We start from the raw sequence: 127357 nt of genomic DNA, 5'->3' as shown, positions 1-127357 counted from the left end.
CCACCATAAATCAGCAACACTCAAGGCAACCCCAGGGCAAAACAAATAGAACCATCAGGACAAGAAGGAGGTGGTGCAAGCACCTGAGCCGTAGTAGTGCTATGACTCTACACACCTTCCAAGATAAATGCGATAAATCGCTTTGTGGGTTATCTACTACAACAAAGGGAAGCATGAATCGATTGGAGAACAACCAAGGGATAACACTGAGCATAGTGTATTGGTAGAGATTTGAGGGAACAATAAGGATAATAGGCAAGAAGCCCTAACAGAGAGGCATAAAGTCCCAGCAGATAAGCATATAGCCCCAGCAAAGAGGCATAAAACCCTAGCAAAGAGGCAAAAAGCCCAAAAAATGAGCAAAAAAGCTCGAGCACGAACCGCAAAAGAAAATCAAAAACCAAGGAAGAGAGATGGAGGGAGGGGTAGAGGCCTCCTCCCCTTAAAGGAGGAGATGCGGCTCTGGATCTGGGTTTTGCTAGGTCGCGGCGCTGGAGAGAAAATCTTCATGAAAGTTCATGTGCATGAATAATGTTTTTAACTACATAAGCTGCAAGCTCATTGCAAACCACTCCGTTTGGATGAAGGAATTGAAAATTACATAGTATTCTAAAATAACGGAATGTAGATTTCTATCATTTCAAATTTTGGCAATTGAAGATTTCAGTGTTTGGATTTCAGAAAGTTGATATAAAGCCTAGGAAATAGATTGGGAAATAAAAGGAAAGTATTGATATAAGTTTGGGATCCGGTTTTTCAAACCCATCACAAGGGTACCTAATTGCTTAAAACATTGTCATTTATAAATAATGCCCTACATGTTTCGAGTACCCTTGAACCATGTGGTGCGAGGATTGCGACTCGGATAGAAGTGACATCTCCGAGGCCTGTGAGGATTGCGACTCTGATAGAACTAATATCTTCGAGGCCTACAAGGATTGCTACTCGGATAGAAGTGGTATCTCCGAGGCCTGCGACGATTGCAACTCGGATATAAGTAATATCTTCAAGACCTGCGAGGATTGCAACTCGGATAGAAGTGGTATCTCCGAGGCTTGCGAGGATTGCGGCTCGAGTAGACTTGGTGTTTTCGAGGCCTGCAAGGATGGAATTGACGGTTCAGGAATGAGGGGTACGCCTAGGTGGAGATAATTTTAGTTCTGAGATATTCTTAAATTAAAATAAATGGAGTTTAGTGTATGACATATTTATATTCAGTATATGATTGATACGAGTATTTGAAATAACTACATGTGGCTTGATCCCTTGTTAAGGGTATGTAGGCAACCTAGAGATTATAGGTGCAGACGCGAGGTCAAGTGGTAAAAGGTAGACCAGTTAAATTATTATGAAATCTAACATTGTTCTGGGGATGTTCTAAGAAGTTGAATTGAATGTTGTTAGCAGAATGGTGTGATGCTTGATTTTTGAATATAATTCGATATATGCTGTCAGTTGGATTATATATAAATATATATGCTTGTTTTACATGTGGAAATTTTGGGAAATGTTTAATTTATAGGGGAGACTCTAATTTTGTGAAGTCGAGCTTGAAATTCTTTAGATTTGGTTTAGAAGGGCAATTTGGTCATTTATGCCCGCACTTTCAGTGTCGAATACGCAAAGGGTTCTCAATTTCAAAGTGAAATTTGGGTCTGGACACACCTACACTTCAAAATGAGTTAATATGTCCCATGTGCTTTATTTTTGTGTCCCCGTTGTAACACTCCGACTCCAAATTTATTGCCTATTTTAATTTATTTAAGTGGAATTACGAATTTACCCTTAGGATAGGGGTAATTTGGTTATTTCTTATCCGAAAGGAATTTGAGAATTCTGGCTATACTTGCGTGAGCACAACGAGATGAGTCCGTAGATACGTAGTGGGCTCGAATCGAGTTGTAACGAGAGAGTTATGATCGAATGAAACTCAGGGACACAATCGTAATTATTTGGAAAATGGATTTTTGATAAAAAGATAGAATTGTCCTCATCTCTCTCTCTCTCTCTCTCTCTCTCTCGCGTCCTCTCTCTCTTTCCTCGGGTTTGCGATTGCCACCGCATGCCACGCTTTGGCCGACCGTTCATTCATTCGGCCACCACTCGGGTCGAGACCGGTCCCAAAATGACCGGCGACTCCGCTGCCTCACCTATTCTCCGACGTCGCGTAAAAAGGCGATTTTACCGATTTTTCTGAGGCTCGTTCCAACGATTCCGCCACCAAATCTTGCGATCAAGGTATGCTTTCTCATCTATTTTTCGAGCTCTAGCTGCCTATTGGGTAGGAATTGATCAATTTGTAGCGTAGGCAACCTCGATTCGAATTAGATTTTAGCCGAATTTCGGGATGAGATTCCGCCACTTTCGGTTTTTGGGGTGCGTTCAAAACAAAAGTGACTCCAAATTAGGTGTATTGCCTACGAGGAGTCTTGACTCTTGATTTGGAAGTTTTCCGCGATGCGATATCGCTTTGGACACCCACGCCGCGTGTGGCGGAGCTTGGGCATCGAGGGCATTTTTGTCCCACGCGATCCTCTCGTTGTCACGAGAGCGTAGGTGTGCTCGGATTTCAATTTGGATACTTAGAGTCCCGAACGGATATCGCATATTGCGTATTTTCCAGGTTCGCTAGGTTTGGACCGTTGGATGATCCTGAAGTTATAATATGTTGATCTAGGTTTTACCAGGATCGTGTAGGATTCGACGGATCGTAAAACGGAGTCTCGGATACTCTGGAAATGCCAACCCTAGGGTTAGGGTTTTAGTAACCGTCCGATCGTGCGATCGGGAGCGATCCGACCATCCGATCTTGACCAAACTTGCAGGACGAGTGTCCTAAATCATGTAGCATTCATAGAAATTGTCGGATTGAAATTTGGAGGTCGTGGGCCCCGCGGGCCCGTTTGACCAAGGTTGGGTAGTTCGACCCGGGGTTGATCGTGAGAATTCCTAGGTAGTGTTACCATCCTGGGAAAGTTAAAATGACCGTAGTGACAGGTCTTGTTTGATGATGTGGATGATGTGAATTTATGATAATTATATTATTTAAATTGAGGAATTCTCGGATGCTATACTAAGGTTGAGATTTACGAAATAGAGGATTATATGTGATGTATATAATTATGCGTATATACAAAAGTATAAAAGAGTTTAGATGTCAGTTTGGAGTGCTATACGCACTACCATATGTACCTCCCTAGTTATCGAGTATACTGTAAGTACCACTCTATGGGTCGCACGTGTCGTAGGAGTAGTCGGCGTTTTGATAAACCCCATACGAGGCCGGGTGCGTCCCGTTGTATGAGGGGTGATATTGTTATTATGTTAAGGTCGCACGTGTCGTAGGAGTAGCCGGCATGTTGACAGACCATACGAGGCCGGGTGCGTCTCGTCTTTATGAGGGGTGATGTGATATTGTGTTGAGGTTGCACGTGTCGTAGGAATAGCTGGCGTGTTGACAGACGCCATACGAGGCCAAAAAGGCGTCCGTCGTATAATGGGTGATATTGTTATTGTGTTAAGGTCGCACGTGTCGTAGAGTAGCTAGCATGTTGATGCACCCCATACGAGGTCGGGTGCGTCCCGTCGTATGAAGGGTGATGTGATATTGTGTTGAGGTCGCACGTGTCGTAGGAGTAGCCGGCATGTTGACAGACCTTATACGTGGTCGGGTGCGTCCCGTCGTATGAAGGGTGATGTGATATTGTGTTGAGGTCGCACGTGTCGTAGGAGTAGCCGGCATGTTGATAGACCTCATACGTGGTCGGGTGCGTCCCGTCGTATGAAGGGTGATGTGATATTGTGTTGAGGTCGCACGTGTCGTAGGAGTAGACGATGTGTTGACAGACCCCATACGAGGCCGGGTGCGTTCCGTTGTATGAGGAGATATTGTGATTGTGTTGAGGTCGCACGTGTCGTAGGAGTAGTGGCGTGTTGACAGACCACATACGTGGCCGGGTACGTCCCCGACGTATGAGAGGTGCTATGTGATTGTGTTTGGTGAGTTGTGATGGATAAATCCTAGAATGTATGAATTTGTATGGCTGTAATGGTTTATTTGATATTAGGAGCCAGGATTGACACGAAAGAACTACGTGTGACTTGATCCCTTAGTAGGGTACATAGGCAGCCTGAAGTTACTAGGTGCAGCCACAGATTAGACTCCACTTACGTGGTTTTATTGAGTATGATACGGACCTGGTAGTTGGTCCTACTATTTTAGTGAGAATGAGATGCGTTTGTGTTAGGAGGTTGGAGCCTCGTATGCTAAATTGGTTGAGAAAACTAAATGATATAAATTACTTTTGGCTTGCATAAGTGCGTTTGGATATATTATTTGGCGTAAGAAATGTGTTGGTAATTTGTTTTGAAGTATCCGAAGGCCGGAGGCCATTTAGCTGAATTGCATGTTGTTATCTTGTGCATGCTGCCGGTTGGGTTATAAAAATGTATTTTATGCAGGTGGAAATTTTGGGGAAATGTTCAATTTACATGGGAGACTCTGCCGAAATTTCGGAAGAAAGTCTCGTGCCCTTAATCCTCTTTGGTAAAAGAGGACATAGTTTTAAGGAGTGAACCCGGCATGGGTGTGATGCCGAGGTCTCCGCAGGATTCGTCTTGGGTTCTATGAAATTCGGGGTAGGTCCTGTCATCCGTTGCCCCATTTCGTCAGTAAAATTGTTAACTTGCTTACGTGACATGAGTATTTTAGATATTTTAGTTATTAAAAATTTTCAAAATTTAAATTAAATTTTTTAAAATTCTTTATAAAAAAGAAAGTTCTTTAAAATAAATAAATAAATAAATCCCCTAGCACCCGAATAGCCCCACCACCATAATAACCCAAACCTTCCCCACCGCCACCCGCCGCCCAAACCTATGGCCACCACTCCACCATTTTTTAAATATGATATCCCCACCGAGGTGATGCACCCACCCCAAAACCATTAATAATAAAAAATCCCAACCCACCTAGCCACTTTCAACCCCCAACCATACTCACCTCGAGCTGACACCCCAAATCCACACCCAACCTCACAAATCCAATCTGCCCCTAGCCGTAGCCATCCCAACAAATTATCCGAACGCCAAAACCCCAAGGCGTAGGAACTTCTCTTATCTTCTCCAACTGGGTTTGATTTGATTTTATGCTTGTCATTTTCACATATTCTCTGTACAGCCATAAGGGTTATGTGATTGGAGTTTATAAACAGTAAACTCAAATTGAAGAACTCTATTTTGTTTTTTACTTTTTTACCATGGCGGAGGAGAAATCAGGGTGGCAAGATGGGGAGGGAATGGTAAGCATGGTTGGGGGTGGTTGTTGGCGATGAGGAAGGGTTGGGTTGTGGTGGTGGGGGATATTTTTTCCCACTTTTCTAATTTATTTTATTATTAAAATGTTTTTAAAATGTTTTAAAATGTTGAGAATTTTTAATAGTTAAAATTACTAAAATACTCATGCCACGTCGGCAAATTAATGATTTTATTGACCAAACTAACGGAATGAGGTAACGGGGGACGCAAAAATAAAGCACAAGGGGCATATTGACTTAGTTTGAAGTATATGGGGCAAAGTGAGATTTTTGATGAAGCACAGGGGGCATATCAATAATTAAGCCTTTAATAAATTCCGCACTTAGTTGCCAACTAAGGGAATTGTCAATTTCTCCTCTTAAATTTCCGACTTTTAGCTAAATTCTGAGTTATTTTCCCTCATCCAAACGGAGGGTTTAGTTTTCATTTTTTTTTGTCCTCCTTTCTCATTCATCAATTTTACATCACTACATACACATTCTAACTTCTTGTAAGTGGGTTCTGGTGTGAAGTTTGAACGTCTTGATTAGGGGTGCAAGTTGGATTGGAAAAATTTGATTCTTGCTCGTTCGGATTTGAAAATGTCCAATTTTGGCATGTCCAAATCAAATATGACATTTGAAAGTTATGAAATATGAAATATTTTGGAATTTAAAGCTTAGACTACAATAATGGCTAATTTCATGTCGATGATCATTGTTAGTCTTGAGGGTGGGTAAGGAGGGCGACGGCCATGGGCCTCGCATTTGTAAGGCCCCAAATATATATGTACCAAATTGAAGAATATGATGATTAGAAAGGAGAATAATTTCAATAGTTTGGCATTTGGAAGCTCCAAATGTAATTACAAGTGTTTCTGAAGAGCTCAAATGAAAATTTATGAAAATTATGTAATATACGAACATCAATTGCATGTATTTAAGTATTTAATTGCCACAAAGTATTTAATTGCTAAAAGTAGCAATCAATGAGAGAAAGCCAATAGGACTAGAAATTCTTTTATTTATCCAAAATTTTTTGTTAGTAGATTATTTAGCAAGGAAATATGAAAGAGAGCAAATTATTTGTATCCTCATTTTTGTTAGTATTTAAATTCTTGTTTATTTCTAGATTGGGGTAGCGATTATATGGCCAATTATGGAGCCATGTTTGGTTAACCAAAATGTATTTAATTGCATTTTTTTCCTTGTTAGTTTATTATATTCAAGAGAATGAAAGAAAAAGGGACCTCATTTTCATTTCTAGCCTAGAGTCACCCAAAAGCCAGGGCCAACCCTAATATGATGTAATGGCCAAATAGACGTTATTTCACCAACATCTAAGTACTATTATATATCTTAATTAAAAAAAGAAAAGAAAAAGTACTATTATATATAATAGGTTTTTGAACTTTTGACACAAATTTTCAATTTTGAGCGGATTTCAACCTTTAAATGGTTGGGCCAATTTACAGTTTTGAACAACTTTATGAAATTTTCGAACAAAATTCTGAAATATTCTAAAATTTTCAAGTTTTATGAATTAAAATGGATGTTGAAATTTCAAAATTGTTTGGAATAAAATTGGAATTTTTTTTTATCAAAAATTATTTTTGGATTGAAATTGGAACCCATAATTCTGATCCAATTCACCCAAAAATAGCCAAAGAGACCCAAAAAAAACAATAAAATTGAGAAAAATTAATTTTTGTTGTAAAACGACAAAGGAAAAATTGTTAAATATGATTTTAGCTTGCTTATATATATATATATACACACACACACACACAAAGCTTCCATTGAGGGATCCCTCAAATAAGCTTATTTGAAGGACATCCCTTGTAGGATCCATTCCGGATTGTATTTCACTAATCAAAACCGTCTATTTTGTAGATACACATTCAAAGATCATCTCTAAAAAAAATCACTTGAATCCGATATCATTTGACCATTCAATTGAGTTATTGAAATTTTAGTATTTTCTTGAAGAACCGTGTTCATTGATTTTGAATGATACAATTGGATGTCGAAACGGTTTTCGATTTGTCTAATTTTTTGTAAGGATAATCTATGAATGAAGACCTAAAAAATAGATGATTTGGATTATTAGAAATAAAACTGTAGGGTACTCTAAAGGGTGTCCCTCAAATAAAATTATTTGAAGGATTCCTCAATATGAGGGGACTATATATACAGAGAGCTTCCATTGAGGGATCTCTCAAATAACCTTATTTGAGGGACACCCCTTATAGGGCCCACTCCGGATTGTATTTCACTAATCTCAAACCGTCTATTTTGTAGATACACATTCAAAGATCATCTCTACAAAAAATCACTTGAATCTGATATCATTTGACCATTTAATTGAGTCATTGAAATTTTAGACTTTCTTGAAGTATCGTGTTCATTGATTTTCTAGGACCCAATTAGATGCCGAAACGGTTTCCGATTTGTCTAATTTTTTGTAAGGATAATCTATGAATGAAGACTTAAAAAATAGATGGTTTGGATTATTGGAAAAAAAATTATAGTAGACTTAATGGCGTCCTCAAATAAAATTATTTGAGGATCCTCAATAGAAGAGGGCTATATATATATATATATATATATATATATATTTATTTATTTAAAACAAAATGGTTTTTAGACGGGGCTTAACGCGTTCCTTCCTATCTCACTCCAACACCTGACATCCGTCCTCCAAATAATTTCTCCACCCCCAACCCAATGGCCCCTTATTAGTGTCCGACTATCTGAGATTCTTGAAATAATGTGATTTGGTCTCTCCCACCTTTCCTCAATTTCGATCTCTTTCCAGTTTCTTCCGATTTATTGGCTTTCCAACCTCTCTTTATATCCATGGAAAATCATAACGCCAAATTGAGCTCTGGCGGTGGACTCAAACCCAACAACAATAACAGCATCAACGAACAAGAACAAAACCCCAATTTGAATCAATGCGAAGAACAAGAACAAGAAGTAACTACTGAGTCCTCGCAATTGGTGGACCCTCCCTCACCTCCTGTTCCGCAGTCTTCAAGAACTCCCTTTACTAATCTCAGTCAGGTCGATGCTGACCTAGCCCTTGCTCGAACCCTCCAAGAACAGGTCCTCAAACTCCGTCTTTGCCGTTCAATTTCGTTTCTTTATCTCTTCCGTAATGTGTCTCTTAATTTTTCTTTCGATATTGCTTTGTTTGTTGAATATATGAGCTAGTCTGAAAATTGAAACATGATAGAATCTGAATTCTTTGTTCTGTTTTTTTTACCCCTTTGTTTTTCATCTTTTATGGGCTTGAGCAAAGGATTCATATTCCACTTATTTGTGATGGTTTCCTTAGCAACCGAAGTTGGACTAAAGAATTTCATCTCGCGCTAGTTGTTTGATAGCTTTCTTTTATTTCTCTTTAAATCCTCTTTTCGTTCCCTCAGCGACCTATGGAATGTTTCAGTTAAATTTCATTATAAATTTTGATCTTGTTATGTGATATTCAGAAGTTAAATACAGCCTAAGATATAATTTCCAGTTTTTGTATCATCCTTGTCTTCTCACGTTTTGCAGCTACCATTGGAGGGCTGTGGTTTCATCTTATGATGGTGCCATTGTTTAAATTTTAGGCTGTGCTTGGTATGTGTACTGTTATAGCCACAGTTCTGCACCTTCTTATCAAATAACTGAGGTCTGCCCAATAGAATATTACATACTTTTCTAGGCAGTTCATTATGTTGTACAGTGTCAATTAATTCTTTAATATAGTAGGCCACCAACAACGCTCAATTTCCTAAAGCTCGCAGGCTAGTTTTTTACTCCATCACCCACTTCGGGTCCTGTTATCCCAAATTCTCGACCCACATCACCATGAACCCAAGTACCACCTATGGATAGCTCTCTACTGAAAGAGTGGTGTCCAGGCTTGGAACACAGATGGCAATCGTCTTAATGGCCCTTGCCATCGGTTACCATGGAGGCTTTGATGTTGGTAACGTCATGGGGGGGCAGTGAGAAGCGAAGGGGTTGAGAGGATGACGGTGTATGATGATGAAAAGATAGGTGGGATTAGAGAAGAGGGTTGGGTAAAGGAAAATATAGATGGGTTTGTGGTGGTTAGTGACACAGCTACAGAATTGCAGCTTCACTTTTGATCTCTTTGAAGTTAAGATCCACTTCTTTCACGTCTCGTTTCACCATAGTCCATGTGAAACCCTCCTGTTGTTTTTTTGGTCTGGTAAAGTTAAATTTCTTTTTCTCATGGGGAAATTGGGAATCAAGTGGTTCCAAATGAAACCCTCTTGTTGATTTCCTTTCCTTTTCATTGAATAGTTTTATTACTATTTTCTCTGTGTGAGTTCAATTGAAAAGTTTCATTATGTCTGCCCTTTCCTCCCTACTCGATCCCATCAAAGGCCACACACATTTCCTCTTGCACAGACTCAAATGGCTTCGCCTTTAGCAATACTTGATAATCCAGTGGTGCTATCAGTAGATTTTACTTTCCTTTTAGACTAGTGCCCAAAATCTTGTGTTCATGACACTGTATTTTGAGGACCATGATTTTCTTGGGGTTGGACTAGTAGTTGGATTTTAGATAGACATGGTGATGTGGTGAGGTTGTCTGTGGACAGATAAGGTGGTGTGCTCCGGTGGTGGAGGCCCGGAGTTGTTGACAGGAGGTTGAAAAGCTAAAGAAGAGTTCGAAGAACTCCTGATACGGCAACTACCGGAGAGGCAAGTTAGTTGGTTGGTTGAAATGCTTCTCTCGAGGGTGTGGTCCCCCAAGAAAGAATGTGGACATTTGTCTCTAACTAGAAAAGTAAATGCTTGAGCTTGAGTCTAAGGCCCACCATTCCTTTCAAACTATTGAAAAAGGCACTACATGGGGGCTCTGAATGTTTTAGGGAGTTAAAAATGCTACTAAGGGTGGTTTTGGAATTTTAACATAAAACTGAAGGATGGAGTGCAGAAGTACAAAGGGGAGTGCTAAAATCGCTTCCCTTGATCATTACATTGAACTGCATCTTTCAAAATGATGGTCCTCTGCCAATTATCCTCTTTGTATTCCTTTTATAAGCGAGAAGAGGACGGAAGGCCTTACGTGTTGTTGCTCATCACTATTTTGTATTCCCTTTTTCCGCCTTAGATACTCTAGGTTCTTGCCTAGGGACTGAAGATGAATAATCCATGTTTACATTTTTGCCTCATCCTATCATGTTTTTTCTAATCATAAAAGCCAATTAATTTTTATTTTATTTTTAAGGAACTGGCCTTTTTTAACTACTCATTGATTGCCTTATTATCGCTTTGGCAATCTTGAGTCAAAGCTTCAACTCTCAATGATAGTTTTGCATTTGTAACGATTATAATTTGTTTATACCATGACTGACCAAGCCACTAGAGGCAATGTCAAGCGTCCTACATCGGAATATTACAAAAAGTGAAGATTTCCCCTCACCAATATAAGGAGACCACTCTCCACTTAGAAGGGGTCCCTAGGTCCTTGCTCCTTCTCTCTTTTCCCCTTTATCTTTGGGCCATACTCCTTGTACAATGTAAACAACCATTATTGTAATGAGAACATCATTCTCCGTCGATGTAGCCCATTCATTAGGGTGACCCACGTACATCTGTCTTCTGCATGCTTGCTTACTTTCCTTATGTCATCTGTAATTGCCTACCGAAGGCTTGCATGAACTTGCTGATGACACTTGCCTTCCGAAGGCACATACCCCTGCTTCGCCTTCGCACATCATCCATCACACCCCACACTTCTAAGTTGGGTCCAACATTTTTGGGCATCAACATAATTGAATATATAAAAAGAATTTGGAAGGAAAGTGAGGAGGATATGTTGTTCAGATACCAATATTGATGCAAGACACACAAGGTGGGTGTTGCTTTGGGACGTGGTGGGCTTTAGATGGTAGAAATTTTTGTGATGAAAAGAGGATATATGATGGTTGCTGTAGATTTAGAGCAAGTAGAGGGATAGAGAACAACGTACAAAGAGAAAGAGAGGCAATACCATTGGCACCAAGCCTACAACAAAACCTAATTGTCATTTATTCAAATTTCCTTTTGGCTTACAAGGAATAGCCTTGTTTATAGGCTTCAAATAGAACATTTAATGACTTAGATATTTTTTGGCAAAACACTCATTAATTCTGTAAAAGACTTAATTAAATAGTACATAAAACTAAAAAGACATTGTATTTTGCTAGGAGCCAAATAAATACTCATAATAAAGCTTAATATTAACTCTTAGATTGGTGTTTGACCTATTTGTTTATTTTTCTATTGACTGACCCTTAAACTACTATCGACATTTCATTTTAAACCAAAAAGATCTCATTGTTAGATTTGGGCCAGTGGGCTCAGTCTTGGGCTTCCAAAGAAGGATATTTCTTTTCTAACCAAGCTATAGCCTCTGCTTCAGTCAATCTTAATGTGAATGCTGTTCACTGTCAATCTTTATTTATAAGTGGTCTAGGTTGTTTGTGGAGAGGTTTTGTTTGATCTTGTTTTGCATGTGATTTAATTGGATATTGAGTAGGAAAGGGCATACATGATGCTACGAATGAACAATGAAGATAGTGATTATGGAAGTTGGGAAGCTGGAAGTTATGTGCATGAGGATGAGGATGATTTTAATGATTTTCATGACGATACTGATGATAACGATGATGAGGAGCAATATGATGGAACTGAGGTTGACAATGATGAAGATGCATTTGATGTGCATGCTCATGATGATGCTGGAGAGGATGATAACCCCAGAGTTGAATATGACCCGGCTGTTTTTTCAAGTGATGAGGCCTATGCAAGAGCCCTGCAGGATGCTGAAGATAGAGAGATGGCCGCTAGACTGATGGCTCTTGCTGGGATTAATGACCGTGAGTGCTTGTGACTCTATTAGAATTGTAATACTCTTTTTATATTATCGCTTTTGAAGTCCTTGAAATTATGTAATACTTTTGTTTCGGGTATATATCTTGTTGTGTTCGCAGGCGAAGTTGAGCACACAGAGGAACATGGAGGTAACTCTCAGGTATTAATTTGTAGCTTGTATGCTGAGATTAGTTTGATGATTGAGACTCTTCTAGAAGATAGTAGCAGTTCTCTGTTTTGTCTATGATCAAGATGTTTCTCATCTACTGTTGGTTTGTAGGATACATGGGAGGAGGTTGACCCAGATGAACTTTCATACGAGGTTAGGCGGCTTTAAATTCTAATGCCTTAGGTAGTGCATTTTCTTTTTGGCTTGTTCTGTGACCTTTATATAACTTTATCAGGAGTTAATTGCATTGGGTGAAGTTGTTGGAACTGAGAGCAGAGGGCTTTCGGCTGATACCATTGCCTCATTGCCTTCAGTGAGCTACAAGACAGGAAGTGGTCAGAATGGAAGCAATGAGTCGTAAGCACATATTCTTTAGTTTTATGTGCTTTCTAGAAGTTGTGCATGCATGTTTTCTTTTCTTCAAATTTTGTTACTTCTGTTTCAGGTGTGTTATTTGTCGGTTGGATTACGAGGCTGGTGAGAACTTGACAATACTATCTTGCAAACATTCCTATCATTCTGAGTGCATAAATAATTGGTTGACAATAAACAAGGTATGGTTTTGAAATTATATATTTTCTATTCACTGCCAATTTCAAACATTCGTATAATTCTTAGTGTAATCTGTTCATGTTGTTTACAATTTTCCTTTTTACTTTCCAAAAGAAGTTATTATTCTCTTAATCCTATTCTCTCCCAAATATACTTGGAGGCTTTTTTGTTTCCTTCCATTTTTTAGAATATCAAACATGGTACCTTCCTTCTGTTATCAAGTTTTCCTTGCTCATTTTTTTGTGAATTGCTACCCCTTCAATCTGTAATATGGTTGATGACTCTTATTCATTTTGTTTGGGTCTATGTGACCTGTCCATGTTTTACAAAAAAGTGCTTCTCTTTTTCCCACTGATTATCTTTCTATGTCTGTGTATGTCTTAATCAAAACTTTACACATTTATGTATTTGTGTTGGCACATATGTATGGTTTCGGCCCCATGTAATGTTCCTTGCTGGGTGAGATCAATTGGAAATTACATCTCTCAGGTTTAGATGGACCAAATATGTATTTTAACTATTGCATAGTTTTTCCTGTGTGTCAAAGTCACTTAATAAAAATGAAAATTATTCTACAAAATCACTGTCAAATAAAAGCTATGCATGGATGCGTATCTTTGGATCTGAAATTCTATGACAGTTGGTAACAGTTGTAGCTATTTGTTTCAAATCCTTTGTGGCTGGTTTTAACATATAAGTGTTGTTAGAAGTCTCCCAAGTGTAGAATTTGGGGCCTTAAATTCAGTTTATGTTTGGATTGGATTTGAAATCTGATCCTTGAGTCAAATATTCTGAATCATGATATTGAAGCACCCCTCTTGATCTATTTCCAGCCAAGCTGATGGAGTTTCCTTCCGCCTTTATATTTGTTTTAGGGTCAAAGTATATAACTCCTCCTGTCCCCTCACACACCAACCCCCGCTGCCCCCCCTCCCACCACTGCCCAACTGCCCAACTGCCATCACCCAAACGCCCAACCACAACCAAGCACTGAGCCCCACCCACACTTCCATCTGCATCTCCATTACCAATTCAACAAAACCAAAAATCAAATCCATCAGAACCCCCCCTTCTTGGACTGGCATCAGAAACCCATTAAAACTATGTGATGCAGGACGCGTAGGGCCTAAATTTATTAGTTTCCTAATGTATTTGTTAGTTTCCTAGATACTCTAGTTTTCCAAATTCTAGTAGGATTTCTACTTTTCCAGATTTCCAGATTTCTAGTTTTAAGTTTCCTATTTTATTTGGGTTATGATTTCTGTTTAAGCAAGGGATTTTTATCCTATTATGTCTAGGTTTTAGTTTGCTATAAATACCCCCATGTAGTTCTTTAAAATTCAGATTTGGATATTGAGTAAACCGTCTCTTAAAACTATGTGATTTCTGTCCTTCTCAATTCTCTTATTTCGGTCCTTTCTTTCGTCCCTTCAATCTATATTTTCGTCTCCTCGACCTCCGATATTCTTCTTGTTCTACTGTTCTACCATTTCTTTCGTCTTTTCGATCTATATTTTCGTCTCCTCAATCTCTTATATTCTTCTATGTTCTATTGTTTGAATGCATAATCTAATACCTACGGGCTGTACTACATCACTATGCCATTAAGATGATTTGAAAATCCCAAAAAATAAAATCCAAACAAAAAACTTAAGGAAAAAAGGCCAAAAGGGTATGGAACCATCCCAATCATGGGGCCTCGTTTTTCTTCTATGAGTTTGCAAACAACCTGAAGAAGACTTATGAAAGGGAAAGGATCAAAAGAAGAGAAAATAAAAGCTGAGTTATAGACCTGATAATGAATCAGCAAAAGAAAACGAGAAGAAAGGAAAATGGAAGCAGTGATGGGATTGACGAGGATAATGCCTCCCAGGCAAACCGAGACAGCTCAAATACACTGAGATGGGTCTCAGCACTGCTCTCCCTTTAATATCCAAAATGACAGGTGGCTTAATAGATGTAGCTTGTAATATATGTTGGGATGCATATCTAAATGAGCCAATTTGAAATAGGCCCTCACAGGGTTGTGGAATTTGTTTATACTTAAGTTATGCTTTTAATATGTTCTCCCTCTTGCTCCAAAAACACTACTTAGTATTGCAGTCAGAAAGTTTTCTACTACAGTTTAGGAATCTCCAGCTCTCCTTCCTCTCCTCATTAAAGAAAAAAGTTGGGCAAAGGGGCTGTCAAAAAGTAAACATGCTTCAACATGTTCTTCACAATGTTTGATTTTCTGTGAGCCAAGGCTGGAGAAAATATGGTAGCAGTCTGCATGAACAGCCAATTTTATTTATTGTTTTCTGATATGTAAGACTTATTTGGGACAATTTATATGGTTTCCGGTGCTTGAAATCCATCCTGTTTGTCAGGTTATTTTTCACATACTCTATCATTAAAGCTTAAACCAGTTACAATGTTTGGTTATAGTTAAAATTGCCATAGTTGTAGTTGAAATTTGCGATAGTTGAGAATTGGAATATGAACAGTTTTTCCATTCCAAATTGATTTTGTTTTAGTTGATCCAAATTGATTTTGTTTTAGTTGAGGCAGTGGTGATTTCTTATTATTGTGGTGTTGAAATTGTGGTTTCATGTGTGCTTGTGGAATAGAGGTACTTTTCATTTTTGGAGAAGTATTGTATGTTACTGATTTAGCCTGAAAGCTACTACATTATGCCTTGCACTGTTACTGCAGGTCTGCCCTGTTTGCAGTGCTGAAGTCTCCACCTCGGGAAACAGCTAGCAGAATCTGTGGACCATCTTTTCTGGCAAATCAAAAGACTATTTGTACAAGTTGTTGCACAAGAAGGGCTAGAGCCCTTGTTGGTTATTCATATTGCGTCTCTTTCACTTGCGAAAACTGTACTATCCGACCATTCAAATTAGATTTACAATGCTTGTATTATATGACATTTCTGGTTATTCAATTGAGAAACACGGTGGCAGGTTTTGCTTAATTGTAAGTTTTCTGGATTACCCTAATGATACAAAAGGCTGGTAAATTAAGTTTCTCCGTATTTTGCCTTTTCACAGAACTTTGCAGGAACTTGAGTAAATTTATTATGCAGGCGACTAGGTTATAGCATGCCAAGCCAACCCCTCAGCAGCTCATAATTATGTATGGTCAGTTGCTAATACAGAAGACGCTCGTGTGTCAGTCTTCCAAGGAAGATGAAAAATTACGTATTATATATAACAATATATAACGCATGTGTAAAGTAAGATGCAAAATATGGGTCAAATGGACAAAATGGGTCACTTTGACTTTTAGGGTGCAATGTGAGATTTGACCATGCTTTCAGAGAGGCACTGTAGCAATTAAGCCTTATTATAATTTACTATTTATGTGATCATGGGAAATGAAATAAAGTGATATCTCCCGGTTATTTTCCAAGCATTACCAAACATGAGAAATGAATATTCCGTTTCCCATCTTTTGGAAAATGACATGGGAAGTGATTTTCGCTCAAACCCATTCTTTGGAGAATGACATGGGAAATGATTTTCCCTCAAATCCATTCCGTGAACCAAATGTGGTCATAGGGTTTGCTTTGTTTGCCCGCGGGTGTTAAAAAAGACTATGGGATTGTTTTTGGTAGTTGATACTTTCTAACGATAGATACAAGTAAATTAGCTTGTTTTCTAATTTTACTCATTAGAAAATAAAGGTAATGATATTGTCAAATTCATTGTAACACATGTTAGAAATTTTTAAATATAATTTATAGGAAAACATGTTTTGTTTTAACAAGTTTTCTAATATGTTACCTAAATGTTGGTAGGTTCAGTTAGACAAGGTACTATGGCTGCGTCCTCACAGCCGAGTTCAATTCTTTGTTCCTCGATTAGCTTATTTAAGTTACCGGATTTATAGCTTCCCTCATTTTCGATAAGTAAATAGATAAGACAGAAGTGAAGAATGTGTAAAATAAAAAATCATTTTGACATTGCTGTTAGATATCCCCCTCCCTCTTTGCAATTTTTTTGTCGTCGAAATCTCCCTCTTGCCTTATCCCTTCTTTCTTCCTCGTTTCTCCCATGCATTTAGCAAAAATCCACACAAAAATATTAGGCATCGTAGCATCAGAATATTCTGTCGCGTATGTTGTGAGCCGTTGAGGGTAGTTGAGCGTCGCTAAGGCACAACAGCGCACTCTAATTTCTCGACATTACAAGGCAACTGGCACAATAGTCGATTTAGAAATGGCATTGCCAAGAATCTCAAAAACTCATCCTAATCTCTGGAAATCAACGAAGCCGATCGACCCAAATGCGCTTCTTTCACTAGTCCTCACCAAGAACCTTACAGCCTCGTCAAATACACCAAGACCCATTTGCACCAGAACCCATACTGGCCCTTCTCTTCCTTCACACCTCACCGGCGTCATCAATGGTTTCATTTCCATCTTCACCAAGCAACCCTTTTCCCCAGATAACCCAGAGTTGAAGAACCTTGCTTCAAGACTCACCACCAAAGTAGTAGAAAGTGTGCTAGATGGCCTGAAGAGTTGGAAAATAGCTCACGTGTTCTTTACCTGGGCACCAACCCAATCTGGGTACAAGCACAATTGCTATACTTACAATGCCATGGCCTCTCATCTATCACGCGCTCGACAAAATGTTCCATTGAGAGCCATGGCTATGGAAATTGTGAATTCGAATTGTTCTCTGACTCCTGGAGCTTTGGGTTTCTTTATAAGATGTTTAGGTAGTGTAGAGTTGGTTCAAGAAGCTAACTTTTTGTTTGATCAAGTTAAAGTGAAGGGTCTTTGTGTTCCAAATAGTTATAGCTATAATTGTTTGTTGGAGGCTGTATCTAAATCTAAGTCAAGTTCAATTGAATTGCTTGAAATGAGATTGCAAGAAATGCGAGATTCTGAGTGGGAATTCAGTAAGTACACGCTGACTCCAGCGTTGCAGGTTTATTGCAATACAGGGAAGTTTGAAAAGGCTTTAAATGTTTTCAATGAAATGTATGAGAAGGGGTGGGTTGATGCCCATGTCATGTCTATCTTGGTGTTGTCCTTTAGCAAGTGGGGTGAGGTGGATAAAGCTTTTGATTTGATTGCAAGAATGGAAGATCGCAATATTGGATTGAATGAGAAGACATTTCATGTTTTGATTCATGGGTTTGTGAGGCAGTCCAGAGTGGATAAGGCCCTCCAGTTGTTTGATAAAATGCGGAAGTCAGGTTTCACAGTTGATATTTCTCTTTACGATGTACTGATTGGAGGACTCATTAAGAATAAGGAGCTTGAAAAAGCCTTGTCTATGTATTCGGAAATGAAGGAGTCGGGAATCCATTCTGATGTTGGGATACTTACAAAGCTCATACCATTTTTTTCTGATGAAGGGGAAACAATCCGAGTACTTGAGGAAATCCAGGAAGATTTAGATGAAGAGGATATGTGTTTGCTTTACACTTCTGTGTTGAATGGTCTTGTTGATAACGGCTCCATTGACAAAGCTCATCGACTTCTTCAGGCAATGATGGAAAATGAATCTGATGCTGATGTTGAGGCAGATAAGCTCCTTGTAGTTAAGAAAAGGGTTCATCCTGTCACAACTAATTTTCAAATTGTCATTGATGGTCTGCTGAAGTTTGGTAAGTTGGAGAAGGCCTTAAGCCTTTTCAAAGAAATGATTCAGATTGGCTGTAAACCAAATGTGTCAATGTATAACAATTTGATTGATGCACTGTGCAATTCAAATAGATTGGGGGAAAGTTATAAGCTTTTGAGAGAGATGGAGCAAGCAGGACTTGAACCAACACATTTTACCCATAACTCTATATTTGGGTGCCTATGTAGAAGACAGGATGTTGTAGAAGCCCTTAACCTAATGAAGGAGATGCGTGTTTGTGGACATGAACCATGGATAAGATATTCCACCTTACTTGTAAAGCAGCTGTGCGGACATGGAAATGCAGTGGAAGCTTGTAAGTTTCTTGATAACATGGTTCAAGAAGGTTTTCGCCCTGATATAGTCGCCTATTCTACGGCAATAAATGGATTAATCAAAATTCAAGAAGTAGATCGAGCTTTGCAGCTATTCCGTGACATCTGTGCTTGTGGCTATTGTCCTGATGTAGTTTCTCATAACATATTGATAAATGGGCTTTGTAAGGCGAAAAGAGTTTCAGAAGCTGAATATCATTTGAATGACATGGTGATGAAGGGGCTTGTTCCCTCAGTTGTAACCTACAATCTGCTGATAAATGGATGGTGTAAAAATAGTGATGTTGATAAAGCGATGCTTTGCTTCTCCAGGATGTTTGGTGAAGATGGAGAACCAGACACAGAACCGAATGTGATTACTTACACAACATTAATAGATGGGTTGTGCAATGCTGGAAGGGTCGACGATGCTCTTGTGGTTTGGAACAATATGGGAAAGAAGGGATGTGCTCCAAACAGAATTGCTTATATGGCTCTCATTACGGGTCTGTGCAAGTGTGGCAGGCCTGATGAGGCTCTAGTTTATCTTCGTCAGATGGAAGATAAGGAAATGAAACCTGAAATTTTTGTATATGCAGCAGTAATAACTGCTTTTCTCTCTGACCGAGACACTTGAGGTACTCAGGTGATCCATGAATCGCTAGTCTGTATTTGATGGCAATTTTATCGGAACTATCAAAGCATGTTTGAATGAAGGAATTGAAAATTATTAGAATTTTAAAATGACGGAATTTAGATTTCCATCATTTTAATTTTTGGCAATTGAAAATTTCAGTGTTTGGATTTATATATGTCGAATTTTGTAAAGGGCACTATGGAAATTGTAAAATGACACCTATTTTGATGGAAATTAAACTTGGAAATTTCATTCCGAAATTTTCATGATTTTTTTCAAGCATCATTTAATAAATTCAGCGCTTAAGTTACAAAACAAGGGAATTGTCAATTTATCTTAAATTCCCGACTTTTAACTAAATTCCGAGTTATTTTTCCTTATCCAAACGGAAGTGTAGAAATATAACACAGCTCCCACTTCTACTAATGTTGACTTTCTTTATTTTTTTTATTTTTATACGATCTACATAAATGATCACATGAGCTACAAAGTATTAACAATGTAGAATATATATATATATAGCAAAATGCAGAGAATATTTTTATTTATTTATTATTTATCAAATATAAATTTTCATTAGATAAACTTCAACAGTATAATTAAAGACATTAATATTACATCTAAAGTACCAATCTCAATAAGACAACAAACTAATTAAAAACAAAACTAAAACGGACAAAAACTGTACTAAAATTATTAGTCCGCATCACCGTAGTTAATCATAAACTAAAACAAAGCCTACATTACATACCCAGTATAATTGAAACTATGGACTACTACCGTAGTATAGCTGAGGTGGTACTACGGACGAATAGTTTTCTGACACCTCACCGAATATTGACACGTCGACATGTAAGTAAAATGCATTATTAACGTCGTCACCTCATCCTCGAGGTTTTGATAGAAATCAGACGTCATTAAATTTCTTCCGTATTTCTATGAAATTTTATTCTTTGAACTCTGCAAATTCCTTAAAGCCATTTTTCTTCATAGCTTTTTGTGTGGTTTTTAAGTGAACTTGTTGGTCTATTGTTCTTAAAAATCAAGAACAGTATCAAATTGCTTAAAATTTTACGAAGAATTGCAAGTCTGCATCTTCTAGTCGGCGAGGTTCCGGCGTCCTCGCAGTCTTGGCGGAGGCCTTTTCTGATGTGGAAAAAAATTAGACTCATTCACCGCCCCTCCTTAGCCTTTGCATCAACAGTTTCATACAAATCTTGATTATAAATCAACGATTAAACCAGAAAAATAATTGGCTTAAAAACCAGGGTGAATTTTGAGGAGCTTTAACGATCATTTGGCTTGTCTTCTGGTTTTGCTCTATGTTATCCCCTGCCTTTTGGTTTGATTAAGTTCGATCTTCTTGACCCAAAAAGAGATCTTTGATTTCGGCAGAGGAATCCAGTTCACATGCCGTCGCCTTGCTGTTAATCATGCCTTTAACTTTCATGTTGACGTGTCAATGTTCGGTGAGGGGTCAGAAAACTATTAGTCCGTAGTACCACGTCAGCTATACCATGGTAGTAGTCTATAATTTCTCCGGGCGTAGGAAGTCCACTATCGCATTAAATCCACCCTAAACCCTACACCCTAAACACTAAACCCTATATATAAAAAATACACTTTACTCTCTCCAGACAAGAAATCTAGGTACTTGGTAGCCTAGTTAGTAAAATCACGTATAATATGTGTATTATACATGTATATGAAGATACTTTTCAAAAAAACTTTCGTTTTCCATGTAAGTGTACGGAAATACATTTTTGTTTCTTTAAAACAGGATCCTTTCTTCTTTTTAGAAGGGTATTACTAATCGGTCTAGCGAGTGTCGACTATAAGTTAAACAAAATTTAGAAAACAATTTAAACGTAAAGGCTCATGAATTTACAATATGGAAGAATTGACCCAAGCGACCAATGCACTTGACATAGCCGCAATTATGTACAACACAATGATAGCTATAGCTGTCGTTTTAGTTCCTAATGCTCATAGTTTTACAAGGAGTGTAATCAGCATCAGTGCCCAATGCTTCCAATGGTAATAATATGTAGTACTATGTCAATGAAGCCAGTCGATGAATTCACCTGGAATGATCTGCTGCATACAATATGTTCTGCCACAACTTCGGCAACAGGGCCTTTTAACATCAAGCGGTCTGCACTTCTCAACAAATTCTGAAAATCAATACTCCAATCAACCATAACACAAGGGGAAAAGCCATCTACATTTTTAGCGAATCACATATACATGCAACAGAAGCTAAAAAGTCAATATTCTCCCCTTCTTTTCCCAAGAAATTTCACTGACAGAAAGGGTGTCATTTACTGCAATCACAAAGTCCTGACAAACTCCAATACTTCGCAGCCAAAATATATTACATTCATAGAATAAAAGATTCTGAAACTTAGAGCCCACATTACAAAGGGAGGTTTTCAATAGTTATTGTATTCACTTGCAGTGTTCAAAAGTTAATTAGCATTTAAATTATTTGATTGCAAATACTAAACCCCAGAACATCTTTCTATTTTTCTTAGGAAAAAATTATGCACAATTCTTCCTGTCCACTTTGTCTAATTGTAAAAACAGTTATTTTTAATAATTAAAATGCATTTTCCAGAAACTATAGTGTAAGTCATCAACAGAATGCCAAAAAAAGATAACAACTTCAACCCAGAGGTACTTATAAGTTTCAGCGACTATTAAAAAGCCGTATTAAAAGGAAAATGAGAACATCAAGCTTGTGGATATACCTTAATGCTAAATCTCTTTACTGCATGAGAGCTCAAGTAATCGTATAAGAATGTCATGTTGTAGGCCGTGTCATAGTAGATAAACCACGTCCGACAGGGAAAACTCCTGAAAAGCCTTCATCTGATTCTTCGACTTCTAAAGAAGAGGACATTGCAGGTTCATGAGATAAAGCAAGCATGTAGAACTGATAAATGGACCCAACTCTAAATGATGAGGCAACATCAGACTCGGTAGACACATCCAAAAGGAGAAAAAAAGTTGATATTTTTATGAGGTCTCATTGCCACTCTATTTGAAGTCAAAAAACATTGTTGATTGGTTAAAGATAATCCACTACATCTTTAAAACGTTCAATGACGGCTTGGCAAGAGTTCAACACAGTACAAAATATGTCCTCACCAGTCATTTCGTCACCAGCCTGAGCTCCAGCCACCCCAATGCACGAGTATATAAAATCATCATCGACTTTCAATTGATCATATGCAAGGTATATGTCTTCAATAGCAGCAACCTCATACAAATTTGTGAGATCTTTGATGCAAGATATGTCCTGGACCAAAATAGCACTATGAAACATAATGTCGTGATGAAAATAGTGTTTATTTTGATTGTTTTGGCTATTACTTGATTTTTGATAAACTAAATGGCAACCTCAAGGAATTATGAATCACAGTGATAATTTCAGCCCTAACACAGGAAAAGATTGATTGCAACCCACTTCTACGTTTTTGATGAGTATCCTCTGTAAATGCTAAAGAAATTTTTAGTTTACCTTCCTTGGAACCAAAGAAGCCTGCAAATGAGCTAACAGTCCAAGCCAATATGCATTTGACTTGATCTCAGCATCATGTCGCATTAGAAGGGTCCGTTTTGCCTTTAATTTCGACATAGGTCAACAAACAAGAGACGTGGTCAAGAGAATTCCATTTAAGTGAAGAAAACAAAATGGGATAAAAAATTAAAAACTAACCCACCCTGTCCAACTCCCTTTGGGAAATCTTGTTGCCATGCAAACCTCTAAGGACATTCTTGCATGCATCGACAGCTTTGTGAACCTGAATATTTATTAGACCTAAACAGGTGAAGAGAGTGCAAATGATAGAAAATATTTTGCTCGAATATATACAACTACAACATACACACCTTGTCAGGGGTTGATGTTACAGATATGACATACCATCCAAGATTGAGCCTATCGAAGAGGTTCAACTCGAATGATACATCATATGTCAATCCAAGAGAATCTCTGACTGTCGTAAAAAGCCTGTGAAAAGTGGATGGAAAATTTCACAGCAGTGAAAATAACAAGAAATATTCCTTAATCTTACATAGTATCTAAAAAATGTATGGTACAAACTCCTAGTGCAATTAAATACTGCATTTTGTGAAGTTCAGATAATGTATGGTACAAACGACTAATGGGTTAGCGAAAACCACTGGCAGTTATTGATGAACATAATTGCACGGCATAGAGAAATAACACATTTTACTCATAAATTCAGAGCATGCAGATAATGAAGAAAGATGAACACATTTGCAGATAAACTTGAAGTTCATATGCATACTTTGTACTGTGCAGAGAAAATTACCTAGAATTTATAATCTCAGCCAGGAGCCCCATTGTGATGCCAAAGAAAAGGGGATGACCACGAAGTTTTCTTCGCAGATCCTTCTGAATATCCTTATCCACCATAAGCAGCTCCTCCGATTTCAGTTCTGCAACCATATAAGAAATTATAGCCACAACACATAAGTACTTATATATATATTTTTTTGAATAGACATAAGTACTTATATCAATAAGCCGCAAATTCAAAACCTAATTCCAGATTTCATAAACTTGCCATCATTAGTTGAAATATGAATAATTGACTGAAAGAGATCTTTGCCATCGACTGTAAAACCCCAACGGTTTGGTGCAGGGCCTGCAATATAGGCACATGCTCTCTCATCTGTATCTTTCAAGAATACCTGCTTAAAAAGAAATGAAGCATGAGCACAATTCAAAGTATTACAGAAATTCCACCATCCAAAGTGGCAAGGATTAAGTACACTCACTTGCTGAGACTGCAAATCAGAAGGAGATGGTCGAAACACAACCGGATTATACTTATTCTCCGTCTCATAATTCCCTGTCGATCTAACAGTTCCCAAGTAATCAAGAACACAAGACTCAACATCCTCCTCAGAGAAGTCCCCAACAATACTTACCTAAAAAACAAGCAGACGCAGCCATATATAAATGAGAAATGTTGTATAGTATAATTTTATTGTTGTGTGCATAATTTGTAGAACCAAATCAGCAAAGTACACACCTCCATGTTATTGCCTACAAATTGTTTCATCACTGCATCCTTTACAGATTGCAAAGATAAATCTTGCAAAGACTTTGGTGTAGGCTCCACAAACCGCTCATCTCCGTCCATCATTGCTAACATGAGTTTGTGAGCAGTTGAACGCTCCAAGCTTTTGGGAATAGACCGATAATAAGACAAATACAATTGCCTTGCTCTATCAAATGCATCATCCAGCCAGACACTGTGCTGCAAGTCAGCAAGCACTACCGTCAATCATGCATTATAAATTCATCCTGCATACATCTCTAATGGGAGGCCTCCTATGAAGCCGAAGTTACAACAACATTGAGTCCAAAACATGTGGACAACAACCAAGACAAGAATGCCCTACAGAATCCACAAATCAGCATGGAGACTACCAAGTTTTGATGGGTTACCTCAAGTACCATATGAAGCAACTGGAAAGCCGCACGCATTCCATTATCTCTTAATGTGAAACGGAATTCCATAGAAATAAATTCCTCGGTGGACTCTAATGAGCAGTTAATCAGGTGATTCACACAGAACAGTTCTACCTGAGGATAACAGTATGCATACATGAGACAAAATCTCAGGAAAATGAGGGAAGTGGATTTTAAAATGGAAAAAATGGCACGATCCTAATTTAAATAATAATTACAAATAGCATATGAATAATCAGTGTACTTAGTAATCAGCTGCATGCCACATAAATTTTGCTAGATATTGTCTAGATATTTAAAAAAAATAAAACTTGCATATTATTGAAAATACACCAGCTATTTGCTCTTCCAACAACTACTTGTGAGGTTGAGAAAGCTAATTTACATAATGACCATTTGTGGTACCTAACTTACTTACCAAACATCTACCTCAGATATATAATTTACAATTTAGTGATAAGTTCATGAGGAAATAATCTCCTGTGCAGAAGTAAAGACCTATTTGGAAGTGCTTCTAGAATAGCTAAAAGCGCTTTCAGGTAACTACAAACACTCCTACAAGCGCTTCTGACAGCATTTGGCAGAAAAAAATAAAAGTGGACTGGATTATAAAAGCACTTGGAAGTGCTTTTTGGAGAAGCACCTACCAAGTGCCTTTCTTCATGAAGCACTTGGATTTTAATGAAAAAAAGTGCTTATGAACAGAACTGCTTCCTCCATAAGCACTTCATGGGCCCTAATTTAGCAATACCGAAAAAAAAAAAAAAAAAAACCATGCATCTAATATATATGAACCTTTTGGGCAAGGGAGGAACTGACATACCTGCTCCCTCGAAAAGTTTCCAACACGACCTCCCTCACTAAGAGTACGTACGCCCACAACAACAGAACCTCTTGACTCATAACTTTCAGCTGCTCGTCCACCACCAACTATAAGCCGCATTACACCTCCCCTAGCCTCACTTTTTGAAATCTGTGATTGAAAAAATATATTAATTGTTATTTTTAGTAACAATCTTTACTCATCCATGTTCTCATTGATATTAACTGAGATGACATTTCAACACCATAATCATCTACAATAATTTTTTTTTTTCAAAAGAAACAAAATTTTATTGCAAAAGAGCAGAAAAAAAATACAAGACAGCGAGCGTGGCCTAGAGAGCCACCAGAACCAACATAAAAAGAACAACGAACTAAGACATCTACGCTACAATATAACAGCATTCCAATCTAAATGAATAAGCTGGAAACTGATATCCTTAAATTCTGAGGAAGATGAAACCCAAAGCGAAGCCCAAAAATGAATTCGGTCCCATAACTGATCAATCTCGTCACCTTTAAAATTATAAAAAATTATTCTATTTCTCTCCCCACACTACCCAAAACACTGCCATCATTGCGCAATATCCCCAGAACTACAGTCCTTATTCCTCCAAAAAAGTTAAACTGATCCCCCAACATGTCACCACAAGACAAGTTATTCCCCCACACAATCCCAGCCACCTGAGACATTCTCGCCCATAAAGATGGCAAAACAGAAATAAATGGTCCACCGCCACCTTTACACATAACACACCAGTTAGGAGAAAAATAAAAGCAAGGCCTTCTTCTTTGAATCAAATCACAAGTATTTAACTTACCATGAGCAATTAACCAAGCTAACACTCTTACCTTTGGGGGGAACTTTAGCTTTCCAGATTGCAAGTAGTTAAACCCTAAAGCAATTAACCAAACTAACACCATAATCATCTACAATGATGTATCTCATGATTACATCGCACCACCCTTTCACAGATCTCCCTATTTCAATCTTCTTGCATTTTACGACGACAGGCAACAAAAATTTCATCTTATTTTGTATTAGCAACAAACTTTCATTAATAAACTTGAAAACAATACAAGTGATGTAGGACGGAAGTGTTGGGCTGCTGTTGGGTCTCTGTCGTAGAGCAAAACCACACTAGAAAAGGAATTTCCAACAATGAACAACAAAGAAAGAGAGAGATAAAACAACAGGATCAAAGTTGGAAGGTCCATAGATGAAATCTAGTCAAAGAGACCCACAAGAAACTCAATAATCCGATTCTCTTGGAAAATTTAAAACTGCACACAGAGTCTCTTAATAGAGTATTTAAACTAGAGTTACAGCAGTTCTAGCATCCTAGTCTTTATTACTTAAATAACTATTTAATCTTGGCAGTTCTAGCATCCAATGACAAACTATACGAATACAGAAACTAACCCACCTTAAAATAACCAAATCTTAAAAATCAACAGATCCCATTACCATATAAACATAAGACGAGATACCTTGTAATTTACAGAAATTCCATTTGAAAGGCGACACTGAGTGATCCCCGTTTCTCTGTCATAAACTTCGGTCACATTTGTTTCTGGACTAAAGGGAATGAAGGATGGCATGCGCTCCTGCCTTAATTCCTGTAACTGCAATGATGATATCAATTCTTTTGGCACCTCAAGCTGCACAAATAGGAGAGAAAATGAATCAGCCATAAATCAAATTGGACAGAAGAGCGAGCTAAGTTTATATGGAAAGACACCTCTGGCTCAGGTTCAATGGGTTCCTCCAATCCAGCTTTTATAGCAGCTACAATCTCACTAGGGGAAATAGCGAACTCAGTTTCACCCTTCCCCTCAACATGCACTTTCTTTGGAACACAAGCAACAATCGCTGCAGGAAGAGGTGCCGTAGGATTTCCAAAATTAGAAACGAATTCCAACACCTTGGCGCCAATGGAGTTGGTCTACACAACAAAAAATTGAAATTATATGAGATATAAGAACAGAGGATTAAACTAAACTTTAGTTCATCAATCTCACTGCACCGGCATTGCCTCAATAATATCAACCCAATTTTATCCTCTACTTGTCTATCCATGATTAACGAAAATACATAATTTACTTCAACAGAGGATTGAGTGAAATGCATTACAAGTTCTTAACCAAGAAAAGAAACAAAAATTCATTTATATTACATTATATATCTATATTATTAACATACATATAATATACAAATTATACATTAAGTACAGTCTTACTAGATCTATCTTGCATTCCTTTATATATGTCGCTAAAAATATACTTAAGGTACCAACATGACCCCAAAAGTATTCTAATGTAGCGAACTAGCCTACTCGTAACACATACCAGAGTGAAGTGCCATCTTGGCAACATTGATATGGCATATTAGTACGTGGCATAAAAATAGGGCAGTAAGAATAAGCTGCTGTCCAGCGGCCCAAAAGGAGATTCAGATATTATGTTTATTCTCTTGCATCATCACAGTATCAAGTGACACTAACAAATGATAATGTGATGCAGGGCAGCGGCTATAAGCTGCTGTCCAGCAACCCAAATATACCCAAAATACAGTGGATAGAAGGATAAAGCAGTAGAATCGAAGTTGGAACGAAGATAACTGAGTTCTAGGGCAAAATCCCAATAGAAACTCTACAGACTAAAGTCTGAAATTATATTCATCAACAAAAACTAAATACAAGAGTCTCTTAATAGCCTATTTATACTAGAATATAGAAAACCTAATTGGCATAGGAAATTAAAAACCTAAATAGGAAATTAAACCAAATCCTAGTAAGAATAGGAAAACAAGTAATAAAATAACCTATTAATTTAATATAACTAAAACTTAGCCTTATTGGTTGATGCCCACTTAGATTAGGAAAGTCTACTAGATGCTCCTGCATCAACTCCACCGGGTTGGGAAGAATTCTTCCTCGAATTCCAATCGTTTGGTGAGAACTGCCTAGACATAACCTCGTCTTAGATAAGTTGTCCATAGAACTTTGGCCTTGATATTGAACCTTCCCACTCCAAAGAAATAGATATTTAGAATATCTGATCCTTCTGGAACAGTACCAGATATCTTCTGCAGCCAAGCTCTCAGCCCAAAAACTCTTCACGCCAAAAACCAGTAGTCTGACAATGTCAATGACGTTCTTGGTAGTTTGCAAATTAAAAGAATCAATCCCAAGAAAATCAGCACACTCATAAGTATCACCTTCGAAGGAATTCATCTCATCTCCAACAATTCCCTCAAGAATTTCTTGAATCACCTTTCCTTCGAACGTGGGTTGATTGTGTTGCTTCAAAAGTTCAAACCCAACTTCTTTGTGATTCACTGCCTTCAATATGACACCATATTCAGCTCGTTTACTCTCACCGAATACCTTGTCAAAAGCTTTCTCAATTCCCAAACAAACTTCAAAATCTTCTTCCAAACAACGGTCAAACATGGGAGGGTTTTCTAAATTTAGGAGATTGTCATTTTCCAATTTATTTGAAGCTCCCTCAACATCCTTCTTAGCAACAAGTGGATACACAGATGCCACCTCCTTACTCTCAGTGTCAAACTTAAGGGCTCTCAAATGACCATTAACCCTTGCATCTTTAGGAGCATGGCAGAATCATTCTTCAAGCGGCTGCAAAGTCCACTTTCTCCCATCCTTATAGAATGAATACGTGTTAGCTTTAGTAGAATGCATCATGTCTTTGTCAAACAACCATGGTCTTCCCAATAAGATATGACATGCGTTTGTGGGAACAACATCACACCAAGCTTCATCCTCAACGGTATTACCAATAGTGAATTTAACCAAACACTTTGAAGTGATTGGTCCCTCTTTTCCCTTTCGAAACCATGCAACCTTGTAAGGATTATGATGCTTCTCAATTGGTAACTTCAATTTTTCTACTGCCTCCTTTGAGATAATGTTTTCACTACTTCCTCCATCAAGAATCACGTTGCACACCTTTCCCCCACAAAGGACTCGTGTTTGGAATATATTATATCGATGCCGATCTTCTTCCTAAATTTTGGGAGTTGTCATCACTCACCTTACCAATAAACATTCTCCTTCAACTGGTAAGAGATCAATAACTTCCTCTTCATTGCCATAAACATCATACGCTGGTTTTGGAAAGTTGATCTTATCACCTACCAAATTTATTCTTCTTTGTGGACAAGCGTAAAGATTTATGCCCTACCTCTCCGCAATTGAAACATCGAGCTTGTGAAGTACTTCCAGCCTTGGAATCCTTGACATTAGCACTGTTCAGAGTATGAAATTGTGTTATTTCCTTCCTCTTTTCACTCTTATCAGCACCCAAGTTCCTACCACCTATTCGGGTACTTGGATTGGCTTCTTCATTACTTTGGATGCCATGAATAGCAACAATATCTCTTTGCCAACCCGTATCTGGGTGGCTAGAAACTGCTCTCTTTCCACCACGAAGCGATTGTCTTCACTCCATTAATGCATATTGTCGAGCATCTTCAAGGTTAAACAAACGAACCACTCCCATCTCATCTCAAATTGTCTGGTTCAAACCAGAAAGATAATAGGATGTCATCTGTTCATTAGTCTCATTCAAACCAACTTGAATTGAGAGATTATTAAATTCTGACGTATATTCTTCAACAGACATGTCTCCTTGCTTTAAGTTATGAAACCGCTCATATAACTCCAAGGTATAATCACCCGGTAAAAACTGCTTTCGTAACTTGGACTTCATACGATCCCATGTGTTGATCTTCTGCTTCCCTTGCTGAGCACACTGCTCTTCAACTCTCTTCCACCATTGAAGCACGGTACTCTTCAATTTAAGCTTTACAAACAACACCTTGCGATATTCTGCCATAGGCTTCCATTCAATATAATTCTCTAGACTTGCCTCCTAATCCAAATAATCTTCGATATGCATCTTTCCATAGAAATCAACAACTCCAATTTTAATTCCTCCACCATTCAAATCCAACGCACGAACCAACCGCGCTTCCAATCCACCTCGATGATCATCACCATGGTTTCCAGCTTCATGAAAAGGTTTATCAACTTCCGTCTCGTCTTCATATTCATCCTCACCACCACCTTATCCACTTCCGTGTTCTTTTGTTTAATAAATTTCATTTCTTCTAAAAAAAAAAAAAATCATCCTCACCACCACCTTCCGGAATGTGTAAGGGTTCGCGGTTGTGTTCCGGAATCTCCATATAGACATCCGCACATTCCTATCGTTGGAGGGCTTGCACCGCTCTCGACAAGTCTTCCATCATACGCCGCATCTCAGCCATCTCTGTGTGTTGGGCTTGGTTCCCTCGTCCACAACCTCTAGCACATCCAACCATGCTGTAGAACAAGGATTAACCTAGGCTCTAATACCAATTTGATGCTGTCCAGCGACCCAAACATACCCAAAATACAGAGGATAGAAGGATAAAGCAGTAGAATCGATGTTGGAACGAAGATAACTGAGTTCTAGGGCAAAATCCCAATAGAAACTCTATAGACTAGAGTCTGAAATTATATTCATCAATAAAAACTATATACAAGAGTCTCTTAATAGCCTATTTATACTAGAATATAGAAAACCTAATTGACATAGGAAATTAAAAACCTAAACAGGAAATTAAACCAAATCCTAGTAAGAATAGGAAAACAAATAATAAAATAACCTATTAATTTAATATAACTAAAACTTAGCCTTATTGGTTGATGCCCACTTAGATTAGGAAAGTCTACTAGATGCTCCTGCATCATAATGATTTTGAACATTACCTCTTCAAGAGTAACTGTTCCGGCAACAGCAACCAAACTCTCATGTCCTTGCCTCTGATCCATCACTGTATGGCCAAGCGCATCACTCTCCATAATGAAATCCAAATTATCAACAGAAGATACATTATCTATCATAGCTGCCAGATGTTCACTATCTTTTAATAAAGCATCCATGTAGCGAGTTAATTCACCCTTAGTAACACCAAATTCTTTGAGCCTTCTAACCTGCACCAAATAAAGCATAACATCAAGTTTATATAAACGTATCTGTAACAAGATACGGAAATTCACTGGGACTGAGCCAACTACGAAGTTTGTTCTTTCCAAGCTTGAGCAAGAAAGATACAAGAAAAGTGCAGTCCCACAGAGCAAGATATCATGGTGGCCTATCATTATGTTTATCTCATAACTTAAAAAACATTGATTTTAGATTCATGTGTTCCAAATAATGACAAAACTAAAATAAATATAATAAGAGGTGAAAAAGATGACTTATCTCCCTCAAGAGTACATTTTGACCACCACGATAAGAAACCCAAGCTACCATTAGTTTAGACAGCAGAATTTACTCTAAAACTGAGTTAATTAAACAAAACTTGCATCCATGACATCATCTTTTAAAAGAAAAAGAGAAAAAAAGTATACAACTTTCTTGAAGTTACAGAAAATGTCCAATTGCGGACAAGTGGTCCACCAATTAGACACCAGTACAAACTTTGTCTAAACTGACAACATGCAAACTACACTTAAAAAACCCAGAAACAAGCTCCCCTTTCAGAGTGTATGGCAGAGCAAGACAGAAATACCAACCTCTTGGACAGCAACTCTTATTGCACTTTGCCAATTCTTGGGTTCAGCAGTTACTGTAAGAGTGGTGACGGTACATCCTTCCCTTCCAGAGTCACTATGATCCAATTCAATTGAAGTAAATGGTGGATTTGAACTCTGCCATTTGTAAAGATTAGCAAACTTACAAAGAGCTGCATGGTTTTTCAAGCTAATACATAGTGCATAACATGATTTCGGGTATACAATAATAAAACATTTCAGATCAACCAGCTGATGATGCAAGGAAGAAAGAAATTTGTAACTATTCTAGGCGTAGGTGCAAGGGTAAAAATTAGGCTAATTTTTTTTATCTACTAGAATTAGAATTAAGAGATTCAAGTATTCATTTACAGTAACTTACGTGTAAAATTATTATGGTATTGCAGTATTTTACTATGCAGGGATTCCCTGCATAATTAGGCCTTATTATTATTGGATTGGAGAGTTTTCATATTGTGAATATAGAATAACAATTGTAATTGGAGACTTTTCACATTAAATTGAGAAAGCAAACATAAAGTTGAAGAGTTACTGTTCCTCTGTCCTAGATCTACTTCTCTCCCTCACTTTTTCTCTCTTCTATTCTATTCTTGCTTCTACAAATCAAATTTTATTACCACCATGATTGGATGATGCAAATATTCAATTTGAACTTAAATGAAATAGATAACTGATTACTTACTAAAAACAATACGTTAAAAACGAGATTTGCAGACAAATTGCAAGATATTATGACAACCGCTTATCAGTTATAACTTATAACCACAGGCATTGTGGTACAGAAAGTTCAACATCCCTACATATAAAAAGAGAAAGCCTCTAATATCTTCATGGACAACTTTGGTGGGGTGCGATCTTGACTCTTTTGTGTACTGTTTAGTTGGAAAGAAACTGTGAATTATTTGATTTTGCTTTGAAGGTTACCCTCCTTGATTTTGACCAACTTCTTGTATTTTATTTGTATATTTCTTCTTTTTTCTTTAATTAAGCTTGTATTTATATATATATAAAATTAACAAGCAAAACCAAATTAATAAAACAGCTAATTAAAGCAAAGCAGTGACATTTTTCATAGTGGAAACTGGAACTTGTACACGTAACACTAAAATTGCACCTTGTATCTTGTATTAATTCGGAAATGCAAAGCAGATAGAAATATTCTCTTCATTAGAACATTTCGCAAGTCACCAAATGTTTGAACCCTGCTCACAGGAATCTGCAGCGGTTCCATAAAAAAGTTAAGAGAGAGAGAAAGAGAATGGTAACTAAATCTGTAAGGCACAAAACAACCAAATTACTAAGGATATATCAAACAAGAAAAATATTCATAATAGCCCAACAGAAACGCAACTTAGCACATAATTAGAAGAAACTCTACAAAACCCCTTATACCTTGCAGAACATATTAAATGAAAAGTTTTGAATCAATTCATGCTGAAAAATCTGTGGAGGCTTCAAATCCGTACTACTTCCAGGGAGTGACCAATTGTGCTTCACAGGAGGACGAACTGTGTGCCTTTCCTTTTTAAAGATTTTAGCTTGATCAACAGAATTAGATGACCTTTCATTAGGTAAACTTCCAGTCAGCCCAACTGAAAACTTGGGCACAAGGAAACTAGCCATTGCACCAAAAGCACTAGGAGCAGGTGCAGAAACTGCCTCATTTTCTAGGCCAGTTTGTCCAAAGACAGCCTGCAATAAAGCAACCAATTTTATTCAATTTATGACTCTAAAAGTGAATGCAAATTACTCATCTACACACAATTAAAGTCATTCAGTAAGTGAACTCTTGCATACTTCAATTTGGTAAATCGTTTTTGAGATGTTATCAATATCCCCAACAATGTATAAGGTTGCATTTGCGGGGAAGTACCAACGCTCATGGAATTTCCTTATTTTATCAACATCCCACTTCTTAATTTGCTCTTCTAATCCAATTGGGAACCTTTTGCTCAGCTTGTTTTCAGAATGCAGATGTTGTAATAACTGCACTCGATCAAACGTGTAAAAGTTAAGATAAAGCTAGGCAAGACAAATATATTAACCAGCTAAGAGAAATAACAAAACTCCCTAGGCAAACCTGGCAGTCAACGCGATAATCTATGGTATTCATCATCTGTAATTCTGAAAGTATAGCACTCCGTTCTTTTTCAACACGAGAAGAAAGGAATTTCGGGTGAAAAGCAATCTGTACACATGCATGAAGCACAAGTAGATAAGAACTCAAAGGTTACAAACTTCCAATTCAGTCTTTTGTTTTTCTCTAATTTCATTTTTTCGTCTAAAGCATCATATAATCGTCAATATATGTATAAGACTAGCTCATATAGAAAAATCAATCATTCATACCTCATTTAAAGCATCCAGTACGTATGGAAGTAGATCTCCATCAGAATCCTGGAAAGCAAAATATAATCGTCAATATATGTATAAGACCTAGGTTGGAAGAACAATATACAAATTAGCTTAAAGTGTTGATTATTATTTTCTACTTTTGCAAAAACATCATAAAGTTTCACACCAACAGCTTACATTCTGTTCGATATACATATCACAACTACAACAACTATGATTACCAGCTCTGTTATATTGCTTGGTATTGACATACATAAGACCACAAATACTAAAAATGACAAAAACTCAATTACAGAATATTGGTGTAACAGAAAAGGGACCTTTGAACTAACGGGTGAATGGATGTGAAACACTGTATGATGGAAGTCAGTGTAAGCATTAGATCGAGCCCCTGTCCCAAGAAGTTTCTCACGTTTCTTACTTCCAAGGAAAGCAACATGTTCAATCATATGTGCAATTCCTTGCTCATCGTCTTCCTCATCGATTGATCCGACATGAACTTCCATGTGTGCTTCAAACCTAAAACTCCAACAAATGTGCTCTATTTGAGATATGAAATTATCTTATAAATAAGCTGCACATGAAACCTGGCCTTTCTATTTTCTACATAACCATAAAGCATAAGCCAACTAGAAGTAGTCCTGTAGAGATGCCAAACCTGTTTGGTGGAACTTTATTTGGTAAGATCAGATAGCGCAGCCCATTTTTCAGTTGTCCTCGATACAACTTTGGATGAGATGGAATTTCAGAACTTAAAAACCCCTCTAACTCTGTTTTTCCTACTCCAGGATATAATAAATCCAGATCCTGTTTCTCCAGAATACCATCTTGCCAGGCTGTACTTGCTGCGTGTGGCTCATCTGGACCCACGGTTGCGTATGGAAGGTGATCATGCTTCGCCTAAAAATTATATGGACCACAATAAGTAAGAAAGAAGTTGTCTTGAGAGCATGAGCAGAATGTTTCCTGTTGGAACCTCCAAAACTGCATCAAGAACTGTGAAGTGACAACGAGAGTTTCTTAAAAGTTCACTGATAATCAACATACTAGATGGTGTGAAACAGTTTAAGTTTCACATTGTAATTTTTTTCCCAAATTATTGTTTAATGAATGCAACATACAAAGAACGTGTCTGTGAAATTCAATCAAGCTGAACAGAAAGAATGCTGCTCTGAGCTGAATCATTATTGTACATTCTCAATCAGTTGCATAGATTCTGTAATTTACACTTCTAGGGTCCAGACGGAGAGACATTAGAGATAGTTCATGTGAATTTGTTGAAATAATGATTTATTTAATATTAATAGTTTTCAACCTGGCTAGTAATATTATATGTTATCATAAATGCACACACATTATAGACATACTGTACAAACATATCCGAAAACACCAGATAATAGTCAAACACAAGACATAAAATGCAAGATGCATCAACAGAAGGAAATTCGTTGTTCACTACTTACAGCAGCATTGTCAAGTTTAGGCTTGGACAAACAAATAGAAGTTTTGTCATTAAAGACACTTGGTGTAGATGTCCTAAGGCGATGACGACTTCTGTTTTGGGAAAAAGAGCTAGAAATGTAGTTATCCTTTCCTGGAAAAAGTGCTTCAGTCACTGGCTCTCTGAGCATGGAGATACATTGTTCCCAAGTATTAGTTTTCTTTCTATGTAAGCCTGATCTACCAGCACCAACTTCGAGCAGACGCCTTTTACCCACAAGAAAATGCCCAAGAGCAAAAGTGAATAAAAGTTACCGTTTATATCCAATGAAGAATATAGAGGGCACTGAAAATTGTGGTTACATAATATAGAAGAACATTCACAACAGCTATATATTCAGGTCCACACCACACAGTTATGAACATATAAACCGGTAGTGAGTTGCATACTAGTCAATACATGTTATCTTATGGATAGGTGGGTTGAACTGAAATACAACCAGTTGATTAGTTGTGTTAAACAGTCAACACCATTTCAACATGAACACGACCATGCTTGATACTAAGTTATCAGCCCCATAATATTGTGTAGGTTTCAAACTGGGTTATCGCAGTCTGTCAAAAATAGTCATCCCCAATTTCTACTCTTCATCATGTTCAACAGGGAATTAGTAAATCTTGTTATCCATGCCTAATAATACCAAGGCAGTAACCTCTTTCTTGTTTCGGAATGTTTTTTTCCTTTTTAAATCCTTGAACGGTGGTTCTATCAGAAACCATATTTAATGAAAACGCTTAAACTATCAATCTGATCTGATACCTATATACACAAAACCCAACTCTTCATCTTCCCTCTCCACAACCCATATATGTCTAAACTTTGGCTAAGGATTTTCCTGTTCGCACAATTTGATTGCAAAGTAGAATCCACTTCACATCGTTGTTTCGGAGCCTTTTTAACAAAGTGCACATGTGTATTAATTGCTTCAAACTAATATTGCTTTGGGTTTTCTTTTGTAGGTTTGATTAGCCAATTAGGGTATGGTGGCTAATCAAATTTACTTGTTCTTACGTTGTCCATGTGCATTGAGAATGGGTTGGCGATTAGTCAGGGCGGCAGGGATTAATTGGGTTATTCCTCAGTCATGTTCAAATATTCTTTGTGATGTATATGCGTCTTGGTGGTGGAAGGAAGGCAAGAATTTTGGGGAATTGTGATGTGTTAGCTGTCTTTCGGGAATTTGGTTTGTGATAAATAGAAGAATATTTGAAAACTAAAGAGGGGATGTAGAGGAGAGTTTTTGGGAAAAACTCAGGTTCGGGGCATCCTTATGGGCTTCTCTTTCTCCAGCCTTTAGGGATATTTCATTTTCTGTAATTTATTAGATTGAGAAGCTCATGTAGGATAGTTTGTAGAATTGTATTACAATGTAAGAGGTGTTTTTGTATTTGTTTTTGAGGGCTGTATCTTTTGTTGGTGGACCTCTGGTTCACTAAGTTTTGTATTGTCTTTTTCATCTCTTTAATATAATATTGTTTCTCATAAAGAAATAAAAAATTAGCCAACCAACCATAACTGTAAAAATTTGGTTGTCTTGAACTGAACAAACTTGTCTAGCCCGACCAAACCAAAAGAAATTTGAAAATAAAAACAAAAGACTAGCTTTAGCATACTGGAATTTATCGCACTTCATATCATCATTCTTGTTCTATTATGTATATGTATACACACAGAGGGATGCCCTCTGAAAGTGCCCAGCATCTATATAAATCTGAGCAAACAACAAACACAGTCTACCTCAAAATCAAATAATGTAAATGACATAACTTGTAAAGGTGGTGGTGAGGGCGGGCTTGGAGTCCCTTCAGTGAAATCAAGAGGGAAGAATCAATAAATTTAAGAGATTGAAGAATCGGCCGAATGAAACAAGATTATGTTCGACCAGACCAGGAAAAGAAAACAAAGATGATGAGGTGATGATGGTTTGGGAAGGGTAAAAAGAGTTTGAACTATGGGGATGGGTTAGAAATAGCACCATATAAAATGGAAGGTGGGTCAACTGAAAAGGGCTAACAAAGCAAAAAAACAAAAAACAAAAAAAACAATTACGATGTTTTTAGCAGCAAGTAGAGTAAAGATTCTGCAGTTTTAGTCTATGTTTCACAATGTATACCAAAAATTGACAGAAACCGTGGTGAAAAGCAGATAAAAACAATGGAGGTTTCCAGTGAACTTCGCCGTTACATTTATTGCAAGTGCGTGTAATTCCTTGTCCAGTTACTCAAGAGCTAGCAAGATAACAAGGACTTGGGAATAAACCCTATGAGGAAGAGAGAAAGAGCAAAGAAACCCTAAGGATAGGATTTGAAGGAAACAAGAAATTACCTGGTTGGGGAAAATAAAGATAGACGATTAATATGTACAGGGGTCAAAGGGCCACGAGCACTACGAATACAAACCACCGAATTCACCCGCCTATTCGAATAACTGTCGTCTCTGCTTATTCTCTGCGACGGACGGATTTGTGGCATGTTTCCTACAAGAGAGCTTATGGCCGCCATGGCTCTGCGAGAGAGATATGGCCTTCGATTTTTGATTCAGTTGAGACTTGAGATAAGGGAAGGGAGGTAGAGTTCTAACTTCTAAATTCCAATCCGCCTCCTGTGGAAAGTGGCGTTACACACAAGGGGTCTGTGTGCCGCGCGCGAGGTGCGAGCGAGCGATTAAAATTGGATAACCCTCCTAATCAGTGCATGTGTGGGCTCCACAAGATATGTGTGGGCTAACGAAACGGGTATTGAAGAAAAATAAAGATCAAATATCTGTGAACGGGTTTGTGAATTATAAACAAGTTTAAAATATCAAAGGTATAATACGGTAGTTCAGAAATATGAAAATTTTAATAGAAATATCGGGATATTATTTATATCGATAAAAATTAAATAAAAACTACGAAAATTATAAAAAACACTTGGAATTTTTTATTGAAACTTTGGAAGATGTTTATTTAGTCAATTATCTATTAGTTTATCACAAAAAATTAGAAGGAAATTCATTGCATGATGAGTTTAACTTATTTAAGTTGATTATGTAGCGAGCTGACAAACATTGTTGAGTGTAGAAAATATGTAGTAATTAATGACAAAAGATTAAATACACCATAATAATTTATATATAATGATTTACTACAATATTTTACATTTTATACATTGTATGGTAAAATACATGAGTGACTATGAGGTTCAAAATTTTCAATATCTTCATAATCTCTATGTGCAAATTAAGTGTATTGTGAGTAGTCATCAAATGATAAATCCCCAAAATAGTTTTCCGTATAATTGTTAACATGCCACCCATATGTATCAAAGATTGATTGACGTTGTCCATAAGCAAAATCATTTGAAGATTGAGTCTCAGATTCTTTCCATGAGCCGCTCGATTCCATCCCAAAAGGAAAGGTCAAAGACTCATATTATCATATGAAAATTTGATTCTTGCAAAAACAGTTCAAAACAAAACAATATAAATATACATATTTTAGCATATTATCATAAATGATAAGCAATATGGTGGTTAAGGCATTAGAGGAGTGAAATGGTAAGGGTTTGAATCCTCCTTGCTTGTATGCTTTGTTTTACAATATTTTCAGAGAATAAAAATGAGAAAACGAATTTTCATTTTCAGGATTTGAGAATGCTTCTAGTAAATTAATTGAAAAACATATTCAAAAAATAAATACAGTAAAAACGTATTTGGTAGTATAATTTAAGAATAAAAGTGTAATTCTAATTAAAATGCGTCACATAATTTATGTGAGCTATTTTTAAAGGCATTTTTGTTAATGTCTAAAATGCATTATGTAATTAATGTATGAGTTTAAGAAAAAAAAAATCATTATTCCTTTTATATATACTAGCCTCTCTGCATGTGCTTCTGCGTCTGCAAGAGGTTTTTTTTTAATTTAATTTTTTAATTTATTTTAAAATTAAAAAAGATAATGGGTAGTTGTGTTCCATAAAAATAGGATCCATTATCTGATTTTTCTTTTAATTTAATTTTTTTAATGTGAAAAATTGTGAATTTATCATATTATCCTAATTTAATTAATAATTTCAATTTTTAATGTTTGCATTAACCAATGACATTTTCTGGCATTTTAAATGTTTCTACATTCTTTGTGCTTTATATATATAGATAATGATGATATTTTAACTTTTAAAAAAATCATTTATGAACTAGAAACTCAATTATATAGCAAAAGTAACTCAGTTTCAAAGGACTCTAGAAACACAAGTATACATAGAAAAAGTTGTTGAGGCCCAAAATATTCACGGTTTGGCCCAAATAAATTCTCGGCCCAATGTGATGCTTTACCAAGAAGAAACCCGATTTGGGCATGCGAAAGTTCATCATATGCGCTTGCACACATGCCACGCCAAACGACACGCCACGCTAAGCAAGGAATTATCATTCCGCACCTAATCACGCCACAAGCTTAAGTGGGCCCCAAGCCACTCAAATACAGGGCTTGCTTGAGTGGGTTGTGGCATGGATGGTGATAAATCAACATGAGACCCATTGATGGACCGAGAAATGGAAAGTCTCGGGTTGCTTGGGAGTCTCGAGACTCAAGCCCATTTCTTAGGCCCAAACATGTGGGTAAGCACAAGAGAGAAAAAATAGCCCAAAAGCCCAAGCAAAATAACCTAGCCAAGAGATAACCCAACCAAAAAATAATAAGCCCAAATCAAGAAGCCCAACAAGCCCATTCGCTTAGAAAGCCATCTTGGCTCTTAGAAAAACCCAAAATAGCCCACAAGAGCTTCACTCTTTTGAAAAGCAGAGGACACGTGAAGAGCGGATGGCGACTCCTTACAAAGTGCTGAAACCAGTCCCAAGCCAAAACATCCAAAGAACTGATGAATACCATCCCGCATGTCGAAGCATCCCTTGACCAAAGATACATTTGCACCTCTTTTCCTTCATCAGATTCAAAGGAAGAGGAAAGAAAAGAAGAAAACAAAGAAACCAAGATTGGAAGCTCTTATTGCAGGAAAGGGGATGTTGAGCCCCAAATCCCAATTCATGAAGATAGCGAAGCAATCTTTGCCAAGAAAGGGAAGTCGAGAAGGGGAGGAGAAAGGAGAAAAGCTTAGCCAAAGTAAGTAGAAGCCATTAGGGTTTCTTGAAAATTGGTGATTTCCTAGCTATAAATTGAGCCTTCCTCTACCCAACAAAAACTACTCACAACCTGCAGAGAGCAAGCTTTTCTCTCTATCTTGCAAAACTCAGACTCGTGCACTATTCATCTTCTTCTCCAATTTGTTTTTCTGGCAAATTGCCAAGAACTCTGCCTTTCTTTTTCCTATTTCCCTAGTCGAATTCCTCACAAAACACCTCATTCCTCACTTAAACACTTTCTTTTCTCATAAACCAAGCCTAATTTCTCTCTTAGTGCTAAACCCATGTTGATTTTGCTCCCATGCCACATGCCACTCATGCTGAGCTGAAAAGACTATCTGTAAGCATGCCAAAACTATCTGCAAGTTACCATTATTCTCGTTGGTGAAGATAACCAAAATACTTCCTAAGGCTCTACTGCCTTTTCGAGGTATTTTGGGGCTTAATTTTCGAACTCAGGGCTCAAGGGCAATTTCTTCCATTTTGCCCTTTACAGGCCGTAGTAGTAGGAAGAAAAAGCCCTACATAAATTGGCGACTTCATCGGGATTAAGCCACTTTATGCACTAATGCCTCTAAAGAAGAAGACCAGAAGCAATAAACCGGAGGAAATAAAGAGATAAGAGCATTCCCTCTTTATTTTTCTTTTTCCTTTCGTTGGCTATCTACTTTGTAGAACAAACATAATATAGATTACTCACATGCTCCCTTTGCTTGTGTCTTAGATATCCATTCTCAAGCAAAACAATATCTTGTAAGACGAGTGGGGCTTCAGCCAACGTGCAAGCCGACCACCGTCGTCAATGGTTGAGGCTAGCTCTGCCGTTCACCTCTCCGCCATGATACATCATCAGCAAGTCTGGCCATCGCCGTAAATCACCTTCATAGCAGCCCTCACCTCTCTAGAGTTGTGAAAACACGCATTATATCGGTCCTGTGCAAGGGACCCAAGCCTCCAAACAACAAACAAGAAAACAAATGCTCTCATGTTTCCTACCCAACATCTCAACACGCTGCCATTATCATCTATTCCTTAGACAAATCTCTCTCTATACTTCCAGTCATAGGGTTCAAGCACCACTGAAAGAGCATGGAAGGGTGGAAGAAGAACAGAGCTCAAAATCCAAACACCCTCTGGAAGAGTCGTTGCGAAGCACATGCTACCACCGAATCATGCCAAACTGTCATCGTTGCAACAAAGGGATATCCCAAGTTCATCATGCCATGCAATGACCCAAACAAATACTAAGAGGGCCATGTTGCAAAAGTTTTTGTAGCCTATGCCCATCAAATCCTTTTCTGATGATTATGGTGCACTTGGGGGCTGAGGAAGGAATTCATTGCAATCACCACGGCAGTGATTCGAAAACCCCAAATGAGCTTAAAAATCCATTATTACCAAAACCACTAGTCCCAGACCAAAAATCTCCTTGAAATCCCAATTATGTTACTATGACCTCCAAGTTCGCCATCACTTGTTATTGTAACCCAACACATTTGCTGCAGTGACCACATACAAAGCTCAAGCTTTAATAGCCAAGTCCAAGCTTTTGGTTCCTAAAACATGTTCACAACAGTTGCAACAAACAATACCTAAGTTGCCATAACTGATATGCTCCAACGCCTCAAGCACTTTCTAAGCCTTGACCATTCCAATGACCAAGTTTAGGAGTCAAAACCAAAAGGCTATCGGGATGTCTCAATTGCCACAATTCCATAATCAAGCATCATCAAGCCTCGAGCCTTAGTCAAGAAATCCAAGCACTATACTTTACTCAAGAAGGAAAACATCTCAATTCATGGCAAATGAAAAGAAAATATTGCAAAGGTAGTGCTATGATACTGCTGGAAGAACCTAAATGCTGTCAAGATGAAGTTTATTTTACCAAGCAATTAGAATTTTTGAAGCGATGTCAAATTTTCAAGAAAAGGGGTGCTGGAAGCGTATTTTCCTATATTCATCCATTCTTCACCTGCAACATCCACCACTACTTGCCATACTCTAAGGAAGATCTTACACACCAAGATACATGATAGAACTCTAAGAGGCAAGCTATTGACAAGGACCCCTTGCCAAAACGAAGGGGAAAGTAGATGGCTACTGTCATTACGTGCTTTGATGACTTGCTCGACAACGACGTATTGTGCCACCCGTGGAAGAATGACCCAAAGCCACCGGAGGCTATGTGGGAACCTTGTGGAAATATGAAGAAGTCCAACTGGAGCAAATATTCAAAATATGCAAGCTATAACACCCCGTGGCTACTTGCTAATGGATGGGAGAATGGTTCCAGCAGCGAAGTATTCACATTGGACATGCTGGAAGAAAGCCACTCGGAAGCTTCATTTGGTCATCAAGATTATCAAGAAGCAGCTGTTGTAACCTCTCATAACTTCACAGAGGTTGAAGAAAGTACAATGGGTTAGGAGCTGCAAATCACTCTTTGATTAGTTTGGTTATGAGCTGCAGGCAAGCAAAGCAGCGTGGCTCTGTTAAATATCTCTACAGAGCATGGCATCCTAGTACAACACATGCCGAATACATGCCAACCTAAGCCGCAAGCTTTCGTGCTATTGCAAGTCATGCACAACCTTGGGCCCTTTCATACTTGGGGGCTTAATTTGATGGGGATTGGATGATGCTTTGGAACGGATTGGCAGTGCAAGGTAAACAAAGTAGTCATTTGACAAGGCTGGCCTTTAGGTCTCTGTGATCTCCCGGTGTCAAATCTGGAGCGATTCGGTGATCTGGAGCGATTCGCTGATCATGCTCGCATTTCTTCGATTCGGCTGATTTGGAGCCGATTCGGATCTGAGCGATTCGGCCGATCCGGAGCGATTGATCTATCGCATTTCTTCGATTACCTGGCTGATCGGGCTGAATCAGGGGCGATTCGGCCGACCGGAGCCGATTCGCCGATTTGGAGCGATTCGGCTGATCTTCTTCAAGGCATCAAAAGATTGGATGATCTTTGGAACAACACGATACAACACCTGGAAGCTTTATAAAGCCCGAGTAGAAATCATGCACATATTGGTTCGACCCTTTGGGGAAGGTGGGAAGCTATTTTGTCAAGCCTAGAATCTAGATAAGCCATGCAAAAGAAGCTTTCGAAGATTTTGCTTCTAAAAAAAAACAAAATTTTTTTTCAAGCGATTCATAAAGACAATTCTGGCCAACAAAGCAGTACATATACATATCTACACAGGAAATATGCAACATGCCTCAAGCATTCAGAAATTAATGCAAGTTCCAGTGGTTCAGTAGTACATTAAAAGTCATAATGACATAGTCATTAGATTATCTGAAAAGTACACAGCCATCGCAAAAACAAGGTTACACATGCTGGAGATTAGTACATCCTATGGTATCAAGAAAGATGGAAGGTGTGCACCAAGCCAATGACCCCAAGCCAAAGAAAACAACTGCGAAATAAAAGGAGGCATGTTTGGAAGATGCAAAGCGCCACGGCTATGTCGCATGTTCCGAGAAGAGGATGAGTAGGAGGCGACCTTAGGAAGGTGCAAAGGCGGTGCACTATGTTGGATGTTCGAGAAGAGGAGAAGTAGAATGCGACCTGGAAGGTGCGGCGATCTTGCAGCTATGTCGCATGTTCGAGAAGAGGATGAGTATGAGGCAAGACCTCGCTAGAAGGAGCGAGGGCATTGTCTACCCCTCATCGGATGTCCCAAGAACATAGGGGCTATGGGAATCATGCCGTCATGCGCTATTGCTAAAGCCAAGGGGAACACCTGCGCATGCAGACAATCTTGGGAAAAGTCACGAGGGGGAATTTCCCGAACCATAATGATACAAACGCAGCAAGACAACACTGGCTCTTCGCCTACTGCAACATCTTCACAAGCATTCTTGAGAAATGGAGGGGGCTTCCCCTTTTCAATTGATCATCCGTTGAATGAGGGTAGCCACTTATAATTGACAACGGGTTAGTGAATGCCATGGCAGGTCTTGACAAGCGATGAATCCCTGCAAGAATTGCCAACAAAGAATACGCTGAAAAAACGGCAAAGCATAAAGCTAGTTCTCTGTGTTAAAGCCAAGCAATCTCCACACTAGCATGCAAGCCCTATGAACTTTACAAGCCAAGCCAAGCAAAGCAAACTATCTCATGCCAAGCGAAATGCATAAACAAAAAAATATATATTTTTGAAGCATCATGCAATCTATTACTCGAGCTCATGATGAGCAAATTTCCCATTCCATGCTCAATCAATCATTCCAGCAGACCCATTTTCACAAAGCAAGCGCTACAAACTGAGCACTATTTACCTCATAGTAACCTTTTTCACAAAAACGAAATACCTACGAGTTACACATCCTTGCAGACCCATCATACACATGTTTATGTCTATCCTTATAAAGCCAAAAAAATAAACAGTTACCCATGACCAAATTCTAAGCTCATAAAGAAAAAAAAAAACCAATGGTGCTTTTCTCAAAGCTTTCAATAGCCTCTAATCCTATGCATTAATCATACGATTACAAGCGTGCGCTCGTGATGCATATAGTTCAACAACAAAAAAGCGGGTCAAGAACGCAGCACACGCAAAATATCAAGCGAGGCAAGTCAAGCTCGAGCCAAAGGAAACACTTAAGCAAATACCCAGCAGATACAATTTATCCATGGCAAGCGTTAAATTTTCGAGCAATTCCCATGACAAGCAAATTCTTCCTCAAAATGCAAAAGGATTCAAGCATTGCAGAGCATGCACTCTATCAATTTCTATTTCCACAACATGGGAGAAAAGTCCAAATTTATTCAAGCATGCGAAAAACAAGCCTAGGCCAAGATATCAGTCTATATCTATTCCTACAGAGTTAAAAAGAAGGACCTGAGATTCCAGTGAACGAGCAAAGCCCATGGGCATGAAGAGCCCAACAAGCCCCTCGATAGATTCAAGAAATTGCAAAGGGAAAGGGCATACCTTGTCAATCACCTCAAAGGACGACCTCAAATGCACCAAGAAAGAAGGGAGGTTGGTGCTGGAAGAAGGGTAGTAGGTGCCGGGAGAAGGACTTTGGCACCATCATTATTTTCAGGCATACTTAAGAATTGGTCTTTCTGAAGATGGATACTTCGGCAACTAATACTTGCAAGAACTTCTTCTCATGGCTATACGACAACTCCTGCAAAATCACAAGCTTTACTCATGCAATTGCACTACAGCAAAATTTAAAGCTTTTCAGACAAAACATCTTGCGAAAGGCTTATGGGGGCTTAAGAGAATCCATCATAGCAAACAGCACATGCAAACTCCGAATGACTTGGGGGCTTCATGCCAAGCAAAAGAGAGAGACAAGAATCCTGAAGCTGTTGTAAATTTCAGTTTTCCTCTTGGAGGAAAGCAAACTGTTTGTTACTTATCTGGAGGAAAACAAGCTGTATGAATCTCTTCCAGACAACTCGCTTAGCCTATTCCTTCTCATCTTCAGTCTACTTCTTCCAAAGATCTTCTTTGAAGCAAGTTGCGAAAAAAAATATATATATATATTTACAAGCAGGCCTCTACTTTGTTTCTCGACCCTGAGTAAGCCAAAGAGAATATAACCCAACTCTGCAACCAATTGCTGACCTCAACAGGCTGACTTGAGGGCTTCATGCCAAGCAAATTCAAGGAAGTACACCATGCCTTCCAAACAAGCAAGCCCATCTACCTTTTTTTGCCATACAGTATAAATCATCTCTTTGATTACAACAAGCCTAGATAATCTTGCATTATGATGAGAAACAGTTTTCTATTTCCCCTTTTTGAAACAAGCCAAGTTACATTCTTCTAGCACCTACTCCATAAGCAAAGAATTTTTATCACCTACCCTATTTCAAACATCCTTCCAGTACATGCCTAATTTCAAACATTCTGCCAGTTTCAAATCTTCCAAAAGCCTTCATATCGCAAGTCAAGGTACAAGCAACCAAAACTCACCTTCATGCTACCAAATTCCTTGCAAATTAGTAAGAAGATGGCATTTCTCATGCTGTGGAATCTCTCAATCAAGCCTGAAAAAGAAATAAGGAGTACGTTGGTCGATCAAGTGCCGGAAGGGAACTAGTAAACAAAAAGGGGGTGCCGGAAGTAGAATTGCTATTAAAGCATAATGTTTTCCAAAGACAAGTTGCAAGAGACCAAGACTCACTTTCATGCTATCAAATTAGACTTCTCATGCTTTATCATGCTTTCGAGCTTTTAAAACAAGAGAATATGTTAGCCAAAATCAGACGCCGGAAAGGTACTCATACACAAACGGATGTGCCGGAAGCATAATTTTCTCAAGTGCAAGCAAACTCATCTATTAAGCATTTGACAAAATTCACAAGGTGTGATACCAATTCACATGCCAAGAAATTTCATTTCATTCAAGCATTTCAAGCAATTCGGGCGTCTGAAAGCAAATTGAAGAATTCATGCTCTTACAACAATACCAATCCACTTCATGCTCTCACGACAATATTGCTCAAGAACATGCTTTAGCAATACTCAGATCGGCACTCAATGCCAACAGAAAAGACATGCTAAATTCCCAAGCAAAAGCAACATGCCAAGCAAAACTTATACACAAGCTTTCCAACCATCCTAGCTAGAATATCCCACCTTTAGAAAATCACTATAAATCAAGCTTACAACCAACAAATCCCAGACTTTCCAGATTAGAACTAGACATATCAAGCTTCATTTTCCCAAAATTTCGTTGCATTTCGAGCTAGGGAAGCATGTCAAACAGATTTCTAAAACAGCCCATGCAGCAGAAACTGTACAGCTCCAGCACCTTAACCCTTACTTTGAAATTCCACCGAAAATTCATTTTTTCTTCAAGTGATGCAAGACCAATTCCAACATAACCATTGAGAAGTCCATTTTTATGTCTCAAAAGCTCCAACTCAGATTCGAAAAGAAACATTTCAAAAGTTCAAAAAAACAGCCAGCAAGCTACTTTGAGATATTTTGACAAGCACTTGGCATGCATACCCAAGTGAGCTTGTATAACTCTTGTTTATCACCAAGCTAGAATCCTAAATCAAAAGCTCAACCTTAGAATTCGATTTCTAGTTCACAAATTCTGGGAAATACAGAGGAACTCAAGCATTCAAGCATAGAAGACAAGCATGCAACAAAGGCATCAACATCAACTCATGAACATGCTTTAGAAAAATGGAGGTAGAGAGCACTAGAATTGGTGGATGATCCTCAATTTTGGATATGTTATAGACAACATAATTGCAAGCAAATTTTGTGAAGCAAGCGCAATCATACGAGTATCATAAGTTAAAGACACATGCAGAAGAAAAATCTGCAAAAACTCACCAGCCATGGATGAATTCAGAAGTTGCAAACCAGCTTTGAGGTATCAGAAAAATTCAAAAGATTCTGCAAATTTTACTGGCTATAGTACTCGAGCAGATGAACAACTTTGATCAAGGAAGTTTTCTGATCCGAGCTTCCGAAATATGACTTATGTACTGATGCACAATACCCACGGGTTTGGGTCTTGAAGAAGAAGAAAGAAGAGAATGAGAGAAAATCATAAAATAAAGCATGCCATGCCAAATGAAAGGAAAAGAGGGTAGACACTTGCAAATAATAAAAAATTCAAAGGGAAGGGGCAACAAAATTTTGCCCATCTGAAGGCCAAGCCAGCAAGGAGACAACGTGCCCAGCTCTCTTATGCTCTCTCAAACTCGTATCTCTTCTTCCACCCATCAATACAAGCATTTGTGAATCAATCCACGCAAACCATGCAACTCAAGCATTTCACTTAGATGCAATCATTTCAAGCAAACCAAACCAAATATCACAATATCAAGCTTTTCAAGCAATACAGTTATCATAAAAATGGCAATGTTAGAACTTGGCAGTTCTAGTTCTTTGGAAGCACATAGAAGAAGTCATGCTATCATTGTCCTCATTGCAACAAAGGGGTATCGTTTTCCAAAACACCAATATTCATGCTACCGGAAGAGTGAACCCTCATGCCAGATCAAGCTATATCTTGATTCAACTCAACCATTAGATTATCTAAGTCCAAGCTAATCATGCCAAGCCAAGTCACATTTTTTCCAGCACCTATTCCATGCCAAACAAAACCGTTTCCAGCACCTATCCTATTCCAAATATCCTTCCAGCACTTGTTATATTCCAAATATCCTTCCAGCACATGCCCTATTTCAAGCATTCTTCCAATATTTAGCCATCATGTCACACGATATCACCTTCATTGAAGTTTTGTCCTCTAAATTCAAAGTGTTCGGAGGCTGGTGCTGTAAAGTCAAACACAATGGTGAATCCAAGCTTATTGCATCCGCAACTCTAAGATTGGATCCCCACTATCCACTAGCACGTCCGGCTACTGTCAAATGACATCCACCATGCTAAATGTCCCAAAAGCCATATTAAACCATGCTACCTTAGCCAAAACCAAGCATCCAAGCATGCAAGCCAAAATCAAGCATACACGCCAATACCAAGTATCAAGCCAAAATCAAGCATACATACCAATGCTAAGCATCAAGCCAAATACCAAATATACAAGTCAAAGCAAATCATGCAAGCCAAAATCAAGCATACATAACTAATATTAGATACACAAGTCAATGCAACTCTTGCAAACCACAATCATGCAAAATCAAGCCTCTCTAGTCACTCAAGCAAATAAATCATGCGAGCTAAGTAGTTATCTTGAGCTAATCCACCAAGCATTTTCTTCTATATCATGCCACAAAATAAGGTCAACTCTTGGTAACTCTAGTAAGTGACCTTCAAAATTACAGTGTCTAGGAAAGTTCTTCAAGGCAACACCCTCGGTGTTTAAGAATGATTGGGTTTTAAGTGGGACCATTGTGACCCCTCCAACCTTCCCGGAAAAGACCTGGCTGTAATTTCAGAGACTCTTAACCTGTTATCCTTGAGTTGCTCCTAAACCCATGCCATGCCATGCCACGGTAATTTATTTTGGGCTGAAAATTGATTATTCGGACCATTTCAATACACATTCATGGCCCCAATAATCAAGGGGGCTAATGTTGAGGCCCAAAATATTCACGGTTCGGCCCAAATAAATTCTCGGCCCAATGTGATGCTTTACCAAGAAGAAACCCGATTTGGGCATGCGAAAGTTCATCATATGCGCTTGCACACATGCCACGTAAACGACACGCCACGCTAAGCAAGGAATTATCATTCCGCACCTAATCACGCCACAAGCTTAAGTGGGCCCCAAGCCACTCAAATACCCGGGGCTTGCTTGAGTGGGTTGTGGCATGGATGGTGATAAATCAACATGAGACCCATTGATGGACCGAGAAATGGAAAGTCTCGGGTTGCTTGGGAGCCTCGAGACTCAAGCCCATTTCTTAGGCCCAAACATGTGGGTAAGCACAAGAGAGAAAAAATAGCCCAAAAGCCCAAGCAAAATAACCTAGCCAAGAGATAACCCAACCAAAAAATAATAAGCCTAAATCAAGAAGCCCAACAAGCCCATTCGCTTAGAAAGCCATCTTGGCCCTTAGAAAAACCCAAAATAGCCCACAAGAGCTTCACTCTTTTGAAAGCAGAGGACACGTGAAGAGCGGATGGCGGACTCCTTAAGCAAAGCTGCTGAAACCAGTCCCAAGCCAAAAACATCAAAGAACCGATGAATACCATCCCGCATCTTTGTCGAAGCATCCCTTGGACCAGCATACATTTGCACCTCTTTTCCTTCATCAGATTCAGCCAAGGAAGAGGAAAGAAAAGAAGAAAAACAGCAAACCAAGATTGGAAGCTCTCATTGCACAGCCGGGAAAGGGGATGTTGAGCCCCCAAATCCCCAATTCATGAAGATAGACAGAAGCAATCTTTGCCAAGAAAGGGAAGTCAGAGAAGGGGAGGAGAAAGGGAGAAAAGCTTAGCCAAAGTAAGTAGAAGCCATTAGGGTTTCTTGAAAATTGGTGATTTCCGGCAGCTATAAATTGAGCCTTCCTCTACCCAACAAAAACAACTCACAACCTGCAGAGAGCAAGCTTTTCTCTCTATCTTGCAAAACTCAGACTCGTGCACTGTTCATCTTCTTCTCCAATTTATTTTTACGCAGCAAGAACTCTGCCTTTCTTTTTCCTATTTCCCTAGTCGAATTCCTCACAAAACACCTCATTCCTCACTTAAACACTTTCTTTTCTCATAAACCAAGCCTAATTTCTCTCTTAGTGCTAAACCCATGTTGATTTTGCTCCCATGCCACATGCCACTCATGCTGAGCTGAAAAGACTATCTGTAAGCATGCCAAAACTATCTGCAAGTTACCATTATTCTCGTTGGTGAAGATAACCAAAATACTTCCTAAGGCTCTACTGCCTTTTCGAGGTATTTTGGGGCTTAATTTTCGAACTCAGGGCTCAAGGGGCAATTTCTTCCATTTTGCCCTTTACGTGATCAGGCCGTAGTAGTTAGGAAGAAAAAGCCCATACAAAAGTAATATTAATATTATTTATCTATATATATAAAACAAAAGGCCGAGAATTGTAAAACATTTAAAATACCAGAAAATGCCCTTGGTTAATTCAAATATTAAGAATTAAAATTATTAATTAAATGAGGATAATATGATAAATTCACATTTTTTATTTTAAAAAAATTAAAAATTAAAAACAAAATCAGATAATAAGTCCTACTTTTATAGAACATAACTACCCATGTTATATTTCTTAATTCTAAAAATAAAATAAAAAGAAAAAAGAAAACTAATTGGCACATGTGTGAGCGTGTGCCAAAGGGCTAGTATTTATAATAATGAAAGAGAGAAAAAAAAAATTGTTGACATCAGACTTTCCATCTGGTTCTCTCTCTCTCTATCTCTCTCTCTCTCTAGGGAAATTCTTTGGGCCGTCGCCGTAGTAAAGGGAAATTATTGAAATTGCCTCTTGTGTCTAAGTTCCAAAATCAAGCCCCAAAAGCATTTCGAAAGGGTAGTAGAGCCTTAGGAAGCGTTCAGTTATCTTCACCAATGAAAATAAAGGTACTTACTGGATGATTTCATGATGCTTACAGATAAACTTTTAAGCTTGGCATAAGAGGCATGTGGCATGGGAGCAAAATTAGTATGAGTTGAGCCCCAAAAAGGAAATATGGCTTCTTAGGGAGAAAGAGGAGTGTTTAAGGTGAGGAAGAAGAGGTTTGCAGCGGATGTGGTGAGAAGAGGAAAAGAAAGAACTATGTTCTTAGGCTTGCAGGTGAAGAAAATGGGAAGAAGGGTGAATAGTGCAGAAGTTCTTGAGCTTTGCAGGTAAGAAAGGAAGCTTGCTCTCTAGGCGTGGGTTGATTTAGTGGGGTATAAGAGGCCTCATTTTATAGGCGCTGGAAACCATCATTTCCCAAGAAACCCTAATGGCTTCTACCCATTTTGGTCAAGCTTTTCCTTTCCTTTCTCATCTCCTTCATTGACTTTCCTTATCTTGGTAACATTTCCTCTGCCTATTTGCACAAAATCAGAGATATTTTGGAGCTCAAGGCCCCTTTCCCATGGTTGTTTGTGGGAGATTTTCATTCTCGACCATCTTCTTTCTTTCTTTCCTACTCTTTTCTATGGCAGTCGATGGGGAAGGAATTAGGGTATGTATCTTTGGTTGAAGAGTGCTTCTCTTCCTAGCAGTTTACGTTAATATCCTTTGGTTTTTGGTGTTTTGTGCTTGAAATAGTTCCTTCCCATGTCTTTGGAGCCTTCCAGTGCTCTACATATGTGGACACTTCGCTCCTCGTGGCTTTTGTTTCTTTTAGCAAAAGGCTGATGCTTTTGCTGCTTCTTACCTCCAATTGTGTGGACCTTTAAGGTAGCAAGTCAACCTTATAAACAAATGGGCTATCTTCATCTAACATTGGGCTATATGGGTTAATTTTAGTGGATCATTTTGGTTGGGCTTTTTGGGTCGACTATTTTCCCATTTTGTGCTCACTTATATGTTTGGGCCTAAGAAATGGGCTTGGGTTTCGAGGCTCCCAAACAACCCGGAACCTCCACTTTGATCTAGCCAACCTCTCTCTCACGGAACAGACAGGTGTTGTTGAATCGGTTTAGTTTTTTTGACTAATGTTTTTGCAGATCTTTTGTGTCGATTCGAATCCTCAATTTTTCATTTGAATTCTTATACATTTTCCAATCAAATTGGACATCCTAGCCTTTGATCTAGCCAACCCTAACTAATTATACAGACAGGTATTATGGAATTGTTTCAGTTTTTTTTGGTACTTGTTTTAGCAGATCTTTTATGTCCATTCAAATCTTCAATCTCTAATTTGAATTCTCATACTTTTGCTAGTCAAATTGGACACTCTTTGCCTTTGATCTATCTAACCCTAGCTCACGGAACAGACAGGTATTGTTGAATCGGTTCAGTTTTTTGATTCATGGTTTTGCAAATCTTTTGTGTCGATTCGAATCGTCAATTTCTCATTTGAATTCTCATACTTTTTCCAATCAAATTGGCCACTTCTGGTCTTTCATTTGGCCAACCTTAGCAAACAGTACAAACAGTACAGTTGAATTGGTTCAGTTTTTTTAGTACTTGTTTTAGCAGATCTTTTGTGTCCATTCGAATCTTCAATCTCTAATTTTGAATTCTCATACCTTTACAAGTCAAATTGGACACTCCTTGCATTTGATCTAGCAAACCCTAGCTCACGAAATAGACAGGTGTTGTTGAATCGGTTCAGTTTTTTGAAACATTTTTTTGCAGATCTTTTATGTCCATTAGGATCCTCAATCTATAATTTCAATTCTCATACTTTTGCTAGACAAATTGGACACTCCTTGCCTTTGATCTAGCCAACCTTAGCTCACGGAACAGACAAGTGTTGTTGAATCGGTTCAGTTTTTTTGACTATTGTTTTTGCAGCTCTTTGTATCGATTTGAATTGTCAATTTTTCGTTTGAATTCTCAAACTTTTTCCAATCAAATTGGACATTCCTAGAGTTTGATCTAGCCAACCCTAGCTAATTATACAGATAGGTATTATTGAATCGTTTCAGTTTTTTTGGCACTTGTTTCAGCAGATCTTTTTTGTCCATTCGAATCATCAATCTCTAATTTGAATTCTCATACTTTTGCTAGTCAAATTGGACACTTCTTGCCTTTGATATAGTCAACCCTAGTTCACAGAACAAACATGTGTTGTTGAATCGGTTCAGTTTTTAGATTCATGGTTGTGCAAATCTTTTGTGTCAATTCGAATCGTCAATTTCTCATTTGAATTCTCATACGTTTTCCAATTAAATTGGCCACTTCTAGTCTTTTATTTGGCCAACCCTAGCAAACAGTACAAACAGGTACAGTTGAATCGGTTCAGTTTTTTTCGTTCTTGTTTTAGCAGATCTTTTGTGTCCATTCGAATGCTCAATCTCTAATTTGAATTCTCATACCTTTGCCAGTCAAATTGAAAACTCATTGCCTATCATGTAGCCAACCCTAGCTCACGAAATATACAGGTGTTGTTGAATCGGTTCTTTTTTCAAATCTTTTGTGTCCATTAGAATCCTCAATTTCTAATTTCAATTCTCATACATTTTCCAATAAAATTGGACACCCCTTGCCTTTGATGTAGCCAATCCTAGCTCGCGTAACAGACAGGTGTTGTTGAATTGGTTCAATTTTTTTTAATAATGTTTTTGCAAATCTTTTGTGTCGATTCGAATCCTGAATTTCTCATTTGAATTCTCATACTTTTTCCAATCAAATTGGACAGTCCTAGCCTTTGAACTAGCCAACCCTAGCTAATTATACAGACATGTATTATTGAATCGTTTGATTTTTGGTTCCTGGTTTAGCAGATTTTTTCTGTCCATTCGAATCCTCAATCTCTAATTTCAATTCTCATAAATTTTCCAATGAAATTGGACACTCCATGCCTTTGATCTAGCCAACCCTAGCTCGCGGAACAGACATGTGTTGTTGAATCGGTTGATTTTTTGAACTATTTTTTTTGCAGATCTTTTGTGTCAGTTAGGATCCGCAATCTCTAATTTCAATTCTCGTACTTTTGCTAGACAAATTGGACATTCCTTGCCTTTGATCAAGCCAACCCTAGCTCGCGGAACAGATAAGTGTTCTTGAATCGGTTCAATTTTTTTGACTAATGTTTTTGCAGATCTTTTATGTCGATTCAAATTCTCCATTTCTCATTTGAATTCTCATACTTTTTCCAATCAAATTGGACAGTCCTAGCTTTGAACTAGCCAACCCTAGCAAATTATACAGACATGTATTATTGAATAGTTTCAGTTTTTTTGGTTCTTGGTTTGGCAGATTTTTTCTGTCCATTCGAATTCTCAATCTCTAATTTGAATTCCCACACTTTTTCCAATGAAATTGGACACTCGTTGCCTTTGATCTTCTCAACCCTAGCTCACGGAATAAACAGATGTTGTTGAATTGGTTCAGTTTTTTTGACTAATATTTTTGCAGATCTTTTGTGTCGATTCGAATCCTCAATTTTTCATTGGAATTCTCATACTTTTTCCAATCAAATTGGACACTCCTAGCCTTTGAACTAGCCAACCCTAGCTAATTATACAAACAGGCATTATTGAACCGTTTCAATTTTTTTGGTTCTTGGTTTAGCAGATTTTTTCAGTCCATTCAAATTCTCAATCTCTAATTTCAATTATCATACATTTTCCAATGAAATTGGACACTCCTTGCCTTTGATCTAGCAAACTCCAGCTCACGGAACAGACATGTGTTGTTGAATCGGTTCAGTTTTTTTGATTGATGTTTTTGTAGAGCTTTTGTGTTCATTAGAATCCTCAATCTCTAATTTGAATTCTCATACTTTTTCCAATCAAATTGGACACTTCTTGCCTTTGATCTATCCAACCCTAGCTCATGGAACAGACATGTATTGTTGAATTGGTTCAGTTTTTTTGGTTTATATTTCTGCAGAGGTTTTGTGTCCATTAGAACCATCAATCTCTAATTTGAATTCTCATACTTTTTCCAATCAAATTGGACACTCCTCACCTTTGATATGTCCAACCCTAGCTCACGGAACAGACAGGTGTTGTTGAATCGATTCAGTTTTTTTCATTGATGTTTTTGCTGAGCTTTTGTGTTCATTAGAATCCTCAATCTCTAATTTGAATTCTCAAAATTTTTCCAATCAAATTGGACACTCCTTGCCTTTGATTTGTCCAACCCTAGCTCACGGAACAGACATGTGTTGTTGAATTAGTTCATTTTTTTGGTTCATGTTTCTACAGAGCTTTTGTGTCCATTAAAACCCTCAATCTCTAATTTGAATTCCCATACTTTTTCTAATCAAATTGGATACACCTTGCCTTTGATCCGTCCAACCCCACTCACGGAGCGAACATGTCTTTATTGAATTTGGTCAGTTTTTGGATCACGTTTCTGTAGAGATTTAGTGTCCGTTAGCACCCTCAATCTCCAATTTGAATTCTCATACTTTTTCCCATCAAATTTGACACTCCATGCCTTTGATCTGTCCAACCCTAGCTAACGGAAAAGACAGGTATTGCTAAATTGGTTTAGTTTTTTTGGTTCATGTTTTTGCAGAGCTTTTGTATCCTTTAGAACCCTCAATCTCTAATTTGAATTCTCATACTTTTTCCAATCAAATTGGACACATCTTGCCTTTGATTTGTCCAACCCTAGCTCACGGAACAGATAGGTCTTGTTGAATTGGTTCAGTTTTTTCGGTGCATGTTTATGCAGAGCTTTTGTGTCCATTAGAACGCTTAATCTCTAATTTGAATTCTCATATTTTTTCCAATCAAATTGGACACTCCTTGCCTTTCATCTGTCCAACCTTAGCTCACGAGCGACAGGTGTTGTTGAATCAGTTGATTTTTTGATTTATGTTTTTGCAGAGCTTTTGTGTTCATCAGAATCCTCAATCTCTAATTTGAATTCTCATAATTTTTCCAATGAAATTGGACACTCCTTGCCTTTAATCCGTCCAACCCTAGCTCATGAAACAGATAGGTCTTGTTGAATTGGTTCAGTTTTTTAGATTCACGTTTCGGTAGAGATTTTGTGTCCATTAGAACCCTCAATCTCCAATTTGAATTCTCATACTTTTTCAAGTCAAAGTGGACACTCCTTACCTTTGATCTGTCCAACCCTAACTCACGGAGCAGAGCGGTATTGTTGAATTGGTTCATTTTTTGGTCCATGTTTCTGCAAAGCTTTTGTGTCTTTTAGAACCCTCAATCTCTAATTTGAATTCTCATACTTTTTCCAATCAAATTGGACAATCATTGCCTTTGATCAGTCCAACCCTAGCTCACGGAACAGACAGGTGTTGTTGAATTGGTTCATTTTTTTGGTTCATGTTTCTGCAGAGCTTTTGTGTCCATTAGAACCCTTAATCTCTAATTTGAATTCTCATACTTTTTCCAATCAAATTGGACACTCATTGCCTTTGATCCGTCCAACGCTAGCTTACGGAACGAACATGTGTTGATGAATTGGGTCAGTTTTTTGGGTTCACGTTTCTATAGAGATTTTGTGTCCATTAGAACCCTCAATCTCCAATTTGAATTCTCATACTTTTTCCAATCAAATTGGACACCCCTTGCTTTTGATCTGTCCAACCCTAGCTCACGGAACAGAAAGGTGTTGTTGAATTGGGTCATTTTTTTGGTTCATGTTTCTGTAGAGCTTTTGTGTCCATTAGAACCCTTATTCTCTAATTTGAATTCTCATATTTTTTCCAATCAAATTGGACACTCATTGCTTTTGATCCGTCCAACGCTAGCTCACGGAACAAACATGTGTTGATGAATTGGGTCAGTTTTTTGGGTTCACGTTTCTGTAGAGATTTTGTGTCCATTAGAACCCTCAATCTCCAATTTGAATTCTCATACTTTTTCCAATCAAATTGGACACTCATTGCCTTTGATCATTCAACTTAAGCTCACGGCAGAGCAGGTGTTGTTGAATTGGTTCATTTTTTGGTTCATGTTTCTGCAGAGCTTTTGTGTCCATTAGAACCCTTATTCTCTAATTCGAATTCTCATATTTTTTCCAATCAAATTGGACACTCATTGCTTTTGATCCGTCCAACGCTAGCTCACGGAACGAACATGTTTTGATGAATTGGGTCAGTTTTTTGGGTTCACGTTTCTGTAGAGATTTTGTGTCCATTAGAACCCTCAATCTCCAATTTGAATTCTCATACTTTTTCCAATCAATTGGACACTCCTTGCCTTTGATCTGTCCAACCCTAGCTCACGGAACAGAAAGGTGTTGTTGAATTGGGTCATTTTTTTGGTTCATGTTTCTGCAGAGCTTTTGTGTCCATTAGAACCCTTAATATCTAATTTGAATTCTCATACATTTTCCAATCAAATTGGACACACCTTGCCTTTGATTTGTCCGACCCTAGCTAACAGAACAGATAGGTCTTGTTGAATTGGTTCTGTTTTTTCGGTCCATGTTTCAGCAGAGCTTTTGTGTCTTTTAGAACCCTCAATCTCTAATTTGAATTTTCATACTTTTTCCAATCAAATTGGACAATCCTTGCCTTTAATCTGTCCAACCCTAGCTCACGGAATGCAGACAGTGTTGTTGAATTGGTTCATTTTTTTGGTTCATGTTTCTGCAGAGCTTTTGTGTCCATTAGAACCCTTAATCTCTAATTGGAATTCTCGTACTTTTTCCAATCAAATTGGACACTCATTGCCTTTGATCCGTCCAACGCTAGCTCACGGAACGAACATGTGTTGATGAATTGGGTCAGTTTTTTAGGTTCACGTTTCTGTAGAGATTTTGTGTCCATTAGAACCCTCAATCTCAATTTGAATTCTCATACTTTTTCCAATCAAATTGGACACTCCTTGCCTTTGATCTGTCCAACCCTAGCTCACGGAACAGATAGGTGTTGTTGAATTGGGTCATTTTTTTGGTTCATGTTTCTGTAGAGCTTTTGTGTCCATTAGAACCCTTAATCTCTAATTTGAATTCTCATACTTTTTCCAATCAAATTGGACACACCTTGTCTTTGATTTGTCCGACCCTAGCTAACAGAACAGATAGGTCTTGTTGAATGGGTTCTGTTTTTTCGGTCCATTTTCTGCAGAGCTTTTGTGTCTTTTAGAACACTTAATCTCTAATTTGAATTCTCATACTTTTTCCAATCAAATTGGACGCTCCTTGCCTTTCATCTGTCCAACCCTAGCTCACGGAACAGAAAGGTGTTGTTGAATTGTGTCATTTTTTTGGTTCATGTTTCTGCAGAGCTTTTGTGTTCATTAGAACCCTTAATATCTAATTTGAATTCTCATACTTTTTCCAATCAAATTGGACACACCTTGCCTTTGATTTGTCCGACCCTAGCTAACAGAACAGATAGGTCTTGTTGAATTGGTTCATTTTTGGTCCATGTTTCTGAGAGCTTTTCGTCTTTTAGAACCCTCAATCTCTAATTTGAATTTTCATACTTTTTCCAATCAAATTGGACAATCCTTGCCTTTAATCATCCAACTTTGAGCTCACGGAGCAGAGCAGGTGTTGTTGAATTGGTTCATTTTTTTGGTTCATGTTTCTGCAGAGCTTTTGTGTCCATTAGAACCCTTAATCTCTAATTGGAATTCTCATACTTTTTCCAATCAAATTGGACACTCATTGCCTTTGATCCGTCCAACGCTAGCTCACGGAACGAACATGTGTCGATGAATTGGGTCAGTTTTTTGGGTTCACGTTTCTGTAGAGATTTTGTGTCCATTAGAACCCTCAATCTCCAATTTGAATTCTCATACTTTTTCCAATCAAATTGGACACTCCTTGCCTTTGATCTGTCCAACCCTAGCTCACGGAACAGATAGGTGTTGTTGAATTGGGTCATTTTTTTGGTTCATGTTTCTGTAGAGCATTTGAGTCCATTAGAACCCTTAATCTCTAATTTGAATTCTCATACTTTTTCGAATCAAAATGGACACACCTTGCCTTTGATTTGTCCGACCCTAGCTAACTGAACAGATAGGTCTTGTTGAATGGGTTCTGTGTTTTGGTCCATTTTCCGCAGAGCTTTTGTGTCTTTTAGAACACTTAATCTCTAATTTGAATTCTCATACTTTTTCCAATCAAATTGGACGCTCCTTGCCTTTCATCTGTCCAACCCTAGCTCACGGAACAGAAAGGTGTTGTTGAATTGGGTCATTTTTTTGGTTCATGTTTCTGCAGAGCTTTTGTGTCCATTAGAACCCTTAATCTCTAATTTGAATTCTCATACTTTTTCCAATCAAATTGGACACACCTTGTCTTTGATTTGTCCTACCCTAGCTAACAGAACAGATAGGTCTTGTTGAGTTGGTTCTGTTTTTTCGGTCCATGTTTCTGCAGAGCTTTTGTGTCTTTTAGAACCCTCAATCTCTAATTTGAATTTTCATACTTTTTCCAATCAAATTGGACAATCCTTGCTTTTAATCTGTCCAACCCTAGCTCATGGAACAGACAGGTGTTGTTGAATTGGTTCATTTTTTTGGTTCATGTTTCTGCAGAGCTTTTGTGTCCATTAGAACCCTTAATCTCTAATTGGAATTCTCATACTTTTTCCAATTAAATTGGACACTCATTGCCTTTGATCCGTCCAACGCTAGCTCACGGAACGAACATGTGTTGATGAATTGGGTCAGTTTTTTGGGTTCACGTTTCTATAGAGATTTTGTGTCCATTAGAACCCTCAATCTCCAATTTGAATTCTCATAATTTTTCTAATCAAATTGGACACTCCTTGCCTTTGATCTGTCCAACCCTAGCTTACGGAGCAGATAGGTGTTCTTGAATTGGGTCATTTTTTGGTTCATGTTTCTGTAGAGCTTTTGTGTCCATTAGAACCCTTAATCTCTAATTTGAATTCTCATACTTTTTCCAATCAAATTGGACGCTCCTTGCCTTTCATCTGTCCAACCCTAGCTCACGGAAAAGAAAGGTGTTGTTGAATTGGGTCATTTTTTTGGTTCATGTTTCTGTGAGCTTTTGTGTCCATTAGAACCCTTAATCTCTAATTTGAATTCTCATACTTTTTCCAATCGAATTGGACACACCTAGCCTTTGATTTGTCCGACCCTAGCTAACAGAACAGATAGGTCTTGTTGAATTGGTTCTTTTTGGTCCATGTTTATGCAGAGCTTTTCTGTCTTTTAGAACTCTCAATGTCTAATTTGAATTTTCATACTTTTTCCAATCAAATTGGACAATCCTTGCCTTTAATTTGTCCAACCCTAACTCACGGAACAGACAGGTGTTGTTGAATTGGTTCATTTTTTTGGTTCATGTTTCTGCAGAGCTTTTGTTTCCATTAGAACCCTTAGTCTCTAATTTGAATTCTCATACTTTTTTCAATCAAATTGGACACTCATTGCCTTTGATCCGTCCAACGCTAGCTCACGGAACGAACATGTGTTGATGAATTGGGTCAGTTTTTTGGGTTCACGTTTCTGTAGAGATTTTGTGTCCATTAGAACCCTCAATCCCAATTTGAATTCTCATACTTTTTCCAATCAAATTGGACAATCCTTGCCTTTGATCTGTCCAACCCTAGCTCACGGAACAGAAAGGTGTTGTTGAATTGGGTCATTTTTTTGGTTCATGTTTCTGTAGAGCTTTTGTGTCCATTAGAACCCTTAATCTCTAATTTGAATTCTCATACTTTTTCCAATCAAATTGGACACACCTTGTCTTTGATTTGTCCGACCCTAGCTAACTGAACAGATAGGTCTTGTTGAATGGGTTCTGTTTTTCGGTCCATTTTCGTGAGCTTTTGTGTCTTTTAGAACACTTAATCTCTAATTTGAATTCTCATACTTTTTCCAATCAAATTGGACGCTCCTTGCCTTTCATCTGTCCAACCCTAGCTCACGGAATAGATAGGTGTTGTTGAATTGGTTCATGTTTCTGCAGAGCTTTTGTGTCCATTAGAACCCTCAATCTCTAAGTTGAATTCTCATAGTTTTTCCAATCAAATTGGACAATCCTTTCCTTTGATCTATCCAACCTAGCTCACGAGCAGGCGGTCTTGTTGGTATGCAGTTTTGGGTTCATGTTTCTAGAGCTTTTGTGTCCATTAGAACCCTCAATCTCTAACTTGAATTCTCATAGTTTTTCCAATCAAATTGGACACTCCTTGCCTTTGATTTGTCCAACCCTAGCTCACGGAACACACAGGTGTTGTTGAGTTGGTTCATTTTTTTGGTTCATGTTTCTGCAGAGATTTTGTGTCCATTAGAACCCTCAATCTCTAACTTGAATTCTCATACTTTTTCCAATCAAATTGGACACTCCTTGCCTTTGATCATCCAACCTAGCTAAGACAGGCAGATCTTGTTGAATTGGTTCAGTTTTTTTGGTTCATGTTTCTGCAGAGCTTTTGTGTCCATTAGAACCCTCAATCTCTAACTTGAATTCTCATAGTTTTTCCAATCAAATTGGACACTCCTTGCCCTTTGATGTGTCCAACCCTAGCTCACGGAGCAGAGCAGGTCTTATTGAATTGGTTGATTTTTTGTTTATGTTTCTGCAGAGCTTTTGTGTCCATTAGAACCCTCAATCTCTAACTTGAATTCTCATAGTTTTTCCAGTCAAATTGGACACTCCTTGCCTGTGATTTGTCCAACCTAGCTCACGGAACACGCGGTGTTGTTGAGTTGGTTCATTTTTAGTTCAAGTTTCTGCAGAGATTTTGTGTCCATTAGAACCCTCAATCTCAAACTTGAATTCTCATACTTTTTCCAATCAAATTGGACACTCCTTGCATTTGATCTGTCCAACCCTAGCTCACGGAACAGAAAGATTCAGTTTTTTTGGTTTATGTTTCTGAGCTTTTGTGTCCATTAGAACCTTCAATCTCTAACTTGAATTCTCATAGTTTTTCCAATCAAATTGGACACTCCTTGCCTTTGATATGTTCAACCTAGCTCACGTAACAGAGCAGGTCTTGTTGTATTGGTTCAGTTTTTTTGGTTCATGTTTCTGCAGAGCTTTTGTGTACATTAGAATCCTCAATCTCTAATTTGAATTCTCATATTTTTTGCAATCAAATTGGACACTTCTAGGCTTTGATCTAACCAACCCTAGCTCATGGAACAGACAGATGTTGTTGAATCAGTTCAGTTTTTTTGATTCATGTTTTGCCAGATCTTTTGTGTCCATTAGAATCCTCAATCTCTAATTTGAATTATTATACATTTTGCAATCAAATTGGACACTTCTAGGCTTTGCTCTAGCCAACCCTAGCTCATGGAACAGACAGGTGTTGTTGAATCAGATCATTTTTTTGATTCATGTTTCTGCAGATCTTTTGTGTCCATTAGAATCCTCAATCTCTAATTTGAATGCTTATACTTTTTCCAATCAAATTGGAAACTCCTTGCCCGATCTAGCCAACCTAGGTCCGAAACAGAGCAGTGTTGTTGAATCAGATCAGTTTTTTTGATTCATGTTTTTGCAAATATTTTGTGTCCATTAGAATCTTCAATCTCTAATTTGAATTCTCATACTTTTTACAATTAAATTGGACACTTCTAGGCTTTGATCTAGCCAACCCTAGCTAACGGAACAGACAGTTGTAGTTGTATCCGTTCAATTTTTTTGATTCATGATTTTGCAGATCTTCTGTGTTCATTAGAATCCTCAATCTCTAATTTGAATGCTCATACCTTTTCCAATCAAATTGGACACTCCTTGCCATGATCTAGCCAACCCTAACTCGAGACAGACGTTGTTGAATCGATTCAGTTTTTTGATTGAGATTTTGCAGATCTTTTGTGTTCATTAAAATCCTCAATCTCTAATTTGAATTCTCATACTTTTTGCCATCAAATTGGACACTTCTAGGCTTTGATCTAGCCAACCCTAACTCAAGGAGCAGGCAGGTGTTGTTGAATCAGTTCAGTTTTTTTTATTCATGTCTTTGCAGATCTTTTGTGTTCATTAGAATCCTCAATCTCTAATTTGTATGCTCATACTTTTTCCAACCAAATAGGACACTCCTTGCCGCTGATCTGTCAAACCAGTAGCTTACGGAACAGACAAGTGTTGTTGAATTGGTTCAGTTTTTTTTGTTCATGTTTCTGCAGAGCTTTTGTGTCCATCAGAACCCTCAATCTCTAACTTGAATTCTCATACTTTTTCCAACTAAATTGGACACTCCTTGCCTTTGATCTGTTCGACCCTAGCTCACTGAACAGACATGTTTTTATAAATTGGTTCAGTTTTTTTGGTTCATGTTTCGGCTGAGCTTTTGTGTCCATTAGAACCCTCAATCTCTAATTTGAATTCTCATACTTTTTCCAATCAAATTGGACACTCCTTGCCGCTGATCTAGCCAACCCTAGCTCACGGAACAGACAGGTATTGTTGAATCAGATCAGTTTTTTTGATTCATGTTTTTGCAAATATTTTGTGTCCATTAGAATCCTCAATCTCTAATTTGAATTCTCATACTTTTTCCAATTAAATTGGACACTTCTAGGCTTTAATCAAGCCAACCCTAGCTCACGGAACAGACAGTTGTAGTTGAATCCGTTCGAGTTTTTTTGATTCATGATTTTGCAGATCTTCTGGGTTCATTAGAATCCTCAGTCTCTAATTTGAATGCTCATACCTTTTCCAATCAAATTGGACACTCCTTGCCGATCTAGCCAACCCTAGCTCGAGGGAACAGACGAGCGTTATTAAATCGATTGATTTTTGATTCATGATTTTGCAGATCTTTTGTGTTAATTAGAATCCTCAATCTCTAATTTGAATTCTCATACTTTTTGCCATCAAATTGGACACTTCTCGGCTTTGATCTAGCCAACCCTAGCTCAAGGAACAGAGCAGGTGTTGTTGAATCAGTTTAGTTTTTTTGTTTCATGTCTTTGCAGATCTTTTGTGTTCAGTAGAATCCTCAATCTCTAATTTGTATGCTCATACTTTTTCCAATCAAATCGGATACTCCTTGCCGATCTGTCCAACCATAGCTTACAGGCAGACAGGTCTCTATGAATTGGTTCAGTTTTTTTGGTTCATGTTTCGGCTGAGCTTTTGTGTCCATTAGAACCCTCAATCTCTAATTTGAATTCTCATACTTTTTCCAATCAAATTGGACACTCCTTGCCGCTGATCTAGCCAACCCTAGGTCACGAAACGACAGCAGTGTTGTGGAATCAGATCAGTTTTTTTGATTCATGTTTTTGCAAATATTTTGTGACCATTAGAATCCTCAATCTCTAATTTGAATTCTCATACTTTTTGCAATTAAATTGGACACTTCTAGGCTTTGATCTAGCCAACCCTAGCTCACGGAACAGACAGTTGTAGTTGAATCACAACAGTTTTTTTGATTCATGATTTTGCAGATCTTTTGTGTTCATTAGAATCCTCAATCTCTAATTTGAATTCTCATACTTTTTGCAATCAAATTGGACACTTCTAGGCTTTGATTGAGCCAACCTTAGCTCACGGAATAGACAGGTGTTGTTGAATCGGTTCAGTTTTTTTGATTCATGTTTTTGCAGATCTTTTGTGTCCATTAGAATCCTCAATCTCTAATTTGAATTCTCATACTTTTTGCAACTAAATTGGACTCTCCTTTCCTTTGATCTGTCCGACTCTAGCTCACTGAGCAGACAGGTCTTTATGAATTTGTTCAGTTTTTCTGGTTCATGTTTCGGGTGAGCTTTTGTGTCCATTAGAACCCTCAATCTCTAATTTGAATTCTCATACATTTTCCAATCAAATTGGACACTCCTTGCCGCTGATCTAGCCAACCCTAGCTCACGGAACAGACAGGTGTTGTTGAATCAGATCAGTTTTTTTGATTCATGTTTTGCAAATATTTTGTGTCCATTAGAATCCTCAATCTCTAATTTGAATTCTCATACTTTTTGCAACTAAATTGGACTCTCCTTTCCTTTGATCTATTCGACTCTAGCTCACTGAACAGACAGTCTTTATGAATTTGTTGTTTTTCTGGTTCATGTTTCGGGTGAGCTTTTGTGTCCATTAGAACCCTTAATCTCTAATTTGAATTCTCATACCTTTCCCAATCAAATTGGACACTCCTTGCCGCTGATCTAGCCAACCCTAGCTCGAGGGAACAGACAGGCGTTGTTGAATCAGTTCAGTTTTTTTGATTCATGATTTTGCAGATCTTTTGTGTTCATTAGAATCCTCAATCTCTAATTTGAATTCTCATACTTTTGCAATCAAATTGGACACTTCTAGGCTTTGATCGAGCAAACCCTATCTCACGGAACAGACAGGTGTTGTTGAATCAGTTCAGTTTTTTTGATTCATGTTTTTGCAAATATTTTGTGTCCATTAGAATCCTCAAACTCTAATTTGAATGCTCAAACTTTTTCCAATCAAATTGGACACTCCTTGCCGCTGATCTGGACAACCTTAGCTCACGGAACAGACAGGTGTTGTTGAATAAGTTCAGTTTTTTTGATTCATGTTTTTGCAGATCTTCTGTGTTCATTAGAATCCTCAATCTCTAATTTGAATGCTCATACTTTTTCCAATCAAATTGGACACTCCTTGCCGCTGATCTAGCCAACCCTAGCTCACAGGAACAGACTGGCATTGTTGAATCGATTCAGTTTTTTTGATTCATGTTTTTGCAAATCTTTTGTGCCCATTAGAATCCTCAATCTCTAATTTGAATTCTCATACTTTTGCAATCAAATTGGACACTTCTAGGCTTTGATCTAGCCAACCTAGCTTCTGGAGCAGAGCTTTGTAGTTGAATCGATTGATTTTTGATTCATGATTTTGCAGATCTTACATGTTCATTAGAATCCTCAATCTCTAATTTGAATGCTCATACTTTTTCCAATCAAATTGGACACTCCTTGCATGATCTAGCCAACCCTAGCTCACGGAACAGAGTGGCATTGTTGAATCAGATTCAGTTTTTTTGATTCATGTCTTTGCAGATCTTTTGTGTTCCTTGGAATCCTCAATCTCTAATTTGTATGCTCATACTTTTTCCAATCAAATTGGACACTCCTTGCCGTGATCTGTCCAATCGTAGCTTACGGAACAGAGCAGGTGTTGTTGAATTGGTTCATTTTTTTGTTCATGTTTCTGCAGAGCTTTTGTGTCCGTCAGAACCCTCAATCTCTAACTTGAATTCTCATACCTTTTCCAACTAAATTGGACACACCTTGCCTTTGATCTGTCCGGCCCTAGCTCACTTTGAGCAGACAGTCTTTATGAATTAGTTCAGTTTTTTTGGTTCATGTTTCGGCTGAGCTTTTGTGTCCATTAGAACCCTCAATCTCTAATTTGAATTCTCATACTTTTTCCAATCAAATTAGACACTCCTTGCCGCTGATCTAGCCAACCCTAGGTCACGGAACAGACAGGTGTTGTTGAATCAGATCAGTTTTTTTGATTCATGTTTTTGCAAATATTTTGTGTCCATTAGAATCCTCAATCTCTAATTTGAATTCTCATACTTTTTGCAATTAAATTGGACACTTCTAGGCTTTGATCTAGCCAACCCTAGCTCACGGAACAGACAGTTGTTGTTGAATCCGTTCAGTTTTTTTGATTCATGATTTTGCAGATCGTCTGTGTTTATTAGAATCCTCAATCTCTAATTTCAATGCTCATACCTTTTCCAATTAAATTGGACACTCCTTGCCGCTGATCTAGCCAACCCTAGCCCAGAGTAATAGACAGGCGTTGTTGAATCGATTCAGTTTTTTTGATTCATGATTTTGCAGATCTTTTGTGTTCATTAGAATCCTCAATCTCTAATTTGAATTTTCATACTTTTTGCCATCAAATTGGACACTTCTAGGCTTTGATTTGCCAATCCTAGCTCAAAGGCAGAGCAGTGTTGTTGATTGATTCGAGTTTTTGATTCATGTCTTTGCAGATCTTTTGTGTTAATTAGAATCCTCAATCTCTAATTTGATTGCTTATACTTGTTCCAATCAAATTGGACACTCCTTGCCCCGATCTAGCCAACCCTAGGTCACGAGCAGACAGTGTTGTTGAATCGGACCAGTTTTTGATTCATGTTTTTGCAAATCTTTTGTGCCCATTAGAATCCTCAATCTCTAATTTGAATTCTCATACTTTTTGCAATCAAATTGGACACTTCTAGGCTTTGATCTAGCCAACCCTAGCTTACGGAACAGACAGTTGTAGTTGAATCAGTTCAGTTTTTTTGATTCATGATTTTGCAGATCTTTTGTGTTAATTAGAATCCTCAATCTCTAATTTGTATGCTCATACTTTTTCCAATCAAATTGGACACTCCTTGCCGCTGATCTAGCCAACCCTAGGTCACGGAGCAGACAGTGTTGTTGAATCGGTTCAGCTTTTTTGATTCATGTTTTTGCAGGTCTTTTGTGTCCATTAGAATCCTCAATCTCTAATTTGAATGCTCATACTTTTTCCAATCAAATTGGACACTCCTAGGCTTTGATCTAGCCAACCCTAGCTCACGGAACAGACAGGTGTTGTTGAATCAGTTCAGTTTTTTTGATTCATGTCTTTGCAGATCTTTTGGGTCCATTAGAATCCTCAAATTCTAATTTCAATGCTCAAACTTTTTCCAATCAAATTGGACACTCCTTGACACTGATCTAGATAACCCTAGCTCATGGAACAGACAGTGTTGTTGAATCGTTCAGTTTTTTTGATTCATGTTTTGCCAGATCTTTTGTGTCCATTAGAATCCTCAATCTCTAATTTAAATTCTCATACTTTTTGCAATCAAATTGGACACTTCTAGGCTTTGATCTAGCCAACCTTAGCTCACGGAACAGACAGGTGTTGTGGAATCGATTGATTTTTTGATTCATGTTTCTGCAGATCTGTGTGTCCATTAGAATCCTCAATCTCTAATTTGAATGCTCATACTCTTTCCAATCATATTGACCACTCGTTGCCGCTGATCTAGCCAACCCTAGGTCACGGAACAGACAGGTGTTGTTGAATCAGTTCATTTTTTTTTATTCATGTTTTTGCAGAGCTTTTGTGTCCATCAGAACCCTCAATCTCTAACTTGATTTCTCATACTTTTTCCAACTAAATTGGACACTCCTTGCCTTTGATCTGTCCGACTCTAGCTCACTGAGCAAACAGGTCTTTATGAATTGGTTCAGTTTTTTTGGTTCATGTTTCGGCTGAGCTTTTGTGTCCATTAGAACCCTCAATCTCTAATTTGAATTCTCATCCTTTTTCCAATCAAATTGGACACTCCTTACCTTTGATCTGTCTGACCCTAGCCCACTGAACACACAGGTGTTGTTGAATCGGTTCATTTTTTGGGTTCACGTTTCTGCAGAGCTTTTGTGTCCATTAGAACCCTCAATCTCTAACTTGAATTCTCATAGTTTTTCCAATCAAATTGGACACTCCTTGCCTTTGATCTGTCTAACCCTAGCACACGGAACAGATAGGTGTTGTTGAATCGGTTCACTTTTTGATTGATGTTTCGGTGAGCTTTTGTGTCCATTCGAATCCTCAATCTCTAATTTGAATTCTCATACTTTTTGCAATCAAATTGGACACTTCTAGGCCTTGACCTAGCCAACCCTAGCTCACGGAATAGACAGGTGTTGTTGAATCGGTTCAGTTTTTTTGATTCACGATTTTGCAGATCTTTTGTGTCCATTAGAATCCTCAATCTCTAATTTGAATGCTCATACTTTTTCCAATCAAATTGGACACTCCTAGGCTTTGATCTAGCCAAACCTAGCTCACGGAACAGACATGTGTTGTTGAATCAGTTGTGTCTAGGAATTTGATCTTACAATCAAGGACAAGAAATGAGTGGAGAATGTTGTTACAGTCCATCTTTCTACGATATCTTTTGAGGAGCCTTCTGAATATTTGCCTATAAAATATTCATTTCCTGATGAACAATTTTTTGGTGTTTCTAAGTTACCATGGTTTGCTAACATTGTGAATTTTCTTGCTAAAAGAAATTTATGGTTGAGGTGAGAAAATTCTTTTCGGATGACCCGTATCTCTTCAAATATTGTCCCGACCAAGTAATCCGTAGATATGTTCCTGATGATGAAATATTTAGTGTCATATCTTTTTGTCATTTTGAGGCTTGTGGAGGTCACTTTTCTTCCAAAAAGACTTCGGCCAAAATTCTTCAATGTGGTTTTTATTGGCCTAGACTTATCAAAGATGTGTATGAATTTTTCAAGACTTGTCCAAATTGTCAGAAGTTGGGCAAAATTACTTGACGTAAATATGATCCCTCTTAACCGAATTTTAATTTTTGAAATTTTTGACTGTTGGGGCATTGATTTTATGGGTCCTTTTCCTCCATCTTTTGGTTACTTATATATCCTTGTTGCTATGGATTATGTTTCAAAATGGATTGAGACCATACCATGTCGGAAGAATGATCATAAAATTGTTTTGAAATTTTTGAAAGAAAATGTATTATCTAGGTTTGGTACTCCTAGAGCGATCATCAGTGATGGAGGATCACATTTTTGCAACTGACCATTTGAAGCTTTGATGAAAACATATGGGATAACCCGTAAGATTTCCACTCCATACCATACACAGACAAATGACCAGCAAATTTTGGAAAATACGGTGAATCCAACCCGGAAGGATTGGTCATTGAGACCAACTGATGCTTTGTGGGCATACCATATTGCATACAAATCACCTCTTGGTATGCCCCCTATAGGCCAGTTGTTTGTGCCTAATAAATCACGATCATAAACTGGTTGAAGGGACTTCCTCTCGGTCCTGGCGCCTATCGTTTTCTTAAGCATTTCGCCTTCCTAAAAACAAAAGAAAAGCTGCAAAGGCAGAAATCTCTCGGCCTCGCGACGCGATATTAAGAGCCAAAGCCGAGGCGAAGCAGAAGGCGTAAAGACACTGAGAAGCGTGGTTAAATCGCCACGTGGCCCCAGGGTCCCACGCCCCATTTAATGAAGTAATGCCTCTGACTTTCGCAGCAAACCCACTAGTCGCAAGAAGCATTTAATGCACAAGGGAAGAAGGGAAGTGACTGAAGTCAGGATTTGGTGATGGGAATCAGGGTGGTTAGGCGCAGACATTCTCATAAGTAATCTTACGACTTGAGGTCAGATCACCAACCACCAGACCAGGGCATTAAATGCGTTCCCACGACCAAGGGGGCAGAACCCACGATCGGGTGGTGGCCGAGATTTACCGGGATTTATGGGAAGTCACACCACCATGCTTCACGACCCCAAACCACCATGCTTCACGATTCCAAATGCTGATTTGACTACCCACTTGCCCCCATCAAGCTCCACCACTCAGGTCTTTTCGGCCTCGATTGTCCCTCCAGGACTCCTCCTATAAATACTAAGCTCAAGACTACATTCAAAGGGTTCAAACACCAAACCAAAAGCCTCCCACAGAGCAAATTATATTTTCCTGTAATGGCGCTTTCAATACCTTTATTTGCTTTTCTAGGAGTAGTGCTAGATTGTAAGGAAAATCCATTCACCAATCTTTCATACGACCCTTGATTTTCAAGGCGCCGGAGCACCATCTCTGTTATCGTCTCATTCTATATCATACTACCGTAGCTCTCTAAGCAGCGCCGGAGCACGCCTAAAACCCGCCACCAACACCACCACTAAACGGCCTTGTAGCTCGGGCCGTGAACACACGGCGAGATCGGTTCCTCTCTCGGCCACAATGTCGTTTGATTAGGAGTCAAGCGCTGTGAGCGCATCGTTTAACCATCTTATACGAACCTCATCATCATCTCGACACACGTTAGAACATCTTTGCGCCCGCGCACAACCGCACCGCATCCAAAAGAAGGGCGTCACGTGTTGACGCACATCCTCGGCCCGGAGCACCAGGCCGCGAGATTTGTGCAGAGCCAACACCAGTTTATGGTAAACCTTGTCATTTACCTGTTGAAGTAGAACATAAAGCATATTGGGCTATCAATTTCTTTAACTTTAGTCTTGGAGATGCATATACCTTGAGAAAACTCCAATTGAATGAACTTGAGGAAGTCGGGAATGATGCATATGAGAACTCACGAATTTACAAAGAACGTACTAAAGTTTTTCATGATAAAAATATTTGGAGGAAAAATTTTGAGCCTTCTCAACTTGTTCTTTTGTATAATTCTAGACTTCATTTGTTTCCTGGAAAATTAAGAACTAAATGGACATGGCCTTTAATTGTAAGAATAGTTTTCCCATATGGGACTGTTGAAGTTGAGGATCCCAAGAATGGAAATATTTTTAAGGTTAATGGCCGACGACTTAAACCTTACTTGGGGAGATGTGTTCCAAAAGATGAGACAGTTTCTTTGAACGAACCTGTTTACCAAGATTGATTAGACTTCCCTTAGTCCATCTGTTGTATATAATTAGTTTAGAAATTTTTGTTCACTTGAAACATATTAAGATTCAATAGAACCATACTACGGCTCATCAAAACCATATTAAGACTTGCCATAAATGTATTAAGGGTCACAAAAATGATATTAAGGATCACCAAAAAGGTATCATGGCTCACCACAAATGACTTAAGGCCTACCAAAACCATAACAGGGCTTACCAGAGCCATATTAATAAGGATCACTAGAACCATATCAAGGCTTCCTAAAACTGTAACACCCCGTCCCAAAAATGATTGTTCAATTAATTATTGATTGTGAAAGTACATTTTTGCCCTTGGGCAAAGGGGTACTTTAGTCACTTTTTGTTCGGGAAGGTGATGAGTCAATTTTATATTATATATTTAACCCCATTCTTAGTATATTTTGGTTAATGTTTTGGAAGAATTTTGATACTTTAAATTATATTTTCAATATAGGACTTTCGACTCCCTCTGGAGCAAAACATAATCAAATGGACGAATTTTGGAGTAATTCCAGTTGGAGGACGTTCGTGAGTCACTTAGCTTGATCGTGTCAGAATTTCAGACTTTTCCACCAAGCGATGATTTCCTGGCAAATAAATAAAGGAACAGTGCGCCGTGCTGGAACAGTGACGTTTTGGGCTTTTATTGCGTTTTTGGAGCCCAAGATGACCTCAGATGGGTTAGTGGCCTTCTGGAGAAGTGTTCGGAATATTTTTATCTTTAAAACGAGCTATCTTGGGATTGATCTCGTTTAAAAAAAGGATTTTTGGTTATTTATTTAAGAACTAACTTTTGGAAAGTTGAGAAAGGATTTGGATAATGGATTTGTAGAAAAAGAGGAATTTTATAATAAGTTTAAGAAAATGGTTTTCAAACCCACCATAAGAGTACTCCCCGGCCCCCTAGTTGCCTTCGGAATCGTCTAGTAATTTATGATAACACCTCACAAGTCTCGAGGACTCCTGAACTGTGTGGTGTGAGGATTTGCATTCAGGTTAATTATATCTTCCTAAGTCTTGTGAGGGGCATTGATGGATATGCGTTTAGGTTGACCACTCGATTTTGCAAGGATATGTGTTCCCGGGTTGACAACGTGTCCCCCGAGTTCTGCGAAGATATGCGTTCTCAGGCTAACCACGTGTCCCCCGAGTTCTGCAATGATGTAACATATATGGTAGTTGTTTTGACGGAATATTATTAGAATTGATGAATTATGATTTGGGGGTACGGCTAGGTGGAGAGTATTTGAGTTTTAAGATGTTTTAAACTAAAATTGATGATTTTGTCTTGGTATTTATTGGTGAAGGTTTTAATACATGTTTTCAGATTTATGAGACGATGATTGCGAGTTTTCTAAGTTTTAAGGATTTTATACAATTCACAACTACTTTCTTAAGAGATAAGTTTGTTTCAGCGAATTAATTAGAGTTTGAAGCTTTTGGTTTTTGGAAAGTGTGAAGGAATATTTAGTTCATGCTTGCATATGGGTTTCACTTTGTTTCTTGTATAAAGAACTACGTGTGGCTTGATCCCTCAGTAAGTACGTAGCCAACTTAGGCTAACCTAGGTGCAACCGCAAGTTTATGATTGGTTTGTTATGATCAGTTTTGTAAAGTTGAATTTGTTGAACGCAGGAAATTATTTGAGTTTTTTGTGCCGGTAAAATTATGGGTTTTGGTCTTTTTCAGGGGAGACTCTATCAGTTTTCCGGTAGAAGCGGACCCTAAAGCGATTTTGGATTAGGGTAAGAATGGTATTTTGGTTATTTGTGCCCGACACCTATCAGGTGTTGGAGACGTACGAGGTTCGACCAGGATTTCAAATTGGGATTTGGGTCGGCCTGTCCAAAACGATATTAAAACTCACTAGAATCATTTTATGGCTTCGTTAGAACCATATTAAGGCTCACCAAAACGATATTAAAGCTCACTAGAACCATTTTGTGACTTACTAGAACCATATTATGGCTAACCAAAACAATAACATGGCTTATCAAATTTATATTATGAATTATCTAAACCATATGAGGTGTATTAGAACCATACTAAGGCTTACTAGAATCGTATAAAAGCTAACCAAAAACATATTAACGCACACTAGAACCATATTATGGCTTACTAGAATCATATTACGACTAACTAGAACCATATTAAGGCTTACAAGAACCATATTGAGGTCTAGTAGAATCAGACTAAGGCTTATCAGAACTGTACTAAGGCTCACCACAACCGTATTAGGGCTTATCATGACCATTGTTGAGACCCAAAAAATCCAAGGCTGGGTCCAAATATATTTCTAGCCCAATACGACACCTAACTTGAGAAGATACCCAACTTGGGTACGCAAGAGTTCGTCATATGCGCTTACACATGTGCCACGCCAAGCAAATAAGCAACCCAACACGCTACAAGCTTAAGTGGGCCCAAGCCAAGTGAATGCCTAGGGTTGTTGAGCGGGTTGTGGTATGGATGGTTACGAGTATTCATGGGGCCCATTAATGGTCCAAGGAATGGAAGTTTTGGGCTACTTGGGAGCACCAAAACTCAAGCCCATTCCCAGCGCCTAAGCGCCATTGGTCAAAGAGGTAAAGCCGGGCGGTGTAATATTTTTTTATCGGCAGCGTATAGCCGCACGGCTATACTATTTTTTTGAAAAACAATTAGGAAAAACTGAGTACAGCCATTCGACTATACCTTTTTTTAAAATATATATTATTTTTATTCAATAATACGTGAATTTTGATTGTCTTACTGAAATTTTTGTAAAAAATACGTGTATTAAACATGAGAAATACGTGTGTACATGTATAATACTATATTAAACGTAAAAGTTCTAAAATCTTTATACGGGTAATAACTTTGGAAAAATAAAAAATCAAAAATTGACCATAGATTCTCGAGTAATGGCATAGTAGTAATGGATAGGGCTCTTGGGTTATGGAGAAACTTAATTAAGACACCCAAACAATTTCACAAAAGACAAAACAAATAGAAATTAATTACTTTGTGGAGTTTTTCTTCAATTTTTTTATATTAAATAATAATTAAAATTTGATTACTAAGCAAAGTGATTAAAAAAGGCTAAGATATTACTTGATTACATATAGTAAATTAAAGTAGTAGGCCAAAAAACAAATTTTATATTTTGAAAATATTAAAAGTTTAAAAGAGTATAGCCGCGTGGCCATTGTTCAGTCGTTTGGTTTTTACTCCTGTGAAGAAATGGCAAAGTTCCCCATTGCCTAGAAAACCATTGAGTGGTCAACAAGCCAACTTTCTTTGGTGTGTGAGCATGCCACTGCTAGCAATAACAATTCTTGCAGACTTCTTAAAATAGATAACTTGCGCCCCAAGTTACTGATTTCTAAACAAGCGATTGAGACTTTGGGTGAGGAATATCTCCCAAGTAAGTTCTTTTCTTGCCTCAGACTGGCAGGGACTTTCACAATTTATCTCAGTACAAAAATGGTGGTTCTACCCAGAATAATTGATAATAAAGTGGACTTGTTTTAGGCAGAACTGCCTTTTACAAAATTATAAAGGAAAAAAATCAACTCTAGAAAGACAAAAAGAAAGCTGGAATTCCATTTCTGCTGGATAGAAGTCTCGATCCGGCCGAATTTGGGTATCTGTGTTGGAATTGGTATCACCAACTTTAATTGCTAAGCTTCATGCAAATTGATACCAAAGTTTGAGTTTGGCGAGCTTTAATCTATTTCAAGCCCTACAGGAAGGCTTTTTGAATGCAGAATTGCAGCCTCTTCACAAATTTGTTGAGGTTTTCATATTTGTGAAAACTCAAACTCTGCTTGTTTTGGCTTTTGCTGAACCAAATTTGTAACGGGAGAAGCCTCGTTTTGAATGACTTATTTCCCTAAGTCCGAGTTTGGAAGTTCTAATCTATAGCTGGCTTCTTTTGTGGTTCAAGAGAGAGCTTTTGATTGCTCCGGCTTGTTTGAAGGTTCTCAGTGATCAAGTGATCATTTTGAGTTTTTTTTTGCCTTTGGTTGATTTTTGGTTGTTTGATTGATTGTTGAGTTGAGTGTGTTTTGCTCTGTTCACCCTCTCTTATATTTATAGGAAATGTTGGAGTAGGGTTTCTAATTCTTTTAATAATGGGCGGCAAGAAAAAGATCTTTCATTTTAAAATGCAATGGAAAGGGGATTCTTATCAATTCTAGCAGATAAGCTTTCAATAGTCAGTTCCTGAAACCATCACTTCCCTGTATTTCTTGAAAGAAAATCCAACCCTCTTTCCAATTTAACTGCCCTCTTGTTAAGAGCTCAAACTGTGATGGTTAGTTTGATTTTCTAATTTGAACAACTCCCTGCTTCCTACTTATCTCTTTTGAGATTGTAGCTTGCTTATCTCTTGGAAGACGCATAAAGGATTCTAATCTTTTAGCCCCAGAGTTTCCAGAGAAACTTTCTTGCTAATGACCTGCTTTTATTAAATTCCCAATCACTTCCTCTATTATAATTGAATTTGTTGACTTTTCCAAGTCAGGAGATCACGTGAGTTTATCTCCAACTTTGGGCCTTCCTTTTCTTTAATCATGCTAGGTCCAGGTGTGGGTTTTCGGAGTCAAGGGCTGATTTCCCTTTTTTCAAAGCCCAATGTCATTGTCATGTTTTGGCAGATTCTGGGCTGGGCCTTCTTGGGCTTTTTGATTCCTATTTTCAATGTCTCGATTTGGGCCCTCAATTATAATTTGAGTCCATACTGCCTGAGTCTGATTTTGCCTCGTCCTTTGGGCCTCCGGTCTTAGGCCGAGTGTGTATTGTTGGTGACTGCCCAAAATTGACATGGGCTTTTGATCTCTTGGACTGGGTGTGTCAAATTAGGCCTAAACAGCTATACTACGTATCTATTAAAAAAAAGGACACTCCTAGCCCCTAGGTGCCACATGTCAAAAGTGTAAAGCCTATTTTTTTAAAAACAAAATTAGGCAAAATGAGTATAGACACACGGCTATACTATTTTTTTAAAGAATTCAAAAAAATAGTATAGTCGGGCGGCGAGACTATATATATATATATATGTGTGTGTGTGTGTGTGTTTGTATAAAGACCTAACCAGCACCTGAGCGCCATGTTTCAAAGAGGTAAAGCCGGTCGGGTATACTATTTTTTATGCAAAAATGGGTATACCATACAGACTATACCTTTTTTCTTTTCTTTTACATAATAAACATATATTATTTTTATTCAGTAATATGCGAGAATTATGTGTATAATACGTGAATTTTGTGTGTCTTGTTGAATTTTTTGGTAAAAAATACGTGTATTAAACATGAGAAATACATGCGTACATGTATAATACATTAACATGAAAGTGCTAAAATCTTTATACGGGTAACAACGTTGGAAAAGTAAAATATCAAAAAGGGACAATAGATACTACATTAACAGGTCGGCCATGGGTATAGGGTACTCGTCCTTAGGGGTTGCAAGATTTAGTTGTACCTCGGCAGAAAATCGCAGGTGGTGGTTGTTGGAAAGGTTTGAACCTATCTTTGATTTTCAATTTGTGTTCTACTAAACCTCTGGATAATCCAAGCATGTCATGATAGTCCCAAGAAAAACAATCTTTACATTCGCAGAGGAGGCCGATAATTTCAACACTCAGCTTCAGGTTCAAAAAATCCATGCTTGCACAACGTAGATTTCAAAGGGCTTTCCATCAGCTGGGTGTATTGACACTTTTGCCCATCTCGGCCAAGCAATATGTTGTAGTCCACATTCGACTCCACAACATAAAAGGCCTTAACTCTTGTCTTATCGTCCATAGTTATTTTCAATGGCAATACTCCAATGGGTTTGGACTTGTCACCGACAAAGCCGCTCATGGCCACGCCACACAGGATAAGATCTTCCTTGGACTTGTTCATCTTCTTCATCAGGGAATAGGGAAGAACATTGACTTGAAGGAAACATGCATCTAATGTTGAGGAAATGAACTTTAGCCACAACCTATACAACAAAAACATTCTAAATGATGGATTCATTTTGTTTATACATGTTGAGCTAAACCTTTTTCATTTTAAATCAAGTATCTTGAGACCTTGCCATTCCCTACATATAGAGACGATACTGTGTGTACTGGTCTTTGCGGAATATTGACGCCCAATCAATATTCCTATGATCAAGAACATATTCAGGATTTAGGGATGATGAGAAGTCTCCATGTATGCAATCTCATTACATTGTTGCCATATCCATTTGTGTATTCCTTGGACTATGATTGTTCTACATATTGAAAGATAATATAGGATGATTTAATGTATAAAACAACTTTTCTTGCCCATTGATAACATAATATGTCTTTTATCAAAGATTTCCTTAACTCTAAGTTGGCTTTAAAGGCATATTTCTAACATGACCGTGGCTCCACATTCAATCAAAATTCTGGAAATAGGCACTCCTTCCACGTGAGCCGAACTGTACAATGGTTTAAGGGGGCGGTATTTATTTGGCTCATCCCTATGTATGACTTTGTTGAAAGCAATGGCCAAAAATTCCTCCTTCGATCTTGGCCGAATGTCAGGCCGTTCCTCTAAGAAGTAACCGTCAAGATTACCGCTCAGGCCTTGTGGGGCCAAGAATTTGGAAGGTAAGACCAAGACCATATTGATGTTTATTTCGCATGGCCTTGACGGATCTTTGCCATTAGTGTCTACTTCTTCGGTCGTGTCACCTTCTTCGGCCATGTACCCTTTTGCCTGCCCGAAGTTTCCTCCAAATCCAGCATGGACTCATCCTTAGTAAGCACATCCTTGTCCTCGTCCTTGGATAAAGGGTTGGTGAGGACGTCCGTTAGAGTCTTTGTTGGTTCGTCAAAGAAGTCTTCTTTTGCCGTGGAGAACTTAATGGGTGAGACTTCACTGAGAGGTACTCATTTAATTGGCCGATTTGAATCTTTTCCTCAAACATTTGGTAGAACAAAAAATCAGCCAAGGTCACCAAAAAGTATTGTCGCAAGCATGCCAAGTGGTCCTTGGTGAAGTAAGCCTTGGCTTCCAAATTTTTCAGGTTAGGCTGGTACGACGACAACCCTTTAGCCCTAGCTTGGTGATTGGCTTGGTGAAAAGCCTTGGTTGCTAGGTCAGAACTCTTAGCGACGAGGATTTCTTCAGCCTTTGGGTTCCTGAGGGCCAACTCCACAATCTCTTAGTATTTAGGAACCATTCCATATAGATCAATAACCATACCTGATGGGGTCCTTTTTTTGGGCCCATATCATCCGACTCTGGGGCTTCCAGTAGAAGTTTTCCTTCATGTGAATCCATTAGTCGGAGCAGATGTTGTGTGCTCAAGCTCGTCTCTTTCTTACAGAGTTTAGATCTTTCGCCCTGGGATGATTTAGATCTCTGTATCCTACTTAACGAGTCTTTGTCAAAGGTTGGCCTTGTCCCCAAGTGAGTTTTGTACCATCGATCGTCTGCCACGATCGGGGCTTGAAGGTCTTAGACCACCGTTGCTGACCGATCGAAAACAGCACTAGATGTGGTCCATTGATTCGCCAATCGTAGATCTGTGGTCAGCCAAGTTGGTAGGCTCGGCCGTTTTCTCTTATGTTATCTTGAGCTCGATGGTTGATTTTTGCATCAGATCACGATCACAGTTCAAGCTTGAGTGTCACCGTTGTGTAGAGCTCGATGATACAAGTTCGTAGACAAGTGGCAAGTTCAATTCGAAGTTAAAACGAAGAAGTTATGATCTACAGAAGTGCAATGGCACAATCGTAATTTATGATCACTAGAACCACATCCAGCTTCTCTACATACGACAATTTCATCTTTGTTCGGCGACTAAATTCGACAATTCTTGTTCCAAAAGAATCATCTCTCTCTCCTTTACTTGACCTACTCATTTTCTCCGATCAAAAACCAGCGTAGCGCAGACGATATTGACTTGAAAGCTGGGCAGATTTTTCAAGCCGTTTTCGGAGATTCCGGCAGCTATTTTCTTCGATCCAGGCATACATCTTCATCCCCTCCACTTGCTCTAGCTATCTATGTTGATACCTTGAATCGATTTTGAGGTTTTACCGATCGTTCAATATACCTACTTTCGCCGACGGTTTCGATTTCGATTCGACTAGCTCTGTCTAGTTTTTGGCCGTGGTCCAAGAACAAAAGTCGATCCCCTAGTTAGTATGAATCTATTGGAATAGGTTTTGGCTGGTGGTTTGGATATTTTTTGTTGCTGGAAAATCTCTCAAGACACCCACCACTGCCAGCGACAGGTGGCGGGCCGTGGGTCATTGTGTAGGCAACCTATTGAGCTAGTTATCATTTGACAGTCAAAAGGATATTGCACTTATTATGCGATACCCGGTTTCGATAGGTTTGGATCATTCCATCAGTCCCAATTTCAAATATTTTGTTCCTTGTACCTCTAGGATTGTGTAGGAATTGGTTGATCGAGAATCGGAGTCCCGAATACACCGAATCAACGGTTCTAGGGTTAAATAAATCGATCACCGTACGATCGTGCGATCTGGGGTGATCCGACCACTCGATTGAGACCAAGCTCTCATAACTTGTTAATTAGACCTTGTTGGACTTATAGGAATGTTTGGATCGGAAATTGGAGGTTGTGGGCCCTGTAGGACAAATTGGTCAAATTCCATGATCGGGGCCAAACCGATCGTTGGATCGTGATGAGACTTCTTGGATGAGTTCAACTTATGGTTATGGACCAATTGGAATTATCATATAAAAAATTGAGGATGTGGGCCCTACAAGCCCAGTTGACTTAGATAGTGGTCTATGTCGACTCGGTTGAGGCTATTTAATAGTTGTAATTGTAATTGGAGGTTTTTTTTAAAATGGTATTATGTTATGAGAGTTTCATTGAATGTTTATGAATTATTATACAATCTCTTTTACCTTCCAAACATGTTATATTATGTTTAATTGTGTGGAGTTGGGAATGGCTTGGATAACTGGGTTTTGGCATGAATAAGAAATTAATTAAATTCCTGATTATATGTCTATATTTAATTATATTCTCAATGGCTTGAAATCGATGAATTGTAAATACTAGTTTTCTCAATAGTATGTTGTACATATTTGAATGTAGTTTGAGAATAGTTTTGAGAGATTTTGCATGGTCAAATTCAAATTAAGGAATGTTGGGGTTGATCTCGTTTTAAAAAAGGGATTTTTGGTTATTTATTTAAGAACTGATTTTTGGAAAGTTGAGAAAGGATTTGGAAAATGGGTTTGTAGAAAAAGAGGAATTTTATGACAAGTTTCAGAAAATGGTTTTCAAACCCACCATAATAGTACCCCCCCTGCGCAGCCCCCCAGTTTCCTTCAGAATAGTCTAGTCATTTATGACAACACCTCACGAGTCTCGAGGACGCCTGAACTGTGTGCTGTGAGGATTTGCTTTCAAGTAGATTATATCTTCCTAAGTCCAGCGAAAGGAATTGATGGATATGCATTCTCGGGCTGATAACGTGTCCCCCGAGTTTTGCGATGATGTAAAATGTATGGTAGTTGTTTTGACAGAATATTATTGGAATTGTGGATTATGATTGAGGGTACGCCTAGGTGGAGAGTATTTGAGTTTTAAGATGTTTTAAACTAAAATTGATGATTTTATCTTGGTACTTACTGGTGAAGGTTTTAATACGTGTTTTCAGATTTATAGGACAATGATCGGGAGTTTTATAAGTTTTAAGGATTTTATACAATTCACAACTACTTTCTTAAGAGATGAGTTTGTTTCAGCCAATTGATTAGAGTTTGAAGCTTTTGGTTTAAGGAAAGTGTGAAGGAATATTTGGTTCATGTGCTTACATATGGGTTCAACTTTGTTTCTTGTATAAAGAACTACGTGTGGCTTGATCCCTCAGTAAGAGTACGTAGGCAACCTAGGCTAACCTAGGTGGAGCCGCAAGTTTTGTTGAACGGTTGGGAAATTATTTGAGTTTGCTATGCTGGTAAAATTTTGGGTTTTTGGTCTTTTTCAGGGGAGACTCTGTTTGTTTTCCAGTAGAAGCCATACCCTAAAGTAGTTTTTGGATTATGGTAAGAATGGTATTTTGGTTATTTGTGCCCGACACCTATCAGGTGTTGGACATGTACGGGGTTCGACAAGGATTTCAAAGTGGAATTTGGGTCGGATTCTGTCAAAAACGATATTGAAACTCACTAGAATCATTTTATGGCTTCATTAGAACCATATTAAGGCTCACAAAAACGATATTAAAGCTCACTGGAACCATTTTGTGACTTCCTAAACCATATTATGGCTTACCAGAACAATAACATGGCTTATCAAATTTATATTATGAATTATCTAAACCATATGAGGTGTACTAGAACCATACTAAGGCTTACTAGAATCGTATAAAAGCTAACCAAAAACATATTACGCACAGAACCATATTATGGCTTACTAGAATCATATTATGACTAACTAGAACCATATTAAGGCTTACAAGAACCATACCAAGGTTTAGTAGAATCGAACAAAGGCTTATCAAAACTGTACTGAGGCCAACCACAACCATATTAGGGCTCATCATGACCATTGTTGAGGCCCAAAAAATCAAGGCAGGGCCCAAATATATTTCTAGCCCAGTCGACACCTAACTTGGAAGAAACCCAACTTAGATGCATAAGAGTTCGTCATATGGACTTGCACACATATCATGCCAAGCAAATAAGCAACACAACACGCTTAAAGTGGGCCCAAGCCATAATGCAGGGCTTGTTGAGCGGGTTATGGTATGAAGGGTTCACAGTATTCACGAGGCCCATGATGACTAGCTAGTAATGAGCTAATGGCTTGAACAATTTCCCAACTCTAACTCGAGGTAGATGTGGCGTACGTGGGCTAACAAAAAGCTGGGCAAATTAATGGCTAAGTCATTTAAATGCTGAACTATCAAAAATGATTGGACTTAGGGGCATTGTTTGGGCCTAATTTGGTACACCCAGTATATGGAAATAAAAAACCCATGTCGATTTTTGGCAACCACAGTGTTCCTTTGAAAATTAGGGCCAAGACACGAGCCCAAAGGGCGAGCAAAAAATCAGACCCAGGCGATATGGACTCAAATTATAATTGAGGGCCCAAATCAAGACTTTGCAAATAGAAATAAAAGCCCAAGAAGTCCCAGCCCAGAATCTGTCAAAACATGACAAATGACATCGGGCTTCAAAAAAGGGAAAATCAGCCCATGACTCCAAAACCCACACCTCGACTGGCATGATTAAAGAAAAGGAATGCCCAAAAGTTGGAGACAAACCCGTGATCTCCTGACTTGAAAAAGTCAACAAATTCAATTATCATAGAGGAAGTGATTGGGAATTTAATAAAAGTAGGTCATTAGCAAGAAAGTTCTGACTTGAAAAAGTTAACAATTGGGCGATTCTGAAACCCTCACCCTAGGGTTAGCATTTTCGGAGTATCCGGGACTCCGTTTACGATCCGTCGAATCCTACACGATCCTAAGGGTATCTAGAGGGACATACTTCATTTTGAAAACGATCCAACGGTTGGAACATATCGAACCCGAATAACGCACAATATGCGATAGTCGTTCGATTGTCAAACCCTCGGAATCGAGATCCGCGAAATCCTACGCACTCGTGAGAACCTAAGGATCACACTGAAATGATTTACAGCTCCACCACACTTTCCCACGTGCGCCACACAGCGCTGGCAGCGTGTGGGTGTCCAAAGCGATTAAGCTTGGCCGGAAAATCTCAAAATCTCGGCTCAAGACTCCTATCCTTGGTGTAACACCCTATTTGGAGCCACTTTTGTTCTTGGGCATACCACAAAAATTGACCGGAAGTGGCCGGAATCTCATCCCGAAATCTGGCCGAAACCTAATTCGAAGATCAGACATCCTACGCTCAAAATCGATGCAATCCTACCCAACCATCAGCTAGATCATGAAAAATAGGTAGAAATCCATACCTTATACGTCCAATTTGGTGGAGAAATGAGAGAGAACGAGAGATTTGAAAATTCGGGAAAAACCGCAGGATTTTCTGTAGTTTCAGCGAAACTTCGTAGCTCTTTGGCGGAGACTTGGCTGGGGTTGGAGGCGGAAGACCAGCCGGTCATTTTGGGACCAACACCACCTCGAATGGTGGCCGGAGGTAGCGGTGGCGGCGGAAAAACCGCTGCTGCTGTTTTGCGAGGAGGAGAGAGGCTGCGTGGGGAGAGAGGAGAGAACACACAGGAGAGAGAGAAAAGAGTGAAATGAAATTGAAAATCTGATTTTTTACAAATACCCTTTTTGAATTATTGACGATTTTGCCACCGAAAGAAATTTCATCGCTAACAATTCGTTATAACTCCGATTCAAGCCTACACTTTGTCTACGAATTCATCTCGAACCACCTACGCAACCAAACCACTTGTGGTCCCAAAATCCTTCCGGACAAGAAAATGACCGAAATACCCTACCCCGAGGGTAGTTTCGTAATTTCACATTTAATTTAGTTTTACCATTTGCATTGGAAATTAAATAGAGTCGGGGTGTTACAGGTAGATGCAACAGGTTTTTGGCACCGTTGCCGGGGAGCAGTGAAGCAAAAAGTAGCACAAGAAAATATATTGTTAAGGTTTGCGGTTTTAGTTTCCAAAGCTAATTCGGTAAGGCATATCAAACTCAATTTTTCATTTCTGTTTTTATTTTTGGGAATTTTAGCATTGAACAAGCTTTATTGGATTTGGGTGCTAGTGTTAATTTGTTGCCTTGCTTGGTTGATAAGCACTTGGGTCTTGGTGAATTAAAACCCACCTCAATAACATTGCAATTGGCTGACCGTTTAGTCAAAATCCCAAGAGGTATGGTGGAAGATGTGTTGGTTTAGGTAGACAAATTTTATTTTCTAGTTGATTTTATAGTTTTGGATACTGAACTAGTTGTACATTCTAATTCTCAAATTTATGTTATTCTTGGAAGACCATTTCTTGCTACATCTAATGCTCATATAAATTGCAGGAATGGACTTATGCAACTATCATTTGGGAACATGACATTGGAGCTCAACATATTCAACATATGCAAGCAACCCGCAAACAATGAAGATGTCGACAAAGAAGTTTACATGATCAAGACAATTGTTCAAAATTGCTTTAATTCTTCTTTTTCTTCTGATCCATTGCAATTTTTTTTAGTAAATAGGGATTGTAATTTTGCACAAGATTTTGAAATACAATATCTTTTTTCTTTGTTGGATTCTGCGCAGGTACAAGAACATAATGGTTGGATACCAAAATATGAGGAGCTTCCAATTTTGAGGGATGAGACAAAATCATCAAGAGAAAAAGCCCTAAAGTGTGAATTGAAGCCTTTTCCTGCTGGACTTAAATATGCTTTTCTGGGAGAAGATGAGACCTATCCTATGGTAATATCTTCTAAACTAGAGCTTTTGCATGAAGGTATGTTACTTAAAGTTTCAAAAGATCATAGGACTGCTATTGGATGGACTTTATATCTTATATTAAAAGTATTAGTCCTTTGGTTTGAAAAAACCAAATTTTTCTTGAAGAAGATACTAAACCAATTAGGCAGGCTCAACATAGACTTAACCCAACAATGAAAGAAGTTGTGCAAAAAGAAGTACTTAAACTTTGGGATGCAGGTATCATATATCCGATTTCTGCTAGCAAATGGGTGAGTCTTACACAGGTTGTTCCAAAACAATCAGGAGTCACAGTAGTTGAAAATGATAATGGAGAGATGTTACCAACTAGGGTCACTACTGGATGGAGAATGTGTATTGATTATCGTAAATTGAATTCAGTCACAAGAAAGGATCATTTTCTTTTACCATTTCTTGACCAAATTTTGGAAAGAGTTGCAGGGCATATGTATTATTGTTTTTTAGGAGGTTATTCAAGATATTATCAAATTGAGATTTCATTAGAAGATCAAGAAAAAACAACTTTTACTTGCCCATTTGGAACTTTCGCTTTTAGAAAAATGCCTTTTGGTCTTTGCAATGCACCAGCCACATTCCAACGTTGCATGATAAGCATATTTAGTGACATGGTAGAAAAATATTTAGAAGTTTTCATGGATGATATTATTGGGTCTGGTGATTCATTTTCTAATTGTTTATCTAAGTTAGAGAATGTTCTTATCAAATGTAAAGTGAAAATTTTGGTGCTTAACTGGGTGAAATGCCAATTCATAGTTACATCTAGCATCGTACTTGGACACATTGTTTCTCACAAAGAAATTGAAGTGGATAAGTCAAAAATTGATTTAATTTCTAATTTGCCTATTCCTAAAACTATTAAAGAAATTAGATCTTTTTGAGGACATGCAGGTTTCTACCAGAGATTCATACAAATTTTTAGTGCAATTTCAAGGCCATTGAATAATCTCTCGGAAAAAGATGCTAAATTTGATTGGAATTATGCATGTCAAGAAGGATTTGAGAAATTGATTGAAATGCTAACATCAACTCCCGTAATGCAGCCCCCAGATTGGTCTATGCCATTTGACATAATGTGTGATGCTAGTGATGGTGCTATTGGGGTAGTGCTAGGCCAAAGAAAAGACAAGAAGCCTGTTGTTATTTGCTGCACAAGCAGAACTTTGAATAGTGCATAGAAAAATTACACTACAACTGAAAAAGAATGGCTTGCTGCAGTTTTTGCACTGGAAAAGTTTAGGTCATACATTTTGGGCTCACAAATTGTTGTTTTTACACATCATTCGGCCTTGAAGTATTTATTGACGATTATGATTTGATTAGGTAACTCCTCATTTAATCTGCCAAATCACGATTGATTAGATGGATTTTGCTTCTCCAAGAATTTGATCTTACAATCAAGGACAAGAAATGAGTGGAGAATGTTGTTGCAGATAATTTTTCTAGGATATCTTTTGAGGAGACTTCTGAATATTTGCCTATAAAATATTCATTTCCTGATGAACAATTTTTTGGTGTTTCTAAGTTACCATAGAAACACCAACAGAATTATGATTTGGGTCACTACTGATTTGGTGTTTCTAAGTTACAATTTTTTGGGTCACTACTGGATGAAGACTTCTGAACATACTCCTGCCACGAATCCCAATTAAATGAGGAGTTACCTAATGGAATTATGATTTGATTTGATAACTACCACAATTAGGGATTTGATTTACCCTAATAAATCAAATCCCTAATTAATCAAATCAATTCCAAAAAGGGGAGGAATAATTCCCTTCCATCTACGGAATTATTACTCTGAAACCCTAGCCTCTGAGACCACTATAAAAGCATAGCCATACACAAGGGTTAAGGTACGTCTGAAATCCCTACTGAAACTCTACAGAAAATTCCTCTCAAACCCTAGCCACCTCCTTTCTCTCTCTTTTTTACATAAGGCTTCGGCCGTCCGGTTTACACCATAAACACATCTCTGTACCCTATTAGCTATTGTTTTCTATACGATTCAATTGAACTAATTTAGGCATCGTAGGGCTTTTGGCCAACACCCCCCGGGTGTGGTCCTCTTATTGGTTCTATTTTGCAGGGAGAATGAGGTGGCGAAGAAGAAAGGGGAATCTTTCTAATCGAATATTCTCGTGAGGAAATTTGTACACTCAAATTGGTGCTTTCATTGAGAGCACGAGTTATACTCAACGCGTGCTCAAGGAATCCGTTCCTCCTATTTTCCAATCCACCGAAACCTTCCAAACAATCATTGTTGGAAGCATGAAGACGAGAGGCAAAACCGCCGCGATGGCTAAATCCGCGACGGCCCAAAGCCACTTCGCCCACGATCCAATCGACATGGTGGCACCACCACCTCTCACCACCGCACCGGCCATCGCCACCGAACATGGAGGAACATCCCATAAAGGTGGGCTTGTTACCACCACCGACCTAGGCTCGGTCTTGGAGCAACTTCAAGCGTTCCCTCCATTGCCTCCACGCTCGACACACGCTCCCACGCACACCTCCAATGAAACCCTAGCCTGTGTGCAATTGGGCTCCACACACTTCTCTCCTCCCGATCCACGAAGTCAAGCGGACATTAGTCGAGAGTTGACCAGCTAGCTCCGAGAATGGACGACCAAAGCGATCTGATGAGGCAACTCCTCCACCAAATCAGCTTGGCTCAAAACCTTGGCCTTGGACAGGCGGCGAAGAAGGATGGGCGAACACCTTGGTGGCAGCTCAGCGGTACCCGGCAAGTGGAGCGAGGGTGGGCGACAAGGCGAAGGACAACGACTTGATCGGCCTGCCAACATGTCACAAGCATCTGCGAGCCCCACTCAGAGCAGATTGAGTTTGAGGAACAACATGCGAGAGGTGCTAGGCCCACGACTTGACATCCACGCCCGCTTGGGCTCGCAAAGAAATGTACTTCAAAGGCTAGGCCCCAAAGGGCGTCAGCCAGGACAACCATCGCAATGAGGATCGTGAAGAAAGACGCGGCTCGGTGTCCACTCGCGAGGAACATTCACGAGAGGCTAGGTCCCCAGGGTGGTCAGCGGATAATCCTCACAATGAGGACCACGAGGAAAGGCGCTCCGCTGCTCACTCTCGAAGAGGCGGTTCTCGTCGACAAGCTACGGAGAATCTTTCATAGCGCGATCTACCAACACACGGCCTAAGCGTATGAGCGAAAGGTCGACCCTCGCGAGACCCACAAGGAGGTCAATCGGCGTCGCCAGCGAGACCGACCAGCAATGTGTGGAGGGCGTAGAAACTTGTGAATGGTGACTTGAGACTTGAAGAGCGGCGGGAATTTCAAGATGTACTACGTGAGGAGATCGACCGGGCAAACTCCACACCTTTCACGGCGAAATTGAGCGGGTTGCTCCTGAGCGGTTCTCAGCGCCTTCGTTTACCCACTTCAAAGGGATTCCGATCCGAGCCATCTAAAACACTTCAAAAGTGTCATGATCCTCCACAAGGCCGGCAGCTGATGTGCAAGGTATTCGTAATGACCTTGCGAGGCAGCCAAGATTGGTTCCACACCTATCATCCGATTGATCGGCGACTTCATGGGTTGGCTTACGTCTTCACCAAAGTACACCTCTTAGGCGATCAAGAAGAACCTAACCACACAACTGCGCAAAAGAAGTCAAGCGAATCCCTTGAGATTACATCAAGAGATTCAAAGCGAGAAAATGCCAACATTGTAGGATGTAACGGCCGGATTCGTCATCGCCTTCAAGAAAGGTCTTCGGTAAACACGACTTGTACTGCGGTGACTATCACTCCCATCGACTTTGGCGGAGGTCTCTGCGACCGCGGAACACTACGCTCGGGATGTGATCGAATCGCCACAAAGAAGTCTACAAGCGGGAAGACGGTCGACTAGGCAGGCGGGCCAAAGCGATGAATTTAGCAACAAGAGTAAGGACAAGCGCGAGTCACACCCACAAGGAGACGCTACGGTAGGAGAAAACTACACCAAGTTCACCATCCCCATACATCAAATCTTAGCCCAAGTGAAAGGAGATCCAGACAAGAGGATACTAGCAAATACGGTGCCTTCCATGGGATACGGGCACACTACCAACAACTACGCCGGCAAAGCACACCTTGAAGAACTTCGTGAGAGAAGGTCAGCTGCGGAGTTCATCGCCGCGAGCCATCCAGAATTGAAGATCGAGACACGCCAAGGAACCACACGAGAAGGTCATAAGGATGAACACAATCCTGGCGGCGCCAAGTCGGGTGACCGGCAAGGAAAAGATGAGGAAGATCAAGCGGCCACTATGATCTTCCAAGTCTCGTGACCTTCCACCGGAAGGCGATCACGTAATCGGCTTCGAAAGAAAGATCGATCGGCCTCGACATGCCACATAATGATGCCCTTGTCGCCGACATTCAAATCTCGAATCCATGCGAGGCGAGGCGGCGTAGCCAATATCCTGCGGTGGTGTCATGCGATAGATGGGCTTGGAGGCAAAAATCAACAAATCAGCCGGATCGTGGCCGGCTTTAATGGTGCAACAACAGTTACCGTGGGCACGATAGACCTCGACGTCTACTCCCCACCTGTAGTCTACTTGCAAACATTCATGGTCATTGATAAGGTCTCACCCTACAACGGCATTCTGGGCAGGCCATGGATTGGTAAGATCAACGCCATTACCTCAGTCACACATCAGAATATCCGGTACCCAATCCATAGGGGTGGTGTCAGTTAAATCAACAGCGATCATGCAATCGTGAGGAAATGCTCCGCTCAAGGGCTGAAGAAAAGCAAGCAAGCGTAATTCCTCCCTGTAAGCTAGGCAAATCTGAAGGAGGTTGAACAACCGAATCTTGCTATCTTATAGCAATCAAAGCGTCATGACCAAGCCGAGAAATCCGTCGAGGTCTTTCTGAAGAAGGATGGAAACACGAGGAAGACGTCGAGTTAATACCCTTGGATCCTGATTAGCAAGACAAAAAAGCGCGGATCGGCTCGCGCCTAAGCCCAGACGAGAAGGTGGAGCTTACCACCTTCCTCCAGAATAACAAAGATATGTTCGCATGGTCGCCGTCAGACATGCCTGGCATCGACCGAAAATCATCATCACCGACTCCACGTCAACCACGCTTGCAAGCGGTGGCGGAAGAGCGCAACCGCGCTCGGCGAGTTGCTATCATCAGCCGAGATTGACAAACTCCTAGCTGCTGGCTTCATTGAAGAGGTCTCCTACTCAGAGTGGCTTGCCAACGTTGTTCTAGTGGCAAAACAAGAGAAGGGCAAGTGGAGATGCGCATCGATTACAGTCTCAACAAAGCATGCCCAAAAGACAACTTCCCATTGCCGAGAATCGACCAACTCGTGGATTCCACTACGGCAATCAGTGCTTAGCTTCATGGATGCCTACTCAGCTATAACCAAATCTTGATGCACACGGATGATAAGACGAAAACTTTTTTCATCATCGAGAGAGGGACCTACTGCTATAAGGTCATGCCCTTTAGGCTAAAGAAGGCCGGAGCAACCTACCAAAGGCTGGTGAATAAAATCTTCAAGGAGCAAATAGGAAAAACTATGGAGGTATATGTGGACGACATGCTAGTCAAGGCCCCAAAAACCTCACTGAGGCATTCACTTGCTCGCGAGTATCACATGAAGTTGAACCCAAGTAAATGCACGTTTGGTGTATCCTCCGGCCGATTCTTGGGATACTTAGTTACATGATAGGAGCATATTTATGTGACTTTGCAATCTTATTTCTTTGCATTTACTTTGTTAATTCCCATTTATTTGAGTGATTTAGCTTATTTTCGTACTATTGTAGGTCCAGATGGCAAGATTGGCAAGAAAGGGCATTTTGGAGCATTTTAGAGCAGTTTTGGACTTGGAATGGATAGCATATGCATGGGCCAAGATGGATGGACGTTTTTGAAGATCAAAGAGGCTAGGAATGTGCTAAAAAGATGGGGAAATTAATTCAAGAAGCAGCTTCTGGGAAGAAATAACCCTAACTGATTTTATTTTATTTTACCTTATCCTAATCCTATTCTACCTAAATTCCAGTAGGAAAGGGGAGGGTGGGTTATTTTCATATTAGGAAACCTAAAAACATGGTTCTAGAAGAAAGCATTGGGCCGTACCTCTTTCCTAAAAAGGTGGCGTCTGGGCCCTATCCTTGTTCCAAAAGAAATCTGTCAAACAAAACCCTAATTTTGTGGGTTTCTGCTGGGTCCTTTTACCCTAGATCTACCACATATATAAAGGAGGGGTTGTCGCAGGAGAAGGGAGTTTTTTTGTGCCGTAGCAAGGAGAAAGAGGGAAGAAGAACTTGGAGCCGGAACCTGCTGCATCCATTGGGATTTTCAAAGTTCTTCCCTTGATTAGTTCAAATGTTTATTCTAGATTGCTTTTCAATTATTATGAACATGTGTGACTGAATTTCTTCTTAGTTAGAGGTGAATTCGAAGCCATAGACATATGTTTTATATGAATTGATTACTTCCAGTTATGGTTTCATAAAGTATGCATGTGATTTACTTTTCTGTTTTATTGAGAACTTATTCTTGTATGTTTATTAATGATGCATACTTAGTTTGCATGCAGGGATTTGATGCTAGAATATAAGGGAATTTCACATCATCGTTATGAACATATATTCACAAGTAGTAAAAGTCACTAGTCATGATTGCGTTAAGTAAATTCCTGGCAGGAGTATCATGCTTTTCATAGTTACAAATGCCTTGTCAAGGCTTATGATTTTCATAGAACTTAATGATCTTTGATATGTATCTCTATCATGTTGTTCATATAGGGAACTTGATAAGGATAATTTGATTGCATCACTGAGTCCAATTCAATGAACTTAGGAAAATCTGAGAGTTAATTAGTGCATTCACAACTATTTTGGGGCTTTGTCATTCATACTTTATAGAAAGAGTAACTGGAGATCGATTTGTGTGCATATGTTCCATGTGTGGAGAAGAATCCTCTAGCTATCCCTTAATCCATATTTCATTCACAACTTAGTTGTTTGCTGCTGTCAATCTTACTTTAGTCTAAAACGTCAGAATTCCCCACAATCATTGTTCCCTTAACTTAGTTTCCAGTTTAATAAGTTTAATTTGTGTTGATTAGCATCCCTTCTAATCCCCGAAATAGAACGATCCCTACTTACTCGTACTACGATTGCATGATTTATAGGGTTTAATTTGTGCGTTAGTTATTTCCCACGCCAAATTTTGGCGCCGTTGCCGGGGATTAGAAAAATTGCTAATCTTCCGTTTGTTTTCGTTTTTCTTGTGTTTCTGATTTTGTTTTGTTTTGTTTTCTTTGTTTTAGGTACTAGTTTATGACTCGAAGTTCACACCCTGTTCGTGCACACATATTGTACTTTGACGACGATTTCGAACGAACTTTGACAAGGAAGGGGAAGCAGCCAGAACTCAATCCCTCTAGTTCTAGTTCCGAACCTGAATATGAAGCTGAAACGGACTTGGAAGAGGAACAAGATATGGCTGTAGATAGTCGAACAATCAAGGAACTTTCAGCCTCTGGATTGGACACTGCAGTCCCTCTGTGCATTCAATACCCTAGGGCAGCTGCAGGTAAGACCGATGAGTTTGAATTGAAGTCGAGTTTGCTACATCACATTCCCAAATACCATGGGTTGTCCATGGAAGATCCAAACAAGCATTTGAAGGAATTTGAAGTAGTATGTTCAAGTATGACACCCATTAACGTGGATGGAAATATTTTGAAGATGAAAGCCTTCCCATTCTCTCTTATGGAGAAGGTTAAAGATTGGCTCTATGAACTAGCACCTGGAACCGTTACTTCTTGGGAAAGTATGAAGAAATCATTCTTAGAGAAATTCTTCCCAACTTTAAGAGTCATTCTTTTGAGGAAGAAAATTAGTGGAATTCAATAAGGCTCGGGAGAATCCTTTCCAAGGTACTATGAGCGTTTTAAGACGTTAGTTGCATCTTGCCCACAACATCAAATGAAGGAAGAGCTTTTAATTCAATATTTCTATGAAGGACTACTTCCACTGGAGAGACAAATGCTTGATGCTTCAGCGGGAGGTGCTTTGGTTGACAAAACACCAGTTGCTGCGAAGATCTTAATAGCAAACCGAGCTTTGAATGCACAACAATACGAAGGAGTTGGAGGGAGAGATCATACACGGCCAAGTCCAGTTAATGAGGTAAGTGCTATTTCGGAACTTCAATCTCAAATGGCTAATCTCTCTACTCTTATTTTGCAGGTTGTTGAAGGATCCAAAGTACAAAGTACAGACACTTGTAGCGTGTGCTCTATGCATGGACACCCCACTAATCAATGTCCTCAATTAATAGAGAATGGGGGATGGGAAAGTGCCAATGCCATAGGTTATCAAGGCCAAAATCAACCTAGGTATGACCCGTTTTCAAAGACCTACAATCCGGGCTGGAGAGATCATCCAAATTTGCTGGTAAAATATGGTGTTTTTAGAAAATAAGTCTATTTACTCAACAAATTACAATGAAGATGTTGTGTTCTCAGATACACTATAACTTACCGGTGAATATTATTTTGGAGACTTTATGATACAATTTTGGCTTAATAAATATAATTTCACTTGTTGTTACATTCTATTCTCACCAACTGGATTTATGAATTTTTTATATTAATTTGGTGAACTTATTAGGTGAATTTATCTTCTGTAGGAATTTGGAAAGCCAAAAGATAAAGACATACATTTGTCCAAGTTCAAGCTAGGTGTGAAGAGAATTGCTGGCGGATTTTATTGAAGAATTGATTGTGGGATTATTGTGATTATAAAGAGAAGTAAAAAGGGAGAAGAGAAGACAAAATTGTTGAAGCTTAAGAGCCGATTTCATGTCATTCATAGCCATTTAACGCCCACTTACCTCACCGTTATTTCTTTTCCACTAACTCTCCACCATCAACATGTTTAATCCAATTAATACCTCAGTTAAACCCTTCATCACCCACCACGAATGTATTAACACTCACCTCATTGACTACTATAAATCACCCATCAACTTATTTGGCAAGGGCACCCCTAGAACTCTAGCTAAGGCTAAAGGGAATGTTCTTTGAGTAAGTTTGTGAATTGTTCTTTAATCCAATATACGGTACGAATTGCTAAATTCTTTTATTTATGGTTGTTCAATATTTTCATATCCTTTTATTTTGATTGATGTTAAGTGCTATTATCTTTTCATGAGTTCAATTATAATTTTCTCATTGTTAAGAACTGACTTAGCATACTTTTAAATTAAAAGATGGACAGAAGTCAGATAAAAGAAAGGACCAATACAAAAATTCACACAGCAAGTAAAAGGGTCTCACCCCTTCTTCAGGCTCCTTTCCCTTCTTTTTTAGAGGGACATCTTCTTCTTCTTGTTGTCCCTTCTCGTGCTCAACAGCTTCGAAAGCCTCTCGCAGCTCATTATCAGTTTCAAAAGTCTCAGTTGGAACAACTGCAGGTTCTTCTGTCTCATCAGATTCAACTCCAGTCCTCTTTCTAAGCCTTTTTGACCTGGTAGGAGGAGGAGGACTTTTAGCTGCATAGAATAGGGGAATGGAGGTTAGAAAAAGGGCAAAACAGAACAAATTCAAGGATACGGTTGGAAATGTCAAAATCTTACCAAAACTTTAGGCCGGGCAGTGTCTGGCGAGGAGCAGTTTCTTTCCTCTTCCTTCTGGAAGAAGGAGTGGCCTCAATAGTTGGTTGCTCTACTAGAGTTTCATCATCCTCATCTTCATAAGGGAGCTCCAATCTCCGGCATAATGATAGAAGTGACTGCACAAGAAACGGACAAAGTTAGAAGTCAATCCAGCAGGAAAATAATAGAAGGAACAGAATGTTAGAGAACTTACCAATCACCTCTCCAACCTGGACAAGTTGTCCACTTATATTCCTTGTCAGGGAAGGATCTGTTGTAGACAAAACGAATGTTAGATATCATCACAAGGGCAAAATAAGCAAAATACAGACAGAATCAGGAATCTACCTTCTATGATTTGTGCGTTAATATCTTTAAATGTCTGCACCATGAATCCATGAATTTCCTCTCTTGCATGAACAACCTAGGAATCCCAGCAATCAAAAGGGTTTTTAGGGCGGTCTGCGAGAAGCCCTTGAAATCTAGCCTTCCACCAAACGTCAAACACGGCGAGAACTGCAGGAATTAGACTCCCAGGCTAGATAGAGAGCGTCTGCGTTGTTGTTGATCTTACTTCTGAACACCTAGATCCTTGTGCACTTCCAGATCATCTACATCTCTCCAGAAGTGGCCCGATTACAGCTCTGTAGGATTTGAGTGGAATGAGTGTGGGCGATCAAGTTGTCTAGCGCGGTTGGGATGGTAGACTTCGCCCCAAATGATAATTTGAGGCTTCCCACCCCATGGGGCAGATCTCTTGGCGGGATGACACTCATGAACTTCTTCACGAAGTCAGTGCATTTGCTTCCTCTTCGGCTCCTTCTCAAAGAGCAGTATCCGTGCTAGAACCAAGGATAAGTTCTTCTAATCACCACCTTGCCACTGAGCTGCAGATCTTTTAGTACATGCACTGAAAAACATCAGTACTTCTCGATTAAGCGCTTTGGCACCTCTGCCGACATTAGAGGAAGAGCCAGAACTTGGTCTTCAAGCGAAGTATGTCCGAAACCGTAACTCGTGGAAGTACAATGCAGCCAAATCTGGATAATCCAGAATGCGCTTAGGGCACAAGTTCAGAGCATTCTCTAGGGTGGTGGTGTGCAAATTCTTAAATAGATGAGCCAGAACTGTAGGCCCAAGCCCTACGTCGGTGTGATTATGAAGCGCTTCGCGAGGCCTTTATTTGAGCAGAACTACCAAGGAGCGATTTGGGAAGACAAATCTGTTTGCTTGCCATATAGAAGGAATAGCATGTCTTGATCCTTGTCCTTCTCAAGACTTGAACTTTCTTAAGTAATTGGAAAAGGAGCAGTTTTGGTTGATAAGGGCTGCAGAGATGGTGAAAGGCTTGGCTAGTTTCTCCTGGTTCTTTTTCCTATCGTAATCACCTACTGCATCCACAAGACTTCCATGGGGCCTCAACCCAAAGATCTGAACCATATCCAGCAGAGTCTGAGCCATGGGGCCCACACGAAAATTGAAAATGTTACTGGCAAAATTCCAGAAACACAGAGCGACAACAAGCGATTCTCATCCCTGTTGATGGATTGCTTGGACAGAAGAATGGCATCATAGATGCGGCCCTTTTCCAATGAGCTCTATACCGCGGAAGGAGCTTGTCAATCCAGTCCACTTCAGCCCCATAATGAAGGCAGGAGGAATAGAAGAGGAAGACTGAGCATGAGTTTTTGGAGAAGCCATGTTCAGAAGTTTTGAGCTGGAACAAAGGAAAATAGCAAGGAAGGCGAGTGCAGTCGAAGAAAAGAGTGGGAATTCGAAAAAGCGAGGTATGAAAAAACTAGGTTTTCGAATGAACAGGAACTTTGAGTTTGATTTCTTTTAAAAAGGCTTGAAAACCAGGGAAGAAGAGGACGATACGATGCCTAATGATGACTAGCTAGTAATGAGCTAGTAACTGAACAATTTCCACGAACTCTAACTCAGTAGGTAGATGTAGCGACGTGGGCTAAAAGAAGAAACTGGAGCGCAAATTAATGGCTAAGTCATTTAAGTTTGAAACTGTTCAAAAAATGATTCAGGACTTAGGGGGCATTGTTTGGGCCTAATTTGGTACACCCAGTATATGGAAATAAAAAACCCATGTCGATTTTTGGCAACCACCTGTGTTCCTTTGAAAATTGGGCCAAGACACAGGCCCAAAAGGACGAGGCAAAATCAGACCCAGGCAGTATGGACTCAAATTATAATTGAGGGCCCAAATCAAGACTTTGCAAATAGGAATAAAAAAAGCCCAAGAAGTCCCAGCCCAGAATCTGTCAAAACATGACAAATGACATCGGGCTTCAAAAAAGGGAAAATCAGCCCATGACTCCAAAAACCCACACCTCGACCTGGCATGATTAAAGAAAAGGAATGCCCAAAAGTTGGAGACAAACCCACGTGATCTCCTGACTTGAAAAAGTCAACAAATTCAATTATCATAGAGGAAGTGATTGGGAATTTAATAAAAGTAGGTCATTAGCAAGAAAGTTTCTCTGGAAACTCTGGGGTTAAAAGATCAGAATCCTTTCTGCGTCAGAAAAGGTGATCCTTCAAGAGATAAGGTGAAGTAGGGAGTGGTTCAAACTGGAAAATCAAACTAACCATCACAGTAAGGGGCAGTTAAATTGAAAAAAGGTTAGGTTTCCTTTCAAAGAAATACAGGGAAGTGATCTGAACAACTGACTATTGAGAGCTTATCTGCAAGAATTGATAAAATCCCTTTTTCTTTGTATTTAAAAATGAGAGATCTTTTGAGAATTTTTGCCGCCCATTATTAAATGAATTACCCTACTCTAGAAAAATATTTCTTATAAATATAAGAGAGGGTGAACAGAGTAAAGGACACTCAACTCAACAATCAATCAAACAACCAAAAATCAACCAAAGGCAAAAACTCAAAATGATCACTTGATCACTGAGAACCTTCAAACAAACTGGAGCAATCAAAAGCTCTCTCTTGAACCACAAAAGAAGCCAGCTATAGATTAGAACTTCCAAGCTCAGACTTAGGGAAATAAGTCATTCAAAACGAGACTTCTCTCATTACAAATTTGGTTAAGCAAAAGCCAAAACAAGCAGAGTTCAAGTTTTCACAAATATGAAAACCTCAACAAATTTGTGGAGAGCCCTGATCAAGTAGAACAGGTACTACAGTGCAGTTCTAGCTCAGTAAGTCCTCAAGTCCAGCCACTTCTGCCCTTTTTAGATTGAAGAGGCCACAATTCTGCCCATTCAGAAAGCCTTACAGGGCTTGAAATAGATTAAAGCTCTGCCAAACTCAAACTTTGGTATCGATTTGCAGCTGAAGCTTAGCAGTTGTGTTTGTGCCTAATAAACCACGGTCATGAACTGATCAAAGGGACTTCCCTTCCTGGCGCTTGCTTGTTTCGTCAAGCATTTCGCCCTCTAAGAGCAAAAGAAAAGCTGTGGAGGCAGAATCCTCGGCCTCGCGACCGCATTTTTGAAGGTGAGGCGAAGGCCGCAAAGAACACGGTCTGAAAGGCTGTGGTTGAATCGCCACGTGACCTCGGGCCCCACGCTCGATTTAATGAAGTAATGCCTCGACTTGCAGCAAAACCCACTAGTCACAAGAAGCATTCAATGCACGAGGAAGTGAGAAGTCGGATTTGGTGATGGGAATCGGGTGGTTAGGAGCAGACATTCTCACAAGTAATCTTACGACTTAGGGTCAGATCATCAACCACCAGTCTAGGGCATTAAATGCGTTCCCACGGCCAAGGGGGCAGAACCCACGATCAGGGTGGTGGCCGAGATTTGCCGAGATTCGTGAGGGTCACACCACCATGCTTCTCAACCCTAGACCACCATGCTTCACGATCCCAAATGCCGATTTGACTACCCACTTGCCCGGCCAGGCTCCGCCACGCAGGTCTTCTCAGCCTCGAATGTCCCTCCAAGACTCCTATAAATGCTAAGCTCAGGACTACATTCAAAGGGTTCAAACACCAAAACCAAAAGCCTCCCACAGAGCAAATTATATTTTCCTGTAATGCACTTTCAATACCTTTATTTTCTTTCTTAGGAGTAGTGGTAGACTGTAAGGAAAATCCATTCATCAATATATCATACGACCCTTGATTTTCAAGGCGCCGGAGCACCACCTCTGTTCTCGCCTCACTCACCCCATATATCATACACTGTCGCTCTCTGACGAGCAGCACGCCTAAAAACCCACCACCAACACCACCACTAAATGGCCTTGTAGCTCAGGCCGTGAACCTGACGGCCGAGATTCATTCCTCACTCGGTCACAATTGTTTGTTTAGAAGTCCAATGCAAAACAGGCGCAACACTTGAACCATCTTCTACCCGAACCTCATCATCATCTCGACGCCTTACGGTACCGTGCTGGCATGCTGCGCACAACCGCAACACATCCAAAAGGAGGACGTCCACGTGTTGACGCACATCCCCTCGGCCCGGAGCACCAGGCCGCGAGATCTGCGACGGACAAACAAGTTGAAGTTGTTGACAGTTCAGTCCAGATACAAACATACCACAGTCCAAGCATAAATGGAATTCCAGCTTTCTTTTTGTCTTTCTAGAGTTGATTTTTTCCTTTATAGTTTTGTAAAAGGCAGTTCTACCTAAACAGTCCACTTTATTATCAATTATTCTTGCCAGAACCACCAATTTTGCATTGAGATAAATTGTGAAAGTCCTCACCAATCTGAAAAATCAGTCTGAAAAGAACTTACTTGGGAGATATTCCTCACCCAAATTCACAATTGCTTGTTTAAAAATCAGTAACTTGGGCGCAAGTTATCCGTTTTGAAGCTGCTATGATTTTTATTGCTAGCAGTGGCACGCTCGCACACTAAAGAAAGTTGACTTGTTGACCATTCAATGGTTTTCAAGCCAATAGGGAACTTTGCCCTTCCTTCACAGGAGTAGAAACCAAATGGGTGAACAGCATGTCAAGAAGCATTTGAGAAATTGATTAAAATGTTAACATCAACTCCTGTAATGCAGCCCCCAGATTGGTCTATGCCACTTGAAATAATGTGTGATGCTAGTGATGGTGCTATTGGAGCTGTGCTAGGCCAAAGAAAAGACAAGAAGCCTGTCGTTATACTGCTACGCATAGCAGAACTTTGAATAGTGCATAGAGAAATTACACTACAACTGAAAAAGAATTGCTTGCTGTAGTTTTTGCACTGGAAAAGTTTAGGTCATACGTTTTGGGCTCACAAATTGTTGTTTTTACAGATCATTCGGCCTTGAAGTATTTATTGACAAAGAAGGGAGCCAAATCACAATTGATTAGATGGATTTGCCTATAATCAAGCACAATAAATGAGTGGAGAATGTTGTTGCAGACCATCTTTCTAGGATATCTTTTGAGGAGCCTTCTGAACATTTGCCTATAAAATATTCATTTACGAATGAACAATTTTTTCGTGTTTCTAAGTTACCATGGTTTGTTAACATTGTGAATTTTCTTGCTACAGGTCTTATCCCACCTAATTGGACCTCGCAAAAGAAAAAGAAATTTATGGTTGAGGTGAGAAAATTCTTTTGGGATGATCCGTATCTCTTCAAATATTGTCCCGACCAGGTAATCTGTAGATGTGTTCAATATTTAGTGTCATATCTTTTTGTCATTCTAAGGCTTGTGGAGGTCACTTTTCTTACAAAAAGACTTTCTTCAATGTGGTTTTTATTGGCCAAGACTTAAACCTTACTGAGGAGATGTGTTCGAAGATGAGGCAGTTTCTTTGAGCGAACATTTACGGATTGATTAGACTTCCCATAGTCCATCTATTGTATTACAAGAAGCCTGTCGATCAACACCTCTCGCACCGAATCCTTCGACGTTCTCGGCACCTAGCTCCGAGACTTTCTTGTCAGATGTTCTTGTCGATCGTCTTAAATCCGTTTCAAAGGGCTTTCCATCAGCTGGGTGTATTGACACTTTTGCCTGTCTCGACCAAGCAATATGTTGTAGTCCACATTCGACTCCACAACATAAAAGGCCTTAACTCTTGTCTTATCGTCCACAATTATTTTCTATGGCAATACTCCAATGGTTTTGGACTTGTCAACGACAAAGCCGCTCGTGGCAATACTCCAATGGTTTTGACTACATGTCCCCTAAGTTCTGCGAAGATATGCGTTCTCAGGCTGATCACGTGTCCCCCAAGTTCTGCGATGATATAAAATATATGGTAGTTGTTTTGACGGAATATTATTGGAATTGACGGATTATGATTGAGGGTACGCCCAGGTGGAGAGTATTTGAGTTTTAAGATGTTTTGAACTAAAATTGATGATTTTATCTTGGTACTTATTGGTGAAGGTTTTAATACATGTTTTCAAATTTATAAGACAATGATCGAGAGTTTTCTAAGTTTTAAGAATTTTATACAATTCACAACTACTTTCTTAAGAGATGAGTTTGTTTCAGCGAACTGATTAGAGTTTGAAGCTTTTGGTTTTAGGAAAGTGTGAAGGAATATTTAGTTCATGTGCTTACATATGGGTTCAACTTTGTTTCTTGTATAAAGAACTACGTGTGGCTTGATCCCTCAGTAAGGGTACATAGGCAACCTTGGCTAACCTGGGTGCAACTGCAAGTTTATGATTGGTTTGTTATGATCAGTTTTGTAAAGTTGAATTTGCTGAACGGTTGGGAAATTATTTGAGTTTGCAGTGCAGGTAAAATTCTGGGTTTTGGTCTTTTGCGGGGAGACTCGATTTTCTAGTAGAAGCCATACCCTAAGCAGTTTTTGGATTAGGGTAAGAATTGTATTTTGGTTATTTGTGCCCGACACCTGTTAGGTGTTGGACACGTACGGGGTTCAACACGGATTTCAAAGTGGGATTTGGGTCGGGTTCTGTCAAAACCAATATTAAAACTCACTAGAATCATTTTATGGCTTCGTTAGAACCATATTAAGGCTCACGAAAACGATATTAAAGCTCACTAGAACCATTTTGTGACTTACTAGAACCATATTACTTACTAGAACAATGACATGGTATCAAATTTATATTATGAATTATCTAAACCATATGAGGTGTACTAGAACCATACTAAGGCTTACTAGAATCGTATAAAAGCTTACCAAAAACATATTAACGCACACCAGAACCATATGATGGCTTACTAGAATCATATTATGACTAACTAGAACCATATTAAGGCTTACAAGAACCATACTGAGGTTTAGTAGAATTGGACTAAGGCTTATCAGAACTGTACTAAGGCTCGCCACAACCATATTAGGGCACATCATGACCATTGTTGAGGCCCAAAAAATCCAAGGCTAGGCCCAAATATATTTCTAGCCCAGTAGGACTCCTAACTTGGGAAGAAACCCAACTTGGGTACGCAAGAGTTCGTCATATGTGCTTGCACACGTGCCACGCCAAGCAAATAAGCAACACAACACGCTACAAGCTTAAGTGGGCCCAAGCCACGCGAATGCCTGGGGCTTGTTGAGCAGGTTGTGGTATGGATGGTTACGAGTATTCACGGACCCATTAATGGTCCAAGGAGTGGAAGTTTTGGGAAACTTGGGAGCACCAAAACTCAAGCGCATTCCTTGAGCCCGAACATATTACGCATTAGAGAAAACCCAATGGCCCATCACCTTAAGAAAAGGCCCAAACATCTTAGAAAAACATCCAATAGCCATAGCCCACAACACTTGGAAATATCCCACATCAGTCAAAATATCCAGCTCCTTGTCAAAACCAAGGCAAACCCACATGAACACAAGCTGCTCCCAGTACCTTGTCAAGATCAAGGTAAACCCATATGCCTAGGCTGCTGGAAGTAAATCAACTTTTGACCAGCACCCTTACCCATTCTTTCCTCTACAAGCTCTAGTGGAAAAACAATAAGGAAAAGCACAAGGACCCTCACCCAGATGGAGGAGTCCAGCTACAAGAATGTCTTGGAACCCCAAAAAGCTCTGCTTTTATGTGCTAGGGTTGGGGAGATTTCACCAAAGAGGATTGAATGGAAGAAAGTGAGGAAAAATGGAGAAGAAGACTTGATAAAATTGGGGGCTTCCAGCGCCTATAAAGGGGCATTTCTTGCCACAGATTATCACATCTGGGGGGCATTCGTTGGAGATCTAGGGAGAGCAAGCATCCTCTCTCACTACTGGAACCCCCAAATTTCCAACTTTATTCTTCCATCTCTTTCCTTTTTCTCCTCTGGCAGACCGATCTAGAGCAAGAAACATCCTTACTTGCTGGAAGGTCCAATTTCATAAACACATCCAGAGAGAGCAAGCATCACCTCTCACCTTTGGAACCCTTCGATTTCAAGCCGTGTTCTTCAATTGCTTCCCTTTTTCTCTTCTGTCAAGCCACCAAGGAGCCTAACGAAGCTTTCGTCAAGCTGCTGGAAAACTGCTAAAGCCACCCTGCTTCCATCTTCTTCCTCTCTTTCCCATAAACACATCCAGAGAGAGCAAGCATCACATCTCACCTTTGGAACCCTTCGATTTCAAGCCATGTTCTTCCATTGCTTCCCTTTTTCTCTTTTTTCAAGCCAGTGAAGAGCTTGATGAAACTTTCGTCTAGCTGCTAGAAACTTGGTCAAGCCACTCATTCCTCTTCCTTCATTCTTTCCTCTCTTCCTTCACAAATCCTCTCAAAATTTCCTCTCCCCCTTACTTCGAGCCTCTATTTCTCATAAGAAACCCAAGTCTTCTCTCTCTCATGCTAAACTCATGAATGCTCAGCTTCCATGCCACAAGGTTCTCATGCCAAGCCATAATATTTATCTGTAAGCAACTATTGGTTTTGTTGGTGAAGGAAGCCAAGGTGTTTCCTAAGGCTCCACGAACCTTTTGAAGCACTCTTGGGGCCTGATTCTTGAACTCAGACACAGGGCCAAGTCCACCCACTTGCTCTTGAAGGCAGCCCAGGCCCATCAATAGCTGCCATAAAGAAAAAGCCCCCTCATAAATTGACGACTTCACTAGGGATCAGGTCGTTATATTCCCCGACGCCTCCAAAGAAGAAGACTAGAAGCAATAAACGAAAGAAAATAAAGAGATAAGAACATTTCCTCTTTTTCTTTTTCTTTTTTCTTTCGCGGGCTATCTACTTTGCGGAACAAACATAATATGGATTGCTGACATGCGCCCTTTGTTTGTGTCTTAGATATCCATTCCCAAGCAAAACAAGACCTTGTAAGAGATCCGGGGGCTTTGGCAACTCCATTATTCATGCCATTGAGCAAACTACACATGCAAACCCCATAATACTTGGGGGCTTCGTGCCAAGCAAATTTTTCCAAAAAGAAAAAGAAAGAGCCAAACACAGGCCAAGCATCTGATAAGGAGAATTGAACTTCTTTTTCGCTTTTCTGCTGAGATATTCCTGGAAGATAACACAAGCTCTATATTCGTGCTGCCGAAAGAGTGAACCCTCATGCTAGACCAAGCTATATCTTGGTTCAACTAAACCATTAGATTATCCACATAGCAAGTCCAAGCTAATCATGCCAAGCCAAGTCACGTTCTTCCAGCACCTATTCCATGTCAAATAAAATATTTTCCAACACATGCCCTATTTCAAACATCCTTCCAGCACATGCCTTATTTCAAGCATTCTTCCAGTATCTAACAATCATGTTGCGCGTCATCACCTCCACAGAGGTTTTGTCCGCTAGTTTCAAGTATTCTGGGGCTAGTGCTGTAAACTCAAACACAATGGTGAATCAAAACTCAATCCATCCTTACGAAAACCCAACAAGCTTATTGCATCTGCAACTCCAAGATTGGATCCCCACCATCTACTAGCATGTTTGGCTACTGTCAAATGACATCCACCATGCGAAATATCCCAAAAACTATATTAAACCATGCCACCTTAGCCAATACCAAGAGTACATGCCAATACCAAGCATCCAAGCATACAAATCAAAGCCAAGCGTACAAATCAATACCAAGCATACAAGCCAAAATAAAGCGTACACGCCAATGCAAAGCATCCAAGCATACAAGCCAAAATCAAGCATAAACGCCATTGCCATGTATCAAGTCAAAATCAAGCATACATGCCAATGCCAACCATCAAGCCAAATACCAAGAATACATGCCAACATCAAGCACGCAAGCCAATACCAAATATACACATCCAAACCAAGCATGCAAACCAATATCAAGCATACAAAACTAATATTAGACACACAAGTCAATGCAACTCTTGCAAATCACAACCATGCAAAATCAAGCCTCTCTAGGCACTCAAGCAAATAAATCATGCAAGCTAAGTTATTTTGAGCTAATCCACTAAGCATTTTCTTCTTTGTCATGCCACAAAATAGGTCACTTGGTAACTCTAGTGAGTGACCTCCAAAATTACAGTGTCTAGGAAAGTTCTTCAAGGCAACACCTTTGGTGTTTAAGAAGGTTTCGATTTTAAGCGGGACCATCGCAACCCCCTCCAACCTTCCTAGAAAAACTTGGCTGTAAATTCAAAGACACTTAACTAGTCATCCTTAAGTTGTTCCTAAATCCATGCCTTGCCATAACACTGCCATTTATTTTGGGCGGGAAATTGATTATTTGGACCATTTCGAAAACATATTCATGGCCCCAATAATTAAGGGGGCTAATGTTGAGGCCCAAAAAATCAAAGGTTGGTCCCAAATATATTCCTAGCCCAGTACGACTCCTAACTTGGGAAGAAACCCAACAACATTGCAATTGGCTGACCGTTTAGTCAAAATCCCAAGAGGTATGATGGAAGATGTGCTGGTTCAGGTAGACAAATTTTATTTTCCAGTTGATTTTATAGTTTTGGACATTGAACCAGTTGTGCATTCTAATTCTCAAATTCCTGTTATTCCTGGAAGACCATTTCTTGCTACATCTAATGCTCATATAAATTGCAGGAATGGACTTATGCAACTATCATTTGGGAACATGACATTGGAGCTCAACATATTCAACATATGCAAGCAACCCGCAAAACAATGAAGATGTCGACAAAGAAGTTTACATGATCAAGACAATTGTTCAAAATTGCTTTAATTCTTCTTTTTCTTCTGATACATTGCAATTTTGTTTAGTAAATAGGGATTGTAATTTTGCACAAGATTTTGAAATACAATATCTTTTTTCTTCGTTGGATTCTGCGCAGGTACAAGAACATGATGGTTGAATACCAAAATATGAGGAGCTACCAACTATGAGTGATGAGACAAAATCATTAAGAGAAAAAGCCCCAAAGTGTGAATTGAAGCCTCTTCATGGTGGACTTAAATATGCTTTTCTGGGAGAAGATGAGACCTATCTTGTGGTAATATCTTCTAAACTAGAGCTTTTGCATGAAGGTATGTTACTTAAAGTTTTTAAAGATCGTAGGACTGCTATTGGATGGACTTTATATGATATTAAAGGTATTAGTCCTTTGGTTTGCACACACCAAATTTTTCTTGAAGAAGATGCTAAATCAGTTTGGCAGGCTCAACGTAGACTTAACCCAACAATGAAAGAAGTTGTGCAAAAAAAAGTACTTAAACTTTGGGATGCAGGTATCATATATCCAATTTCTGATAGCAAATGGGTGAGTCCTACACAGGTTGTTCCTAAAAAATCAGGAGTCACAGTTGTTGAAAATGATAATGGAAAAATGGTACCAACTAGGGTCACTACTTGATGTTGAATGTGTATTGATTATCGTAAATTGAACTCAATCACAAGAAAGGATCATTTTCCTTTACCATTTCTGGACCAAATTTTGGAAAGAGTTGCAGGGCATATGTATTATTGTTTTTTAGATGGTTATTTAGGATATTATCAAATTGAGATTTCATTACAAGATCAAGAAAAAACAACTTTTACTTGCCCATTTGGAACTTTCGCTTATAGAAAAATGCCTTTTGGTCTTTGCAATGCACAAGCCACATTCCACTGTTTCATGATAAGCATATTTAGTGACATGGTAGAAAAATATTTAGAAGTTTTCATGGATGATATTACTGTGTTTGGTGCTTCATTTTCTGATTATTTATCTAACTTGGAGAATGTTCTTATCAAATGTAAAGAGAAAATTTTGGCGCTTAATTGGGAGAAATGCCAATTCATGGCCACATCTGGCATCGTACTTGTACACATTGTTTCTCACAAAGAAATTGAAGTGGATAAGTCAAAAATTGATTTAATCCTAATTTGCCTAAAAACTTTAAAGAAATTAACCTTTTCTAGGACATGCAGGTTTCTACCGGAGATTCATACAAAATTTTAGTACAATTGCAAGGCCATTGAATAATCTCTTGGAAAAAGATGCTAAATTTGATTGGAATTATGCATGTCAAGAAGCATTTGAGAAATCGATTAAAATGCTAACATCCACTCCCGTAATGCAGCCCCCAGATTGGTCTATGCCATTTGAAATAATGTGTGATGCTAGTTATTGTGCTATTGGGGTAGTGCTAGGCCAAAGAAAAGACAAGAAGCCTATCTGCTACGCAAGCAAAACTTTGAATAGTGCATAGAAAAATTACACTACAACTGAAAAAGAATTGCTTGCTGCAGTATGCATACATTTTGGGCTCACAAATTGTTGTTTTTACAGATCATTCGGCCTTGAAGTATTTATTGACAAAGAAGGGAGCCAAATTGATTAGATGGATTTTGCTTCTCCAAGAATTTGATCTTACAATCAAGGACAAGAAATGAGTGGAGAATGTTGTTACAGTCCATCTTTCTACGATATCTTTTGAGGAGCCTTCTGAATATTTGCCTATAAAATATTCATTTCCTGATGAACAATTTTTTGGTGTTTCTAAGTTACCATGGTTTGCTAACATTGTGAATTTTCTTGCTAAAAGAAATTTATGGTTGAGGTGAGAAAATTCTTTTCGGAATCCGTAGATATGTTCCTGATGATGAAATATTTAGTGTCATATCTTTTTGTCATTTTGAGGCTTGTGGAGGTCACTTTTCTTCCAAAAAGACTTCGGCCAAAATTCTTCAATGTGGTTTTTATTGGCCTAGACTTATCAAAGATGTGTATGAATTTTTCAAGACTTGTCCAAATTGTCAGAAGTTGGGCAAAATTACTTGACGTAAATATGATCCCTCTTAACCAATTTTAATTTTTGAAATTTTTGACTGTTGGGGCATTGATTTTATGGGTCCTTTTCCTCCATCTTTTGGTTACTTATATATCCTTGTTGCTATGGATTATGTTTCAAAATGGATTGAGACCATACCATGTCGGAAGAATGATCATAAAATTGTTTTGAAATTTTTGAAAGAAAATGTATTATCTAGGTTTGGTACTCCTAGAGCGATCATCAGTGATGGAGGATCACATTTTTGCAACTGACCATTTGAAGCTTTGATGAAAACATATGGGATAACCCGTAAGATTTCCACTCCATACCATACACAGACAAATGACCAGCAAATTTTGGAAAATATGGTGAATCCAAAAGGATTGGTCATTGAGACCAACTGATGCTTTGTGGGCATACCATATTGCATACAAATCACCTCTTGGTATGCCCCCCTATAGGCCAGTTGTTTGTGCCTAATAAATCACGATCATAAACTGGTTGAAGGGACTTCCTCTGAAAGCATTTCGCCTTCCTAAAAACAAAAGAAAAGCTGCAAAGGCAGAAATCTCTCGGCCTCGCGACCGCATAAAAGAGCCAAAGCCGAGGCCGTAAAAGGTGGTTAAATCGCCACGTGGCCCAGGGTCCCACGCCCCATTTAATGAAGTAATGCCTCTGACTTTCGCAGCAAACCCACTAGTCGCAAGAAGCATTTAATGCACAAGGGAAGAAGGGAAGTAGTGAAGTCGATTTGGTGATGGGAATCGGGTGGTTAGGCGCAGAATTCTCATAAGTAATCTTACGACTTGAGGTCGATCACCAACCACCAGACCAGGGCATTAAATGCGTTCCCACGACCAAGGGCAGAACCCACGATCAGGGTGGTGGCCGAGATTTACCGGGATTTATGGGAGTCACACCACCATGCTTCACGACCCCAAACCACCATGCTTCACGATTCCAAATGCTGATTTGACTACCCACTTGCCCCCATCAAGCTCCACCACTCAGGTCTTTTCAGCCTCGATTGTCCCTCCAGGACTCCTCCTATAAATACTAAGCTCAAGACTACATTCAAAGGGTTCAAACACCAAACCAAAAGCCTCCCACAGAGCAAATTATATTTTCCTGTAATGCGCTTTCAATACCTTTATTTGCTTTTCTAGGAGTAGTGCTAGATTGTAAGGAAAATCCATTCACCAATCTTTCATACGACCCTTGATTTTCAAGGCGCCGGAGCACCATCTCTGTTATCGTCTCATTCTATATCATACTACCGTAGCTCTCTAAGCAACGCGCCGGAGCACGCCTAAAACCCGCCACCAACACCACCACTAAACGGCCTTGTAGCTCAGGCCGTGAACACGGCCGAGATCGGTTCCTCTCGCCACAATCGTTTGATTAGGAGTCAAACGCACAACAGCGCATCGTTTAACCATCTTATACCCGAACCTCATCATCATCTCGACACACGTTAGAACATGCTGGCACGCCCGCGCACAACCGCACCGCATCCAAAAGAAGGACGTCACGTGTTGACGCACATCCTCGGCCCGGAGCACCAGGCCGCGAGATTTGTGCAGAGCCAACACCAGTTTATGGTAAACCTTGTCATTTACCTGTTGAAGTAGAACATAAAGCATATTGGGCTATCAATTTCTTTAACTTTAGTCTTGGAGATGCATATACCTTGAGAAAACTCCAATTGAATGAACTTGAGGAAGTCGGGAATGATGCATATGAGAACTCACGAATTTACAAAGAACGTACTAAAGTTTTTCATGATAAAAATATTTGGAGGAAAATTTTGAGCCTTCTCAACTTGTTCTTTTGTATAATTCTAGACTTCATTTGTTTCCTGGAAAATTAAGAACTAAATGGACATGGCCTTTAATTGTAAGAATAGTTTTCCCATATGGGACTGTTGAAGTTGAGGATCCCAAGAATGGAAATATTTTTAAGGTTAATGGCCGACGACTTAAACCTTACTTGGGGAGATGTGTTCCAAAAGATGAGACAGTTTCTTTGAACGAACCTGTTTACCAAGATTGATTAGACTTCCCTTAGTCCATCTGTTGTATATAATTAGTTTAGAAATTTTTGTTCACTTGAAACATATTAAGATTCAATAGAACCATACTACGGCTCATCAAAACCATATTAAGACTTGCCATAAATGTATTAAGGGTCACAAAAATGATATTAAGGATCACCAAAAAGGTATCATGGCTCACCACAAATGACTTAAGGCCTACCAAAACCATAACAGGGCTTACCAGAGCCATATTAATAAGGATCACTAGAACCATATCAAGGCTTCCTAAAACTGTAACACCCCGTCCCAAAAATGATTGTTCAATTAATTATTGATTGTGAAAGTACATTTTTGCCCTTGGGCAAAGGGGTACTTTAGTCACTTTTTGTTCGGGAAGGTGATGAGTCAATTTTATATTATATATTTAACCCCATTCTTAGTATATTTTGGTTAATGTTTTGGAAGAATTTTGATACTTTAAATTATATTTTCAATATAGGACTTTCGACTCCCTCTGGAGCAAAACATAATCAAATGGACGAATTTTGGAGTAATTCCAGTTGGAGGACGTTCGTGAGTCACTTAGCTTGATCGTGTCAGAATTTCAGACTTTTCCACCAAGCGATGATTTCCTGGCAAATAAATAAAGGAACAGTGCGCCGTGCTGGAACAGTGACGTTTTGGGCTTTTATTGCGTTTTTGGAGCCCAAGATGACCTCAGATGGGTTAGTGGCCTTCTGGAGAAGTGTTCGGAATATTTTTATCTTTAAAACGAGCTATCTTGGGATTGATCTCGTTTAAAAAAAGGATTTTTGGTTATTTATTTAAGAACTAACTTTTGGAAAGTTGAGAAAGGATTTGGATAATGGATTTGTAGAAAAAGAGGAATTTTATAATAAGTTTAAGAAAATGGTTTTCAAACCCACCATAAGAGTACTCCCCGCCCCCTAGTTGCCTTCGGAATCGTCTAGTAATTTATGATAACACCTCACAAGTCTCGAGGACTCCTGAACTGTGTGGTGTGAGGATTTGCATTCAGGTTAATTATATCTTCCTAAGTCTTGTGAGGGGCATTGATGGATATGCGTTTTAGGTTGACCACTCGATTTTGCAAGGATATGTGTTCCCGGGTTGACAACGTGTCCCCCGAGTTCTGCGAAGATATGCGTTCTCAGGCTAACCACGTGTCCCCCGAGTTCTGCAATGATGTAACATATATGGTAGTTGTTTTGACGGAATATTATTAGAATTGACGAATTATGATTTGGGGGTACGGCTAGGTGGAGAGTATTTGAGTTTTAAGATGTTTTAAACTAAAATTGATGATTTTGTCTTGGTATTTATTGGTGAAGGTTTTAATACATGTTTTCAGATTTATGAGACGATGATTGCGAGTTTTCTAAGTTTTAAGGATTTTATACAATTCACAACTACTTTCTTAAGAGATAAGTTTGTTTCAGCGAATTAATTAGAGTTTGAAGCTTTTGGTTTTTGGAAAGTGTGAAGGAATATTTAGTTCATGCTTGCATATGGGTTTCACTTTGTTTCTTGTATAAAGAACTACGTGTGGCTTGATCCCTCAGTAAGGGTACGTAGCCAACTTAGGCTAACCTAGGTGCAACCGCAAGTTTATGATTGGTTTGTTATGATCAGTTTTGTAAAGTTGAATTTGTTGAACGCTTGGGAAATTATTTGAGTTTTTTGTGCCGGTAAAATTATGGGTTTTTGGTCTTTTCAGGGGAGACTCTATCGTTTTCCGGTAGAAGCCAGACCCTAAAGCAGTTTTTGGATTAGGGTAAGAATGGTATTTTGGTTATTTGTGCCCGACACCTATCAGGTGTTGGAGACGTACGAGGTTCGACCAGGATTTCAAATTGGGATTTGGGTCGGCTTCAGTCCAAAACGATATTAAAACTCACTAGAATCATTTTATGGCTTCGTTAGAACCATATTAAGGCTCACCAAAACGATATTAAAGCTCACTAGAACCATTTTGTGACTTACTAGAACCATATTATGGCTAACCAAAACAATAACATGGCTTATCAAATTTATATTATGAATTATCTAAACCATATGAGGTGTATTAGAACCATACTAAGGCTTACTAGAATCGTATAAAAGCTAACCAAAAACATATTAACGCACACTAGAACCATATTATGGCTTACTAGAATCATATTACGACTAACTAGAACCATATTAAGGCTTACAAGAACCATATTGAGGTCTAGTAGAATCAGACTAAGGCTTATCAGAACTGTACTAAGGCTCACCACAACCGTATTAGGGCTTATCATGACCATTGTTGAGACCCAAAAAATCCAAGGCTGGGTCCAAATATATTTCTAGCCCAATACGACACCTAACTTGAGAAGATACCCAACTTGGGTACGCAAGAGTTCGTCATATGCGCTTACACATGTGCCACGCCAAGCAAATAAGCAACCCAACACGCTACAAGCTTAAGTGGGCCCAAGCCAAGTGAATGCCTGGGGTTGTTGAGCGGGTTGTGGTATGGATGGTTACGAGTATTCATGGGGCCCATTAATGGTCCAAGGAATGGAAGTTTTGGGCTACTTGGGAGCACCAAAACTCAAGCCCATTCCCAGCGCCTAAGCGCCATTGGTCAAAGAGGTAAAGCCGGGTGTAATATTTTTTTATGCGAAAACGCGTATAGCACGGCTATACTATTTTTTTGAAAAACAATTAGGAAAAACTGAGTACAGCCATTCGACTATACCTTTTTTTAAAATATATATTATTTTTATTCAATAATACGTGAATTTTGATTGTCTTACTGAAATTTTTGTAAAAAATACGTGTATTAAACATGAGAAATACGTGTGTACATGTATAATACTATATTAAACGTAAAAGTTCTAAAATCTTTATACGGGTAATAACTTTGGAAAAATAAAAAATAAAAATTGACCATAGATTCTCGAGTAATGGCATAGTAGTAATGGATAGGGCTCTTGGGTTATGGAGAAACTTAATTAAGACACCCAAACAATTTCACAAAAGACAAAACAAATAGAAATTAATTACTTTGTGGAGTTTTTCTTCAATTTTTTTATATTAAATAATAATTAAAATTTGATTACTAAGCAAAGTGATTAAAAAAGGCTAAGATATTACTTGATTACATATAGTAAATTAAAGTAGTAGGCCAAAAAACAAATTTTATATTTTGAAAATATTAAAAGTTTAAAAGAGTATAGCCGCGTGGCCATTGTTCAGTCGTTTGGTTTTTACTCCTGTGAAGAAATGGCAAAGTTCCCCATTGCCTAGAAAACCATTGACTGGTCAACAAGCCAACTTTCTTTGGTGTGTGAGCATGCCACTGCTAGCAATAACAATTCTTGCAGACTTCTTAAAATAGATAACTTGCGCCCCAAGTTACTGATTTCTAAACAAGCGATTGAGACTTTGGGTGAGGAATATCTCCCAAGTAAGTTCTTTTCTTGCCTCAGACTGGCAGGGACTTTCACAATTTATCTCAGTACAAAAATGGTGGTTCTACCCAGAATAATTGATAATAAAGTGGACTTGTTTTAGGCAGAACTGCCTTTTACAAAATTATAAAGGAAAAAAATCAACTCTAGAAAGACAAAAAGAAAGCTGGAATTCCATACTTCTGCCGGATAGAAGTCTCTGATCCGGCCGGACTGGGTATGTCTGTGTTGGATGAATCTGTCACCAACTTTAATCGCTAAGCTTCAGCAAATTGATACCAAAGTTTGAGTTTGGCAGAGCTTTAATCTATTTCAAGCCCTGAAGGCTTTTTGAATGGGCAGAATTGCAGCCTCTTCACAAATTTGTTGAGGTTTTCATATTTGTGAAAACTCAAACTCTGCTTGTTTTGGCTTTTGCTGAACCAAATTTGTAACGGGAGAAGCCTCGTTTTGAATGACTTATTTCCCTAAGTCCGAGTTTGGAAGTTCTAATCTATAGCTGGCTTCTTTTGTGGTTCAAGAGAGAGCTTTTGATTGCTTTGTTTGAAGGTTCTCGTGATCAAGTGATCATTTTGAGTTTTGCCTTTGGTTGATTTTTGGTTGTTTGATTGATTGTTGAGTTGAGTGTGTTTTGCTCTGTTCACCCTCTCTTATATTTATAGGAAATGTTGGAGTAGGGTTTCTAATTCTTTTAATAATGGGCGGCAAGAAAAAGATCTTTCATTTTAAAATGCAATGGAAAGGGGATTCTTATCAATTCTAGCAGATAAGCTTTCAATAGTCAGTTCCTGAAACCATCACTTCCCTGTATTTCTTGAAAGAAAATCCAACCCTCTTTCCAATTTAACTGCCCTCTTGTTAAGAGCTCAAACTGTGATGGTTAGTTTGATTTTCTAATTTGAACAACTCCCTGCTTCCTACTTATCTCTTTTGAGATTGTAGCTTGCTTATCTCTTGGAAGACGCATAAAGGATTCTAATCTTTTAGCCCCAGAGTTTCCAGAGAAACTTTCTTGCTAATGACCTGCTTTTATTAAATTCCCAATCACTTCCTCTATTATAATTGAATTTGTTGACTTTTCCAAGTCAGGAGATCACGTGAGTTTATCTCCAACTTTGGGCCTTCCTTTTCTTTAATCATGCTAGGTCCAGGTGTGGGTTTTCGGAGTCAAGGGCTGATTTCCCTTTTTTCAAAGCCCAATGTCATTGTCATGTTTTGGCAGATTCTGGGCTGGGCCTTCTTGGGCTTTTTGATTCCTATTTTCAATGTCTCGATTTGGGCCCTCAATTATAATTTGAGTCCATACTGCCTGAGTCTGATTTTGCCTCGTCCTTTTGGGCCTCCGGTCTTAGGCCGAGTGTGTATTGTTGGTGACTGCCCAAAATTGACATGGGCTTTTGATCTCTTGGACTGGGTGTGTCAAATTAGGCCTAAACAGCTATACTACGTATCTATTAAAAAAAAGGACACTCCTAGCCCCTAGGTGCCACATGTCAAAAGTGTAAAGCCTATTTTTTTAAAAACAAAATTAGGCAAAATGAGTATAGACACACGGCTATACTATTTTTTTAAAGAATTCAAAAAAATAGTATAGTCGGGCGGCGAGACTATATATATATATATATGTGTGTGTGTGTGTGTGTTTGTATAAAGACCTAACCAGCACCTGAGCGCCATGTTTCAAAGAGGTAAAGCCGGTCGGGTATACTATTTTTTATGCAAAACGGGTATACCCGCATACGGGCTATACCTTTTTTTTCTTTTCTTTTACATAATAAACATATATTATTTTTATTCAGTAATATGCGAGAATTATGTCTATAATACGTGAATTTTGTGTGTCTTGTTGAATTTTTTGGTAAAAAATACGTGTATTAAACATGAGAAATACATGCGTACATGTATAATACATTAACATGAAAGTGCTAAAATCTTTATACGGGTAACAACGTTGGAAAAGTAAAATATCAAAAAGGGACAATAGATACTACATTAACAGGTCGGCCATGGGTATAGGGTACTCGTCCTTAGGGGTTGCAAGATTTAGTTGTACCTCGGCAGAAAATCGCAGGTGGTGGTTGTTGGAAAGGTTTGAACCTATCTTTGATTTTCAATTTGTGTTCTACTAAACCTCTGGGTAATCCAAGCATGTCATGATAGTCCCAAGAAAAACAATCTTTACATTCGCAGAGGAGGCCGATAATTTCAACACTCAGCTTCAGGTTCAAAAAATCCATGCTTGCACAACGTAGATTTCAAAGGGCTTTCCATCAGCTGGGTGTATTGACACTTTTGCCCATCTCGGCCAAGCAATATGTTGTAGTCCACATTCGACTCCACAACATAAAAGGCCTTAACTCTTGTCTTATCGTCCATAGTTATTTTCAATGGCAATACTCCAATGGGTTTGGACTTGTCACCGACAAAGCCGCTCATGGCCACGCCACACAGGATAAGATCTTCCTTGGACTTGTTCATCTTCTTCATCAGGGAATAGGGAAGAACATTGACTTGAAGGAAACATGCATCTAATGTTGAGGAAATGAACTTTAGCCACAACCTATACAACAAAAACATTCTAAATGATGGATTCATTTTGTTTATACATGTTGAGCTAAACCTTTTTCATTTTAAATCAAGTATCTTGAGACCTTGCCATTCCCTACATATAGAGACGATACTGTGTGTACTGGTCTTTGCGGAATATTGACGCCCAATCAATATTCCTATGATCAAGAACATATTCAGGATTTAGGGATGATGAGAAGTCTCCATGTATGCAATCTCATTACATTGTTGCCATATCCATTTGTGTATTCCTTGGACTATGATTGTTCTACATATTGAAAGATAATATAGGATGATTTAATGTATAAAACAACTTTTCTTGCCCATTGATAACATAATATGTCTTTTATCAAAGATTTCCTTAACTCTAAGTTGGCTTTAAAGGCATATTTCTAACATGACCGTGGCTCCACATTCAATCAAAATTCTGGAAATAGGCACTCCTTCCACGTGAGCCGAACTGTACAATGGTTTAAGGGGGCGGTATTTATTTGGCTCATCCCTATGTATGACTTTGTTGAAAGCAATGGCCAAAAATTCCTCCTTCGATCTTGGCCGAATGTCAGGCCGTTCCTCTAAGAAGTAACCGTCAAGATTACCGCTCAGGCCTTGTGGGGCCAAGAATTTGGAAGGTAAGACCAAGACCATATTGATGTTTATTTCGCATGGCCTTGACGGATCTTTGCCATTAGTGTCTACTTCTTCGGTCGTGTCACCTTCTTCGGCCATGTACCCTTTTGCTCGCCCGAAGTTTCCTCCAAATCCAGCATGGACTCATCCTTAGTAAGCACATCCTTGTCCTCGTCCTTGGATAAAGGGTTGGTGAGGACGTCCGTTAGAGTCTTTGTTGGTTCGTCAAAGAAGTCTTCTTTTGCCGTGGAGAACTTAATGGGTGAGACTTCACTGAGAGGTACTCATTTAATTGGCCGATTTGAATCTTTTCCTCAAACATTTGGTAGAACAAAAAATCAGCCAAGGTCACCAAAAAGTATTGTCGCAAGCATGCCAAGTGGTCCTTGGTGAAGTAAGCCTTGGCTTCCAAATTTTTCAGGTTAGGCTGGTACGACGACAACCCTTTAGCCCTAGCTTGGTGATTGGCTTGGTGAAAAGCCTTGGTTGCTAGGTCAGAACTCTTAGCGACGAGGATTTCTTCAGCCTTTGGGTTCCTGAGGGCCAACTCCACAATCTCTTAGTATTTAGGAACCATTCCATATAGATCAATAACCATACCTGATGGGGTCCTTTTTTTGGGCCCATATCATCCGACTCTGGGGCTTCCAGTAGAAGTTTTCCTTCATGTGAATCCATTAGTCGGAGCAGATGTTGTGTGCTCAAGCTCGTCTCTTTCTTACAGAGTTTAGATCTTTCGCCCTGGGATGATTTAGATCTCTGTATCCTACTTAATCGAGTCTTTGTCAAAGGTTCGGCCTTGTCCCCAAGCTGAGTTTTGTACCATCAGTCGTCCTGCACGATCGGGGCTTGAAGGTCTTAGACCACCGTTGCCCCCACCGATCGAAAACAGCACTAGATGTGGTCCATTGATTCGGCCAATCTGTAGATCTGTGGTCGCCAAGTTGGTAGGCTCGGCCGTTTTCTCTTATGTTATCTTGAGCTCGACTGGTTGATTTTTGCATCAGTCACTGATCACAGGTTCAAGCTTGAGTGTCACCGTTGTGTAGAGCTCGATGATACAAGTTCGTAGACAAGTGGCAAGTTCAATTCGAAGTTAAAACGAAGAAGTTATGATCTACAGAAGTGCAGTGGCACAATCGTAATTTATGATCACTAGAACCACATCCAGCTTCTCTACATACGACAATTTCATCTTTGTTCGGCGACTAAATTCGACAATTCTTGTTCCAAAAGAATCATCTCTCTCTCCTTTACTTGACCTACTCATTTTCTCCGATCAAAAACCAGTAGCGCAGATTTATATTGACTTGAAAATCGGGCAGATTTTTCAAGCCGTTTTCGGAGATTCCGGCAGCTATTTTCTTCGATCCAGGCATACATCTTCATCCCCTCCACTTGCTCTAGCTATCTATGTTGATACCTTGAATCGATTTTGAGGTTTTACCGATCGTTCAATATACCTACTTTCGCCGACGGTTTCGATTTCGATTCGACTAGCTCTGTCTAGTTTTTGGCCGTGGTCCAAGAACAAAAGTCGATCCCCTAGTTAGTATGAATCTATTGGAATAGGTTTTGGCTGGTGGTTTGGATATTTTTTGTTGCTGGAAAATCTCTCAAGACACCCACCACTGCCAGCGACAGGTGGCGGGCCGTGGGTCATTGTGTGGCAACCTATTGAGCTAGTTATCATTTGACAGTCAAAAGGATATTGCACTTATTATGCGATACCCGGTTTCGATAGGTTTGGATCATTCCATCAGTCCCAATTTCAAATATTTTGTTCCTTGTACCTCTAGGATTGTGTAGGAATTGGTTGATCGAGAATCGGAGTCCCGAATACACCGAATCAACGGTTCTAGGGTTAAATAAATCGATCACCGTACGATCGTGCGATCTGGGGTGATCCGACCACTCGATTGAGACCAAGCTCTCATAACTTGTTAATTAGACCTTGTTGGACTTATAGGAATGTTTGGATCGGAAATTGGAGGTTGTGGGCCCTGTAGGACAAATTGGTCAAATTCCATGATCGGGGCCAAACCGATCGTTGGATCGTGATGAGACTTCTTGGATGAGTTCAACTTATGGTTATGGACCAATTGGAATTATCATATAAAAAATTGAGGATGTGGGCCCTACAAGCCCAGTTGACTTAGATAGTGGTCTATGTCGACTCGGTTGAGGCTATTTAATAGTTGTAATTGTAATTGGAGGTTTTTTTTAAAATGGTATTATGTTATGAGAGTTTCATTGAATGTTTATGAATTATTATACAATCTCTTTTACCTTCCAAACATGTTATATTATGTTTAATTGTGTGGAGTTGGGAATGGCTTGGATAACTGGGTTTTGGCATGAATAAGAAATTAATTAAATTCCTGATTATATGTCTATATTTAATTATATTCTCAATGGCTTGAAATCGATGAATTGTAAATACTAGTTTTCTCAATAGTATGTTGTACATATTTGAATGTAGTTTGAGAATAGTTTTGAGAGATTTTGCATGGTCAAATTCAAATTAAGGAATGTTGGGGTTGATCTCGTTTTAAAAAAGGGATTTTTGGTTATTTATTTAAGAACTGATTTTTGGAAAGTTGAGAAAGGATTTGGAAAATGGGTTTGTAGAAAAAGAGGAATTTTATGACAAGTTTCAGAAAATGGTTTTCAAACCCACCATAATAGTACCCCCCTGCAGCCCCCCAGTTTCCTTCAGAATAGTCTAGTCATTTATGACAACACCTCACGAGTCTCGAGGACGCCTGAACTGTGTGCTGTGAGGATTTGCTTTCAAGTAGATTATATCTTCCTAAGTCCAGCGAAAGGAATTGATGGATATGCATTCTCGGGCTGATAACGTGTCCCCCGAGTTTTGCGATGATGTAAAATGTATGGTAGTTGTTTTGACAGAATATTATTGGAATTGACGGATTATGATTGGGGGTACGCCTAGGTGGAGAGTATTTGAGTTTTAAGATGTTTTAAACTAAAATTGATGATTTTATCTTGGTACTTACTGGTGAAGGTTTTAATACGTGTTTTCAGATTTATAGGACAATGATCGGGAGTTTTATAAGTTTTAAGGATTTTATACAATTCACAACTACTTTCTTAAGAGATGAGTTTGTTTCAGCCAATTGATTAGAGTTTGAAGCTTTTGGTTTAAGGAAAGTGTGAAGGAATATTTGGTTCATGTGCTTACATATGGGTTCAACTTTGTTTCTTGTATAAAGAACTACGTGTGGCTTGATCCCTCAGTAAGGGTACGTAGGCAACCTAGGCTAACCTAGGTGGAGCCGCAAGTTTTGTTGAACGGTTGGGAAATTATTTGAGTTTGCTATGCTGGTAAAATTTTGGGTTTTTGGTCTTTTTCAGGGGAGACTCTGTTTGTTTTCCAGTAGAAGCCATACCCTAAAGTAGTTTTTGGATTATGGTAAGAATGGTATTTTGGTTATTTGTGCCCGACACCTATCAGGTGTTGGACATGTACGGGGTTCGACAAGGATTTCAAAGTGGAATTTGGGTCGGGTTCTGTCAAAAACGATATTGAAACTCACTAGAATCATTTTATGGCTTCATTAGAACCATATTAAGGCTCACAAAAACGATATTAAAGCTCACTGGAACCATTTTGTGACTTCCTAAAACCATATTATGGCTTACCAGAACAATAACATGGCTTATCAAATTTATATTATGAATTATCTAAACCATATGAGGTGTACTAGAACCATACTAAGGCTTACTAGAATCGTATAAAAGCTAACCAAAAACATATTAACGCACACCAGAACCATATTATGGCTTACTAGAATCATATTATGACTAACTAGAACCATATTAAGGCTTACAAGAACCATACCAAGGTTTAGTAGAATCGAACAAAGGCTTATCAAAACTGTACTGAGGCCAACCACAACCATATTAGGGCTCATCATGACCATTGTTGAGGCCCAAAAAATCCAAGGCAGGGCCCAAATATATTTCTAGCCCAGTACGACACCTAACTTGGGAAGAAACCCAACTTGGGTACGCAAGAGTTCGTCATATGGACTTGCACACATATCATGCCAAGCAAATAAGCAACACAACACGCTACAAGCTTAAGTGGGCCCAAGCCACGCTAATGCCTGGGGCTTGTTGAGCGGGTTATGGTATGAAGGGTTACAAGTATTCACGAGGCCCATGATGACTAGCTAGTAATGAGCTAGTAACTGAACAATTTCCCACGAACTCTAACTTTAGGTAGATGTGGCAGACGGGCTAACGTAAGAAATCGAGCGCAAATTAATGGCTAAGTCATTTAAGTGTGAAACTGCTCAAAAATGATCTGCACTTAGGGGCATTGTTTGGGCCTAATTTGGTACACCAGATATGGAAATAAAAACCCATGTCGATTTTTGCAACCACTGTGTTCCTTTGAAAATTGGGCCAAGACACAGCCCAAAAGGACGAGGCAAAATCAGACCCAGCATATGGACTCAAATTATAATTGAGGGCCCAAATCAAGACTTTGCAAATAGGAATAAAAAAAGCCCAAGAAGTCCCAGCCCAGAATCTGTCAAAACATGACAAATGACATCGGGCTTCAAAAAAGGGAAAATCAGCCCATGACTCCAAAAACCCACACCTCGACTGGCATGATTAAAGAAAAGGAATGCCCAAAAGTTGGAGACAAACCCACGTGATCTCCTGACTTGAAAAAGTCAACAAATTCAATTATCATAGAGGAAGTGATTGGGAATTTAATAAAAGTAGGTCATTAGCAAGAAAGTTTCTCTGGAAACTCTGGGGTTAAAAGATCAGAATCCTTTCGCGCCGTAAAAGGTGATCCTTCAAGAGATAAGGTGAAGTAGGAGTGGTTCAAACTGGAAAATCAAACTAACCATCACAAAGAAGGGGCAGTTAAATTGAAAAAGGAAGTTTTTCAAAGAAATACAGGAAGTGATCTCGAATAACTGACTATTGAGAGCTTATCTGCAAGAATTGATAAAATCCCTTTTTCTTTGTATTTAAAAATGAGAGATCTTTTGAGAATTTTTGCCGCCCATTATTAAATGAATTACCCTACTCTAGAAAAATATTTCTTATAAATATAAGAGAGGGTGAACAGAGTAAAGGACACTCAACTCAACAATCAATCAAACAACCAAAAATCAACCAAAGGCAAAAACTCAAAATGATCACTTGATCACTGAGAACCTTCAAACAAACTGGAGCAATCAAAAGCTCTCTCTTGAACCACAAAAGAAGCCAGCTATAGATTAGAACTTCCAAGCTCAGACTTAGGGAAATAAGTCATTCAAAACGAGACTTCTCTCATTACAAATTTGGTTACGCAAAAGCCAAAACAAGCAGAGTTCAAGTTTTCACAAATATGAAAATCTCAACAAATTTGTGGAGAGCCCCGATCAAGAACAGTACTACAAAGCAGCTTCTAGCTCAAGAAGTCCTCAAGTCCAGCCACTGCCTCTTTTAGATTGAAGAGGCCACACCCCAATTATTCAGAAGCCTTACAGGCTTGAAATAGATTAAAGCTCTGCCAAACTCAAACTTTGGTATCGATTTGCAGCTGAAGCTTAGCAGTTGTGTTTGTGCCTAATAAACCACGGTCATGAACTGATCAGGGACTTCCTTCGCCCGGCGCGCTTGTCAAGCTCGCCAAGCATTTCGCCCTAAGAGCAAAAGAAAAGCCGTGGAGGCAGAATCCTCGCCCGCGATCGCATTTTTGAAGGCCGAGGCCAAGGCCGCAAAGAACACTTCGGCCTGAAAAGCCGTGGTTGAATCGCCACGTGACCTCAGGGCCCCACGCTCGATTTAATGAAGTAATGCCTCTGACTTCGCAGCAAAACCCACTAGTCACAAGAAGCATTCAATGCACGAGGGAAGTGACTGAAGTCAGGATTTGGTGATGGGAATCAGGGTGGTTAGGAGCAGACATTCTCACAAGTAATCTTACGACTTAGGGTCAGATCATCAACCACCAGTCTAGGGCATTAAATGCGTTCCCACGGCCAAGGGGCAGAACCCACGATCAGGGTGGTGGCCGAGATTTGCCGAGATTCGTGAGGGTCACACCACCATGCTTCTCAACCCTAGACCACCATGCTTCACGATCCCAAATGCCGATTTGACTACCCACTTGCCCGGCCAGGCTCCGCCACGCAGGTCTTCTCAGCCTCGAATGTCCCTCCAAGACTCCTATAAATGCTAAGCTCAGGACTACATTCAAAGGGTTCAAACACCAAAACCAAAAGCCTCCCACAGAGCAAATTATATTTTCCTGTAATGCACTTTCAATACCTTTATTTTCTTAGGAGTAGTAGACCTGTAGGAAAATCCATTCATCAATATATCATACGACCTGATTTTCAAGCGCTGAGTGCACCACCTGCTTCTCGCCACTCTACCCCATATATCATACGATCGCCGCTCGAGCACCACGCTGAGCACCGCCACCACCACTAAATGGCCTTGTAGCTCGTGCCGAACTCGACGGCCGAGATTCATTCCTCACTCGGTCACAATTGTTTGTTTAGAAGTCCAATGCAAAACAGGCGCAACACTTGAACCATCTTCTACCCAACTCATCATCATCTGACAAGACGGTACACCGGTGGTCGCATGCTCACAAGACAACCGCAACACATCCAAAAAGAGGACGCCACGTGTTGACGCGACATCCTCGCCCGAGCACCGTGCCGCGAGATCCGCGACTGACAAACAAGTTGAAGTTGTTGATGCTTAGTCCGGAGACAACATACCCACCAAGCATAAATGGAATTCCTTTTGTCTTCTAGAGTTGATTTTTTCCTTTATAGTTTTGTAAAAGGCAGTTCTACCTAAACAGTCCACTTTATTATCAATTATTCTTGCCAGAACCACCAATTTTGCATTGAGATAAATTAGAAAGTCCTCACTAATCAAAATCACCGAAAAGAACTTACTTGGGAGATATTCCTCACCCAAATTCACACTGTTTGTTTAAAATCAGAATCAGCGGGGGTTATCCGCTTTTTATGTAGTCACATGATTTTTATTGCTAGCAGTGGCACGCTCGCACACTAAAGAAAGTTGACTTGTTGACCATTCAATGGTTTTCAAGCCAATAGGGAACTTTGCCCTTCCTTCACAGGAGTAGAAACCAAATGGGTGAACAGCATGTCAAGAAGCATTTGAGAAATTGATTAAAATGTTAACATCAACTCCTGTAATGCAGCTCCCAGATTGGTCTATGCCACTTGAAATAATGTGTGATGCTAGTGATGGTGCTATTGGAGTCATAGAATAAAGAAAAGACAAGAAGCCTGTCTATTCATACGCAAGGTAACTTGAATAGTGCAGAGAAATTACACTACAACTGAAAAAGAATTGCTTGCTGTAGTTTTTGCACTGGAAAAGTTTAGGTCATACGTTTTGGGCTCACAAATTGTTGTTTTTACAGATCATTCAGCCTTGAAGTATTTATTGACAAAGAAGGGAGCCAAATCACAATTGATTAGATGGATTTGCCTATAATCAAGCACAATAAATGAGTGGAGAATGTTGTTGCAGACCATCTTTCTAGGATATCTTTTGAGGAGCCTTCTGAACATTTGCCTATAAAATATTCATTTACGAATGAACAATTTTTTCGTGTTTCTAAGTTACCATGGTTTGTTAACATTGTGAATTTTCTTGCTACAGGTCTTATCCCACCTAATTGGACCTCGCAAAAGAAAAAGAAATTTATGGTTGAGGTGAGAAAATTCTTTTGGGATGATCCGTATCTCTTCAAATATTGTCCCGACTAGGTAATCTGTAGATGTGTTCAATATTTAGTGTCATATCTTTTTGTCATTCTAAGGCTTGTGGAGGTCACTTTTCTTACAAAAAGACTTCGGCCAAAACTCTTCAATGTGGTTTTTATTGGCCAAGACTTAAACCTTACTGAGGGAGATGTGTTCCAAGATGAGATACTTTTGAACGAACCTGTTTACTGTGATTGATTAGACTCCCATAGTCCATCTATTGTATTACAAGAAGCTGTCGATCAACACTCAGACCAATCCTTCCAGACGCTCTCGCACCTAGCTCCGAGACTTTCTTGTCAGATGTTCTTGTCGATCGTCTTAAATCCGTTTCAAAGGGCTTTCCATCAGCTGGGTGTATTGACACTTTTGCCTGTCTCGACCAAGCAATATGTTGTAGTCCACATTCGACTCCACAACATAAAAGGCCTTAACTCTTGTCTTATCGTCCACAATTATTTTCTATGGCAATACTCCAATGGTTTTGGACTTGTCAACGACAAAGCCGCTCGTGGCAATACTCCAATGGTTTTGACTACATGTCCCCTAAGTTCTGCGAAGATATGCGTTCTCAGGCTGATCACGTGTCCCCTGATGAGTCGATTTTATATTATATATTTAACCCTATTCTTAGTATATTTTGGTTAATATTTTGGAAGAATTTTGATACTTTGAATTATATTTCTAATATAGGTCTTCCAACTTCCTCTGGAGCAAAACATAATCAAATGGACGAATTTTGGAGTAATTCCAGTTGGAGGACGTCCGTGAGTCACTTAGCTTTGATCGTGTCAGAATTTCAGACTTTTCCACCAAGCGATGATTTCTGCTAATAAATAAAGGAGAAAAAGCGCTATGCTGGAATAGTGACGTTTTGGGCTTTTATTGCGATTTTAGAGCCCAAGATCTCCTCTCCTGGTCCTGCCTTCGAACCCCTGTGGTGTCAAATTTCTGGGTATTTTCTTTCCCTTTTTCTTTCTTTTATTGTTTTTCTCATTTTCTGCCTTACTTTATTTTCTTTATTTATTTTTGTTATTCTCTTTTGCTTTCCTAGTTTCTTTTCCTAGAGTGTTTTCTTTTCTTTTTATTTCCATTTTCTAGGATTTAGTTGTTTGGTCTACTTGTTTCTTTTGTTATTTTCCACACCTTGAGGACAATGTGTGATTTAAGTTTGGGGGTAGGAAAGTAAATTTTAGTTTTTTTTATTTTTTTATTTTTTTGAGTCTTGTTTAAAATTTTCGCTTTTAAGTTAATATCCATAGATTATTTTAAACTTTAGAACAAATAGACATGGTGAAGATTAGTCCCACAATAGAGTCTTTTCTGTTTATTGTTGCTTAGATACTAATTCATGAATTATACTCTGAAATTTGCACATCACACCAACATGGTTTGTGGGGAGTACGATTGAAATACTTATTGTTTGTCCCAGTGTGTTTTAATTTTTGTTCTATATAAATAAGTTAGTTTGTGTTATAAAGTAATAATTGCCTCACCCGAAGCTTTGCCTAGTAACCGGGCCAGTCTTGCCTAATCAGCAGTGATTCTCGAGTTAAATCATAGAGTTTTTGGCATGAGGTAGGGTGGTTAGTTGGTTCTGTAGGCTTTTCACAGCTTGAGTTAATAAGTCCTTAGGGTGTTCTACACCTAGTGCCCTAAAGCCTTAGTGGTTTGGGAGTCATTGACCTAAAGCTCGCTACATGGGTTGAATTGAAAGCTTAAGAGAACCAACATTGCACAACCACTACTATTATCAAAAAAAAAAAAAGAGAAAAAAAAAGAAAAAAGAAAGAAAAGAAATATATGGAAGTATGAATAAAAGGGATGAGAGATAAGGGTTTTAGTCAAGTCTCTTTAACTATGATGGTTCACTTACATCGAAGGAAGTTTGTGAATTCTTTTCTAATTGATTCTAAATAGCTTAGACTCTGTGGTGGGATTACTTGGATCTATTGAAAAGATGTTCTAGTTTTTAAAATTTGCTATGCATTGCAACTTGAAGGTGGAAATTT

General features: G+C 39.0%; 3 protein-coding genes, 1 long non-coding RNA gene and 2 pseudogenes across 8 annotated transcripts; 4 read left to right on the top strand and 2 right to left on the bottom strand.

Annotated features, from left to right (window-relative positions):
• Positions 1-7922: 7922 nt before the first annotated feature.
• On the top strand, positions 7923-15913 carry LOC103341361 (E3 ubiquitin ligase BIG BROTHER-related). Its single transcript, XM_008244873.2, has 7 exons — positions 7923-8402; positions 11842-12181; positions 12296-12336; positions 12457-12498; positions 12581-12702; positions 12791-12899; positions 15592-15913. Exons 1-7 carry the CDS (start codon positions 8154-8156, stop codon positions 15637-15639), a joined length of 951 nt encoding a protein of 316 aa, XP_008243095.1. The 5' UTR covers positions 7923-8153; the 3' UTR covers positions 15640-15913.
• An 889-nt stretch (positions 15914-16802) lies between these two features.
• On the top strand, positions 16803-19708 carry LOC103343733 (Tetratricopeptide repeat (TPR)-like superfamily protein). The gene has a single exon (XM_008247374.2). It carries the CDS (start codon positions 17100-17102, stop codon positions 19467-19469), a length of 2370 nt encoding a protein of 789 aa, XP_008245596.2. The 5' UTR covers positions 16803-17099; the 3' UTR covers positions 19470-19708.
• Positions 19709-21308: 1600 nt separating this feature from the next.
• Positions 21309-38949, bottom strand: LOC103343734 (Insulinase (Peptidase family M16) family protein). Of its 5 annotated transcripts, none has more exons than XM_008247375.2 (25): positions 38587-38949; positions 36224-36467; positions 35419-35660; positions 35081-35279; positions 34755-34802; positions 34486-34593; positions 34203-34391; positions 33798-34097; positions 33520-33621; positions 32388-32522; positions 31578-31802; positions 27543-27746; positions 27292-27462; positions 25802-25951; positions 24955-25092; positions 24536-24763; positions 24279-24431; positions 24065-24191; positions 23810-23936; positions 23364-23484; positions 23195-23275; positions 22993-23094; positions 22620-22770; positions 22220-22355; positions 21309-21643 (listed from the first exon to the last, which is right to left on the bottom strand). In XM_008247375.2, the coding sequence occupies exons 1-24, from the start codon at positions 38760-38762 to the stop codon at positions 22273-22275; spliced, it is 3804 nt and encodes a 1267-aa protein (XP_008245597.2). In that variant the 5' UTR covers positions 38763-38949; the 3' UTR covers positions 21309-21643; positions 22220-22272. The 5 variants fall into 5 exon arrangements, with proteins under 5 accessions (XP_008245597.2, XP_088898283.1, XP_088898282.1 ...); XM_089042157.1 differs by having other exon boundaries at positions 21309-21629; XM_089042156.1 differs by having other exon boundaries at positions 21309-21624.
• Positions 38950-45264: 6315 nt separating this feature from the next.
• LOC148914469 (uncharacterized) lies at positions 45265-49215 on the bottom strand. The gene is made up of 3 exons (XR_016122530.1): positions 48705-49215; positions 46329-47401; positions 45265-45369 (listed from the first exon to the last, which is right to left on the bottom strand). It is a non-coding gene; the product is annotated as an uncharacterized LOC148914469 (long non-coding RNA).
• Positions 49216-52612: 3397 nt separating this feature from the next.
• LOC148914467 (uncharacterized) lies at positions 52613-125073 on the top strand (annotated as a pseudogene).
• On the top strand, positions 93013-94925 carry LOC148914468 (uncharacterized; annotated as a pseudogene).
• Positions 125074-127357: the final 2284 nt, after the last annotated feature.

This window comes from Prunus mume, linkage group LG8 (assembly GCF_029339155.1).
Source record: "Prunus mume cultivar Tortuosa linkage group LG8, ASM2933915v1, whole genome shotgun sequence".
NCBI lineage: Eukaryota > Viridiplantae > Streptophyta > Magnoliopsida > Rosales > Rosaceae > Prunus > Prunus mume.
Note: the sequence above shows the minus strand (reverse complement) of the source record. Positions and strands in the feature narration are given on the sequence as shown.

Bases quoted from the DNA above. Each gene is read 5' to 3' on its own strand.
- LOC103341361 (XM_008244873.2), top strand. From the start codon at position 8,154: ATGGAAAATCATAACGCCAAATTGAGCTCTGGCGGTGGACTCAAACCC. The intron at 8,403-11,841 runs GTCCTCAAACTC...GATATTGAGTAG, and splicing joins CTCGAACCCTCCAAGAACAG to GAAAGGGCATACATGATGCT. The intron at 12,182-12,295 runs GTGAGTGCTTGT...TTGTGTTCGCAG, and splicing joins TCTTGCTGGGATTAATGACC to GCGAAGTTGAGCACACAGAG.
- LOC103343733 (XM_008247374.2), top strand. From the start codon at position 17,100: ATGGCATTGCCAAGAATCTCAAAAACTCATCCTAATCTCTGGAAATCA.
- LOC103343734 (XM_008247375.2), bottom strand. From the start codon at position 38,762: ATGGCGGCCATAAGCTCTCTTGTAGGAAACATGCCACAAATCCGTCCG. The intron at 35,280-35,418 runs GTTTGGCATCTC...TTGGAGTTTTAG, and splicing joins AATAAAGTTCCACCAAACAG to GTTTGAAGCACACATGGAAG. The intron at 23,485-23,809 runs GTAATTTTCTCT...CACTTTTCACAG, and splicing joins GCTGAGATTATAAATTCTAG to GCTTTTTACGACAGTCAGAG.